The sequence below is a fragment of the Puma concolor genome, chromosome A3 (genome assembly GCF_028749965.1).
Source record: "Puma concolor isolate L17-30 chromosome A3, mPumCon1.1.hap2, whole genome shotgun sequence".
NCBI classification, from domain to species: Eukaryota; Metazoa; Chordata; class Mammalia; order Carnivora; family Felidae; genus Puma; species Puma concolor.
The window spans coordinates 136,574,387-136,717,617 of record NC_141669.1 but is presented as its reverse complement, the minus strand read 5'-3'; the positions used below and the strand labels follow the sequence as shown (position 1 = coordinate 136,717,617).

Sequence of the window (143,231 nt, the reverse complement as noted above, 5' to 3'; positions counted from 1 at the left end):
CTCCTTCTGCGAGCGGTGATACCTTCTGGGGCAGCCAGCCACCCCCACTGTCCTCCTTTCTCCTGCTGGGGCTCCTTTTTTGCTGTTCAAGGGCTCATTTTTCTGGAGGAGCTCAGGACATTACCCGGCTAAATGAAGAATGTGGAATGCTTGAAATTTCCACTCACACACTCCTTGGAAAAAACACATTAACCTTTAAGAAGGGAATAATAGCTTCGTTTTCAAGTGACCTTATGTATTAGCTCTCGCTGAGCACTTTCTGGAGGGAGCTGTGGCCCATGGCAGGGGCCCAGCGGGTGCAAAAGATAAGAAAACATAAAGCCCAGCAGAATCCTTGGCTGGCTCTGAACTGAGGCAGACAATTGTCGACTGATAGCAGCACTGACGTCCCTCCCTCCTGCGAGACACCAAGTCGATGGGCGGCCACCGGCTTTACTGGATTCGCCCTTGACCTGGGGCCGAGTGAGCAGCCGACGCCTGGCCGGCCGGCCCTCTGCCCTCTCTTTCTGGCAGAAGATGCACCTTCCTCCGCAAGACAGCCTCCCCCCACCCCGGGAAAAGCTATCCCACGGGGATACCGTGCCGAACCCCCTCCCCAAAACATGGACTCCACGGCCAACGTGTTGTGTGTAGACAACCGCATCATCTACACTCTTCGGGTCTTGGGGCGGGGGGGGGGGGTTGGGGGGGGCAGAATTTGCAAAGCACATTAGCATGATAAAAGCTCTGAGAAGTCCTGCCAGAAAGAAACCTGTTTCATTTCGTGGAACACCAGTATTTTCCAAACTCTTCTGGCCTGGAAAGCTCCCACCCTCTTTGTGTTTTTTGGATAACACCTGTGAATGTTGGGCAGTGCTGCTTAGCCATGGAGCGTGCTTTAGAAACTGCAGACCGTAGAGCAGCCCTTCTCCAAGATCATCTGAGCCACCGAAAAGACCAGCGTTCATCCTTCATTCTCCAGTTCGTCCGTTGATTTATTACGCATGCATTCGTTCCCCCGTCCACCATTCATTCACCAGTGCAGGCTTCGGAGGCCAGATGCCCCGGAGGAGCAGACACAGACCTGAGGGCCTCAGCGTTCCCCAGCCTCCTGGATGGCAGGGAAGCTATGCAATGCTCACGGGTTAGGGCATAGAGAAGAAAAGCACCCGGTGTTCCCGGACATCAAAGGCCCAACTTCCAGAGACGCGTTTTGAAGATAAATAAGGGGCAGGTGATTTTAAAAGCCCACCACGGAGTATCAACATTGAGACAGTCAAGAAGCAGCCTGGAGGAGAATGCTGGGAGGAGAGAGGAAGGGAGACTGAGCAGAAAGGAGGCGCTCAACGGCAGCCGCAAGGTCCCGGCAAAGCTTTGGCTGAGGGCCGGCTCCGTGCCCGGCACTGTGCTAAGAGCTGTTCATACCCCGTGGCTCATTCAGCCAAGAAACATCTAGAAGGTGCCTCTCATGAGCCAGGTGCTGGGGACACCACAGTGAAGGTGATCTAGCTTTCATCGGAACAAGCCGGGGAGACAGAATCTCCCCCGTAATCACAAGGAGGGTGCACAGCTGCCCCGAGGCGGGGCTCAGAGGCTTGCTCCAGCCCCAAAGCTCGAAAAAGACAAAGCCAGAAGTCCCGAGTGGGGCCCCTGACTCCCACACCCCTTTACCCACGAAACCAGCCGGCAAAGGGACGACAAGCTGACGGCACAGCCAGTCCCAGTAGAAAATCAGTGACACGCCCAAGCAAGAGCCACGCAGGCAGAGGGAACGCTCACGATGGATGCGAAGGTGAAAGGGGGCGTCCGGGAGACACGGCAGCATCTGGGGACACGGGCTGTTCTTCCGACAGCAGCATCTCGCCCCCAAGCCCACCTCTCGCCCTGGGGCCAGCTAATCCCATCACGGTTCGGCCCCTTCCCGGCGAGCTGGCCGCTGCTGAGCACGGGCCCTACCACCAGCCCCCTCTGCTCTCACCCCTTCTCAAAGCGAGTCCCTTGGTCTCCATTTTTCAGAAAGCCACGGTGCCGCTGTCGCCAGGGTGTTGGGAGACTCTGCGGGGGGCGGAGCTGTGCCCCTCTTAGCGGCCCGATGGTGCCACGAAACCAGTGGGTGGCCACTCGCGTGTGGTCCCAGAGGTGACACCTCAGCCCTGGCGGCTGCAGTCTGCGTCCCCGAGCCTCCCGGCTCTTCCGGCATCGCCAAAGTCCCGGTGGGAAACCCACCCCGCGGTGCCATCGTTTGGACATCATCTTTCGCGATACGGACTGTATCAGGTTCCCCTTGCTGCTGTAACAGCCTTCCGCAAACAGTGACTCAGAGCGCCACCGGTCCTGAAGTCCAGAAGAATCCATCCCTGTCTCTTCCAGCTTCCTGGAGTGCCTGTGTGCTTGGCTCCTGGCCCCTTCCTCCTCTTCACACCCAGCGGGACAACCTCCCCCTCCCGGGGGTCCTTGATCCCATCTGAAAGCCTCTTTGCCACGTTAAGGTGACATGTTCACAAGTTCCGGGGTTTAGGAGGCGGGCATCACCCGGGCGGGGAGGGGGGCCGTTTCAGCCGGATTCGGCCGACCACGGAGTCCCCGCCTGAGGCCTCCAGACTCGTCCGGTAGCTCTGTCCTACTGTCGTGGACACGAGCCAGGGCCGGGGGTCTGGGGCGCTGCAGGCGGCCGGCCGGATGCCTCAGAGGACAAGAGAGGCATTTTGTCCCAGCTGTTCTGGCTCCTGCAGGGTACAGGGGAGCACGTTCTGGCCACGCAGTGCCGAGTCAGCCTTCCTGAGCCACGGACTTGGTGTCTCACCGGCAAACGGGGCAGGTTGAGTGCTCACGAGAGCACCGACCGGGGCGGCTGTCGGGAGGACGGCCCGACGCGAGCACGCCGCCCGGGGTCCCACGGGAGCGTGGATGGATGAATGAACGGATTATTCTCTGCTAAGTGGTTGTTAGACCCTGGGGCCAAGCCCTTGTGCGGCGAGCCTCGATGTGCTCATCTGTGAAACGGGGGCGTTCACCCCGGCTCCTCCTTCAGAGGGCTGCTGGAGGCCCACCGACGCGGCGGAGGAGGGCAAGAGACGCGAACACCGGTTACCAGCACAGCCCGAGGAGGACGGCCTTTCTTCACCCCCCAAACCCCCACCGAGCCCCACCGTCCGCCCGCCCGTGGGGACCCGTGACGGCACAGCCCGTGTGGTCAGCACTGGCGCACTTACCCGTGCCAGGCACTCTGCCGAGCACGTTACGCAGGGTGGATCCGTGCTCCACCCTCCTGGGGAGCTTTTCCCACTCACGCGCGGGGGGCCTCGGAAGGGGGGCGGTGACAGCAGCGACGTGGCCCCACTGGGGGTGGGTCCAAGCACTTCGCCTCCAAGCCCTTTGTTTCGAGGGCACACCCAGCGCTCCGGCTAGCGTGGTGACCAGCCGCCGTCTGGCACGGGCAGAGGTTTGCAGGACCCGAGTCTTGTCACTTTTCCTGGGAGCCGGGAAATAGGATGATTCGTTCGCCTGTTCCGGCCACACTTACTTATCGAAAGCCTACTGTGTGCCAGCACCGGGCTGGGGGCTGGGTTTGCGCGTTAGGCAAGAGCTACTGTAGGGGACGGGGAAAGAGAGCGTGACACCCACAATCCCTGAGGGGCCCACCGAAGCCTCGGGCTTGGGAAGCGGGGTCTGTGCTCTGCACAGACGGGGCGGGTCATGGGTCCTCCCCAGCCCCAGCAGGGACGGCCCCGGAGCGCACGCTGCGAGGGTGGGGACAGCGGGGATTTCAACCCCGCGCTGCCCGGCTCCTTCCCCTCACCCCACCGTGGGCTTCGATGGCCCTCAGGCCCCGGGGCAGCTGTGCAGGCCGTTTCTGAAGCTCTCCAGCCTCGAGCTGCACGAACGCTGCGGCCCCCAAAGACCAATCGATTCCGTTCACGGCCCTTTGCCTAGCAACCCAGGCAGAATGGATTCTTGTCACTGCTGTGTTGATTCCCTGGCTGCCCCAGAAGCCCGCGCTCTGTCCCAACCGTCTCAACTGGCATCTTTCTGCAAAAAAAAAAAAAAAAAAAAAAAAGGAAAGCCCCTTTTCTGCCGCAGGCTTGGACCCTCCCAACTTATTTGTCTCCAGTATTACTGAGAGGGAAATCTAAGCCTCCTGGCCTCTCTCTCTCCAGGGAGATACCGTCAGATGACGCGATTGTCCGCAGGGTCTCCGGCCATTTGCCATTTGCCCGCTTATCCCATAGATACTTCCTGCCTCTGGCACCTGCTAGGCCGTGGGGGTTCCACGCAAAGCAGGTGGACTGAATCCCGGCTCCTGCGCCAGCCCCCCAGCAACCCAGTGCCTTCTCTTGGCCTTAGGATCAGCATACGCAGCCCAAAGTGCCCAGGGCCAAGGCCAACACCCCACCCGCTCAGCACCCGCTCTGCCAGGTGCGAGGACCTTTTGTGTGCCCGCACGCCCACTAATCCCGGGGCACGTGGGGATTACACCTGACGTTCAGAGGGGTGAAATAACTTGCCCGAGGCCCCACATCTAGAAGGTAGTAAAGTCAGGACTCCCACCCCTGTTGCCTGACTCCAGAGGCTCGTGGTCTTGACCATTAAGCCCTGTGGCCTCTAAAATCCAGCTGGCCTGAGAGGAGGGACTTGTGTCAGCAAAGAAACTCTGAAAGGGTCAGAGGAAAAGGCGGTGAAGACACTCCAGGCAGGCCAGAGGGGAGCCATCCGGGATTGTGAGGTGAGCCGTGGACACCGAGCCCTCAGTGCTCGCCGTGGGCCCGGCCGTCGTCTGCCGAGAGCGCGGCGCTGGCCAAGGTCTGCGCTGCCCAGGACGGTTACATTGGCTGACCGGGTCCTCACCACCACCCCCACGGCAGCTCCAAAATCACATCCACCTTCTCACGCTGAATTCGCAGTAAAAATAATCCGGTGGGTGGTCACGTTTTGTTGATAAAGGTTACCATCCATCATTAAGATCCGTCAAACTGTACTTAAAATACTAAAGCCATCTTTTAAGGTACACACTGCTTTAGCCAGCCTTTCCACTTCCAAGAATTGGTTCTAAAGAAATCGTCGCGGATGTTCCCAAAGGCCCGCAGCAGGGATATTCAGTGCAGCATCGTTTACAGTAATGAAGAATTGGAAACAACCGGAACGTCCCCAAGAAAACCTGTTCAACCAATGACAATGCATCCACACAATGTGAGACTGTGCAGGCAGCACACGCAGGGGTGAAGGGAAGCCACATTTATGGACACGGAGCGGTGGGTGTAACAAATTTGTTAAGGGAAAGCAGAAAGTTGCAAAACGGTATGTGTAGAAGGCTCTTGTTTTCATTTAAAATATGTGTACAGATTGGGGCGCCTGGGCAGCTCAGTCGGTTGAGCGTCCGACTTCAGCTCGGGTCATGATCTCACGGTGCGTGAGTTTGAGCCCCGCATCCAGCTCACTGCCGTCAGCTTGTTAGAGCAGAGCCCGCTTCCGATCCTCTGTCCCCCTCTCTCTGCCCCTCCCCCCACTTGCATTCTCTCAAAAATAAATGAATATTTTAAAAATTGAAAAATAAAATAAAATATGTGTACAGATAGAAGATGATAAATAGATAGATAGATAGATAGATAGATAGATAGATAGATAGATAATGATTGATAGATGATAGATGATAGAGTAGGTAGATAGGTAGGGAGGTGGATGGATGGATGGATGGATGGATGGATGGATGGATAGATGGATGGATAGACAGACAGATAAATGGATAGATGGATGGATGGATGGATGGATAGATAGATAGATAGGATTGGTAGATGATAGATGATAGAGTAGGAAGATAGGTAGGGAGGTAGATGGATGGATGGATGGATGGATGGATGGATGGATGGATGGATAGATGGATAGACAGACAGATAAATGGATAGATGGATGGATGGATGGATGGATAGATAGATAGATAGATAGATAGATAGATAGATAGATAGGATTGATAGATGATAGATGATAGAGTAGGTAGATAGGGAGGTGGATGGATGGATGGATGGATGGATGGATGGATAGATAGATAGATAGATAGGATTGATAGATGATAGATGATAGAGTAGATAGGTAGGGAGGTGGATGGATGGATGGATGGATGGATGGATGGATGGATGGACAGACAGATAAATGGATAGATGGATGGATGGATGGATGGATAGATAGATAGATATGATTATAGATGATAGATGATAAAGTAGGTAGATAGGTAGGGAGGTGGATGGATGGATGGATGGATGGATGGATGGATAGACAGACAGATAAATGGATAGATGGATGGATGGATAGATAGATAGATAGATATGATTATAGATGATAGATGATAGATGATAGAGTAGGTAGATAGGTAGGGAGGTGGATGGATGGATGGATGGACAGACAGATAAATGGATAGATGGATGGATGGGTAGATAGATAGATAGATAGATATGATTGATAGATGATAGAGTAGGTAGATAGGCGGGGAGGTGGGTGGGTGGATGGACGGATGGATGGTGGATGGATGGATGGATAGACAGATGCATGGATAGATAGATAGATGATAGATAAATAGATAGATAGATGCACACACACTGAGATGGATGGATAGAATGAGAGAGAGAACCAACACATATTTACTGAGCACCTAGCAGGCACCAGGCACGGTGCTATGTGCTGGGATATAGTAATGAACAAAACAAAGGACCCCCCGAGTGGCGCTTACATTCTAGAGGTAAATTGTACATAGACTATTCACCTAGAGCAGGATAGCCAAGTCCTGGGAGCACAGCTTCGACGTGCACATGCAGAAGTGATGTGAGGTTTGGGGTGGGCTCCCGGCAGCCAAGGGCAGAGAAGAACAGAGCGTGGCCGGCACTGGTGGGTGATGGGTGGGGAGAGGCTCCACAGACTATTCCCTCTTCTTTCGTGCACGTTTGAAACTTCCTGAAATAATGATCAGGGGCAAATGGGGGAGACAGCTCCCCAGTGAGACGGCCCAGGTTCAGAGGCCATCTCCTGGCTTTGTGAGTCAGGTGAACACTCACCTCTCCCCACTCGTCACCTGGCAGGGGGGGGGACTCATCGCCCCTCCTTGCAGGGTTTGGGGGACACTCAGAGGGAGGCCTCAGCATCTGGTAGCCGGGGTGATAGGCACATTTGCGTAGGAAAAGCCAGGAGCCCAGGCATGTTCTCTGTGCAGGGAATCAAGGTGACTGGACTTATTTGCATTACCGTCGGGGTTTTTGTCAAGGACCGTGGCTACCTTGGATCATGAAGGTTTAATTGGGAGGGTGGGGTACAGGGGGCCTCAGATGCGTCCAATGTAACCCAGTGGGGGAGTGAGGGGTGGTGGGCCCAGGGAGGGGCAACCGTTGAAAGTGCGGGTTTAGAGCCCAAAGACCTATTTTCGCATTCTGGACACCAGTTTGCTGCTTATTCTCAGTGTGACCTCGGGCCTTGGTCGTTCCTCCCACCGTCACCCCTGTCCTCTGCAGCACATGCCCCTGGGTTGCTCTTCACCAAAGGTGCCTCCAGGTGACAACGGTCTCTGGGCAAGTTAAGTGTGCGCACCGTGCAGCCTCCTGCTGCCCCTCCTGGAGTGTCACCGTGCACACGTGGAGCCAAGGCTCTGACAAGTCCTGCAGTGGTGGACAGCCGTCTAACTTTGCTTCGTGCCATGTTGAGTCCCCGGCCTGACGCATCGCTGTGTTGGGTCAAGTTCCCAGAAACACGCTTTGAGATGGGGATAGACGGAGAGGGATGTGTTAGGAAGCATTTCAAGAGGGACCAGCATGTATTAGGGGAGCGAGCCCAGGAGGGGTTGCCAAGCAAGGGAAGGTCCTACGGAAGGAAACTGACTCGCTTCTGTAGGGGTTTCCGGAAAGCAGCGGGGGCTGGTCACAGGGTCGTTCCCACAAGGGAGCAGGGTATTTCTACCCTCACACCCACACTCTCTAGTCATCAGCGAAAGGCTGCCCGCAGGACGAGGCATGTGAATTCCCAGGTACTTCCTGCTCACCGTGTTGGCAGGCAAAGTAAGTTCTGGAAACATGAGGGTGGCCTTCAATGGAGAGACACAGGCGCTGGACCCTGGGAGTGAAAGCTCCCAGACACCGACAAGAAAGTGGCAGGAGGACCAGAGATAGGAGCAGGTCATGGACAGTGTCAAGGCCCTGACAAGTCCTGCGGGAGAAGCCGCTTTCTAACTTTGCTCAATCCAAGCCTATCTGTCCAGGGGCTTCACTCGGCCTCTGTCAGCAGCTTCTAGAAGGCCTCGTCCATGATCACAAACACACAGGCTCTGCCGGGCACCGTGAACCTGCTCTCAGCCGTTTGTAACTTTTCAGCTTATGCTAATAGAACAGCCCCACTCCTGGTTCCTGTAGGGCAGAGATGATGACCTCTTCTTTCTGTGTCCTCCAGGCCTGGCGTCCCCACAGAGGAGAAACAAAACAAATCTCTCCGCGAAGAAAATGAATCAATTCACCGTTTCTTTAAGCTGCGGTGTTCTATAGCTGGCTTGGGGCGGGTGGGAAAGAACCGTTCTCCCCTTGGAAAATGTGAGGCATATGTATATTTAATAAAGTACAAACTTTCTGTGCAGATGGAACATAAACCAATGACGTCAGTAGAGCCATCAGTCTCTCGCTGGGGCTGCACAGTGGCTGCAGCACCAGAGAACAGAGCGCGCCGGGAGGCCCGGGGCCCCCAGCCCCAGCACGACTGACGTCAGCGACAGGTCGTGCAGGTGAGGCCACCAAGGGCCTGTGGCCATTGCCGCCCGCTCCCAAATCTGACCTCCAGAAGTCCATCGTGATGACTAACGGGCCCGGGAGGCTTGGTACAAGGTGGGAGTGGGGGTGGGTAGCCAGGGAAGAAGAACCTGCCGTTTCTTTTTCTTCTCTAATCCTCTAGAATAAAATCCAAACGCCTCACCAGGGCTCAGGCCCTGCGGGGCTTAGCCTCTGCCTGTGTCTCTACCTCCTCACCCCCTCCTCCCCCCCCCCCCCCCCGGGATCAATCCCTCCCCACCCCTAGCCCCGTCAGTCTTCTTTCCATGCCTCCAAACCACCAAGCTTGCTCCTGCCTCGGGGCCTTTGCACATGCTGCCCCCACTACCTGGAAAGCTCTGCCCCACACCTTCACTTGCAGGCTCTTTCTTGTCTTTCCGGCCTCAGCTCCAACTCCCCTCCTCAAAGGTCCCGAACGGGCAACCCTCACCCCTTGCAACCTTGCCTCCAAGCTCTTCCATTTTCTGAAACTCCTTCTGTTTGTTTTCTTAAGTACTGCCTGGAGTGGGCCTCCAGGAAGGCAGGGACCGCATCTGTATTTGCTCGCCACTGCGTCCCTCTGTACCAAGAACAAGGACGTGCTCAACCAACACTTGAGATGATGGAAGGAAGGACGGAAGGAAGGAAAGCAGGAGGGAGGGAGGGAGGGAGGGATCATATGACTCTGCCTCCATTAAATGATGTGGGCTTCTTGGGTGAGGCCAGGAATGGGGAGTAAAAACTCTAAAGATGATCTCCGTCGGCATGGGTGTGGCTGTGGGTGTGCTCCCCAAAAGCAAAAGTACAGAACTTTCGCGAAGGATGGGTGACGTTCTTTGAATGTGCTAGGTCCCATTCTGAGTGCTTCAGATATACTTTAATAATGCAGATCGCCATCCCCACGACCCTCTGAAATAGGCTCTGTTAATACGCCCACGTGACAGAAGAGGAAGCTGAGGCTCAGAGAGGTTGGGCATCTCGCCCGAGGTCACACAGCCCTGGGCACGCTAACGCCTTAGCCTGCCTCCCGCCAGGACGGCCCGACCGAAGTTCCTCCACAAGGAGGCCTCGCCCGACTTCTTGGTGTCACCCCAGGCCGCCCGACGCAAGGCCTACAGGGATCTCACCAAGTGACCGAAAGTGACATATTTCACGAACCGGTGAAAGGCAAGCGGCCCCCTAGGGCCCACCGCATGCGGGCCGCTGTTCTGCCGTCTTCTCTCCAGGATTTTATGACCTGGCCCGTCCACTGGGGTAATGAGGGAAATGTCAACAGAGCCAATTGTGACCAGCTCTACAGAGAAACGGCCCTACTGAGTTTTTTTTAAGTGAAATCTATCCATAATTTATGCCCTGCCTGCTTCCCAAAAGCAGGTGGTTTACGACGAACGACCCATAACACGGAAAGGCTGTTCGCTAGAAAGAGCAAACTCAAGACCACCGCACAGCGTGAGGGGACAGAAGATCCCCCAAATGCCCAGGCTGAGGGCGAAGGGGGCAGATCCCACACTCCGCTCCCACGCCCCGCATCCGGGTGGCCGGCGCATCCCCGCGTGACTGCTGCCTCCGTGACTCAGAACTTGGCGCTCGGCGGTTCACTTGTCGCCAGCAGCCTGACTCGACCCCCCGGGACCGGCCTCCCCTCCTCCCTGTCGGTACCCCCCGACATCACATCGCTGCTGCGAGTCAGAATCTCCTCTTCCTTGTTTTACAGGTGAGGGGACGGAGGCCCAGGGAGGGGAAAGCAAGCTGCCCGAGGCCATGGCCCAGCGAGTGGCAGAGCTGGGACCTGCATGCAGACAGTCCGGCACCCCCCCCCCCCAGCCCCGGGCCACCACTCATGCCCCCGGGGCCCTCCTGCGACCCTCCCTTCTCTAAACCGGGTGGCCCTGCCCATCGGGGAAACTGGGTGATCGCACAGACCGGCCCTGTTTCCGAGTCGCAGACTGACTCCTGAGTTGTCCACACCAGCCTCCGCAGAGCGAGCCGCCCGTGCCATCCCGAACTCTGCATTCTTCCTTTCCTGCCCTGCTGCTCTGCGGCTGCCTCTTTCTGGAAGGTTCTTTGCTTCCTTCTTACCCTGGCTAGCACCTATTCCTGTAGCTATCTATAAATACGTACGAAAACAAGGGGGAAGCACCTTCTGTGCTGCTGGGACCACACATCCCATCAGATGGGGACGCTATGGGGGCACCTAGTAAAACTTTCCCTGTGCACGGGGGCCCCCCAGCAGTCCTGCGTCTACGCAGCTGTCCCAGAGAGGCATCCGCACCCCGTGCCATTAAGCGGGTGCCCCACCCCCGGCAACCGCGAATGCTCTCTCTGTCTCTGAATTTGCCTGTTCCTGGCATCCCATGGGAGCGCAGTCGGGCAAGACGTAGCCTTTTGTGTGTGGCTCCTCTCACCGCGTGTAACACCTCTGAGGTCTCGCCGTGTTGCCTCAGATGTCAGTGCTTCGCCGCTTATCGTGGCCGCGTGGCCGCAGCGCGGATGTGCCATGTTTCGCTTATCCCTTCCTCTGCTCGTGGCCGTTGGCGGTGTTTCCACCTCCGGATCCCGTGAATGGTGTGCTGTGAACGTTCACGTCCAACACCTCGTGTGGTCACCTGTTTTCTTTTCTTCGAGGCCAGCCCAGGAGCGGCGCTGCTGGGCACGTGGTCACTCACCGGGGAATCCCGCGTCCTTCTCACCGGCCGCGTGGTGTTCCAGGGCGCGGACCGCGGGGGCTGCTTCCCTCGCTCCTCTGTGGGTGGAGGCTGAGGGGGTTTGCTGTCTCGCCGTCTTCAACCTTGTTCTTTCGGTTCGTTCATTCGTTAGCGTCTCCAGCCTTACTGAGATGTGACTGACGCAGAACATGCTGTAGGCACGGAGCGCAGGCCGCAGGCTAACGTGGACAACGTGGTCCAGTTAACGGAAGAAAATGATTAAGATGCGTTTGAACGCAAACAGTTCGTGGGTGACGAACGGGGTGGCTTTTGGGGGGGAGGACGGAGGGGAAACCCCCACTTTGAGTCCTCCGGGGAGGTGTTTTATTTTAAATTTTTTTTTTCAACGTTTATTTATTTTTGGGACAGAGAGAGACAGAGCATGAACGGGGGAGGGGCAGAGAGAGAGGGAGACACAGAATCGGGAACAGGCTCCAGGCTCCGAGCCATCAGCCCAGAGCCCGACGCGGGGCTCGAACTCCCGGACCGCGAGATCGTGACCTGAGCCGAAGTCAGACGCTTAACTGACTGAGCCACCCAGGCGCCCCTGGGGAGGTGTTTTATGGCAAGAGCACGTGCTCAAGCTCCTTGCCCATGGATAGTTCTGTGCTCGCCCCCTTTCCTCCCTGTCGCCAATCCCTCCCCCCCGGGCGTCCTGGCCTTTCTAGGGACCCTGTCACCCCCCACCCCCGCGGAGTTCTCTTCCTTCTTGCACGCAGCCAACCTCGCTGAGGCTCGCTCCACCCCCCCTCTACCCCGAGAACTCAAAGTCCAGCCACCACCACAGGACCATCCATCATTTCAGTCTCTGGAGCATCAAATTCAGTGATGCTCTCCAGAGAGAAGATTCTGGAAGAGCCCCCAGGAGACCTGAAGTGTGAACACCCACAATTACCTGGGAGGCTTGTTAGAGCACCCAAATTCTGAGCCAGAATCTCCAGCCTGGGGGTCCCTCCCCAGGGCCAGTTTGGGGAGCACGGCCGTCAGCCCCACTGCAGCTGCCAGTGCTCCTGCTGCCACAGCCCACATCCCCTCTGCCCCTGGCAAGACACTGGGCCTGCATCCACAGCCCTCCCGATGTCCTACTGGGGCCCGGGGGTTACGGGAACTCATGCCTCACACCAGCCTTCCTCCCTCTGATCCCACAGGGGCCCTTGAAAAATGTTAATGCCCAAGTTGGAAAACTCTTAAGCCAGACGAGGGGCCCCTGTGTCAAAGGTGGACCACGCTCCTCAGTCAGATCGATAACCTGTAGCTGGAAATGGTTTGGGTTTGGGAAGTGAACGTGACATTGGATCAGAGCTGCCAATTAGCCTGCAGACCCGGCCCCGGCCGGAGGGTCTGTTTGCTCAAGGTGCTGGTCTGCTTATGGAGGTTATGAGCCTTTCATGTGCCAACCTGTGCCCTCCTGGCCTCTTCGCTGGGCCATTTAGCTGTGTCTAAATCAAGACATCTCCGTCTGCAGCGACCGTTAGGCATTCACGCACGGGGCCGCCTTTCTTCCCCCTTGTAATCGAAATCTAATTTATTGGCCTGGGGATGTAGGGAGCAGCCTACGCACATAGCTGGTGTGCACTGAAGAATATAATATACAACGTTCCCGTGTAATAAGGCTCTTTATAGGAGGCATTAAGTAGGGGCTGGCTTGGAGCGCCGACACCACAGTGATTAATTCCCGCCTGGAAAACATCTACGTTACAGACCTCAGAAGGCTCTGTGGGGGCAGGACGGGGCCCGGCGCCTCCGAATTCTCTGGCTGGTTTTACATCTGGGTGGTTTATAAGATTAGATGTGATTAAGCTCCCTGAGGGCAGGAGTCATGTTTTATAGGTCCCTCTCCCCCGTCCGGCCGTGATGAAAGGTGTACAATAAAATCTTGCTGAATTAATCTGCATGGAATTGAAGTGAAAAGTTATTCTTTGTGCACTTGCTATGACTTTGGGTTTGGCTTCCTCGGCTGATAGAGAACCGTACCCCCCCCCCACCTCCGCCACGAAGGGCCCGTGAACCGAGGGGGCACGCGAGCCGGGAGGCCTGGCTCCTGTCGGAACCGCCGCAGCCGCTCGGCCTGAACAAATCCTTGGTCTCCTGGGGCCTCAGTTTCCACTTAGGCCCTGCAGGGCGGTGGGGGTCCCCTGAGGGAGACTAGAGGCTGCTCGGAAGACGTTCACAGAACATCCACGGAACCTTCTTCGAGGTATCGTTTTCCCCGCCGAACGCGCGGGGACACAACCGAAGCAATCAGTCACTCATTCATTCATTCACCCAACGGAGACCACATCCCCTTGACTCTAAGAAACACAGTGATTCACGTTATAATCTCTTGGACACTAGGATGCCTTGCAACATTGATATTTTTGATTCAGCAGGAGTCCATAAAGGAAAAGGCAGTGCAGAGACAGAAATCCTGGGTGGAGAGTCCCCGGGGGCTGGGAAGCCCAGAGGCAGCACCTGACCCAGCTGGTGGGTAGGTCATGGAGGGCTTCTTGGAGGAGGCGGAATCTACGTTCAAGTATAAGGGATGCCTGGGGATGCATCAGTGTTCGAGCTGAGAGCAAGGGCCTCGAGAATCTGTCAGTCCTCGGTACTTCACGGGCTGTGGCATCTTAACTGAGTGTCGTCATCACTCTGTGCTTCTGTTTCCTCATTTCCGGGGGATAACTGCGGTGACAGTAACTACGACCAGTAAGAGTGACAACGACAATGCCACCCTCCCGAGGCGGTGCAACAGCAGTTACTTAACAGATTTTCTATTTGCCTGGCCCCGGGGATACGTAGGACACAGACGCGTGCCTGGTCCTCGGGAGGGGAGGGAGAGAGCAAGTCAGCGAGGAAAGCAGTGCGTGATCCTAAACTGGGATAAATGCTCTAAAATGCACAGAGTGGAGGGATGGAAAGCGGGCATGGAGGGTGGGGTGGGGCCAGGGACAAGAGACATAGGTGAAGGCTCGCGGTGGCCGGTTCATAGCCCACACTGGCAGGTTGAGTTCAGCCCCCAACCCGGCAGCGTCCCCTGGCCCCCTCATCTCCGAGCCCTTTCCGGCCAGGAGGGTGGCCAGAGTTCACCTCATGCCCCTCCCCGCCCCCCCGACCCGAGGTCCCCAGTCACTCAGGAGTGACATCCAGCCCACAGACAAATTTCACTGGTCCCGCCTGCAAAATGTTTTTTCTCTTCCAAAATTTGACTTCACTGCCAAACTTAGAGATCAAGGGCTGATTTCGCTTCCGCCCTAGTCTCCACCTCTCCCTTTCCTCGCATGTCTGTCTGGCTCCCCTTACTCATACACCTGCCAGCCTACGAGGCCCCCGTGTCTGAACCCCCAAACCAGGTGCTGACAGTTCCCCCAACCTTGCTCTGGACCCCAAGAGGCGGCTTCTTAGGGACCGGCCAGCAGGCCCTATGCCCTCCAGCTTCCAGGTCGTTCAGCCGGTGAAGGCACCCGCACAAGTCCTGGGGAGATTTATCCTCTCAGCTCTCTTCCGGCCACACCTCCTGCCAAGCAGCCCCCCAGGGTCACCCTCTCTGGGCTCGAGGCGAGAAGAGGCCCGCTGTCACCAGCCCTCCAGGACCACACCATGCGTCCTCGCTTCCCCTGAGCCCTGCCCATGCCCCACGCCTTTCAAAGAGTCGCTTCGCCAAACCTTCCCAAAGGTTCACCCCTGCCTGACTCTGATCCGTGGGTTGGGCACACGGCGGGGGCTCGGTGCACGGACGCGGAATAAACGAACGCACTGTTGCCTCTGTGATCTCTGGGCTTCTCCCTAAGACTGTGAGCCAAGGCGCTGGTCGCCTGTGGCCCGTACCCCCAGCCCCCAACGACCGGCACCCCCACCTCCGCAGCCTCGGAGCTGGGCCCCAGAAACGTCTCCGTCCCAGAACCGCACCACCTTCCTGCCCGGAATTCGCGGGCCCGCTTCAAATGCAAGTCTCGTCCGCTCCGCGAGAGCGTAAACAAAGCGTGTTTTAAATCACATGGGGACGCGGGACCAGCGGTCATCACAGGGTCTCTGAGAGGGAGTTACAGCTGCCATCAGGTATTTTAATATGGCCATGGAAAGCCACGGGCAGGCTCGGTCAAAGGCACAGCCTTTGTTGGGTCACAGGCAGAGGCTGTCGCAGGGGCAGTGAGGCTGGGCCTCTCGGCCCAGGTGAGGGATTTCCTATACCTTTGAGGACAGAAACAGAGAACAGAGCACCCCTCACCTGCTCCTGCTCTCCAAGCCCAGAAAGCGCCTTGCCCCAAGCACTAGGAGCCCCAGCTCTGCCTTCAGCCAAAGCCCAGCAGCGGTAAGTCTCGCTATGGTGCGTGTGCTGAGCGCCTACTGCACGGACACTGTGTTATCTCAGTTTACAGAAGCATTAACTGGGGCTCGAACACGCCACAGCCCTCTCGGCAGAATCGCAGTGAGAGCGGAGGCCACACCGCCCGTGGTCAAGATCTGCCATGACAGCCCTGCCGTGGGAGGGTGGGTGCCAGCCCGGGGGCGGGCAGGCAGGGCGCCCGTGAGGTCAGCGCTCTGCTTGGAGCCACTGCCCGGCCCGCTGATGCTGACGGAAGACACCGGCCAGCAAGAGGGCGACGCGCGAATTTCCACACCCATTGGAGGTCACGTGAGCCATCAGTAGAAACCTGCTTTCATGAGGCTCCTTGGATGGCCTTGGAGAATTGACGGAGGTAGAGGCGAGGCCAGCCCGGCGTGGGGGAAGATGAAAGTCCGACATTAAATAACCCGAGTGGAGGGGCGCCCGGGTGGCTCATTTGGTTGAGCGTCCGACTTCGGCTCAGGTCATGAGCTCACAGTTCGTGGGTTCGAGCCCCACGTCGGGCTCTGTGCTGACTGCTCGGAACCTGGAGCCTGCTTTGGATTCTGTGTCTCGCTCTCTCTCTGCCCCATCCCCAGTTATGCTGTGTCTGTCTCTGTCTTAAAAATAAATAAAACATTAAAAAAAAGTTTTTAAATAACCCGAGTGGCGCAGATGCTCTATTTCTGCAGGAGTGGGGCATGATATCAAGCATGAGCTTGGAGAACGGCTCCTGCAAGGCATCCTATCGAGGCCATTAAACATTCTGGGATTCAAATGCGCTGCCTGCATGAAACATTTATTGAGCACATACTAAGTGCCAGCCCTGTACTAGGCACTAGGGCTGGAGACGAGCAGAGTCCCTGCCCTCAGAAAGCTTGTGGGCCAGAGAGGGACAGGCCGAGGCACCACTCCTGCCAGGGTGACCCAAAGAGGGCAGTGCCTGCAAACCGCAGTGTCCCCAGCTCCTCGTGGCCCAGGCTCGTAATGAGACCTAGTCAGGGATGTGCATCCCAAACAGCCAAAGCTTATCCAAGAAATTAAAAAAGAATGCCATTCTAATTTGCTTCTTTTGAGAGAATGAAAACGGCACTAAAGCAAACCCTTCCTTCCTTCCTTTCTTCCTTCCTTCCTTCCTTCCTTCCTCTCTCTCACACACACACACACACACACACACTCTCTCTCACTCTCTTCCTTCTCCTCCCCCCCTCCCCCTTTTCTTGGTCTAAGACCTGTTTTTAGACATCTTAGACCTTAGCATCATGGCGATGGAGTAGAATTTGGGGTTGAGGTGGCTCTAGAAACTGAAAAGTTAACGTGTCCACACGAAATTGTAGATGGCAACACAGATAAGAGAGCCGGTGCGTGAGCAAAACTTCAGACCTTTTTTCCAGCGAGAGACCCTCAGAGGGTCTGCAAACGGCAGTGCATTTTGGTCTCGCTGCTGACTTTCACAGAGTACCTCTGTCCGACTTGTACCTACGTTGTCTGTGTTTCACCCTGAAATAAAAATTACGGTCTCCAGTGAGCTCTTGCTGGCCCTTGAGGATCTGAGGAACATGTCTTTACCCCGTTCCTCTCCCGTGCACGCCTCCTTCCGAGGGACTCACTTCACCTCCGTAAATCTCACTCTTGCCCCAACACCGCGTGGTCTTTTCTGTTTCCCCTTTCCTTCCTCTCCTCGTTCTCCTTTATGTCCCCGTGGAGCCCCCTCATCAGAGAAAAAGAGTTCCCTCCCTCCCTCCCTCCCTCCTCCTTCTCAGCTCTTCCCCTGCACCCTGGCGTCCAGGTAACCATGCCTCTCGGTTGAACTGAGCCGGTGCTGGTCTGTGCCTGTCGCCCTGGAATAATTTCGAGTAGCTTTCCTTCTCACCCTCGAAAGTGTCTCCGTTGGGACAACCTGTTCTTTCTGCGAATACAGCACCTTTAGGTGAGGCCCGCGACTGCCACAAACCTTCTTTAGGTAGGCCCCCTGATGTCCTTCTCCTTCTAGATGGCCTACTCTTTTTCCTCGTGGGTGTCTGACTTTGAAACTCACTATTTTGTTCGAGAGCAGGGCATGCGTTTTGTTTTCCACCTACACTAGGACCTACACAGTGCTTGGGTCCTATTAAAGCACTAAACATGTGTGGTAGAGGGATGTATGGACAGATGGATGGATGAACGGATGGATGGATGGATGGATGGATGGATGGACAGACAGACAGATGGATGGTGGGATGGATGGATGGACAGACAGACAGATGGATGGTGGGATGGATGGATGGACAGACAGACAGATGGATGGTGGGATGGATGGATGGACAGACAGACAGATGGATGGTGGGATGGATGGGTGGACAGACAGACAGATGGATGGTGGGATGGATGGATGGACAGACAGACAGATGGATGGTGGGATGGATAGGTGGACAGACAGACAGATGGATGGTGGGATGGATGGATGGACAGACAGACGGATGGTGGGATGGATGGATGGACAGACAGACGGATGGTGGGATGGATGGATGGACAGACAGACAGATGGATGGTGGGATGGACGGATGGACAGACAGACAGATGGATGGTGGGATGGATGGATGGACAGACAGACGGATGGTGGGATGGATGGATGGACAGACAGACGGATGGTGGGATGGATGGGTGGACAGACAGACAGATGGATGGTGGGATGGATAGGTGGACAGACAGACAGATGGATGGTGGGATGGATGGATGGACAGACAGACGGATGGTGGGATGGATGGATGGACAGACAGACAGATGGATGGTGGGATGGATGGGTGGACAGACAGACAGATGGATGGTGGGATGGATGGGTGGACAGACAGACAGATGGATGGTGGGATGGATGGATGGACAGACAGACAGATGGATGGATGGATGGGTGGACAGACAGACAGATGGATGGTGGGATGGATAGGTGGACAGACAGACAGATGGATGGTGGGATGGATGGATGGACAGACAGACGGATGGTGGGATGGATGGATGGACAGACAGACAGATGGATGGTGGGATGGATGGATGGACAGACAGACAGATGGATGGTGGGATGGATGGGTGGACAGACAGACAGATGGATGGATGGATGGGTGGACAGACAGACAGATGGATGGTGGGATGGATAGGTGGACAGACAGACAGATGGATGGTGGGATGGATGGATGGACAGACAGACGGATGGTGGGATGGATGGATGGACAGACAGACAGATGGATGGTGGGATGGATGGGTGGACAGACAGACAGATGGATGGTGGGATGGATGGATGGACAGACAGACAGATGGATGGTGGGATGGATGGGTGGACAGACAGACAGATGGATGGTGGGATGGATGGATGGACAGACAGACGGATGGTGGGATGGATGGATGGACAGACAGACAGATGGATGGTGGGATGGATGGATGGACAGACAGACAGATGGATGGTGGGATGGATGGGTGGACAGACAGACAGATGGATGGTGGGATGGATGGATGGACAGACAGACGGATGGTGGGATGGATGGATGGACAGACAGACAGATGGATGGTGGGATGGATGGATGGACAGACAGACAGATGGATGGTGGGATGGATGGGTGGACAGACAGACAGATGGATGGATGGATGGGTGGACAGACAGACAGATGGATGGTGGGATGGATAGGTGGACAGACAGACAGATGGATGGTGGGATGGATGGATGGACAGACAGACGGATGGTGGGATGGATGGATGGACAGACAGACAGATGGATGGTGGGATGGATGGGTGGACAGACAGACAGATGGATGGTGGGATGGATGGATGGACAGACAGACAGATGGATGGTGGGATGGATGGGTGGACAGACAGACAGATGGATGGTGGGATGGATGGATGGACAGACAGACGGATGGTGGGATGGATGGATGGACAGACAGACAGATGGATGGTGGGATGGATGGGTGGACAGACAGACAGATGGATGGTGGGATGGATGGATGGACAGACAGATGGATGGTGGGATGGATGGATGGACAGACAAACGGATGGTGGGATGGATGGGGTTTAGGAAAACCATTAGGAACTTATTATAATCGTCCAAGTGAGAGAAGGGGATGACCTAGAAGGAGATGATGATAGAGAGAATGGGTGATTTGGAGTTATTTTGGGTGGTAGTTTGGTGACCCTACTTTAGGATAGAGAATGGAAATTCTTCAGGTGCCCATGTTACCACAAATATCCGTTGTCAGATGTGTATACAACAAAGACTTATAAAATGGGCAATTACAGCGTCCGTGTGGTGGTCCCAGGATTTTCTGTGAAAAGACGTGTAAGGAATCTCTTCTTGACATATCTCTGTGGGAGATACTAAGGTGGGTTTTCTGATTGAATGCTAAACCTCCAAATTGTTGTGTCCTTGGAGAGGTGTTTTTCCTTCCCTCTTTCAACACCGTTCAGGAAAAACAAACCAGTCTTTCTGCATGGGTGAGGAAGAAAGGAAGCAGTGGACTGAGAGAGATACATCATCTCAATTACTCGACCACCTTGAACCCACGCTTCTCCTGGGAATACGTCGGGTACGTGCGTAAACGTGATTCTTTGTGGAAAGAAAATTCAACTGGGTCCTTCAGACGAACAAATTGCTTCTGGACATCAGTACTAAGCCTTCTTAGAAATATTTTCCAGAGGGTCGGGGTGGGGGTGGTGAGGCCACTCTATGACTAGACCTCAGCTCTTCTGCCCTCTTTCCGTTGAGCTGGTGGCTTCCAAAGTCACCACTGCATAGGTGGCAGGAAAGAATGGGGTGGAGGAGGAAGGCACAGAAAATGGATTTTTTGGAACTGTCGGCACATGTATAACAGAATGGTAACCGTATAATGTTATTGTATCAGTCAACTGACATGTCTACTTTGGAATGTTTAAGAGGCTGTCAAGCCAGGGCAGCGGCTGCACACAGACATTCCAAGGAAAACGTATAAAATAAATAAAACAATCACACAGTATCAACATTCCATTCCCAGCTAGAAAACGGAAAATTAACAGCTCCCGCACAAATGCAAGCGCCCAAAACGGAGTTTGTGGGAGCTGAGGTGGCCGGGGCCTCCTTGCTAGCTCTCCATAAAGATGTCAGGTGAGAAAAAAGTTAGGAAGGCAGTAAGAACAAAATGCTTGACCCCCGACAGCAGCCTTAGTCCCGCCACCTGGCTTCTTGGGCATTCCCCCACGGCGGGAGGGTGGCGGCGGGACGGTGTGCGGGTGGGTGGGTGGGGGGGAGCTCACGGATTTCTACATCTACAGTGCGCGACTTCCTGCACCGGGGAGCAAAGTGGGAAATCACAATAGTCCTGCCCCTTCCCTGTTTTATGACTTCTGTCTGATTTACATCATCTCAAGAAAAACAAAGATTTGTTATCCCCAAGGCAAAAAAAAAAAAAAAAAAAAAAATCTGGGGATTTACAAACTGCTTGAGATTTCTGACCTCACTGATCGTCTTAGGGCTTCGACCACTTTTATGTTTTGACCAGCGGCTTGTAAAATACACGTCGAAATGAATTCCGGCTACACAGACATCTGGTCACCAAAACTAGGTGGGCCCTTGGTTTGAAGTCCGTAGCTCTGTCATCCTTCTGGCTCATCGGCACTTTCGGGACACCTGGTGCCTGTCTTTCTTTGCCTCACACGCTGGGACGTGTGACAGTACAGTCAGAGCGATGGGTCCCCAGACTGTAGTTGGCTGGTTTTGTGTGTGTGTGTGTGTGTGTGTGTGTGTGTGTGCGTGTGTGTGTGTTTAAGTGTTTGCACGTCTCTTCTGTGCCTTCTTCCGTGTCTTGAGGCCTCTGAGGTAGAAGGTACAAGCTTGGGTGATAAAAACTACCAAAAGTTAAAAACTAATGACCACCGGGGATTAATCACCTCTTGGCGGACTGTCTGGGAGTGGAAATAGTCTCTGCTCTCCAGCAGCCGTGGAGGAAACGCCAGACTCATTTCCCCTAACATGCTCGAGGACACAACTACAAGGTACTTTCAGACGTTCCATTTTCGTCTCGAGTTTTTCTTTTTTCTTTTTCTTTGCACATCAAGTCAGGAAAATGGACAGACTCTGGATTTTTCTGGAGGTTATGTTTGGGAGTAGGAGGGGGGTGCGGATACATCTTCTTCCCCACCCCTTTGACGGCCTGAGACATGTTCAGAAAGTTCAGCGTAAAAAAGTACGGAGACGCACAGAAAAGAGAATTTCCAGGGGCGGGGGGCAGTGCCAATAACAGACACCCTGGCACACCACGGCCACTCCAGCCCCTTGGTGGGCAAAGCGTCTCCTTCCTTGGACTTTAATTTCAGAAGGAAAAAAAAAAACATCTTCAAATTCAGGTCTAGAGTTCATATTTTGAGCCCGGGACCAAAATGCGGGGACAAGTGCAAATATTTGATCAAGTCTGGCTTCTTTCTTGGTGCTTTTCAGAGGAAGTCGGTTCGGAGAGCAGTTGCTTTTTTTTTTTTTTTTTTCTTTTCTTGCAAGCCTCTGTTGGTCTCGGGTTTGAATGCTTGTTTCTCTGGATTGTCAGTCGGTGAGGACGGGGTCTAGCGGGGGGCCCTGTGCCCTTGCAGCCTCTCCTGTGACACTTTGAACAGAACTGAGCCCTCCCTGTACCTGTCCTTCCCCAAATGCCTTGCTATCTGTCCATGGATGGGAAAGAAACCGAGCCTGATTAGCCCCCAAACAGACGACGGGGGCTTTGTCCGCAGAATCCCAGATGTTGATATTTGTTATTATTGGATCATAATCACATTTCAAAAACACAACTGCTCCCTGGAAGTTACAGCAATTGTCCCTTCTTTGTCCTTCATCTGCCTCCTCGAGCGGCCCTCGGGTGATTTATTATTTCAGGGACCCAGAGGGGACGCAGCATTGCCTCTCTGCAAAGGTCATGCGGTTAGAACAGACTTTATCCGGGTCAGGAGTTGCCCTCGGACACCAAGGGGAAGCTCCTGGTGAAGTTCATCAACACCCAGTCCCGAGCGGGTCAGTGAGCCCAAGCTGGAATCCGGGAGGGAAACCCGGCCTCCCCGTGATCCGATTTCTCTGTGAGCACATTTTCTGCCACCCCCTCGTCCCCCCACCCCCGATGAAGAAATCTGTGTTTTCAAAACATTTAGAGTTCTGGTCCTAGCTCCACTCCCGAATGAAACCCTCGAAATCCATTCTCCATGGAGTGATGCCTCTAAAAAAAAAATCAGTTATCTTGGGCCTTTTTCTCTCCTACCATAGCGCAGCCGGTGAGTGTGGGAAAGACTTCAAACATCTCCACAGCCCCTGGTAAGCAAGCTGAGGTCCTAGGGGTGCCCCCGCTGGAGTCTGGGGCCTGTTTAGTATAACAAGATGCAAGAAAGAGGTAAGAGGGAAAACAACAGGTAAACTCCAAGTTGCCCCTGACGTTTCCGGGTAAGGCAACAGGTCCTAACGCCACTAAGGCACCCACGGGGCCATCCGGGGTGACATTTGTAAGTTTCAACCCACGGCCACAGCGGTTCCCTCTGGGGCGCTGCTACGTGGCCCTGGTGTGGGGAGTCCCGTCCACACCGACCCGGACCAAGACTCACAATTTAGATGATGGTAACTAGCCAACGGTCCACAAAGAGCCCCTGAGGACTACTCAGCGCCCCCCCCCCAGTACCCCCAAACTTCCCTTCCGTGTAACTTTCCTCTGGTTGAAGGGACACACCCAGGTGGGTGGAGGTGCCCATGAAAAGTGTACCAGGGTCACCGTTCTCAAGAAGATGGCAAGAGGGAAGTGGTGTGAAAAGTAGACGCTGCTTGGAAATCATCCCGAATCCCATTTTAAAAGGCCCGGAAACCCCAGACGCAGCAGCAGCTGGCCCTTCCTCCCCATTCGGGGAAGGACCCGCCGTTCAGATCTGCCAGCCCCCCGGGGTCCGCGAGGAGGGCTCCCTGAAGCACGGGGCTGGCAGCTTCTCACGTAACGAAGCTGGTCTTAGCAGCCGCAGGCACACCCCGGGCCAAGCTTTCCTGTGGGTTCCAGCACTGAGATAATGTGGGCAGAGGAACGAGCCAGGATCAAGCACAATTACAATGACTGACTGTCTCCAGCTCTATATTAATCTTTCAAAACGGCTTCGCTCTGGAGGTAAGGGATTAGGTGGCTCAGCCAACTTCTTAAAAACGTTCCTCTTTCTTTACAGAATGTCAAGTGAGATTTCAAGGGGGCATACTTCATAACCGAAGTATGTTTTCCTTAGGGCAATAAACCACGACTACGTTTACTCTCCCTTACCCCACCCCCCCACCCCGCCCCAACCCTCCCAGACTTCCAGCCAAAACCTTCATCAGAGAAACAACACAACGCCACACAACACAAAGAACCCGTGGGTGTTTTTTTCAAGTGCGGTGGGGGTCCCTCCCGGGTGGCAGTACAAAACTTAGACAAACTTTATAAATCTCCAGGGAGAGCGGATTTTGGCAGTAGGAAGAGGTCGAATGGGTTTTTCTGTCGGCGTCATCTAACATGGTGCCAAGAGGGGCCCTGCCTCCCCCAGAGGGCTGGCCGGGCCCCCCGCATGAGTAACGGGACAGCACAGAGGCAAAACGTCAGGCTCGTTTGACTCCGGGGTACCCACCAGGAAGAAAGAGCAAAGGGCGGGAGAGGGGCAGCTGCGGGGGAGGTTTACAGGGGCTGGACGGAAACCGCGAAATCGATCGGTCAACATGGTCGTACTCAATTCTGGGAACCCAAACCGCGCAGACCCAGGTGTATCTGTCACCGACTGAACAGGAGCCAGGGCCAAAGGAAGAAATTCGGCGCGATGTACGTGCGCCCTAAGCTGCACGCCTCTTCGGGAGAAGTCACAACGTGAAGACCACGCTCAACGGAGTGAAGACCTTCTCCGGAGGCCGCGTGATGCCAAGGGGACATCTCCGTGGCAGGGGAGGGTGGCGGGTGGGGGCCTTCTGGGGCAGGAGCAGAGCCTCGGGAGACCCTAACTGTGTGGCCGGGAGGAGCAGTGGGGGGTCCGTCACCGGCTTCCCGTGGAGCGGCCGGGACTCGCCCAAGGTCACCAAGGGAGTCAGGAAGAAACACATTCAGCTCCTACTCTGTCCCTAACAAGCAGAATCCTATAAAGAAGAAGAAAATGACTCTGGGGATTTGAACAAAGAAGCCAGGCTGTAAATCCACTCTGCACACAGCTGTGGTTCATCTTCCTGAAATGCAAATCGGATGTCGCCCCGCAGCTATGGGATGCCCTTCCGGGGCGGCCCGGCGCCCTCGGGAAGGATCTGAATCCTGAGCCCCAGCCGCGGGGCCGGGTGGTCTGTGGCTGGACGATATCTGGATGCCACTACAAGCCCCCTTGGCCTCCGCACTCTGGCCGTCTACACGCGGGCATACCGCCTTTCGTGGAGTTCTCCGTGTCTCTGTCTCTCTCTCTCATCCACTCATTCAGTCCTGCAGCAAAGACTTCTCCAGCGCTGCCTTTACCCCTGGCCCTGGGCTGAGCACCAGGGACACAGGAATGAACAGACGGACAAAATCCTGTTTTCCTGGAGCTTCCAGAGAGAAGTTAACCGAACGATCACACAAGCATTTGAAATGTAAAACGACACAGAGGGGCGAATCTGTAAAACCAGCAGCTTGGGCAAGTTCGAGGGGACTGGAGGGCATTGACGAGGCCCTGCCTCAGAGAGGGGTGGGGGGACACGTGCCTGAGAAATGACCTCTGGGGACTGGAGGCAGGAAGGGCAGGTGTGTCCCGAGGGGCCAAGAAGATCAAGGCTGGACGGAGCCTGAGGGGCGTCGGGGGCCCTGGTCTGGAGGCAGCATCACGTGCACGGGAACGTCTTGCTCTGACCCCCCCCCCCCCCATATAGAGCAGCAGCAGATCTGGGCTCGATCGTGATCATTCGACTCCCACACGGTCCCCTTTCATCCCCTCCCCCGCCCCCGGAGTAGATGCTGAGGAAGCCAAGCACAGGACATGCTCAGAAACGTGCCCGGTTGCAAACCTAGCAAAGTGGCAAGGCTGCGATTTGAACTGGAGACCTTAGGACTCCAGAGACTGCTTTTCCCACTCACTTCTGCTGCCCTGTGCCCATGCCTCCCAGGCCTTGGTGCCATCAGAGAATGAGCGGCCGTGGGGATGAGTCTCCTGGGCTGCGGTGTCCCTGGGCTGAGAGGAACAGCCTCCTTCTGGGAAGGGACGCTTGCCTGCACCAGAACCTTCAGAGGCCGCAGAAGAAGAGGTCCGTCTCATCTGATCGCCTGCCCTACTGAGAAGTCGTGTGGGCCCCGAGGTACAGCGCGCACTTTGAAGGGGTGCTGAGCAGCCTTGGGGGTGCGAAAGACGTACTGACGCCCATCGACAGGGCGTGTGGGCCAGCATTGATCCGAAGGAAATCTATCGTTTTGGAGAAGGCCTCACTCAGAGGGAAGACAATATGTTAAGACTATAAAATCGGGGGTGGGGAGAAGTTAATCCAGAACGGCACTTTCCGAAGCTAGAAAAATGAGGCACACATTTAAGCCAAAGTAAATGGAAGGAAAGGACACTCTGGGGAGCAGGTCGGGGGAGAATCCAGAACACACACCCTCACCCCCTCGCGTCGAGGTGAGCTGGAACCTGGCTGGGCTTGACCGCAGGCGCGGGGGGACTGGGGGCGCCCGGGGGCTCCTGCGTCCCCACGGTTCCAGAATGCAAACAGCCTCCGCGTGCACACGGAGGGCAGAGCTCGGACAGCCCCCGAGGACGGACCCGGCTTCTCTCGCAGGAGGGAGTGGGGGGTTCGGGGCCAGGAGCGCGGCCTGGGCAGACACACAGGGCCCCGCGCTCAGGAGGGTTCCCACTTGGTTCAATGTTCTGCTGCCTCAACATTCTTCGTCTTTTCTGGACAGACAACGCCCACCTTCATTTTGTGCGAGGCCCTGCGAGCTCCACATGGGAGGCCGTGGACAAAGGCCACCTCCAGGGGCCTGCCATCTGCTTGGCGCTTTCCTGGGGCAGCTGTGGGGAGCGTGGGCTCGCCCGGTGGACGCGATTTCACACTGCCGAAGAAACGTGCTTGCGAAGTAGTGAAGCTCATTTACCCGTGGCTCTGGTCGCCAGTCTAAAGTTAATACTAATTGGGGTCGCTCGCTCCCACTGCCGACGGCTGTGCCTCGCAAAGGGAGCAGCGGACAGGGCAGGAAGAGAGCTTCAGAGAAGCCCTTGCATCAGGAGAAAGGCAAAAAAAAAAAAAAAAAGCCCCCAAACAGCGACAGGAAAGGTTGAGGGGCCTCCTCTCCCCCACGTCTGACCCCTGAGCCCCCCTCGCTTCCCCTGTAAAGAAAGGGACCTGGGCCACCAGTTGGTATGGCCTCCATTCGCATGAATGTTTGCAATCTGATAGGTTTGTTAAACTTCCAATTTTTAAACAATTTCTTAAAGTTTGTTTATTTACTTTGAGAGAGAGAAAGAGAGCCAGCCGGGGAGGGGCAGAGAGAGGGAGAGAATCCCCAAGCAGGCTCCACACCGTGATCACGGAGCCGATGCGGGGCCTGAACTCACGAAGCGAAACCTACAGCCGGACGCTTAACCGACTGAGCCACCCAGGCGCCCGCATTCCGATATGGCTTTGCTGTGAGTAGAGGACTCACGGCAGGGCAGCTGCGCGTGGGGCCCTTGGCTGCGCATTCATGTGGTCAAATGCAACACCTCCACCAGGCATCCGAGGCCCGGCACAATCTGGCACTAAATTTGTCGCGGGCTCTCCCACCGGCCCGCCAGCTTGCCACTAGGCTGGTCCTCTTGAGCACCTCTAACTGGGCTTGTGACTTCCCTCTGCTGCTCAGAGCCTCTGGGGTCAAGATCCCATTCTGCCTGCCCAGGGAAGCTCGCCTGACCACCCAGCCCCTTCCTGTCTTCCCCCGTTCACGTCCGTCTGGGCACGACGTGGTGCCGACAGCTGAGCTCTTGGTTTACACCGTCAGCTTCGTGCTTGAGGACACGCCAGAGCCAGACCCAGTCGGAGGCCACAGACCCAACACTGTGCTGGGGCTGGAGACCTGGGAATAAAGGAGTGCGGCCCTCTCTGCCCTAGCGGATGAAATGAGATGATGTGAGAAGTCAGAAAGACAGCAATGCTGACGCTATCCTTGCTTTGATGAAAAACACAGCAGATTGAAGACACAGTAGGAGAAGGGCTGCTACAGATGGGAACACTGACCAAAAAAAAAAAAAAAAATCACTCTGGCAGCAGGCCAGCCAGAACAACTATCAAAATTGGACACGAGCACGTCATAAGACCTAGCAGTGTAGGCCGAGCAGGGCAAACACGGCCACAGACCTGAAAAGATCACAGTGAGGTCACAGCAGCCCCGGCCGGGTGATGGAGTTTATGACGAGCAATTCTCCGGGGGCACACGCCCAGAAGTGTGATGCCGGGTCAGATGCTAACGGATCTCCGTTCTTAAGAAACTGCTAGACCTTGTGTCCAACCAATAGTGTAGGAGAACTCATTCTTCCACATCCTCACCACCGCTTGGTGTTCTTGGTCTTTTTAATCCTGGCCGTTCTGGTGAGTGTAGTTAGTGGTACCACATCCCGGTTTTAACTTCCATTTCCCTGAGGTTTAGTGAGGCCGAACATCCTCACGCATCACTAATTGGCCATTCGCGTGTTTTCTTCCGCGAAGTGTCTCTTCAAATCCTTCTCCATTTCATAGGCGGCTAGTCTTTTTTTATTACCGAATAGTACGGGTTACTTACATATTGTAGCGACAGGTCTTTCGTCAGATAGGCGTGTTCAATTTTTTCTCCTAGTCTGTGTCTTGTCTTGTTGTTTATCTAATAGTGCCAGAAATTCTTCCTCTTTTTTTTTTTTTCATTCCAGAAAGTTCCTGCATGACTGGTTTTAATCGACCCCTTCCCTCCACCCATGGGTTTGCTTTTCCCAGATTGTGAGCGTCATGTAAACGGAATCATATGTGATCTCGCCTATTGGCCTTGGATGCATTTCCTCATCATGATGCCCTCATAGTTACCCCAGTGGCTGGGCCAGCCCTTTGTCCCTCAATACCGCCAAGGAGCTCCATTGTGAGAATGTCCCACCCACTCATCAGGTGACAGACATTTGGGTTGTTTTGGCTTTTGGCAATTAGGAATAAAGCCACTCTAAACATCCGTGTACACGTTCCTGTGTGCATCTGTTTTCATTTCCTTCGGGCAAATTCCTAGAAGTGAGATCGCTGGGCCTCGCGGCAAATGCGTATTTAACTTTGTAAGAAACCGCCTGGCTCTTTTCCAGAGTGGCCATCCTAGTTGGCGATTTGGCATTCCCATGAGCACAGGATGGGAATTCTGGTTTTCCCTCATCCTCACCAGCATTTGAGAAAGTCGGGATCTCTGGCTTGTGCTTTTCAGCAGATTTATGAGCATTCCGTGGCCGGGTGTTGTTCGGCACTAAAAAGGTCAGTCGGACCGTGCTGGTTGAAAACGTTGGTCGGAGCTTCCACACCAGTGTTCTTCCTACTTCTGTTAATTCAGGGATGTTGAAACTTCCAACGATAACTCTGGATTTGTCTGTTTCTCTTTCCAGTTCAGGTGCTTTTGTGTCAAGTATTTTGTATCTCCGCCATTTCTGTGTGTCTCTTTAGGATGGTCATGAGTTGACTCCTTGAGCATTAAAGAATGTCTCTTTTTAGCTCTGGCAATATTTCTTGTTCTGAATTCTACTTAATACACCACTTCAGCCTACTTTGACACTTTATTTACTTATTTATTTATTTATTTATTGAAAGGGCGAGAGTACACGCACAAGCACAAGCATGCACAGGCAGGGGTGGGAGAGGGAGAGGGAGAGAGAGAATCCCAAGCAGGCTCCGCACTGTCGGATCGCAGGGCTCAAACTCACAAACCTCGAGATCGTGACCTGAGCAGAAGTCAAGTCGGATGCTCAACGGACTGAGTCCCCCAGGCGCCCCCAGCCTGCGTTGGATTAGCGTCTATAGAGTCCGTCTTCTTCCACCGTTTCTGGCTCCTCTGTCTTCACGGCGCAAGCGGCTTTCTGGAAGACGGCATGCGGTAGCGTCTTGCTTTCATATCCAATCTGATCATCTCTCTCTTTTAACGGGGGTATTTCAACCATTGCATTTAATGGAGATTTAATATAATTATTGACGTCGTTGGGTTTATATCCGCCATCTTGCTGCTGTATTTTAATGATCCCATTGTATTTCCACTCTTGGCTCACAAGCTAGACGTCTTTGCTTCACTTTTGCGAACCTTCACCTTTACCTTATCCTAGTCTATGCCACTCACATACGCTGTGATGCTTTATCACGTTTGATTCTGCTTGCCCCCTCATCCTCTGTGCTTTCGTGATCACACATTTCACTTGTCCGTGTTATAAAAAAATTTTTTTTAATGTTTTTATTTATTCTTGAGACAGAGAGAGACAGAGCATAAGCAGGGGAGGGGCACAGAGAGAGGGAGACACAGAATCCGAAGCAGGCTCCAGGCTCCGAGCCGTCCGCACAGAGCCCGACGTGGGGCTCGAACCCACGGACCGCGAGATCGTGACCTGAGCCCAAGTGGGACGTCCAACCGACCGAGCCACCCAGGCGCCCCTCACTTGTCCGTGTTGTAAACCCCAGCTGCACATTGCTACCGCTTGTTTTGAGTATTCAACTGTCTTTTTCAATAATTTTTAAATGGGAAACAAATATCTCTTATATATCTTGCATAGCAGCCTTTCTGTAGCCAAGTTTCTACCTGGCATTTTGCTTCTGCTCCGAGAACTTGCTTTAGTGCTTCTTCAGGGCACATCTGCTGCTGTTGTCGGGTTCTAGCAACTATGTTCTCCTTCCATAAGAGTCTTCATTCTGCCATTGTTCTGAGTAACATTTTTTTTCCAGGTATAGACAGATTGTTTTCTTTCAGAACTTCAAAGATTCCATCATCATTCCATCATGATATTGTTGTGGATTTTTTCTTCCTCTTTACACAATGCGTCCATTTCCCCTGGATATTTAACGTCTCTTCTTCTTTGTCCTTGTTCTTCAGCACTTTGATTATGATGTATGCCGGTGGGGGTTGGGGAGGTTGCTTTTGTTTTTGTTCGTTCTGTTCTGTTTGCTGTTTACCCTGTTTGTGGCAAGCTGTCCTTCTTGGACCTGAGCATTTACTGCGTTCATAAAATGTGGAAAATACTCAGTCATTATTCCTTCAGACTAATTTTTGCCTTCCACTCTCCTCCACGAACACGCTTCTCTTCTTGAGACTCCTAATTCCACATGCGTGGTATTGTCCCACGGGTCACTGAAAGTCTGTTCCATTTTTTTCTAGTCTTTTTTCCTTGTTTCATTTCAGCTTGTTTCTGCCTTCAAGGTGATTACTCTTTTCACTTCATTTTCTAATCTGATGTTAATGCCATTTGGTAACTGTTACATTTCTGATATTGTATTTTTCACCTCTAGAAATTCTGTTTGGTTCCTTTGATCTCTTAAATTTCTTCCTTAAATATTGAATTTCCTTAAGTGTTGAATATACATTTAATAGTTATTTTAGTGTCCTTGTTTGTTAATTCCATAATCCTCGTCATTTCTAGGACTATTTCTGTTGACTCTCTCTAGCTTATGGGTCGCATTGTCCTCCTTATTAATATATCTAGTAATTTTCGATTGGATGTTGGACATTGTGGTACTACACCATTGAGTTCAGATTTGGTTGTCTTCCTGTAAAGCATGTTGGGCTCTGTTTTGGCAGGCAGCTAGCAAAATAAAGACTTTTGTGGACAAAGACTTTTTCAGACAAACTGAACTTATGGTTCAGTTTGACCTTTTGAGGCTTGTTTTTAATCTTTGTTAGGGTGGGTCTAATGCAGATTTTATTCTAGGATTCGTTTAGGCCACTATGAAGGTGAGGCCCTCTGGTTTCTCTAGTGAATGCCCTGAGAGGCCAGTGAGGACTCTTGACTGTGGTTAATCTAAATTTGAATGCTCCCCAACCCCCAACACACACACACACACACACACACACACACACACACACACTCACTCACACTCACACACTCACACACCCTAGGAACTGTTAGCCTTAGGAACTGTTTAGCTCAGAGCTCCTGAGTCGTTATTTGCACGGCTTCATGAAATTTCATCCTATATGCATGTAACTCAATGTTCAGCGAAGACCCAAACCAACACATATTCCTGGAGTTCTTTCACTGCATAGCTCCCTCCTCTGTAATCCTGCTCCACACATTCTAGGCTCTTTGACCTCCCCAAATTCCTACCCCTGCCTCCTCAACAAATGGAGACTGTTGTGTTTGCTTGGAACTGTGCCCCCCCCCCCACCACGGCTCCACAGACAGGAAAGTGGCTCTAAGCAGAGAGCCAGGGTGACTATAGGGCTCCCCCAGTTTATTTCCTTCTCTGTGATCACAGTCCTGGACTGCCCAATGGTCACCCCGTTTAGCCCCTGTTATCCACCTGATACCCCTGCTATCGAGGCAGAAGGTGACCCTGATTTTCCACAAATGTAAATCATTTCATGCTTAACTCTTGCTCAGGATACTCTCCGTCATTCTGAGGATAAAGACCACAGTCCACTTCCCGTAAAGTCTTGCCTGAACTTACCCAGGCCCACGCCTCCACCCCTTTCCCTCTCTGATCAACTGTCCTTCCCTTAGGGAAGACCTATCGGACTATGTCTCCCTATTATATCCGTCCCTAACACCTTGTGCCACTCCTTTAAAGAACCCACATTTCACACAACGTGTGACTGCTTTGTGTTTATCCCCAAAGAAAATAAGTGCCCGGAGGCACGGACTTCTCTCTCCCCAGCTCCTACCAGATGCCAATCCCATGGTAGGTGCTCAGTGAGGATTACTGAAGGAAGAGGCATCTACTAACAGGCCCGTCACCTGTTCCCTTTCTCCCCATCCCCCTTACCTTAGTTTAGACTCTCCCCGTGTGTTGCTTGGACCACACAACATCTCCTTTGTGATGACCACCTGATCACACCCTGGCTACAGTTTCACCTTTCCACACTGCAGCCAGGGTAAGCCTTCAAAACCACTGAGTGCGCCACTCCCATGATTAAAACCCTCATGGTCTTGTCTTTCCCCGACGGGCTTCCCTCATATATGGAATTCAACAAACAAAACAAAGGAACAAAGGAAAAAAGAGACAAACAAAAAACCAGACTCTTAAATATGGAGAATAAACCCGGCAGTTCCCAGGCGCGAGGTGGGTGGGGGGGTGGGGGGAAGAGGTGAAGGAGACGAACAGCACAGTTCTCGTGATGAGCTCCGAGTAATGCATAGAATTATCGAATCATTGTATTGTACACCTGAAACTAATACGACCCTGCATGTCCATTATATTTGGACACAAAAATAATAATAGGTACAATAAAACACCTTATGGAGCTTCCTGTCACCTCTGGGGGGAAGCGGGAGATAAAAAATTTGACCTTCCCAGACTCTCTGTCTTCTCACATCCCATCCCAAACTTGACCCTCTAGCGACATCACTAATTTGCAGCCCCCAGACACCGCACGATCACAGGCCTCCGTGCTGGTGCCCAGGCTGTTCTTGCTGCACGACAAAACACAGATGTGTCTCTGAGGAGGTAGCATGGGTGCTGGCCTTTCTACAACCAGCGCCAGTCTGAGTCAGAGGGGACCAGATAAATCACAGGGGTTAGAAGTTACCACAAGGGGGCTCCTACCTCTGAGCCACGCCCCCGCTCGCATGGCCCCTGAGCTGTTGGACCGTTGCTGGAGATAACCCTCCGTCAGCGAGACGTGCACGGATCCTCACTTGGCCCCCACAGGGGCCACCTAGGGGATTCCGGGGCCCTGGATCTGGCAGCGGGGTGCTGGGAAACTGTGATGTGCACCAAAGTGAAAATACGGCCACGCTCTCTTGTCACGAGCAAATGACTCTGGACCCAGACCTGCTTCGGGTCCCGCTTTCAGGCCCCATCGCCTCTTGTGGCCTCAGTGGGTTGGCCAGTACTCTTGCCTGTAAAAGCCTCCCTTAGAAGGGCGTGACAGGGGGCCGCCTGGGCGGCTCAGTAGGTTGAGCGTTAGGCTCGGGTCACGATCTCACGGTTTGTGGAATCGAGCCCCGCGTCAGGCTCTGAGCTGAGCACAGAGCCTGCTTGGGATTCTCTCTCTCCCTCTCTCTCTGCTCCTCCCCTGCTTGTGTTCTCTCTCTCTCTCTCTCAAAAACAAAATCAGTGAATATTTTTGAAAACTAAAAGGAAAGGTTGTGAGAGGGAGCCCAAACCCAGCAGGCTCCCATCCAAACCCGGACCTCCGTCTCCCTGTTCCAGCCCTTCCTGACACACACACGGCCGCGGGGCACACTGCGACGTCTTCCTCGCGGGGGCCAGCAGCATCCTCCTTGTCAGGCGACTGGGGGCACTTGGTGGCCACCCCTGCTCACACACCGCGAGACTGTTGGGGGGAGGCGGTCAAGGCGTCTTGCTTCGTAGTAACACAGGGACTAGGAAGCCTGTTGCAGCAACTCAAAGAGACTGGGTTGGCTCGGCCGGTCTGACAACGCGGGAGGCCGAATCTAGGGGGGTTTCAGCGAGCTGTTTACACCCCAGCAGCAAAGCAGAGGCTCACAGGCAAAGCTGGAACCCCCTCCCTGCTGGCTCTCCTGCTGTCCGACTGCTCTGGAAAAAGCAATCCAATAAAGTCAATATGACCCACGGCAGGCGTTGACCTTCCTGGCCCTGGGGAAGGTTCCGGATGACCAGACAGGTTCCTGACAAATCGGAATTTCTCCTGCACTTGGTGAGGGCAGGTTTGGAGGTAAGAAAGTCATAAACCACTGTGGTGCCTTCAAAAAATGAGATAATGCACTCAAGCGACACCGGCATTAGGCGGATGGGGGGATGCCCGACACACTATTTCCTCGGAAGGAGGCCGTGCTGCTAGCCCCCCCATCTGGGGAGGGGGGTGGTGCAGAGGGCAAGGAAGTTACGGGTGGGGGAGGGGGCTGAAGTCACAGCCGCTTGGACTCTTGGGAACTTTTCCTTCAAGCAAATGATAACTTAATGGGGCGAAAAACTTGGGTGGTTTTGAAATTCGAGCACAACGCCCCCCCGCCCCCCTCCCCTTCTCCCCTCCCCCCACCGGTGGAGTCAAGGGCACGGGCTTCGGCCTCGGTCACTGATGCTTAATTCAGCCCGCGGTCCACATCCGACAGCTGGGGGACTGGCCACGGGGACACCATGGAGAACAGCGGCAGAGGTAGATTTAACCGGAATGACGGCAGTGGCCAGCCACGTGGCTGTGACTCAGGTCCAATTTCTCCCTCTCCGCCTCTTGCCTTGGATAAACTCCATGTAGGTGACACCAGAGTGATTGCCTGGCTGCCATTTGAAGGCACCGTGACATATAATAAGCCACTCAAACCATAAGTCAACATTTATCTGTAGGGAGCCACATTCTGCACATCTAGAAAAGGCGAATTTTCCAGATGAGAAGGACCTTGAAGATTTTCTACTTCAGTGGTTTCCACCCTCCTGGCTTCCCAGCATCACTTTTGTTCTTTTCCCCGCCAGGCCTCGTGTTTGCAAAGATTGTGTCGCCCAAACTGCCTCCGTTAAGTAGTAATTAATTTGTTTCCCAATTGTTTAATTAATCAAAGACATAAATAACTGCCAACCTGAGCTTTTAATCGGTGTGGGGGTAGAAAGGGCCAAAACGCTGACACTTATTAAGCACCTGCCACGCACCAGTCGCTGGCCAGACACTCTCCCTGTTGTCTTTATCTTGTCCTCACACAACCCCTCTGTGCGAGGACACGGAGGGGCAGAGAAGCCCGTCTCCTCGTCCAAGGTCACAGGGCCAGACAGAGGCAAAGCAGGACTGGTGCCTGGGTCTACTTGATGTCACAAAGGGTCTACTCTTCCAACCACCCTGTTCCTACCTCCACACTCGCCACCCTGGGGTGCTATAAATCCAGCACAAGGCGGAGGAAAGGCAGCCTAAAACACTGAAAATGCCTCCCGTGTTGGGTCAAGACCCTTTCCACTGCAAGTGACAGAAACCGGCCTCAAACTGACCCAGGAGAAACAAAGGGAACGGGGGCTGGCTGGCTCACACAGGTAGAGTCGAGGTGGGCAAGCTTCAGGCATGGCTAGATCCAGGAGCTCAAAGTCGTGCACTCTCCCCTCCGCCCTACCATGTCCCGACTCTAATTGGTTCCGCTTCTCCTTGTCCCTGGCTCCTGTTTTCTCCTGCCCCAATGTCCCCACTACATCCAGACTTAAATATGCAACTACCTCCTTGAAATCTAAAATGCATCTCTCATTCGACATGGCTACATGGGACTTTCTGACTCTCCTGTCCCGAGATCCGTTCCTCCTCACCTTCCCCCAGCCCCAGGGAAAGGGGCCCCATCTAGCCAGCTGCTCAGGCCTGTTGGGAGAGCTCCATGACCTCCATCCTGCCAGTGTCTGATATCCAATATCCAATATCCCACGTCCAACCCTGCACTAGATCCCGGGTGCTGGCCCCACCTCCACAACAGATCCCACATTGTCCTCTTCCCTCCAGCCCCTGACAACCACCCCCCCTTAACGCTGTCTAAGGCACCTGGTCCCTCTGTAACTGCACAGCCCCTCGCTGGCCCCCAGCCTCTCTTCCCACCCGCGGCCAGAGCAAGACATCGAAATGAAGCACAGTTAACGTTTTACTGCGCTTAAAATCAAAACTCCTTCCTGTGGTCGGCAGGCCCTGTGCCATTTGGCCCTGGCCACCTTACCAGGGACTCTCTGGACCCTTCTCACCCTGCTGGCGAGCCTCTCACCCCACTAACATTTCTGTCTCTCAGAACACCTCAGTTCCCACCCACCTCAGGGCCTTTGCACTGGCTGCTCCTACCCCTGCTCTCCCTTGTCTGGCTCCTTGTCCTTCATGTGATGGCTCCAATGTCACCTCTTCAGGAAGCCTTCCCAGAGCACCCCACCTAAAATCGTCCTCCCCTGAAGTTACCCACCAGGGGACCCCTCAAATATTTATTGCCGTGTGTAATTATCTTATTGAGTTATCTGGTGGCTTGTTGTCTTCCCCCAGTTAGACGGTGCTAGGCTGTCTGGTCAACCTCTGTACCCCAAGGTCAGGACCTGGCCCCTGCTATCGTAACTGTCTGTTGAATGTTGAGCCGATGGGTCTATTGGGTGAACGTGTGATTTCTCTGCAGAGCACCAAGGATCTTGTCTCCTTCCGGGGGTGCGTGCGGGTGTCACCCACTCTGTTGCCCCATCGTAAAATGTTCTGGAGAATCAGAACCTGGGACCCAGGCAAAAGGTGTGTAACATTGGGCAATGCCTCCTTTCCCTTCCAGTGTGGCAGAAGGCGTGTGCTGGGGGCCTGTCTGAGGGTGCTGTGATGACAAACACATTTCAGCCTCTGCTTCTAAATGGGACTCCACGTTTCTGAAGCCAGCACCAAAGGAAAGGCATGCCGACTAAAGAATTAGGCCTCGTTAGAGACATTCTTGCCGGTAACGAGGCATCTGGACAGCAGCCTTTTATCAACACTGCAGTCACGACTCAGCCAAGCAGAGACTTGAGGAAGGAGGGGCAGGCCGGCTGGCTCCCCCAACCTGCCCTTGCCTGGGCTCTGGCCCTCCGTTCACTCTGGTCTCACCTGCAGGGATCCGTGGCCCTCGGCTTCTATCTCTCCGTGTCCAAATCTCTCCTCTAAGTAAAAATGCCACCTCCTCCACAGCCTTCAAGGATTCACCTGAGGAGAAGGGCTCTCTCTTTTCCTCAGCTTCTAGTACTTCATTTCCCCAAGGACAGAAATCATTATCTGGTTACGTGTACACAGGAGATAGTTTGTATTAAACTAGAAGCTCCCTGGGGCGCCTGGGTGGCTCGGTCGGTTAAGCGTCTGACTTCGGCCCAGGTCATGATCCCACACTTCGTGGGTTTGAGCCTCGCGTCGGGCTCTGTGCTGACCGGCTCAGAGCCTGGAGCCTGCTTCAGATGCTGTGTCTCCCTCTCTCTCTGCCCCTCCCTCACTCTGTCTCTCAGTCTCCCAAAAATAAATAAACGTTAAAAAATTTTTTTTCAAACTAGAAGCTTCCTGAAGACATCTTAGATCTACCAAAGCCCTAGTGTTGTGCCCAGAGTATGGAATGACCCATCTGGAAAATGTTTGCTGGCTGGATGCTGCTTGCTTGGTTGTACAAATGATGAGTGGATGAACGGGTGGATGGGTGGGTGAATGGGTGGGTGGTTGGATGGATGGATGGATGGATGGATGGATGGATGAACAGATGGTTTGGTGGGTGAGTGGATGAGTTGGTGGGTGGGTGGCTGGATAGGTGGATGGATGAACAGATGAGTTGGTGGGTGGGTGGGTGGGGATGGGTGGAGGTGTGGATGGGTGATGGATGGATGGATGGATGGATGGATGGATGGACAGATGAGTTGGTGGGTAGGTGGGTGGATGGGTGGATGTGTGGGTGGTTGGATAGATAGATGGATGGATGGATGATGGGTGGATGGATGGATGGATGGAGGGATGAGTTGGTGGGTGGGTGGTTGGATGGGTGGGTGGATGGATGAACAGATGAGTTGGTGGGTGGGTGGGTGGGGATGGGTGGAGGTGTGGATGGGTGATGGATGGATGGATGGATGGATGGATGGATGGATGGATGGACAGATGGGTTGGTGGGTAGGTGGGTGGATGGGTGGATGGGTGGGTGGTTGGATGGGTGGGTGGATGTGTGGGTGGTTGGATAGATAGATGGATGGATGGATGATGGGTGGGTGGATGGGTGGGTGGATGGATGAACAGATGAGTTGATGGGTGGGTGGATGGGTGGGTGGATGTATGGGTGGAAGGATGATGGGTGGGTGGATGGGTGGGTGGGTGGGCGGGTAGATGGATGGATGAATGGATGGGTGAGTTGGTAGGTGGGTGGGTGGCTGGATGGGTGGATGGATGAACAGATGAGTTGGTGGGTGGGTGGATGGGTGGAGGTGTGGATGGGGAATGGATGGATGGGTGGATGGATGGACAGATGAGTTGGTGGGTGGGTGGGTGGATGGGTGGATGGGTGGGTGGTTGGATGGGTGGGTGGATGTATGGGTGGATGGATGATGGATGGATGGATGGGTGGGTGGGTGGGTAGATGGATGGATGAATGGATGGATGGATGGATGGATGGATGGATGAGTTGGTAGGTGGGTGGTTGGATGGGTGGATGGATTGAGGGATGGGTGGGTGGAAGCGTGGGTAGATGGGTAGTTGAGTGGATGAGTTGGTTGGGGGGGGAGATGGAAAAAGATGGACGACTGGATGAATGGACAGATGGTTAGTTGAGTAAGTGGTAGAGCGGATGAATGAATGGTTGCTCGCTGCCACCTTTTAAAGTTATAATCGATGACAATGGTAACAGTGTAATGCCAGTTTAAAGCAGTGTATCCCAAAGTGATTTCCACCAAATCCCTAGCCCATGAGAGGTACCTCAAACTAAGCATTCGTACCTAAGTAGGTTTGCAAAACATTGCATATTATAACCCCCTTATGGTGTGCTCATGATGTCCATTAGCATTAACAGCCCTGAGAATTCCTGCAGCAAGGGAACATGTTCAGTTCAGGGTACTTTGTTAAGTATTGGCTGAAAGCCTTTGTGAAGAACTCACTCACAGAGCATCCCTCATCCAAGGTTTTTAAAGCTGGTTAACATTCCAGGCAGGTGAGTGAGATGGTGGAGACCCCAGGCTGGAGGCTGAATGTCTGCTAAGTGGAGGTTGGGGACCAGGGAGCCGCCTGCCCCGGCCCATCTTCCTTACTCCTGCACCCAGGCCGTTGCAGGGTGGGGGTGGGGGGCTATTGTCTCACTTTCCTGAGCTTTCACGACCCAAAACTGAGTCATCCCACTTTATCTTCCCTTTGTTACATTGGCAAGCATTCAGATGGTTTTAGCTGTAGCTACAATACAGCCGCGATGATAAAATACTGTCTATTCTCCTTGGAACAAGAGGTCGTGAGGAATCTGATCATTTTTCCTGAAGAAATCATCTTACATTTCAAACTGAAGACTCTCCAACCTCTCCAGTGGCTACAGCATACAAAAACTTAAGACGCAAAGGCTCAGAGAGTGCACGAGAAACCTATCTGCCCCCCCCCTTCCCCACATCCCGTAAAGGGGGGAAGGCAGTCTATAGCCCCCACCTGCAGGCACCGCTAGGGAGGGTCCTAACCAGCCTGCAGTGAAACAGCAAAGCTGGGCTTCCGCCCCCCACCACCCCCCGCCCTTTCCCTGCCACACGGACCTTGTGCCCCAGTAGCTTTGTGCACCCCACTCTTTCTGTCTGGATCACCTTCCCCCCACCCGGCAGAGCGGTCTTCGAACACCCCTTGGTGAGCTCAGCTGTCCCCTCCCAAGCACACTCACTCTGACCACCGTTGTCTGCTTCCTTACACTCTCACGATGGCCAGGCCTACGCCCGCTGGACGTCACATCGTCACACCATGTATCACTCGTCCCCGGCACAGTGCTCAGTGCATAATAGGTGCTCAATAAAGATTCGCTGAATTGGTCACTACCTAAAAGTGGCATTTCTGGGCATAATGAGAGGATGATATTTTCAGAACGGGGCCACCCATCACCTCTCAAAAAATCCACCTGCACATCTCTCCCATCGGGGTCACTCATGGGGCCAGATAAAGCCATTGGAACAGTAGCCTCGCTTTCCTCTTTCCTTCCTTCTGACCCACCATGGATCTGAACATTCATTCCTGGAAGAATTCTATTTTTATCCTGAGAAAGAAAGTGCCCCTTGCCAAGGCCCACGGTGACAGGCTGGCCCAGAGCACCCAGCAGTGGGGTTCTTTCTGAGACGCCCCTGCACATGCATGCAGACTTGGAGCGAAACCGTCCAGAGGCCACCGCCGTTACCCCAGAAACGGAAAGTGCCCACCAGAAAGTCCCGGCCCGTGAGTCGGTAGCCACGGATATTTTGGTTTAGATGCCGGAGCCACTGCGCGCCCCCATCCCAACCCCTGTGCACTGAGTAACCTCATACTTGGAGAAGGCTGCTCTGTAATTAGACCCCTCCGGCAGGACTCGGCTGGAGCCATTTCAGAATTCTCTCTTGCTACTTCAAAGCTTTGGGGGTCCCCCGCCCTTCCTTAATTAGATAATGACAGAGGGAGGCAGTTACACAATCTCACCAGCAGAACCCTTTTCTGCTTGCGGCTTTGCTCTCACTCCGAGAATCCATTTTTAGCTTCCAGAAGAGGGTTAAGGGCGCGAGGCACAGAGATCTTAAAAGCGGTGATCCGTCCCCTGAACCCTAGCGAGACCCCATCCTGGGAAAAGGCTACCTGTGTCCGCTCTGACAAAGCAGGGCTGAATGAGGAGCTGGCTGGGTACCATGATGCTTCGTCCAGCTCTCTCTTCTTCCTCCGCTAGCCCCACCCCCTACACATCAGCTACTAGGCAAGTTCTATTGCTCCCTGGATAGGTGGACCCCAGTCCCAGCTTTGGGCCTTTGCCTATACAGCTTCCATTCCCAGGAAGAGCTGACCCCTTTCCTGAACTCAAGGACTCCTATGCATCCATCAAAACCCAGCATCCAACCCCGTCCTCCCCTTCTAAGTGCCTTCCCTGACCGCCCCGGCAGATTTGGGTGACTTTCTCCATGCTCCAAAGCCCAGCACGCACAGCCCAAGTTGTCTCTCCCAGCCCAGCAGGGTGGCAAAACTGTCTTTGTACCGTCCCTGCACCAGCCCACGTCTCAGGGCGCCCGATGGTCCCTGGTACAATATGGGCGTCTCGAGTCCCTACTTTGCTCCTGGCTGAGCACTGCGGTGGGAGTTCCAAGGCCTCGGTAGAAGCCCTGAATCCGGCCTGGTTATCCCTGAGACTTCAGGCAAGTCCTCCCCTTCTTAGGCTCCCAGCTTTCTCGCCAGTAAGATGAGGGGTCACCACAGGACCGTGGTGGGGAGAAATGAGGGGCGTGGAAGTGAGGGGAGCACGTTTACTCGCTCAGTTCTCGATCAAATAAAGGGTTTGTTGTTCCTGTTACCTCGGCCTGTCTTCCATTTCTCCCCTCCTCTCCTCTGGTCCACCACTCCTCCCCCGCCCCCCACCTGCTGCATCATACAAACGGGGCCTGTGGGAAAACGTCCCCCCGCCCCGGCCACCAGGACAAACCCCAGCTGGAACCCCCGAAGCCGCGCGGCTCTGCTGTCGCCCCGGGTGCAGCCCCACTGGTGTGGGGAGCGGTGTCTGCACCATCTCACTGCTGTTAAGACCCGATCGATCTCTCCAGCAAAGCCTCCTGCGACAGCAGAACTGCGGCCAACAGACGATGGAAGGATTAATCACGGCCGCCCCTGCACTCTCACGACGTTCCGCACCCACCCCTCTAAGTGCAGTTAATCAGAGAATGTGCAGAAAGCCTCCCCCCACCGGCCTCGGTGACCGCAACGGTGCTCCGTCACACCGCTCAGGCGTCGCCTCTTGGGGAAACCTTCTCCGGGCCCCCTCCCCATCCCACACCTGCCAGGGCCCCCCCCCCTTGCACCCCCACTGTCGTACAGTCTTGCTGGGCTTTCTGCTGACTTCTTTGTGCCCGTGAGGGTCTGGGTGCCTGGGCAGCAGGTGTGGGGCTTAGAGACCAGCCTCCCGGTGTCACCAGATCTCCTTGGAGCCACTCAAGGGGGGTGTATCACAAAATCCAGGTCTAGGCAAACCCCATTTCTTGAGCCCCAGAGCATTTGCGTAGGAATGAAGGTTTCTGCAAAAGGACATCTCATTTACCTTCTCCGAGCCTCAGTTTCCCCACCTCTTAAATGGGGGTCACGATCCTCCAGCCTCTTGGGGTGAATATGAGCGGCTCTCAGTAAGGCTCCAGCCTGAGGCCTGACCCCTCTACAAGCTCAATAGATATGAGCAAATCACGTTACTGTTATCATCAAGACGAATGCAAATTGACACATCTCATGGGGAGAACAGGAGCCCCAGAGGGGGAAAGAAAGGAATCATTTTATTTTCACGGATGCAATGCAGTAGCTTCAACTATTGCCGCGATTTTCAGTGGGGGAGGGGTGGGGATAAAGAGCTAAGGAAGCACGTGTCCCTTGGGGAATTTCCACAGCCCAACCTCCCACTGCAACTGGAGTTTCACTCCCGTCAGGTTCCAGCAGGGAGCCAGCGCGCCCCACCCCCACCCCGGACCCGTCTTCCGGGGCGACATTGCACCCACCGGACCCACGAGGGATCTGAGGCAGAGCGAGGGCCAGCACGGAAGGGATCCAAGCACTGATACACGATACAGCGCCCATGAACCTCGGGGACGTGATGCGGAGCAAAAAGCCCGACCGACACGAAAGGGGCAGCACCGTAGGACCCCGTTTCTATGGGAAATGCCCAGACGAGGCGAGTCTATAGAGACAGAAAGCAGGGCAGAGGCTGCTCACGCCTGAAGGGGGCCGGGGCGCAGGGGTGATAGCGAAAGGGCCCAGGGTTTCTTTCCGAGGTGACAAAAAATGTTCCCAAATCTGCTGCCGTGGTGGTCGTGCCCGTCGATGAATATATTAAAAACCATGGGCTTCTGCACGTTAAGTGGGTGAATTGTACGGCGTGTGAGTTATATCCAAATACAGCTGCTTAAAAAGGAAGGCAGACAAGAAAGGGGGAGGCGTTTGCTCAAGGCCACGCGGCCAGGAAGTCTCGGAGGCACATCTCAATCCGGGTCCACTACCAGGAGACCCTCACCCCTCCACCCCACGTCACGTCTGCAGCCGCCGGCCTCACAGACAACGCTCGGCTCTCGGCACCTGGAGAACGTCCGTCCAAGGGCCGAGCCCACCTGCCCCGTGTCCCCACCCCGCCAGAGCCCTGTTTTCAAAAGTGCAAGGCGACGATCCATTTCGCGATTGCATAAGCAGTCTGAGGATGGTACTTTCTGGAAGCCCCCCACCTCCACAGGCCCCTAGCTTATCTGATCTGGTACAGACAACTATAAATAAACAGTTACAGACTGCCCTGTCTGGATGAGCCATTTCCCGAGATCATATGAACTTGCTTTTAAGTAGCGGCTTTTCACAGATCGGTTGCTATGAGGCACTTTATTAAAAACCACCCATTTGCAGCTAAAATCCGACTCCGACCAAATCCAATTTTCGTATCTACTGCTTTTTTAGACATAATGATGAGGACATCGTTTCTGTTTCTATGGGGAAGAATGGATTCCAAGGGCTGTTTTTCTGTGTGTTTTCTCTATTTGCCATGGCCCTAGAGGCCTTCAATAGAGAACAAATATTTATGCTTTGTTAGCGCACACAGACATTCTCGGCAATGTTGATTAGCGCTTGGGGCTTATCCAGCCAAGGTCAGGGGCCTGTGCCCCCCCTCCCCCCAAACTGGGCCCATTAGCTTCTCTTAGAGGTAAAGTTTCGGCCTCAGCCCCCACGCCAACCTCTCTCTGACTAACATATTACTGATTGTACCGGAGACTGAACGGAAGACATAGGTGGGTGGAAATGGTCTGCACCAGGGCAAAAACAAACAACATACCCTTTCAACAGGACCTGTACATCACGCAACCTATTTAGAGGCCCAGAGACAAGACGCATAACGGTGGGAGGCAGGGATTCAAGTCCACCATCATGGAGGACCCGATGGCCTCGCGTGGCATTCTTTGGCTGGGTGATGGTGGCTAAGGCTTTCTACCTTGCGTCGCTTTACCTCCAGTGAGGGTCAGGGCGGAACTTGCTTCAGGGGATCGCAGGAGATCAAAACAAGCTAATATGTGCAAAGCCCTCGACACAGAGCTCGGTAAGGACGATACGCCTAATCTCAGGAGCCCTGATGACCACGATGTCTGATACATCCTCAAGACGGCCTACATCTACCGACAATCTTTCCGACTTTTTTTCCCCCCTAAATTGTCACTTGTTTTCATCGCTTGCGATGAAATAGATTGGCTCTGACTCAACTTGGAAGCTCTTCCTCAGGCTTCCGTTTCTCAAATGCTCCTTCGGCTCTTTCTCCCCCATGGCCTGGATTTGAACACACGTGCAGTCATTTGATAGCTATCTGCAGAGACCTACGGTGCGTCAGGCCCTCCCAGGGAAACTCAAATGAGCAGCCTATGCTTCAGGGCATGTGCATCTCCTTGAGGAATCAGAAACAAATGTGGGTCACGCATGCAGTCTGCAGATACACAGCAGGTCCACAGGAAGGGGGGGGCTGTCCCTGCACTTGGTGGGCAGGAGGAAGAGAAGGGTCAGTAGAAGTCATCCCTGCAGCAACGTTTTAAAATCTGGAGACGAGATGTCACGGGGACGGTGGGGAAGAAGCATTAAAGGAAGAACGTCCAGTAATAGGAAGCCCAGTGAGTGGGGCTGGGGCTCAGAAGAGAAATGAGCTCGGGCATCAGAGATCTGGAGGCCACCCTGGTTGGCAAATCGTCAGGGCGGGGCGCGGAGGGTGGTGCTGGGAAGGGCCAGGCAGGAGGACTATTAAGAGGGCCAGGTGGGGCCCCGGGGAGGGGGCTTCACGGTAAGTAAAAGGAAGCTTCCTTTCCAGAACGCTAGGGAATTCTCCCTGTAGGCTTTCTTCCATTCACTGATTCATTGCTCACTCACTTTGCATTTTGAAAGGTGACTCATGCTAGCTCTGATTCCTTTAGGGAGCCCTCCTGTTTCTCCCTACCCTCATCAGACCCAACCACGAGATGCTCGCGACGGCTCTCCCCCAGGCTGGGAGAGCCACCTCTGGACTTCAGCATTTGGAAGGATATGGCTCACTACTTAAAAAAAAAAAAAAAAAAAAATTAAAACAGTCATCGGGCGGAAATAAAACTCTCATCTCCGCCAACAACTTCAAGACAGGGATGAAAGGCTGGTCTTAAGACTTAAAGGCACCCGGTTGATGGCTTTGGGTGGGAACCTGTTTCTGCAGAATTCATAGTACCAGCAATTCTAGAAACAGGTTATAATAACAGCACTCACCAGAGACACGCTATGTACTGAGGTCTCTGGATGATGAAGTGGATGCAAATAGCTGATTTCCATCCCCAAATTCACTAACCGAGAGCAGTTAGCCAGGGCAGATCACGGGTGATGACGCTCGGTTGTCTGTGAATTAATTTCTGGACGTACTGCCAGGAGCTAATGCATTTTTCAGTGAAGAAGAGCGTCAAGAAATCTTGATGCTAGTGCGGATTGGTTAATCATTATATTTACATCGTCTCGGTGGGGTGAGGGGCCAGCTGGAATGTCCTCTGGGGTTAATGGACATTTTGGAAACTGTAAGGATGCAGGCTTGGCAGGGCAAAGATACATGAGCCGTCTATCTCCACCCTGGGGCTCTGCCTGTCGTCAGGACTACTGAATCGCCGCTTGGTCGTTTTGGAATTAAAAACGCAGCTACTGTCTGATTAGCAGAGTTCAGCTTCTTTTGTGAAACTTCTCAGGTTACCTCCACATTTACTCTCAAATCTCTCCTCCGAGGAGAGGCTGGTGTCAGGGCAGAATTGACTCGGCAGCTTAGCGTTAAGTGATTTATCGATAGCGGCGTGAGATAGTCTACAAATTTGGCTTCTCGGTTTGATGTATTGGCCGTACCTGATGATAAGGTATGCGTTACTATAAAAATAAACTCATTGTGGCTCCCGAATGCCTTTTTTCTTTTTTCTTTTTGGCTGCACAGCATACCCGGGAAATTATTAATAAGACGTTTCATTTAAGTACCGAGCCATCTAGAAACTGAGCAGAGGCACCGGCGCCCGGATGCAGGAAAGCTTGAAATTAACAGGCAGCCATAGAAAGTATAAGATTAATTTCATTTTCTTTTCTTATCTTACGCTCTTTTTTATGTCTTTCCCCTTGTAAAGGGGGAGATTAATTAATCCAGGAACGATCTTTTTGTTGGCAATTTTATATTATGTTTGACTACTTAATAGAAATCTGAACTATAGCGAGGCGCCATGCGGAAAGCGTATCCCGCAGGACAGAAGGAGTCATTTTCGAGCAGAGACCGCAGATTTCATGGCTACTCTCAGAAGCCGTGGCTGGGAGAGGAGAGCAAGTGCCACAAGGCATTCATTCATTCATTCATTCATTCATTCACGGATTCATTCATTCCACAGACACTCCCGGCCACCTGCCTCCCTCTCACTGCCCCTCTCCCGGAGAAAACCTTTGGGCCGCACCTGACCAAGTTTTTAGGATGATTTGGAACCGATCTGAAATTCAATTCCATTCGGTAAATATTTATTGAGCCGCAGCCATATGTTCAACACCATCCTGGCTGTGTGGGGAATCTCAAAAGGGGCGAGACATGGTGGCTGTCACCGAGGATCTCGCATCTAATTGGGGAGGTGAGATACACACACACAATACAAGGCAATTATGGTAATAGCACGCATTTAAATACCACTCTCCTGTTTACCCACATTTTCATATCACTCTCTCATACGTTGTTGGAGCCTCTCAACAACTCGGGGAGGGGAGGCAGGGCAGATATGATGAGTCTCATTTTGTAAATGAGGGATCGGAGGCTCAGTGGGGTGGGGAGGCTGGCCTCAAATCACCCAGCCATAAATGACAGTGGCGGCCGGGCCACCGGCCAGAGTCCTCGACCATTCTGTGGTGTGTTTCAACTCATCAACTACACTGATTAAACGCCCGAAGAGGGGGCACAGAAGGTGAGCTGGGGGGGGCATTGGCACCCCTCGGCCACCCTGGTGGGCAGAAGCTGACCTCATCAGGGGGTGGGGGATGGGATGGGGGACGTCCATCTTGCTTTTGAACCCTGCCCCGATTTTCCACCAAATGCCCTGATGGCAGCCTTGAAGAAGGGCCCCCTTCTCTGTGGCACCCTACCCCTAGAAGAATCCTGCCCAACCCAGCAGGAGACCAGGCAGCTAGGGAACACAGGTCCAGGAGCAGGTGGCTGGGTCAAGCACTGGATGTCGAGAATTGGTGCCGATCCCTCGCAGAGCCCCCTCTCTACCATCAGGGGCGGGCATCCATTTTAGGGTACCATGCCAGCAAGGGCACAGATGATGCCAGAAGCCAGGTCTCCCGGGGATGTGGGCGTGGGCACAGCGAGGCGACATCCAGTAGAGACTTCTGGGCCAGCGCCTGAATGCAGGCGCCTGGCCGCCCTCGTCTCGGGAGGCTGCCCGTAGACACCCAGCCTGCCTTTGCCTGGTCTCTCCTGCCTCTCATTCTGAGTGAGAAGGACAGATGAAATCAGTCCTACTCAGGCCCATTAGCCACATGGATCGATAGCAAGGAATAAAGTTTGGATTTTTCAAAACTCTTCGCAGCAGACAGCCCCGGGAGACCAATTGCAGGCTAAAATATGACAAGATTCCTAATTAAATATAATTAAATAAGCATTAAGAGAGAGACTGATGCTCTCCTCCACACATTGCGCCACTATGTGCCCAAAGAATATAAAACTGAAGATGTCATTCTCTGGAGAGACACACACACACACACACACACACACACACACACACACACACGGTGCAGCCCAACTCCCCGGTGACCCGGCCGGGGAAACTGAGAACAGAGGGGGTTTATGGATTCAACCAGGGCCGGCCGGGGGTGGAGGGCCCATGACAGAGAGCTGACCAAGAAAAGCAGACCCCCCCACAAATCCCCTTTGGAGGCAATGCTGTTAGCATCTAAAAGGCTCTGCCATTTTCATGCTGTGTGACCTTGGGCAAGCTGCTCGGCCCCTCTGTGCCCCTTTACTTCCAGCAGACCAGCACCGTGCAAGAGAAATGAAATGTGAGTCACATCTGCTGTCTTTTTGTTTTCTAGCAGTCCCATTGTTATATAGGTAAGACAAGAGTACGTTGTAAAAAGAATAGAATTCGATCCCATGGTTCATGTAACACGGTGTGTCCAAAAGAGTATCATTCCACATTCCAGCATGGAATCAATATAGAAAATTATTAATTAAGCAGCTCCCCTTCCCCCCACCCCCCCAAGTCTGAATCTGGTGTGTTTTTCGCTTACAGCTCCTCTCAGGGTGGACCAGCCCACCCTCGCAGCTGCACACGGTGAGTGAGTGGTTGCCATACGGGACGTCACAGGCCCAGAGGATGGGCCCAAGAATCAAATCCAACCCATTGTCTCGAGTTTTAAAACAAACAAGACGTGAAAGGCACCGAGCAGCCCCCTTGCGTGTCATTAGCGCCCAGTAAACATCAGCGACGACTTATCAGAAAATCCCTGTCCCCACGGTTCGTCCAGACAGGCCTAGGATTCATGGCTCCTGTTTATGAAATGTTCTCTTTCAAATCCCTTCCACAAAAACAACCCTGGACACCGCCGCAGAGGGGATTTCTTTAGTCTCTTGGGTAAAGCTCTTGAAAACAAGTTGTGGCTTTTGGAGCTCGCCCTTAAAGCAGTCGTTGGATCCCAAGATTAAAATTCAAATTCTGTTATAAATGGCTCCACTCCACCTGGGGTCTGGAAGCCGGGCAGATGTAATCCCCCCTCCTGGGGATACACGGATGAAAACCGCCTCCCTCCATCACCCAAAGCTCTAAATCAGCCGTTATCCTGGGCCTGACGTGGGAGGCGTGCGGGGTCCCTGTCTACGGCTCTCTCAATTCCGTGGCCAGGGCTTCCTAAAGCCTGTTCTTACCCAGCAATCCAAATAAAAATAGCGCTATTGATCACAAAGGCATCAATAACGTCAGCCCTAAAGCTACTTGTGCACATTTTTAATTGTCCTGTCCCTTCATGTATCTTTAAATATTACCATAAGCTTCCAGGAAACCTGCTCCTTCTGGTTTCGTCCCACACGTCCAAGAGCACCTCAGTACGAGTAAGCATTGTGAGGTCCCTTTTTAAAAAAAAAGGAAAAGAAAGAAAACAAAACACCAGCTAATCCCACGTTGGGCTCGGTGTTCTAACGCGTCAGGAAATGCCGCCCAATTACGCCTAATTTCTCACTGTTTTTCCGACTGGATCGCATCTCAGCAATTACACTTCATTTGCTGTAACAGAGAAAAGTAAAATCCCCAGCTGGTAGGCAATTTCCCCATGATTAAAGCATCGGGCTGATCAGAAAGTTGACGTCCAATAAATTAATCAAGAAGTAAGGAATGAACACCCATGTCTGATGTTTGCAAATTGCCCATGTGGATCGCCAGATGTTGTGACTCAGTTTTTCACCACCACACACACACACACACAAAAAACCCTAAGAAAAAGAAAATCGAGAGTTACCCCAAAAGGCAGGCGAGCCCCTTGCCCCGCCCCTAAACGCACAGCGATGGTCCAGCAGCCTCTGGAACTTTCTCGTCTCCGCTGAGGGCGAGGCTCTCCTCAGAGCCTTAAGCGCGGGCCTTTGCTGGGCCTGTGCAAGTGTGCGCAACGTGGAGAAAAATTATCGGCTCCGAAATTCGACAAGAAAGCAGCAAAATCAAAATTAATAAATGCTTCATTAAATGCCTGCCAAATGCAGCAGTGAGAACTCCTGGCCGCGTGCTGGATGCAGCGTCCATGATGTAGTGGTCATAAAAACTTCATTACATTTGAGAAAACAGTTGCAAGAATTCCTAAGGATGCCATTGGTTGTGGGGGAAATCACAGGTAATTGCCGCTTTGATGAATTACCCACCGCCAGATAATTTAAGAAGCAAAATCATTAAACCCCTTTCAAATATTTTTACTGCAAATAAATTATAGTGAAAGTAAAGCGTGGGTGTGTTCTAATTTGCCTGAGATGGTGGGGATCGAGGTCTCCGAAGGGAAGAAGGCTGCCGGGAGCTCACCGAGGGCTCCCGGGTTAGCACCCCGCGGGGGGTGGGGGGGCTGCCCGGGTGTGGGGGCGTGCTCCCTCGTCTCTGGAAAGCTTAGGTAGCACTAGCCGCCTTCAAGGGCCCCGAGGCCAGCCGCACGCATCCTGTCCCTGTCATTGTTGACACGACCCGTTCCAAAGGCGGCTCTCCCTCTCCCCTCCCCCCAGCCCAGCGCAGAAACGCGCTCCCCACTTCTGCGTGCTGCGACTGAGGGTGCAAGCTGGTAATTACATGCTCGCTTAGGCAGTGACACTTCCAAGTGGCGCTAGGGAGCTGATTAACCACCTGGTTTGCAGGCACAATTCAAATGGGCACCTGGGAGGCAGGTTACGACGACTGGTAGCTGGGCTGCCCGGACGGAATCGTGCACAGGACACAAGAAGATGCCCTCTCCACTATCTGCGGCCCACAGCCTCGCTCACCCAGCCAGAGGTCTCGAGGCTTCTGGCGATCGTCTCTCCCCGGGAGTCACTCGGACACCAGCACGTCTGGAGACATGTGGGGTTGTCACGACCGGGGCCAAGGCGCTGCTAACAGCATCTAGGGGGTGGAGGAGGCCAGGGATACGGCCAAACGCCCTGCGGTGTCCAGGGCGACCCCACAGCCCCCCGCGATGCGGTCCCTGATGTCAGTTAGCACCAGTTCGGAAGCCCCGCCCTGGAGGACCATCTGAACCAAAGCAGCCCGCCTCTGGGGGGGGGGGGGGTGTCTTTCTTTCTTGGGGACCCTGTACAGCTCAGAGGGCGGGAAATCTCAGCCTGAGGGGCCTCACCGATTCCCAGCAGACAAGATACCCGGATCTCCAGGCCGGGGGAGAACTGTGTGGGGTCTCCCCGGCCGCAGAAAGCCCACTTGTTTGGCAGCTCTTGAGACTGGACGTATTTTTGATGGAGTCAGACCCAGATGAGGTCGTGAATCACCAACTTTGGAGAGGACAGAGCTCTCCATTTCTAAGCCGTAAATTCAGGACCGGGCCTCTCCGTGCCATCCGTGGCCGCCACCTCCCCCAGGGTCCCCAGGCCAGTGCTTCTCCGTGAGCCACGCTCTCTTCTTCCGCGTACATTTCCCTTTTCAGGGGAGTGTGTTCTGTCTGGGGCTGGTTTTAGATTATTCTTTCAAACAAAATAACATCAGAAGAGATTAATCATAGCCTGAAATTGAATGGGATGAAGCCACATCCCATGGTGACCTTATAATTTTCACCGTGATTGCCCGCCCGGTCTCAGAGGAAGGCTGGCCCCGGGGTGGGTGGTGATGTTTTCAAAGTGGCCCTCCGCTCCGAACCCCACTCACTGCAGTGACTCTGACAGCTTCTCGGATTTATGAATTAAGCGGCGACCTCGTAAGTATTAGTTTGGAGGCTCACAATGGAAACACTGATAATAAATACTGCTCATCAGCGACTGTGCCATCAGATATAATTTGGGGGCTGTTGGTGGAATTGCCTGGTGCTGGCAAAGGTACGAGATGAGCGCCCTGAAAACAGTGACTAATTCCTGCGTTACTGTGAGCGGGGTAGATATTAACTCTATTTTCCAGGAGATGAAACCAAGACAGAAAGGTTAGGCAAGGCCTGCCCTGTTCCACAGGGAACCGGTCCTGGGTGGAAATTAGAACCCCAACGTTGTGGGCACCAAATAGGAGATAAAACCTTCATCCACACGATAAATTGCAGTTTGAAAACTCCCTGCGGCAGTGTTGAGGCATGGGAGCACACGCAACCCCTGATTCGAAGAAAAATAAGGGTGGAAGGGAGCCGAGGAGAAAGGGCTGGTTGGGGGGGGGGGAGGGAGGGAGTGGGACACATCAGCCCCATGGTGAGCGTCTCGCCATCCCACCCTCGGGCTTCCTCCCTCACCCCAAACCCCTTCTCTAGTAACAGGCGACTCCCAGAAGCATCCTGGAAGCAGAACCCAGTGGGCTGATTCCAGAGCTCCCAGCTCAGGTACAAACTGGGGGAAGGACTCAGCCCGATGATTGTTAATCGTGAGGAGCGGAGTTCGGAAAAAGCACCCCTTGCCTGCTTTCATAACTTTTCGGGAAACGCGGCACAATTATCCTTTCCCTTCCCTCGCTTAAAAGTTGAACTGAAATTATTATTATTTTTTTTAAACGAGCCGGTTATAAAAGAAAACTATAATGCCTAGCCACTGGGTAATTCCTTCTTGATTAAAGACGGGGGCTGTTGCTAAAACTGATGCCCACTAAAGCTCAAAGCGGATGAAGACCTGTGTCTGATGTTCATTTAGGACTGGATGGGTTTTCCAGGCAGGGGATGAACTTTTGCAAGAAAGTGGGGCAAAGCAAACCAAAGTGAACTGAGAGAGGGTGGCGCCATGGACGGAGGTAAGGAGACAGGATGGGACAGCTGGTGGTTTTTTCCTGCCCGGAATTAATTCACCTTTTTCCTAGTAATAGCCCCTCGACTTTACTTGGAAGGCTCTCAGTCCACGAGGCTCATATGAGGTGGCCCTGCAGCAACCCTTGCCGCCCTCCCTCCCTCTGGGGAAGGACACACAACCCAGCCTCGTTATTCACTCTCCAATTTCCTGCTCCAGTTATTGGGAACAAGGTGCCGTCTTTTTACGAGAGTTGCAAAACTCGCAGGGTGTAAGCCTGGTACCCCTGAAAATCAGCATGGACACCAGAAAAGAGAGTCTTCTGAAAACAGAGCCACTATTCCTCACTCTGGGGGACTCCAGGACCTGAGAACAAGATAGGGCCGCCACATACAGCTGGGCAGGGTGTGCACTGCACAAGGTCTTCTAGCTGAAGGGGCAAGTGGGGCCTGAAAGCTAGTCCACGCGCCGTTCACCGAGCCACATACCTGGAGGGGCACCTCTTTCCAACTGGCTCAGAGGCATGAGCTGCTTACCGAGGGGGTACCCGGAGGGCTATGTCTGCTCAGAGGGGATGCCTTCTTCAAATTCACATAAAAAACACCACATGGGCTAGTGTTGGCCTGAATACAACTGGATCTGTATTCTGACCTTCAAATCCTCAGTTAAGTAAGCCAATATATTGTTGATTGATTGCTTAAGCCAGCCAGAGCTGGGTATTTATCGCATGCACCAGAAGAGGTGAGATGAGGATACGAAATGAGCACCAGTACCACCTTCAAATATAAAAGGAAGGAGTGATCAGGAGGTCCTCTCTGGAGGAGGATCCCCCAGTGATGAGACTGACCAGTAAAAAGGGAGTGTCTCTCTCTCAGCGAAGCCCAGAGACGCTATCACAAGGGCATTGGGAGAAGCTAGGCTTTTTCAAATGCGCCTTGTTTTAGACTTTTGGCCTTAGAACAATGAAATTGTTTACGTACTTATAAAACAAGGGAATTTTAAATGAAAAAGCCAACAATTTAAGTGAAAGTAATTGCAAATCAAAAGGAAGTATATGAACCTGTTCGTCAAGTTGGTGATCTATGGTGGGGGGTCAGCAAAATATGACCCACAAGCTGGCCACATCCAGCCTGCTGCCTGTTTTTATAAATAAAGTTTTATTGGATCCCAGCCCAGCCACCTCATTTACATTTTGTCTAGCTAGGTGCCTTTGTGCCACAATGGTGGAGCTGAGCAGTTGCAGTAGAGACTGGAGACCACGTGGCCCACAAAGCTGAAAATGTTTCGTCTCTGGATGAATATCCTGATGGGACAAAAAGAACTACTAGGAAATCTTAAACTGTTTTTAGGAATAATGATATTGTTAGTAATGTCATTGGTACTGTTATTTTGAAACACACACGCACACACACACACACACACACACACACACACAAAACCAGTTAAGTAATTATGGTAACTATTGTCAGCTTAAGAGAAAAATACAAATATCAAATGAAAGCAATCAAGGAAAAACCTTGTCAACTTAAACTTGAAATGAAAGTCTCAGTAGGAACCCATCCTGTCTTTTCCCGTTACCTATTTCCCGGCTCTGTCCACTGAAATGGCCTAGAAATGGCGATCAGTCTGGTTGCACTGAGCACCCACATGACACAGGTTGTGGGAGAACCAGGGTCCTTGGAGAAAGGTCTGGTTCCAAGGCTGGAACAAGACATTTACAACACGGGCCCGAAACATCTTGTCACCCCAGGAAGCAAGAAAGCCATCAGACTCCACCTGGGGGTGGGGAGAGGGGATCAAAAGAGAACAGAAAACAACTTCAAGAGGCTCCCACTGGCCAAGGACGGGACAGTGTCATCATCAAGAAGGATAATCACTGCAATTGATTAAAGCACATCAAATATGTTAAAATCATGAGCTCATAATGATTCTTACATTAAGACAAAACAATACATTGGTCACCTTCAGAAGTTGCGAGGGATGTAGCTCATTATTCTGGAAACAGGTAAATAAAGAGAAAGGTTCAAGCATTTATCCTGCCTTTCCTGTACCAACTATATTTCAGGGTAACCGAATAGTAAATGAGGAAATATTCTTCCTTTTGAAGAGCTCCAGCTAATAAATGCAGAATGAATAATACAATTGGGATATAGCCATTTTACAATCCCTAGTGATCTGATGGGTGGCAGTAGTGATCATCATTGGCTGATAAAACCATGATGTGAGGGGCTAATGGTCGCCTTGTTAAAGGATGGATAGGCTGACAATGCCTGATGCCCCTGGTCAGTCTTAACATCACTGAAAGACAGACAGGCAGATGTCACATGCCTCCTGGTATGATGCAATAGGAAGTTCACAACACCACCTCTGACACATCCTTGTCGAGAAATCTAATGAGTCTCACCAAACCTCTAGCTCTAACTGAAAGCTAACTACCCATTTGCAGGAAGCACAGAGAATAGAAGAACATGTCAAAGGACACCATGCATATGGAATCAGCAAAATCCAAACTATGGTAACTACTACAGGACAAGGGACATGGTTTTCAACAACAACAAGAAATAGCAAGAAAATAAAAAAGAGGAGGGAGACTCACTAAAGATTTTGAAACACGCCAAACAAATGCAATGTGCAGACCTTGTTTAGATCTTAATTTGAACACAGCACCGTAAAAAAAAAAAAAAAAAAAAACACTTGTGAGGCAACCATTTATGGACCATTGACTAGATATTTACATGACATTAAGAAACCATTGCTCATTTTTGAAGAACAGCAGTGACATTACATTTACAGAGTCCTTATCTTTTAGAGACACATAGTAAATTATTTTTGAATGGAATATTACGTGTTGGATTTGATGGGGAGGGAATGGAGGAGTTAGCTAAGATTGGCATGTTGTAACTGTTGAAGTTGGATGATGGGTGCATGAGGATTTATTAATACTATTCTCTCTACTTTTTTATAGATCCCAAAATTTCCATGATCAATTGTTATAGAAAAAAAATAGTTAAAGATAGCAGGATGAAGAATCCAGAACCTATTCCACTGTACTTCAATGTATCTCAATGACTGACTGGCACAGATTCTAAACTCCCCATAGAAGGGACTGAAAACTCAATTTTCTACAGGGAGTAAATAACAGAAACAGAAAGAGAACAAGGAACAATTCAGACAGGTCCTTGACTTTGTGGAATTCACATTCTTGTGCAGGACACACATAATAATCAGCTAGTTACACAAATGCACAACTACACACTGAGGTGTGTTTTGAAAAGGAAAGCACAGGATCAGAGCACACAGTAGAGTAGCCCGACTCCTTCAGGGGTCAGGCAAGGTGTTGTTGGTCTTTGATGCTTCCTTCCAAACATTCCAGTTTTCTCCCCTCCTGAACACATGGCAGGACTGAACGTCCCGGCCCCCTGTGGGCGGAGTGTCCATGTGACTGATTCTGGCCAATGAGGAGAGGGGCGAAGGGACAGGAGGGTCATTTCTAGGCTAAGCACTTACTTTCCTGTTTGAGACTTGCCAGAGCCCTCTTTTCCCTCTGCCACTATGCCCAGTTGTGTTCCAGGTACTGGCTGATCCACAGGACCAGGCCCTGGAAGAGGGATGCAAAAAGTTGAGAGCAGAGCCCCCAACCAACCCACAAAGGACATGCAATCTTAGCAGGAAATAAATCTTTACTGTTTTAGGCCACTGAGTGCTTTAGGCTGTTTGTTACTGCAGCTTCACTGAGCTTGTGCTGACTGATACAGGGGGCTTCTCTGAGGATGGGAGCTTTACCTGAAACTTACAGGATGGGTATGGATTAGTCCAGGGGGACTGGAGTCATGGGGGATGGAAGAAAGGGACATTTCAGAAAGCAGAACATCAATGACTGATCAATGGTGATAACAAATATTCACATTCCCTTACCACAAGCTAAAGCACTGTTCTAAGCTCTACTGCACATCACCTCCTCACAGCAACTCTATGGGGTGAAATTATTATCATCGTCATCCCTGTACACATGAGGAGTAAGACCCAAGGCAGGCTGGCTTCAGAGTGTCTCCCCTTTGTCTCTAAGTTACTCTGCCTTCTGTGGGATTTTGGAGTGGAGGCAGCAGAGTTATATATAAGAGAGTCCAGTGTAGCTGAAGGAGAAAAGCCAGAGAATGGGTGGCCCAAGGGAAGGCTGGAGAAGGAAGCAGGCAAGAACATGTAGGGCCTTTCCACATGCTAATATAAAGAAGGAGAGGCCATGAGGGTGACATGGTCAGATTTCTCTTTTGATCGCTGAATCACATACAAATGACAAAGGAAACATCCAGATGAAGGATTACTACAAGCTAAGGAGAAAATACAAATAATCTGATACAAAAATGGGCAAAAGACTTGAACAGGCACTTCACAAAAAAGATACCCAAATGACTGATAAGCACATGAAAAGAGACTCAATCTAATTAGCCATAAGGGAAATGCAAATTAAAATCACAATAAGGTACTCTGTCCACCCACAGAATGGCAAACTAAAGAAACAAAATAAAACAGACACAAAACCGCTGGACAGTAGTAAGTATTTCAAGGGCACAGAAGAGCTAGAACTCTTGCACCTGCTGGCAGAAGGGTAGCATAGGACCGTTGTTCTGGCAAACTGTTTGGCAATGTATATAAAAACAGACCATACCCTATAACACAGAAAGATCAACCTGTGCCCAATGGAGACAAAATTGTACAAGAATGTTTATATAAGGGTTGGTGATAGTAGGAAAATGGGAACAACAATCTAGTATCAAGTGAATGGATAAATGAATTACAGCATATTCGTCAAGAGAACACTATCCAGCAAAGACAATGACAGAACTAGAACCACACACAACAGCTTGCTTGAGCCTCATCTTAAAAATGTTATGCAAGTGGCGCCTGGTTGGTTCAGTCGGTTAAGCATCTGACTTCAGCACAGGTCATGATCTCACGGTTCATGAGCTCAAGCCCCATGTCGGGCTCTCTGCTCAGCACAGAGCCTGCTTCGGACCTTCTGTGCCCCTTTCTCTCCACCCCTACCCTGCTCTCTCTGTCTCTCTTTTTCAAAAACAAAATAAAAATGTCTAATGTTATGAAAAGGAGCCAGACACAAAAGAACAGAGTCTGAATTACTCCATTTAAAAGCAGCCCAAAAGCAGGCAAAATGAAACGACAGAGCTGGATCTCAAGACACTGGTTCTCTCTGGGGGATAAGGAGGGGACAGTTTCTAAGACAGAGCAAGGTGACCTCATGATCTGGGTGGACATTCCACAGAGGAGCACTCCCTGATTATTCTGTGATTCCCTCTTCTGTATGATGTTACATTTTCAGTTGAGGGAAAGAAAACTTTGGCTTCGGTGGAAGGTGGAATGTGGGCAAGGCCCAGCAGGAGCGGGAGGGAGCAGGGTCACCATTCCGGAGGCTGTGGCTCTTGTCAGGTGAGAAGTGAGGATGGCTGGGGCTGCACTGAGGTGGCAGGAAGAGTTAAGGTGGATAATGAATGTGGACCGAGTGGGACGGACCTGATGTGGGAGTACCAGCAAAGTGGGCCTAGCACAGTGCCTGGGCTTATGCATACGACGCACCTCTGCCCTCCTCATTTCTTTCAAGAGGGAGCCCCATTTTGTACCTGGACCATATGGCCTTTTAAGAAAAGGTCTGATAACTCCTCATTTAACCAATTCGAGAAGAATCATTTCCAGTGTTTTGAAAACACAGAGATATGGGTGTGCTTCCCCGGTGGGATACACAGAACAACTAAGAAGTCTTAAACTGCCTTTAGGAATAATAATATTGTTAGTAATAACATTGGTACTGTCATTCGGAAATAGATACAGAGCCAATAAGCAATTCTTTAAATTATTTTCAGCCGAAGAGAGAAAAGGAATACAAACACGAAACTGAAGTGATCAAGTGCCCGGCTGGGACCCAGTTCGCACGTGCTGGCTGGAACCACCCTGCAGTACCTGGGCCCTGCGCGGGGCCAATGTTTGTGCCTGTCCTTCTCCCCAGGGTATGGTTCCATAGCTCCCCCCATCCACGCCCACCGTCCGTGCCCTGATACTCCACTCGTCCTTCAAACCTCTGCTCCAGACTCACATTTTCAAGGAAGCCTCCCCAGCCTCTGGTGGTCCTCCATTAGAAGCTCCCATGTCACCCTATGAGGTCACTGTTTGTCATTGGCTCTGTGCATGCGTGTGTGTGTGTGTGTGTGTGTGTGTGTGTGTGTGTGTGCACGTGTGTGTGTGCGATTGCTTGTCACCATCAGCCCCAGTCAGTGAACACACTATTATATCCCCGAGTTAACAATGCCTGGCTTGGGGCGCCCGGGGGGCTCAGTCGGTTAAGCGTCCGACTCTTGGTTTCGGCTCAGGTCGTGATCTCACGGGCTCGTGGGTTCAAGCCCCGCGTTGGGCTCTGTGGACTGACCGCACGGAGCCTGCTTGGGATTCTCCCTCTCTCCCTCTTTCCCTGCCCCTCCCCCACTTGTGCATTCTTTGTCTCTCTCAAAATAAATAAATAAACTTAAAAAAAACCCAAAACCATGCCTGGCACATGGCAGAAGTTTAATACATATATATTGAGTGGGATTTTGAGGACATCGTAAAGAGCTAATGCTTTCTGGGCACTTATTAAGCACCAAGCTACGGTGCGTATTTCCTCATTTAATTCTCTCAGCAACAATAATAGCTAACATTTATGCGAGGGCTCACTCCACGCCAGGTCCCACCCTAACCACTAAATACCTCCGCTATTCTCCACGTCGGCCCTATACCACCCGTTACGGTCAGTGTCATGTGTCAACGTGGCCGGGCTATCGGACCTCCTCGTTCCAACAAACACCAACCTGGGTGTTCCCGTGAAGACCTTGCGTAGATGCATTAGCATCACCGGGTGACTTTAAATAAAGGAGATGATCCTGAATGATTTGGAGGGCTTCATCCCATCAGTTGAAAGGCAACATTTAGGTTTCTTTGAAGAAGAAGAAATTCTGCCCACGGACAGTGGCCTCAGCTCCTGCCTGAAGGTCTCCAGCCTGCTGGTCTGCCCGGCACATTTCAACTCACTCAGCCAGACCTCCGTCCGGGAGGCTGATTCCTTAACACGCGTGTCCTAAAATGTATATCCTACTGGCTCTGTTTCTCTGGTATGACCCTGAGCCATACACCGTCTAAAGTTTAAACAGGGAAACTGAGGCAGCGGCGGGTTTCTATAGCTCGTCCCAGGTCACATACACACACACACGCAGGGCTGTATATGCTGGGGCTTGGATTGGAACCCAGGCCGTCAGGCTCCGGGGCCAGCACCCCTACCCACCGCGGTGCTCCAGCCCTAGCAGTGAGAGCCACTATCCCCACCCAGTGTCCCTCATGGCCAAAGAAAGGGACGGTGCCCGGGGACGGGCAGGTGAGAAGGGAGCCACGGCAGAGTAAGTGGAGATCCACTACGCAAAAGTGGAGTTAGAAATTCCCGCTGCATCTGGATACGGGTGGAGTCGGGTCGAGGGTGGCAATCAATAAGATTAATAAAGCACGACTTGAGTTTTTATTCCCCCTGTCGTGATGGATGAGGCCTTTGAAGCAACTAGCCGAGGCCTCAGCCTGAGCATCCGGGAGAGATTTGTGGACACATTTATATGAAGGATCTCCTTCTAGCTCCCACGAGCGTTTAAGTTGACTTGCTTCAAACCAAGATCAAAGAACGGGCTGGAGATATTGTTTCGCCGATTTGTATAAATCGGCCAGACAAACCGCGGCCTCGACAACCACTGATGTTCCTCCGGTTGGAGGTAACTTGTTAAGAAACATGTCGGGCAGCCGCAAAAATCGGAGGGCCTCCTTGGGGTAGGAACTTCTAGAAGAATTGATCACTTGCTGCCTGACTTTACCTTAACTATTTCTGAAGCCATAATTGAAAAGGCCCCAAGGTCCACTTTTCACATATCCTTCAACCTTTCAGAATGGGTTTGAGTGATCATTTTTAACACTGAGGCCTCGTGTTTGTGGGGTTTTCAGACGGCCACAGACATCGTCATGTCTCAACTTTGTAACAATCGTGTGAGGTGAGCGAGGGCAGCGGAGGTTTCTGCCATCTCCCTGATGAGAAATTGAGGCGCGGGGAAGTCAAGGGTCCTTCCCAAGGTCAACCAGACACATGGCCGATAAAAGCGAGACTAAGCTGGGGGTCTGTTCCCAGTTCCAGCCTCTCTCCATCAAAGACGATGCAGAATTCCTTCTTGTCACTTTCCCAGTGTTTACTGAGTGCTTTCGATGTGTCCAGCACTGGGCTGGGCTTAACACTTAACATGCTCTCTCCCGCTCTTTTCAAATATTTCCTGATCTGCACATTTTCTTTTGCCTCAGGATATGCTTCCAAGGTGGACGTCGTGGCAGAGAGAGAGACTTCAGAGAATTCCATCAAAGCCTCAAACTAACACGCTGCACGCACCGCACCCCTCCCCCCCGCCCCCCACATACACCGGTCAGAGTCCAGGAGACGTGGGAATCATACAGAAAAAAAAAGAAACACACAACTCATTTCTCATCTGTGTGCGTCTGGACCTGCCTCTGCCTCCTATACAAAGATGGTCTTCAGGTCTACAAAAAATTAGCGACCACTGCTTACGGAGCACTTCACATGAACCCAGCCACATGCCAAGCACTGTTTAGATATTAGCTCTTTTTTAATGTTTATTTATTTATTTTGGGGGGAGAGAAAGAGAGCGTGAGCGGGGGGCAGGGGCAGAAAGAGAGGGAGACAGAGAATCCCAAGCAGGCTCCGTGTTGACAGCACAGAGCCCGACGTGGGGCTCAATCTCATGAACCTCAAGGTCATGAACTGAGCACAAACCAGGAGTCAGATGCTTAACCGACTGAGCCACCCAGGCACCCCTATATGGTAGCTCTTTTTCTCAATGCAATTAAAAAAATTTTTTTTTTAGTGTTTACTTATTTTTGAAGGAGAGACAGAGTGTGAGCGGGGGAGGGGCAGAAGAGAGGGAGACACAGAATCGGAAGCAGGCTCCAGGCTCCGAGCTGTCGGCACAGAGCCCGACGCGCGGCTCGAACTCGCGCGCTGTGAGATCTTGACCTGAGCCGAAGTCAGCCGCTTAACTCACTGAGCCCCCCAGGCACCCCTATATACCAGCTCTTTCAATCCTCTGGAGTAGATCACATTTGATCTCCATCGTACAGAAGAGGAAAAACTGGACGAGGTCAAGAATCTGACCCAAGGTCACAGGGACGGCGTGAGATGGGCCGCAGGTCCCAAAGCTCTTGTCCCCTAACATAACGTTCCCTCAGATCGCAGCCCCACCCACCACTTGTGCCATCCTTTGCTTTGCATCGTGAACTTATTCTTTGAAAGGCACATTAGTTTTTACTGAAAAACAATTTTTTTTTTTTTTTTTTAAGTCCGGCAACCACGGGTGCAGAAAGCTGGAAAGAACATTGCTCCTCTTCCGACCACTACAGCAAGAAAACAGGCCCGGCCATTTGAAATGTTGCAACTTTTCTGTAATCCAGCAGAGAGCTGAGGTTGCCAAGCAACCAACTAACCTGAACTACAAGGAAAGATCGGCGCCTCCAAGGAGGGACGGGAGCGCTTGCTTACCCCGGGGTAAACGCCATTGGACGCCGGTAGGAAAAAATAAGCTCAAATATTTAACAAATTGCTGAAGATGGAGTGTGAGCTCGTGAGACAATAGAGCATTTCTGGGAGTCACACACACCAGAGGAATTCATTCCATACACAGGTTTGTTTCCATTGGTGAACCGGCGCTCACAGAAAGATCAGGAGGGGAAGGGGGACAATCCGGAGAAGGCTCCCTCCCAGTGCGTGTCCCAGGGAGGGGGACAGCAGCCACCACGGGGAAAGCACAAAGCCCCGCCTGGATCCTTCTCCACCCCTCGCCCTAGAACTTCTAGGGGAAGGGCAAGAAAACCTGGTACCCTTGGGCACCCGTTGTCCAATGGCGGGACTAAAGGAGACAGCAACAAAAGCCGTCTATTCCCGGGGTGGGTGGGATGGGCCGGAAGGCATCCTGAGCCCGGAGCCACAGCTGGGGGTTGGACGGGATCACACCGCGCCTGGATGCGACTGAGGTGTAGTCAGAACAGCAGAGAACGCTCCCCACTAGGCAAACCAGCCTCTACTGCTTTTGGCAAACAGCAAAAGAAGAAAAAGAAAAAAGACCTAAAACTGAGAGTGGAACACACCCTGAGGAATGCCCCCTAGGAAGCCAACCCCCAGCCCAAACCGAAAGCCCGGACGAGAGGGCTTTGAAGCAAGGGGCGCACTGAGGGTACAGCTCCGTCTACAACAAGACATAAACCCAGCCCAGCTCCTACGTAAACGGACTCGCCTCCCCACACTAAAGGCCTAGCAGAAATAAAGGCACGGACTTAAAAATCATTCACCTCGGTCTCTACTGTCCTGTAGAGGGTATCTGGCCTTCCATGAAAAATTGTGAGTCTTTCAAAGAAGTGAGGAAAGGCAACACACCATTGAGGAACAAAAGAATCCACAGAATCGGCCTCCAAAATGGTACAGGTGTTGGAATGATCAGAGTTAAAATAACCATGATTAGCATGTTAAAGTCTCTAGTGAAACTGAGGACACCATGAATTATCCCAGGGGTAATTTCAACAAAGGAGCAGGAATTGTAAGAGAAAATCAAAAGGAAGTGCTGGCAATAAAAACCTGTAACAAAGATAAAGCATGATTTTGATAGACTCATTAGTAAACTTCACACAGGTAATAAAATTGAAGATGGGTCAATAGAAATTATTCAAATTGAAACTCAAAGAAGAAAAGAGGTGGGTTTTTTTTCCCCCTTTAAAGGAGAAGCAGAGAATTCAAGAATTGTGGGACAATAAAAAATGGTCTAACAGAAATGTAATTGAATTCTCAGAAGGAAAAGAGAGAATGAGGCAGAAAAAAAAAGTATTTGAAGAAACAGTCGTCTCACTGACATTTATAGAAAACTCTACCTAACTACACAAGGAACCTTCACCAAGACGGACCATATTCTAGACCATGCAAACAAGGTTAATATTTTTTTTTTAATTTTTTTTTCAACACTTATTTATTTTTGGGACAGAGAGAGACAGAGCATGAACGGGGGAGGGGCAGAGAGAGAGGGAGACACAGAATCGGAAACAGGCTACAGGCTCCGAGCCATCAGCCCAGAGCCTGACGCGGGGCTCGAACTCCCGGACCGCGAGATCGTGACCTGGCTGAAGTCGGACGCTCAACCGACTGCGCCACCCAGGCGCCCCCAAGGTTAATATTTTTAAATACTTAGTATAACTGAAATTACACAATAAACACAGTGAACGTTTTCCAAAACGAAGGATGCATACCAAATCACAGATCCAAGAAGCTTGGAGAACACCAACCAGAGTAACATAAACAAAAACAAAGACCGAAGCATACCACATCAACACTGCCAAAATGGGAGCACCTGGGTGGCTCAGCTGGTTAACCATCCGGCTCCAGCCTTCGGCTCAGGTCACGATCTCATGGTTCATGAGTCTGAGCCCCGTATCGGGCTCTGGGCCGATAGTGTGGGGCCTGCTTGGGATTCTCTCTCTCTCCCTCTCTCTATGCCCCTCCCTCTCTCTCTCTCTCTCTTGCTCTCTCTCTCTCTCTCTCAAATAAATAAATAAACTTTAAAAATCTGCTGAAAATGAAGGACAAGGAGAAAAATCAAAAGTCGGCCGAGGGGGGGGAATTGCATTACGTACAGAGCAACGAAGATAAGAATCACGTCGGGCTTCTCATCAGAAACTCGATACGCCAAAAGACAATAGAAATGATGTCTATAGAATGCGAAAAGAAAAAAACCAACCTCCAAATGTATTCCCGGCGTGGGGGCCATACGCAGCCTGCTGTCCATTTTTGTAAAAGTAAAGACCTACTGAATGCCTAAAATTCATATATGCATTGTCTATGGCTGCCTTCACACCACAATGGCAGAGTCGAGCAGTTGTGGCAAAACCCATAAGGCCTGCAAACCTAAAAGGTTCACCACGTGACTTCTTACAGAGTTTGCCAGCTCCTGCTCGAAAGGATAAGGGACTTTCGAAAGAGTGGTGGCAAAAGTAAAACCAGTAGCAAGCCGCGACTGTGTGCTCATAACATATGCAAAAGTGAAATACATGTAGCACCCGTGGCACAAAGCATTAAGGGAAGAATTATTAGCATATTGTTGTAAGTTTCTTAGCCAAGACATAAAGCAGTATCCTACTATTTGAAGTTAGAATTTTTAATTAAAGATTCATATTGTAAAACCTAGGGCAACCACTAAAAATGTTGAAAGAGATATAAATAATAAGCCAGCAGTGAAGAATCATAAACAGAAGGAGGGAAATAATAATGAGCAGAAATTACTGGAATTGTTAGCAGAAAAATAATAGAGAAAATAAATAAGACCCCAAGCTGCCTCTTGGGAAAAGATACATTAAAAAAACCTGATAAAACTGTAATCGGATGAACCAAGGAAAAAAAGAGAATAACATAAGTGATCAATTTCAAGAATGAGAGATCGGACATCACATTGCAAAGATTAAAAGATAGTAAGAGGATATTACAATCAACTCTATGCCCCCAAATTTGACCACTTAAATGAAATAGAGAAATTCCCTGAAAGACACAAAATACCAAGCTCACTCAAGAAGAAATAAATAACATGAATGAGTCTTTATCTATTAAAGAAATTAAACATACAGTTAAATCCTTCCAAAAAGAGGGGCAGGAGCACCTGGGTGGCTCAGTCGGTTAAGCGTCCGACTTCAGCTCAAGTCACAATCTCACGGTTCGTGGGTTCCAGCCTCTCGTCGGGCTCTGTGCTGACAGCTTGGAGCCTGGAACCTGCTTCCGATTCTGTGTCTCCCTCTCTCTCTGCCCCTTCCCTGCTCACACTCTATCTCTTTCTTTCTCTCTCTCTCAAAAATAAATAAACATTAAAAAAAAAATAGAAACAAAACAAAACTTCCAAAAAAGAAAACTCCAGACTCAGATGGCTTCACTGGTAAATCTACCAAATACTTCAGAAAGAAATAATCCCAATTTTACACATCTTCTCCCAGAATACAAAAGAGGAGGGAATACTTCCAAACTCATTTTATGAGACCAGCATTTATCCCGAGGCCAAAATCACACAGAGACATTACAACAAAACTACAGATCAATAACCTCCATGAATATAGTTAAAATCCTTAACAAAATATGAACAAATCAAACCCAACGATACGTAAGAAGGATAATTCATCATGGCCAAGTCGGGTTCACCCCAGGAATGCAAGGCTGGTTCAACACTCAAATACCAAAGAATGTAATTCACCCTATCAATAGACTGAAGAAGAAAAGTCATGATCATCACAAGAGATGCAAAAAACTATTTTATAAACACACATTCTTGATAAAAACTTTCACAAAGGGAGGAGTAGACGGGCAGCTAACCTGATAAAGGGCGTCTATAAACAGCCTGCAACAAACATCCTACATAATGGTGAGAGAGCATGCTTTTCCCCTAAAACGAAGCAAGGATATTGGCTCTCATCACTCATATTTGGTATTGTACCAGTGCACTAAGTCAAAGGGGGAAAAAGACATCCACATTGAAAAGGAAGAAATAAAACCATCTCTATTCATAGACTACACAATTGCCTACATATAAAATTCCAAACAACCTATTAAAAAGCTACGAGACATTGGGGCACCTGGGTGGCTCAGTCGGTTAAGCGTCCGACTTCAGCTCAGGTCACGATCTTGAAGTCCGTGAGTTCGAGCCCCGTGTCAGGCTCTATGCTGTCAGCTCAGAGCCTGGAGCCTGCTTCGGATTCTGTGTCTCCTTCTCTCTCTGCCCCTCCCCCACTCGTGCTGTGTCTCTCTCTGCCTCTCAAAAATAAATAAATGGAAAAAAAATTAAAAAAAAAATAATAAAAGCTACGAGACATAAAAACTGAGTTCAGCCAGATCACAGAATACAAGGTCCACATACAAAAACTAATTGTGAACAGTTGGAAATTGAAGTTTTTAGGGTACCATTTACAATAGCACAAACCCATGAATACTGATGGGTGTTTTGTGTTACAAAACACATGCATACCGTATATGCCATAACCCAGAAAACAGTGATGAAAGAAATCAAAGACCTAAATAATCAGAGAGATATGCCATGTTGATAGTTTGGAAGACAGTATTGCCAACGTGTCAGTTCTTCTAAAACCAATCCACATACTCAAACACAATGCCAGTCAAAACCTGAGGGGGATGTGTTTTGTAGAAATCATTAAGTCAATTCTAAAACGTATATGAAAAGACAAAGGAAAAATAATGAAAACTCTATTTGGAAAGGAAGAGTAAACTTAGAATAAAATAACAAATGTCAGAGAATACAACCGTTCTACCTGATTTCCGGGCTTACTATAAGGCTAATGTGGTCAAGACAGTAGAGAAATTCATTGGAGAAAAGGTAAATAGATGAGTCAATGAAACAGAATAGAAAGCCCAGAAATAAACCTATGCCTATGGGTCAATTAATTTCTAATAAAGTTGCAAAGAGAATTAAACGGACAAAGGATAGCCTTCTCAACAAACATTGTAGGAACAGTCAGATATCCACCCAAAAAATGTGATCTGTATCTCATACCATATATAAAAACTTGATCCAAATAGATCAGAGATCTAAATGTAAAGCCAGCAGTGACTGGATGGCTCAGTCAGTTAAGTGTCAGACTTTGGCTCACATCATGATCTCACGGTTCATGACTTAGAGCCCTGCTGTCAGTGCAGAGCCTACTTCAGATCCTCTGTCCCCCTTTCTCTCTTACCCTTCCCCCGCTCTCTCTCTCAAAAATAAACATTAAAAAAATGTAAAACTAAAACTATAAAAAAAAAAAAACACTTTAGGAGAACACACAGAAGAAAATCTTTGTGATCTTGGCCTAGATAAACATATCTTGGATCTGGTCCCCAAAGTACAATCTACGAAAGAAAAAACGATGAAGTGTACTTCATCGCAATGAACAATTTAGGCATTTCTAAAGGCACCATTAAGAAAATTAATAGGAATGCTACAGACTAGGAAAAAATATTCGCTAGTCACATGGCTAGTAAAAGACTTGCACCCACAATATGTAAAGAACACTGAGGGCTCAATAAAAAGAAAAGCCAACGCACCCAAATAAAAAATGGGCAAAGAGCTGGACAGATACTTCAGCAAAGAAAACATCTGGAACGTGAAGTGAGCCGTCATGGGAACGGGTTTCCTACTGGAATCCAGAACCAAGAAAGGAGAGGAAGCGCGCTCCAGGAGTCTGGAAGTTGTGCAGGGTCAGTTTCTCGAGATCGGCAACTGTGCTCTACGCGTCTCACCTCCCTCCCATGTGCTTGGGATGTTTTTGTGGATGAACGATCTGCTCCAGAGGGAGACGGGGACTTGCCCAGGGCACACGGGAGCCAGTGGAGCGTCTAGGATAGAGCCAGGACTCCTCCCCCTCAATGTCTTCCCAGCCAACACCGTCCAACGTTCACCTTGTGCCACGCACTGGGTTATGTCTTTACGCACATGTTATTCATTCAGAACACAAATCCCGCTCATGGCGGCGCACTACCCCTCGAGCCCATGGGACCCGTGTCCGTGCTGGGCAGAGCTCACTCCAAGAGGCAGGGCCACCTGGTGCGATTTCCCTTGTTCCCCTCCTGCACTGTGACATTTTTGGTAGAGGACAGACCGTTGAGACCCATCAAGAAACCACACGGCCTTGAAGACACAGCAGAAACCAGTGGATTTAGGGGGGGTTCAGGGGCAGGCCCCCCAGCGCCGCCTTGGGGACCAGCTTCCGAGGAGATGCCTGCTGCTCTCAGGGGTCTGCAGGTGGCTCGCTCATGGCACACAGGTGCCTACCGGCTTCCCCTGAGGTCTGCGGTCTGCTCACGTGGCCCCGGAAACCCCTCCCTTCCCCTTCCTCTGTAGCCAGCAGGCCGCGAATGAATGAGAACCATGGTTGAGAAGGTTCGAGAAGGAGAGTCACTCACGCCTCTGCATCACTGTGGCGACCCTTTGCATCCCCTGGCGCCTCCGCCTTGTCCAGCAGCGCCCGTAAGGAGGGCCAGGATCACTAACAGCAGGGTCCGCGTCGGGATCCTAGGCCTCCGCCGGGATATCTGCCGTTAGTTTGTTGAAAGCGTTTGCTAAAACCGATGGCCTGTTTCTTAATTTCCTGGGGCTCTGGGAAAACAGGCCAGGAAAACAACAACAACAACAAATCAGCCTCCGATTCATTTTCTCACCACCTTCCGTGAACGGAAGGAGAGAGCTGAATGGGTATCTGTGGCTGATAAATGTCGAGCGGCTTAAATCAAAGCCCCTCGTTCCCCACTACACAGCTCCCAGGAGACCTGGAAGCCGGCTCTCTCAACAGGTTTCAATACAAGCACCCTGTGGCTACAAAGGCACACGCAAATCTCAGCTGCATCAAACCCAAGTGTTTACCACCTTGAACCCCAGTGGGAGGACCCCTGGGATGAGGAAGGAGGGGGAGGAAGCCGTCCTTTCTCTTTAGAGCGTTTTTGGCACCAGGAGCGCCATGCCAACACACGTTGACCTTGGCCTTCAAGAATTGGTCTGTAAATTCTTCGTGCAAGCTTCGCATGAGCCAAATATAACAGGTATCTATCTGTCCAGACCTGTTTAAAAAGGAGAAGGCCCAGCTAAGCCCACAAATCGCCCCCCACTGCGTTTTATCGCATACACACGGCCAGAGAGCCAAATGTACCTGAGTCCAAACACAGGTTCTTACTGTGATCTCATTAAGCCCATTAAATATGTAGGAAAGAAAATGCCTTCACATCCTGGGTCTGGTTTAAACTATCAGGGAACAGATTAGAGTTAATTAATGCCGTGAACTCTGAAACCACCAGCGGGAGGGAGGCTCCCGTCGGAATCCACACCGGTCACGGTCGGACGCGGCTTCAGAAAATCTTAGGTGGACGCTTCTGTGTGTGCCCCCACCCCCCCCCCCCGCACCCCCGCAACCACGCCTGCATCCCCAACGCTAGAACCCTGAGTGCCTAATCTTTAACTCCCGAATCTGGATCAAGAGATAACCCCACCCCTGAGACAGAAAGTCGGTGGACTTCAAGCAGAAACTGTGCAAAGGTCTCTCGCTGGTGCTCAGGAAATTGCCATGGGTTCCAGGCCGCAAGGCAAGACTGCTAAGTTGCTTCTGGCAAGTTGGAAAGAGCTTATCAATTATTCATGCAACTGGATAAACAGGGATTTTATCTTGTAGCATGAATCAAGAGATAAAAATTCCATTTCAAGAGGGAGGGTGCAGACTAAACCCTGAATGTTAATTGTAAACTGAAAAAAAAAAAAGGAAGCAAAGAAAAAATAAGTAAGGTCTTCTGCTTTGGTCGTGCCCTGAGCATGTGTGGGATCCTCTAGCCCCAAATTTCTGTCTTTCACCTTGAATGTGGACTCACGGACAATGCACCATCCTCTCCTGTGCACCGGCAGTTGGTGGTGGGGGCACCTTGGGATTTTTTTAAACGCCCAAACAACACCACCTATAAGACATTTCTATTTAAAATCAATTTGCCTCCTCCAGACCGAAATCAGAAGCGGAGGACAGTTTGCAAACAGCTGCCTAATATGGTGAAAGGTTCAAACAAAACAAAACACAGGCAGATTCACCATGCAGGATATTTGGATCAAAAAAGAATGACTGCTTTCTGCCCTTCTTGTCCCCCCCCCCCCCCATCCCCTCCCACAGCCTTGCACCTGCCTGGTCCTTAATAGCTGGTAAATTAACCCGAAAGATGAAATTGGGGAATTAGTGGTTTATTTAGACATTGACATTATTAAATTTGACCACAGATTGGAAAAAAATATATATGTAAACGGGGGAAAAAAAAGTCATAATGTCAGCAGAGGCTTGTCCTCGGGTGATGGAACTGTGTGTGACTTTCACTTTTGTTCTTCCTCCTCTGTATTTTCCAGAGTATATTAGGAACACTGTTAATTTTATAATGGGAGACAAATAATAAACTTTGTGCTTTCTGAATCTATTAGATATATTAGCTAATAAATTAGCTTTATTAGGAACATGTAATGCTTTTTATAATGGGAAGAGAACAGTAAACTTTTGCTTAAAAAGTCAAGTCTGAAGCCACGCATGTCCCCTGCCTTTTTTTTTTTTGTTTTTTAATTTTCCTCTTCCACAAAAAGCCCCTCGGCCCAGAGGAATTGTCCCAACAGGTGGCGGCTGGGGGCTGGCGACTGTGGGAAGGGCAGACCCTGCTCTGAACAGCCCTTGTGCAAATACCAAGGAACGAGAAGAAACCTGCCCCAAGCTTCTGGGTCTAGGCTCGGAGGGGAGAATTCTGACTCTAGTGTGATACCCCACCGCCGCCTTGGCAATCCCTCTGCCCTTCGCTGTGCCTCAGTTTCTCCATATTCGAGAAGGGGGACGTCAGGGGTTTCCCGCCTCCTTTGCTCCCCCGACTTTTTGGAGCTCAGATGCAGAAAGTCGAAATAATATTGCTGGGTTCATGTGTGCTAGTAACCTCAGTGTGTGCAAGGACCCTCGTGTGTTTTTAGGGTAATTTCTCTTTTTCCGCCCCCAACTTCCACACCCACTTCCCTCCTACAGGCATGTACTCACACGTGTGTGATGTCCTGCCTCCGATGCACACGTACGTGAAAAGCATGTTGTCTGCTGTGTGTAGACCTGTGTTTGGGGTTTACATGAATGAGCCTTTCCACTTCTTCCCTGAGACACTATGCCTTCTAGATCTCTCTGTATTGCGTGTGTATCTCCTTCGTTGCTCTAACGGCTCTGAGGAGTCCGTATTTGACAGATGCACTTAGGGGACCACATCTCCCCTCCCTAAACAGAGCTCTGTGATGCTGCTGAGGCCGGGGAGGTGGGGAGAGCTGCCTCCTTTCCTGTCTCCTCCTCCTGAGGAGACCCCCAAGGAACCATTGGGAAAGGAGCGAGGTAGATGATCTCCTGAGGCCCTCCATACATACAACCTGCCCCACACTAAGGACATACAACCTGCCCCACACTAAGAGTTTTATTGCATCACCTCTCGGGATCCTCCCCCAAGCCTCTGAAGATTCTCACTTTTGATGAGCCAAAGGCTCAGAAAGGCTGTCCAAAGTCATGCACCCCGTGAGTGGCGATGCCAGGACATGAACTCCCGCAGGCACCAAAGCCTCCTTTCTCCCCTGGACTGGACCGCCTCTCCTCAACCCTGGTGTCAACACTAAACGTTCTCGCTTCTCAAGTGAAATGGACTAAACCAACCCGTTCTGTCTACACTTGGCCTGTGAGCCCCGGTGTGTCTAAATAGCTCCAAACTGTCCATCAATCCTGAACAGCGACAAGCGACTGGGTGTTCTATAGACAAAGCTACCGGCGTCCAGACTGGGAGGCTCATCCAGTCATTCCACAACCAAGCATGAGCAGTCCTGGCGTCAGAGAGGCTGGGCTGGGCTGGGGGGCCCAGAGATTTAGAAGGAAAGCCAACCCAAACTTCCCAGGCAAGCAGGCCTGGCAACATAAGAACACGAATCTGCTCTTCCCTCGGCAAAGGGTTTAAGCACTTACCCACTACGTTGGGCTCTGCGGCTACAGAGTTCCTATGGGAACACATAGTCCCATCTTGCGGAAGAGTGCCCTTTAAGTGCAAGGACTGTGATGCACCTCCACAGTTTGGGAACTTGTAATCCAAGGGTTAGTTGATGCATTACTAATAAATTTATTACTAATAAATTAATGGATGTGAGGATAAAATCAACACACCGTTCAGCTAGGGCACCACCCAGAACAACTGTGACAACTGCAATGCTCATAGCTCCACCTGTCCATTCACTTGCCCACTGAGTCATCCATCCACCCACCTACCCATCCATCCCTCCATCCATCCATCCATCCATCCATCCATCCATCCATCCACCCATCCATCCACCCATCCACCCATCCGCCCACATGTGCTCACTGAACACCTACATGTTTGGTTAAACCCTCCAATGCCTTCCAGCTCCTACCACAGCCTGGTACGTAGACTGAGACAGGTGTGAGGACTAGTGGGGGAAGTTTCTGGGAATCCCAGGGCATTTGCACAACCTTCCTACCCCAGAGGCAGGTGATCAGGAGCCATTCAGGCCCCAAGCAGCTTAGAGCCAGGCTGAGCAGCCAGACTTTCAAGTCCCAGACCCTGTTGTCAGCCAGGCTCCGTCTCACAGCAGCTGTGTGACCTTCCACCTCTCCCCAGAGTCTCAGGACCTGGCAAGACGAGATCCTCTATCCAAAGCTCATTTCTGCAGACCCTGACTTCTTAATCCCACTGGGCAGCACAAGCATCATCCCCATTTCCAGAAGAAACCCGGACTCAGAGTGAGTCGCAGAACGAGGGCTCGGGTGAGGCAAGCTTGTATAGGTGCAGGGTGGGCACCTGAGAGTGAGCCCCCACTTATGCGTTGAGCCCTGGGTGCCCCACTTCCCTCACCCTAGCCCTGGCCCCAGGAAGCTGCTAAGTGGTGGCATTAAGATGCTAAGATGCGTGACCACTGGGAATGCAAGCTGGTGTGGCCACTCTGGAAAACAGGATGGAGGGTCCTCAAAAAACTAAAAATAGAACTACCCTACGACCCAGCAATTGCACCACTAGGCATTTATCCAAGGGATACAGGTGTGCCGTTTCCAAGGGACAGGTGCACCCCCATGTTTATAGCAGCACGATCAACAGTAGCCAAAGTATGGAAAGAGCCCAAATGTCCATCGATGGATGAATGGAGAAAGAAGATGTGGTCTATACATATACAACGGAGTATTACTCGGCAATCAAAATGAATGGAATCTTGCCATTTGCAACTACGTGGATGGAACTGGAGGGTATTATGCTAAGCGAAATTAGTCAGAGAAAGACAAATATCCTAGCACTTCACTCATATGAGGACTTTAAGAGACAAAACCGATGAACATAAGGGAAGGGAAACAAAAATCATATAAAAACAGGGAGGGGGATGAAACAGAAGAGACTCATAAATATGGAGAACAAACTGAGGGTTACTGGAGGGGGTGTGGGAGGGGGGATGGGCTAAATGGGGAAGGGGCGGGGCGCCTGGGTGGCGCAGTCGGTTAAGCGTCCGACTTCAGCCAGGTCACGATCTCGCGGTCCGTGAGTTCGAGCCCCGCGTCAGGCTCTGGGCTGATGGCTCGGAGCCTGGAGCCTGTTTCCGATTCTGTGTCTCCCTCTCTCTCTGCCCCTCCCCCGTTCATGCTCTGTCTCTCACTGTCCCAAAAATAAATAAATGTTGAAAAAAAAAATTAAAAAAAAAAATAAATAAATGGGGAAGGGGCAGTAAGGAATCTACTCCTGAAACCATCGTTGCACTAGAGGCTAACTAATTTGGATGTAAATTTAAAAAAAAAATTTTTTTTAAAGAAAAAAAGATGCGTGACCACATTTTCTGATGTAAACCCAGTGCTCATGCATTCATTCATTCATTCAGCAAAGCTGTGATGAGCCTCCATTACACGCAAGGCATGGCCTGAGCACGGGTACCCTGGGGAATAAGGCTGATGCCATGGCAATCACCAGAGGGGACAAATGAGTGCCGGTTACCCTCCCCCGGAGGGCAGGAACATGGTTTCCCTGCCTCAGTTTCTCCACCTGGAGCACAGGGTCCACAGCGAGGATCTGGCCAGTGTGACACTGCCTGGGCAGGGATGGTCACCAAGAGGGACCCAGCCACTCTGGCCTGCCTCTCACTTCATCCAGAGCCACCCCTCCCCCACCCCCCGCTGCCAACCAGGGAAGCTGGCCTGGTTGTTTATTTGGTTATTAGATAACCAAGTCTGAGCACTCTGGCTTTGATCAGGTACCCCTGATAACAAGCAGAGGAAACAGACCATTTTATGGCAAGATTTCATGGGGCGATTTTACCTTCCCACGGCGTTGTCAGCAGACAAGGAGCAGGAGGTAGGTGTTTGGTGGGGAGGGAAAGGAAGAAGCTCCGTTCTACCGTTCTATTGTGCTTTCCACGGACCCACCCCCAGACTTTGATCTGCGGGGAGGGGTGGGTGGGACATAAAAGCAAAGCATGGAAGGCTGGCCTCCTGCCCTCCCATCATGGACATCTGGCTCATGGCTGCCTCCCTCACGTTGGCTGTGCACGGCCCCAGAAAAACGTACCCTGGGCCACCCCCCCCCCCCCAGCCCCAATAGCTCTGACCGCCTGGGGAGGGTCCCTGTGGTTAACAGCCCAGAAAGGCTCGGCTCTGGAGGCCAAAATGTGATAGTGCCCATGGATGTGACTCACAGCCAGCAGAGTGGGGACTTGAGTAAGAATTCGCTTGTCCCCCAAACAGCCTTATAATTAAGTGATTGTTCTATATGTAAAAAAGGGGTCCGGAACCGAGCGTATACCCACCCTTCCTCTGGCAAAATGCAAGGTCTGGACAATATCGCTTGTTTGCTTGTTAAAAATAAACATATTTTGAGGCCAGTTAGTAAGTTTTAGCTTTGGTCCCTTCTTTCTGTTTTGTTTTACCTCCTTGTAACTACAGGAGAGTCTTATTCAAACATCGTTTGCTCATTTTCTTCGCTTTTTTCTCTTCGGGGAGTAAAATCTGCCTCAGAACAGGTAGCTCGCTGTCCTGAACTTCTGTTTCCTCACCTGTACAGGAGCCCGTATCTGTCCCGGAATGGCCTCTCCTGAGGGCCACCCTGCCACGACCGTGACGAGGAAGTGGGCACGGGTCCCAGCCCTAACTGTCGGGCTCCGCTGAGGCTTACGGACTGCTCTCCCGTCATCGTCCTTCCAAAGCTTCTTCCCAGAAAGGCTGTTGGTACAGAATGGGCTTTTTCCTTTAGGATCTTTGGACTTGGGGGCGCCTGGGTGGCTCAGTCGGTTGAGCGTCCGACTTCGGCTCAGGTCATGATCTCGTGGTTCATGAGTCTGCGCCCCGCATCTGGCTCTGTGCTGACAGCTCAGAGCCTGGAGCCTGCTTCCCATTCTGTGTCTTCCTCTCTCTCTGCCCCTCCCCTGCTCATGCTCTGTCTCAAAAATAAATAAAACATTAAAAAACAAAAAAAAAACCCAAAAACGTCTAGGATCTTCAGACTTAGAACAGAGCCAGCAGCGTGGTGAGACAGAGCCCCCATGGAGACGCAGAGCATCCTGGTCACAAGAAGGGACTCTGCCACTTTCCAGCTGTGTGGCCTTGGGACCGTGGCCCAGCCTCTCGGAACTCAGTTTCCCTGTTTTTTAAAATGGGGCAAACGAGAATTCCTACCTCCCATCAGGTCGCTTGCAGGGAAGGCATATATGCCTCTGAAGCACCTGGCCCACGCCGGGCTCTCAATGCCATGGGCAATTGCATTTATTTATAAATAAGCCAATCCAACAATTAATAACTGGGCACCATCCTCAGTGGGGGAGCTCCCACGTCGAATAGCAGTACAGTAACTTCTTTTTTTTTTTAATTGTTTTTTTTTTAACGTTTATTTATTTTTGAGACAGAGGGAGGCAGAGCATGAACGGGGGAGGGTCAGAGAGAGAGGGAGACACAGAATCGGAAGCAGGCTCCAGGCTCTGGGCCATCATCAGCCCAGAGCCCGATGCGGGGCTCGAACTCACGGACTGTGAGATTGTGACCTGAGCTGAAGTCGGACGCTTAACCGACTGAGCCACCCAGGCGCCCCATCAGTACAGTAACTTCTAAAAGCACTGACTTATAAACCCACCCGGGTTACAACAGCCCCTCCCCACGGCAAACCCGGTCAGCAGCCTGGGGCTGCAAAAAAATCCCAGACCGTGCAGTCTCAAACGGTAAGGACAGGACAGCATGCAGTTAGCACAACCATCCGTCGCTGTACGTTTTGCGGATTCAAAGACACAAAATTGCCACAAATAATCACAATTACGCAATTATAAACAATCATCCCGAGCAACTCCCTGCCCGCCATAAAAGTCAGCCCCCCACACACTTGAACTTAATGCGTGCTGTGGCCACTGCCTGCAGGGAGAGCTGAGACCGCTCTGGGCTTCTGCACGGCCACTCTGGTCTCATGCTGTTCTCAGTAATCCATAGAGACCAGAAAAAAATGTCATTTTCAGGAAGAGAATTGATCGCTTCTCTCACATTTCCATTTGTGTAAGATCACGCTGTGGCCTCGTTCTGCCCTTCCTGCTCATATCTGCCGCTTCTGGAGAGGACAAAAGCTAGGGCCCGGCCCGGGGCGGGGGGGGGGGGAGGGGGTCCCCAGATCGGGGGTCCTTGAGGTTGAAGTTAGCTGATGGGCTCCTGGGGGCCTCACCCAAGCTTCTGGAGGAATCCACAGGTGGGTGCTGTCTCAGACACCCGCCCCAGGACAGAGGTGGACACATGGGTCTATAAGCCCTTCAGAGGGCGGGCCGGCGGTGTGGACGTGCACCCTGGGAGACCTGCCCCGAGGTCCCCATGCCGTCCGGAGGGGACAGTCTCCATCTCTGCTCTGCCCTCCCATCCTCCTGTCTCCTCTTTGTCTCTCTCCCGCGTCTCCTCCTGGCTTCTCTGTCTCTGCCTCCCCGCTCCTCCTTTGCCTCTCTTGTGCCCCTTTCGCCCTGCCAGCTCTTTCCCTTCCTCTCTCTTCCCCGGGGTCTCTCTTCTCTTTCGCCCTCCTTCCGTCCTCTCGGTCAATGGCAACCCCGTGGAAATGGACCTCGGATCTACCCGTGTCCAGCCCCCATGCGTCCCTCCCCCCCCACAGCTTCACGTCCATCACCCACATGGTCCACGAGGGCAGAAATGACCCAGCTAAAGCCCTGATGCTTTTTCTCTGCTTCCATCACAAACCCAACAGCTGCAGAGGACCTCCTTCCCAGATGCTCATCAAGGATTCAAGGATCCGCTGGCACTCAGGGAGGTTCCCGGGGAGGCCCCCGGGCCTGCGGAGGGGGACAAGAGCTGTCTGGTTTGGGGGCATGGTGTTTGTCTCCTCCTCCTTCCCCTCCTCCTCCCCCCCAGCTGCCCTGTCTCTGCCACCCTAAACTGACTCACTCAGATGAGAAGGGGGGAGGAGGAGGAGGTGGGGTGGGGTGGGGTGGGGTGGGGGGAGGAAACCGCCCTGGTCAGCTCCTCGCTGTTTGCCTGGATGCTCTCTGGAGCAGGACGCGCTCGTTACAGAGAGAGGCTGCTGGGCACCCCAGGTTGGCCACCCGCACCGCGCTCCCGAGCTCTCTGGGCTCCAAGTTGACCGCAACTTTTCCAAGAGTATCTGAAAGGCCTGAATAGAAACATAGGGGGTCCTGGGACCCAGCAGGGCAGAGAGGAGTCTCCCACCAACCCCCATGCCCTTCCAGGGACCGGCCTGGCCAGGGGTGCGCTTTGGCGGGAGGACCGCACCGCTTGGGCTTGGCCGGGACAAGCCTTGCAGGGAGGCCTCCTTGCTCACGCGAGGAGCTCGGGGGAGGCGAGGCCCAGGGGACGGAGGGGGGTCCGCTGGGGGGTCCGAATGGCAGGAGGAGCAGCGCCGGAGGGCTGGGCGCGCTGCACTGCTGTGCGCGCAACGCCTGGGGCTGTCTCCACCTCCTCTGGCAAGTCGGACCTATGAGTGCGCGGCTCGACTTACAGCTATCAACAGCCCGGGCGGGTGAGCGCAGTGAACGCCGCCGAGGGGGGCTCGGGACCCTCACGACTTCAGCGCAGGACCCCAGCTGTAACGCCAGCGCCCGCCTCCGCCCTCAGAGCCCCGCGCCCCGCGCCCCGAGCCTCCTCTCCACGCGCTGCGGAGGCGCTCCGCGGGCCAGCCGGCCAGCCCCGACGGGATGCCCACGGCCATGCTCCCCTACGCTTGCGTCCTGGTGCTTTTGGGAGGTAGGTGCCCCCGTCCCCCCCACCGGCTCGCCGCCTAAGTTCGGGAGGGAGGGAGCTCGCCGTCGGACTTTCCTTGGGAGGTTCGCAGGGACTGCTGTGGGGGCCTGCGCACGGGGCGGGCGGTGCTGCGCCCCGCGAGCTCTTCCTCGGCCTCCCCGGCCAGCACCTGCCGCTCCTCCGGGGTCCTTCCGCGCCCTGCGCCCCCGCGCACCGTGTTACCGTGCCTCGTGCTCTCCCCTCCGCACCGCCGTGCTGTGTGCCGTCGGGGCCCGGACTCCAGGCGCCTGCCGGGCCCCCAGGGGGACCCCGACCTCCAGGAAGATGTGGGAGGACCCCAGGCCCATTGAAACCCCCGTGGGAAGTTATAAACCCCAAATCCCTCCGATCTGAGCTGCAGGATCCGGTCTTGCCCACTGAGTCCTGAACTGTGGGTGTTCAGGGTTTGTCCCCTGCAGCGGAGCTCGGGGGAGAAGTTTGGGAAGGTGCAGTGACCTTGAGCGCACACTGTGTCCGACAAGCCTGACGGGGAGGAGGGAGGACAGCCAAGGGACTCCAGGTAGAGGAGGCAGTGCTTTCTCCAGGACTAACTGCTCTCCCGCTGGGTGGGCACAGACAGAACTCTCTACAAATGCCAACTGACCACACTACGTCACCACTGGCCACAAGGGCAAGAACGGCCATAGTCGTGGAAGTGTGCCCCATCCCAGGTTCACCCCTAAGCACCTTCGCGTCGTGAAGGGTTAAGAATCCTGGCCCCGGAGGGGCGCCTGGGTGGCTCAGTCGGTTGGGCATCCAACTTGGGCTCAGGTCACGTTCTCACAGCTCGTGGGTTCGAGCCCCGCATCCGGCTCTGTGCTGACAGCTCGGAGCCTGGAGCCTGCTTCGGATTCTGGGTCTCCCTCCCTCTCTGCCCCTCCCCCACTCACGCTCTGTCTCACTCTCTCTCTCAAAACTAAACATTAAAAAAAATTTTTTTAAAAAGGAAGAAGAATCATCTTGGCCCTGGAGTCAGAGCACCTGGCTCAGAAGCCAGATCAGGCTTCATATCAAACCTGTGTGGCCTTGGGCAGGCATGTCCATCAGCTGTCTTAGCCTCAACTTTCTCATCTGTCAAATGGGTTTAAAGAATCCTCCCTCTGCCTGGGATTGTTGTGAGGGTGCGAGAAGGTATGCAGGGGAACCCCTCAGCATGCTGCCTGGGAGCACTCTCCAAGCTGGCAGCCGGGTGCCACAGGGCAGCCCGTAAACTGGCAGGGGCCACCGGCCACTCTCCTCCACTTGCGGGCAAGGAGCAGTCTGGGCCACCTACAGGAGCTCATCCACGAGTCTTTTCTTCCCAACCCCAAAGTTCTAAGCAAGATATCTGAAGAAGAGAGGAAAGGGGTCCGAAGGAAGGTCGAGGGAGGGCCGGGTTGGCAAGGTGGGGAGTCTCAGCTACATGCATCAGAAGGGGCTACATTTCCCTGCTGCCAGGGCCAGGGGTGAGCAGTCACTCGCCCGTCCTTTGCCCGGGACTCGTCCACCAATGCAAAACCAGGCCAGGGCTGCCCTGCTGGTCCATGAGAGAGGGCGGGAGACAACGAGTGGAGGGCGAGGGGAGAGCCTGGCCAAGGACGTCCGCACTTTCCTCCGGGGGCTGAGGGGGGAGGAGGGCGGGGAGGAGGCTCCCCCCACCATCGGCACCGCCGGGATGGGGCCATCAAGAGCAAGAGGGCAGATTGCCCCAGAAACCTGCAGTCTTGGTCACAGCACAGGGCTGTTGTCTTTGGCAGGCCCCGCACTTCTCGTCATGCTAATAAAGTTGCTGGAAGTTCAGCATCGCGGCTGGCTCTCGGGGAGCCCGGGCGCTTCACTCCTTGGCGACCTTTTGCCATAGCGAGCGCGACAGATTCCACAGGAGAGAAGCCAGGAGCGCCTGACGGGCCCCGGGGGGGCAGACGGGGACGCCCCGGAACCCCCGCTCGAGGCAGACGCTGTGGCTAGAAAGGGTGACGGTCCCCTGCGGGCAGCCCTTGCATTTCCCTGCTCGTAACTGGGGCAACCGTCTGCCGCTGAACACTTTCTTCAGAAGTTCTTTTCACCCCTGGCTGCACCTCCCGGCAGCAAGACCCTTTGGCCTTTAGTGAAAGGAAACAGAACCCCGTTAATCCTTCAGATACGTCCATCATTTAGGCCTCCGGTTCTGCAAATCTGGTATCGAATGGCAGGCACACCAGGGGCCCCACCAGGCGAACTCCTACTGAGGACACGCGCGTGCACACCGCCAGGGTTGCTCAGCCCCAGTACCACTGACGTCGTGGTCCACACCATCCTCCGCTCGGGGGGGCCGTCCCTTGTACCGGCAGGATATGTGGCGGGACCCCTGGCCTCTCCCCTCCCAGATGCCAGCAGCAGCAGCTTCCCAGTTACGACGACCCAAAGGGCCTCCAGACAGTGCCCAGGGTCCCCCAGCTGCAAAGCCGCCTAGGCTGGGGAACCACTGGAGTGGATCAATCCAACTCAACTGGTGGCTTTTCAAATGAAATCTACCAAAATCACCGGGTCTGATGAATTTTGTTATTCTTGCTTGGAGCAATCAGGAAATCAAAGGCACAGTGGGGGCCCCAAGAAAAACAAGGCAGCTTAGGTAGTTTCTAATTTGGACGCTGATTTTTTTTCTCCTCCCTCCCTCTTGTCTCTGAAAACGTCCTCCTCCTCGGGGATGAGGGGAGCGCGGCTGTGGGTAGCGGTCTAGTCCCCCCGCTGCAGCAGAGACCTTCCCCCCAAGCCCTGCAGTGCCAGACGGGGTCCTGTGCCAGTTCACCAGCTTCCAGCACTGGTTTGCTCCGCAGCAATTTCTGGCTTCTAAAAATCTCCTTACTCAGCAAGTGCTGCTTAAGGGGGAAAACGAAAAACCACAGCCTCTTTTTTTTTTTTTTTTTTCCCCCTCATTTGTATTTCTCTTTTCTAATTTCGGTCCCGCTTTTATCTCGAGCCATATTCTGTGTGATGGCAAGTTATCGTTTCAAGACAGATTAGCTAAAACAGAGTCACAGGCTGTTCCGTAATAAATGAGTTGTCGATGTGGGACTCCCTTTCAAAACCGAGAGTAAAAACCGGGAAGAAAATTAAAGACGCTCATCTGAAGATCAAATGCGGATGAAGATCGGTAATTACATTAGTTATTTAAAAATTTTTTTAATGTTTTTTCATTTTTGAAAGACGGAGAGAGACAGAGTGCAAGCAGGGGTGGGGCGGAGAGAGAGGGAGACACAGAAGCCGAAGCAGGCTCCAGGCTCCCAGCTGTCAGCACAGAGCCCGACACGGGGTTCGAACCCACGAACCGTGAGGTCATGACCTCAGCTGAAGTCGGACGCTTAACCGACTGAGCCACCCAAGTGCCCCTGAGTTAGTTATTTAAAACATAGACAGGGGCACCTGGGTGGCTTAGTCGGCTCAGGTCATGATCTCACGGTTCGTGAGTTCGAGCCCCACATCGGGCTCTGTGCCGACAGCTCGGAGCCTGGAGCCTGCTTCGGGTTCTGCGTCTCCCTCTCTCTCTGCCCCCTCCACCATTCACACTCTGTCTCTCTCTCTCTCTGTCTCTCAAAAATAAATAAACATTAAAAAAATTAAAAAAACAAAACAAAACACAGACAGCTGTCATAGGAAACTTCCTCTGGCCGCACAGGCAATGGCTGGGGACGGATCTCGGTGGCCAGCTGTGTTGCTTATCTCCTGACCGGGGGTCTAATCTCCAAATTCAAAATAAGCAGCTCCAGGCAAATATAGCAGCTTCCTTAATTTCAAAACCATCTGGATGGCAGACCCATTAGAAGCCACACATGAAGAAACATTTGTGCAATGTACTGGAAGTTAACTGTGTTAATGAAAGCTTCAAGCCAGAATGAGCCCCTGATGAAACTTCCAAGGCATATTGCTTTCACCGCCAAAGCCGGTCTAGAAAATGAAGATCGATAGCCCGATGCAGGGAAAGGAGGACCCTGAAATCGGATTGAACTTGAGGACAATGGAGCTGAGACCTAAGTTCTGAAGTTGGCACCAGGGGCTGGCCATGAGGTGTGGCCAGACGTGTGGTGTGGTCGTTGCTTAGGCCCAAGTGGCTTTCGGGAACCCTCCGTGCAAAGCCAGTCCCCCGTCCTCCTGGGCTATTCAGACAGTTTCCAAAAGATCCTGATGCAGGAAACGAACTGTACGACCCAGTAAGTGAGCTGCAGAACACGAGCGGGCGGGGAAGGTGCCACAGGGACTAGCGTATCCCAGCGAATGTCACACCTCCCAGCTGGAGGGGCCGCCTGTGGTCCGGGGGGTACCGAGACAGCACGGGGGAGGGGGTGCGGGACCGGCCCCACCCAGGCCCCTCCCCCCAACCTGTGCGCCCGGAGCCCGGCCGGGCGTGGCCCAACCCAACGCACGTTTTGTGTGCTGCAGAGAGCTTGAGATCGGCATCTTGGGAATTGGGACGGACCTGGTCCCCACCCCTAGCTCTGGCGCCGATGCTGTCCCCAATGTCCCCATCAGTCAGTGGGGAATAGCCCTAGCCTTCAGGCGGTGCTAGAAGGGTTACCTGAGAGGATTTGAGGCCAGCGCTCGCCCCAGAACCTGGTGAACCCTCCGTGCTCTCCCTGCAAAGAGCCAGACCCTGCACGAATTTCTCCAGCCCTGCAGAGGAAAGAGGCAGGCCCCGGCTCTCCGCCAGTCGCCGGTTCAACCCGAGCTTGAGCGAGTCCCTCAACGTCCGTCTGGTTCCCACTCTGATGGCCTGCATGTCCTTGAGGACACCGTGACCACTGCGATGGGACCGGCAACCCTGACAAAACGAGGCACGCCCCCCACCCCCCCCCGGGGGTGAACTGGGCTCAGCCGTCCTTGTGCGCTGCCTCCCAAAGTCCCGCAGCCTCAGCCGCCGTCCCCAGGCCCCTCCTCTGCGAAATGGGAGCGCTGGCCGCACCTGGGGCTGCCGTTGGGTGAGGCTGACGAAAGCAGCTGCCCAGCACAGACGCCCAAGTGAGGCTCGTCTCAGCGACCGGGCACCGGGGGCCTCGCTGGGTTCGTGTCCGTTGCTGGTACGCGGCGTCGAAGACAAGAACAAATCAGGCAGCCCCCCCGCCCCCCGTCCTCATGGAAGCCTGAGTCAAACGGGCGAGGAAATCTTCAGTAGAGCAACTGATGACAAAATGATAAGCATTATAGAGAGGACATCCAGGGGCACGGAGCCTTGGCGGAAGGCAGCGGGGTGGGGCAGTGCCATGTGAGCTGAAATCTGACCAAAGAGGAAGCGTTAACCGGAGGAGGAACATCCACGGAGAGGGACCGGCACGTGCCAAGACCGAGGCGTGAAAGGAAACAGTGATGTGCTGGGGGACCAGAGACGAGGCCCCCGGGGCTGGCGAGGGGGGAGCGGAGGGGCAGAGGGGTGGCTGTGGGTGAGCTCGGAGGTTGGCAGGGGCTCGATCAGAGAGGGCCTCGAGGAGGAGTTGGACTTCGCCTCGAGGGCAGTGGAGGGTCCACTGAAGGGTTTTGGCAGGGAAGGAACCCGCTAGTGAGTTCCCCATCACCGGAGGCATCCAAGAGCGAACGGAATGATGTGGGGGGGGGGGCTGCTTCGGTGAGGAAGCTGCCTGGATTTGCCTCCAGCCCTGAAAGTCTCTGAGCCTAAGGAGCTCCACCAACAAGGACACATGCTTTTGACCGTGGTTTTGGCCCCCCGAAGGCTCCCCGAATCCTGAGCCTCGTAGTCATGCTGGTAAGGGCGGTGGGCTATCTGAACACGTCCAACAGGCCCACGCTCCACGTGGCACCCATGTCAGCACACGCACAGCATTCCCCGGAGGAGAAGCAGGGGTGGGAAACACAGCCTCCCCAGCCTCCAGCCCTCGGTCATTACTCTGGCTCCTCGGTCCTCATTTCTCTCCTCCTCATCTAATCGAGGCTGTCAGCCACTTCCGGGGAGGGGTGCATTTTGAGATTGAAAATGCTCATATCCTGTCACGATATAGGCAGTAGGAAAGCATGCATGGGACTCCGTCGCAGCCAGACCCTCTGTCCAGCTCAGCGCGTTCTCCACTCACCCCTCTTCCTTGCGACTCTGTCCTCTCTCCTCTCCTTCTGGTGCCCGTCAGTCCCCATCGGACCCCCGTCCCCACACATTTCCCAGACAAGCTTTCTTCCGCCTCGGAGAAGACGGCGGCCGCCAGTCACCGCCGTGACGCAGTCACAAGGAAGTCCCTTCTACCACGGTCTCCTCGCACACACGTGCCGTCCCTTCCGTTTGCCGCACTGGTCTTCCCCCAGCCTCCCCTTCACCCGTGCATCTGGGTGTAAGTTCTTCACAGTGGAATTGCCGTGGCAAAATGTGTGTTAAATTCTTTCACTAGCCTTCCTTCCAGATGGGTTGCACCAGTTAGCGCTCCCCACAGATGGCCTCGGACAGCACCAGTTCCCAACCTTGCCAGGCCTCGTCATTATCATTCTTCAAAAATCTTGCCAGTGGCGATGCTTGCTTGTTTGGATTTGCATTCCTTTAATGACGAGCAAAGAGGAACGTCTGTTTGGATTTTCATGGACCCCTTGAATTGATTTTCCTGTGAACTACTGTCTGCTCATATCCTTTGCCCATTTTTATATTGGCCTTTTGGAAAACATCTTTTCTTCTTGTTGATTTGTGAGTGCTCTTTACATAGAGAAAACAAACGGTCTCCTGCGTATGTTGCCGTTTCTCGCAGCCTTCCACTTGCCACTCATGCTTCCTAAAAGGGAACTTGCCAATTCCTCAGCCTTTTCGCTTCTACTCCATTGGAACATGTGCAAGGGCACATTCATAGGCTATAAGCTAAACGTGCATTTTTCCCCAGAGGGACGGATAGATGGCCGGATGTTCTTACCATAAATGACCACATGTTGAGTGTATGTGTGGGAGAGCAAGACCGACTTTCCTTGGGGAGAAGGGCATAGCTCAGGGGGCCGTGCCAAGCACACCGCTCGCTTTGCCTCATTCTTGTGACCTCCCCGTGTGATGGGCACATTTCACGGAAGACAGAAGCAAGATCACGCGCCCAGGGTCATCCGGCGGGAAGCCCAGGGCCCAGACTCGCGGGCCACAGAACTTCATGCCTTAACCAACCACGCCCCGCCAGTGAGGATCCAGCTCCAAGCCCAGGCAGGGGCCTCCCTGCCCTGCTGCCTTCCTCCACGAGCCCGTGTGAGGTCTGGGCACCGGGAGACGTACTCGCCCGAGGCATCGGGGCCCTGGTCTCCGTGCGTGGCCCCACGTGGGGAGCACATACAGAGACTGCAGGCAAGCCGGCCAGACAGCTTCCTAGATCCCCGATTACGTGCTGATCAGAAAGCTGTTGGAGCGGGAAGGACCCCAACTGTCCGTCAGCGAGGACCACGGTGTCGACTGGGTCCTGGAAACAGCTTCCCACATTCAGACCCCAGCGGCTGCCCCTCCATTCGCTAATTACTCATCCTTCTTGCCTCGGTCTCGGTGTTGACAACGTCTACACCACGGGGTTGCTGCCAGGAGACTCTGTGGGTGGAAAAGTCAGCACAGCGCCAGGCACAGAACAGGCGCTTGCTGGGTCACTCACACCATTAGACGGGGACAGGACGCTGCCCCGCGGGTTCCCATCCAGAGACCAAGGGACACTGCGTCTCGGGGGACAGCTGCGAGGTCTCCGGGGACAACAGCAGCACGGCCAGAGAGGAAGGGTCAGAAACGGTTGCCGGGGGCACGGAGGACGGGGAGGGGGTCAGAAGCCCAGCTTCCTGCCTCCACAGGTGGAAGGGGGCTTGGCCTCTGCCCGACCAGGTAGCCAAAGGGCCCACCGTGGTGGGTGGTCTGATGCCGTGTGTTCCAGGCAGAGGATTTGGGAAGTGTTTCTGCGTCGCGTCCCACAGCTGCCGTACAAAGTACCGCCGACTGGGTGACTCAAAACAACGGGAAGTCACTGCCTCGGGCTTCTGGAAATCTGAAATCCCGGTGGGAGCAGGGCCACGCTCCCTCTGAAACCCGTAGGACAGGATCCCGTCTTGCCCCTCATGGCTTCTGGTGTTGGCTGGCAATCCTCGGCCTCCCCTGACTTTAGATGCAGCCCTCCAGTGTCTGCCCACGCCGTCACGTGGCTGCCTCCTGCGTGTCTGTCCCTCTTCACCCCTTCTTGGAAGGAGCCCAGTCGTCTTGGCGTAGGGCACCCCTCCTCCGGTATGACTGCCTCTTAACTATTTACGTGTGTAATGACCCTATTTCTAAATAAGGTCACATGCCAAGATACTGGGGGGTAGGATTCAAACATATTTGGGGGGGGGGCTGCAAATCTGCCCACGACACCTTGTGTTGCATCCGAAGGACCCACCCGTGGGTGGGACAGCAGCGGGTGTTTCTGGGAAGTGGAGAATCTGGAAGTCATGTCACTGGTCTGCAGCTGAGAGGTGGGACGGGCTCAAGCTGGACCCAGGGACCCAAGGAGGGAAGGGAGGCCGGGAGACCAAAACCTAAATATTCCAACTCGAGGCAACGACTTGAATAAATTTGGAGTGAATTACGCACCCACAAAAAAATCATATGTCAGAAAACCACACTGAATGATACGGAAAGATATTTTTGATAAAACGTTAGAACAGAAACCCGGTATCTATACATTTGCTCTCAGGTTTATTTTCACTGGTGGGGGGTGGACGGGGGCATCCTTATTCTTTAAAAATGAACTAGACGAAGATAGGCGAGTGAGTGGTTATCTCTGGGAGGTGTGATTATGGGTGATTTCTCTGTCTTTGTGCGTTTCCTACAGGATCAATTCCATCTGGGCTGGGTTTGCAGCCTCCCAGAGCCACAGTCCCCCGGGTTTGCCAGGACCCCCACCGGAAAGTCTGGTTGGAGAAGTCATGAAGGCTGGGGTTTGCTCAGCCTGCCCCAGCTGCGGGGTGGGGGCCTGGTGTCGGGTCCCCGGCCTAGAGAAGCTCTTAGGTGCCCCTGTGCCCTGTGAAGTACATGGGGCTACAGGACAGGGGACTAGAGTCCGTGTAGGGTGACTGAGGCCAGGCCATGGCTCCGGATGTATCCGTATCAGCCAAGGCTAACGTCCAGCGGGCACCTGCTCTCATTAAGCACTTTAGGGGACATTACGTTATTTCTTCTCGGCCACTTTGTGATTCGGGTATCACTGTCATTGCCATTTTTTCAATGTTTATTTGTGTTTGAGAGAGAGAGGGAGACAGAGAGAGAGAGAGAGAGAGAGCATGCGTGCCCTAGTGGGGGAGGGGCAGAGAGAGGGGGAGACAGGGGATCTGAAGCGGGCTCCTCGCCGACAACAGAGCCCGATGTGGGGCTCGAACTCTTGAACCTCGAGTTCACGACCTGAGCCAAAGTCAGATGCTTAACCACCCAGGTGCCTCTGTCATTGTCATGGGACCCCCAAGTGAATGGAGGCCACGGGGTTAGGAGGCTTCTCAGGGGCAGAGGCCTGGACAGACCGGAGCCTGTGGGTTCGTGGTTGTTCAGGAGCCATCCAGAGCACACGAGATGCCGGACCCCGTGAGCCCAGGGAGCCTCACTGCTCCCTGGCAGACCAGAGGTGCAAACAGTCTCTGCATGGGCAGCCCAGGGCTCTGAGGGACCCACCTTCTCACCACACGGGAGAACCAGGGAAGGTGCGGTCCTCACCAACACCAGGGAGATTCGCTGCGTCGATTCCTTGGCCCTGAGGAATCCCCCGCCCACCCCCCTTCGCAAGTCCTCTTTGCCCGGCGCAGAATGTGACGGACAGACGCCTCCTTCTGCTCACAGCAAAATTCCCCCCTTGACTCTCATCCTGGAGGACTTGGCCGTCAAGGTGCCTCCCCTCCAGCTGGGGGAGGAGTGTCAGGCTGGGCAGATAGGATGCTGGCTCCGGGACCTAGAATCTCCGTGCAGTGACCGGAAGCTTGGGTGCACCCTGCCCACGCGGGGTGTCCTAGGGACACCGTAGGATAGTTCCCACCAGCCGGGTGCAGGGCACCGCTGAGGTCAGTGCTCACCCACGCTCTTCTAAGGAGTTCCCTCGCGGTTTGCGGAGTCAGGCGTGGCTTCTGTTGCTTACAACCAAAGCACCCACCCGGCGCCTCCAGTGTCCATTTTGAGACCGTGCTCCCTGAGCAGTTAGCTGGATGGGGTGCATGCTCTGGTCTCCATCGTTAGCTCTCCCCAGAGCTCCATGTGCATTGCGAAATCTGGGCTGCCGTCCCCCAGCCTTAATACTAAATTATGCAGAGAAGGGGAAGAAAAACAATAGCTCACACCCAGCCCCACTCTTCCCGAGAAAACATGCCTAAAAACGGAGAGTGAGACACGGATGTATTTAGCTTGGAATCACCAGCGACCGCAGCAAGACGAAACTGCTTGTTCTTTGAAATATACAATTAAGAGTTGTTCTAACATGTGTTTTTGGTGGTTGGGCGTGGTTTCTAGATAGTGGGAAACTTAAGTCTACTGTTTAGCCCGTCAACTTTCACCAGATCTGTTGGGCTCCAGCTTCCTTCCCAGCAGCCCCCAGCGACTGCAACGAAAACCAACTTGCCAGTGAGCAGGGGTGCCTGGCATCTTAAAACGGCGGACCTTCGGCCTTGCTTTTTCCTCCCCGGTCTTACCGCGCTTTTGTGTCTTCGTCGGCCTTTGGCGACGGATCCATTTAAAGGAGCCGCTGAGGGGCGCCTGGGTGTCCAGCACTTGGTTTCGGCTCAGGTCCCGCCTCGGACCCCGTGCTGAGCACGGAGCCTGCTTGCGATTCTCTCTCTCCCTCTCTCTCTGTCCCTCCCCAGCTTGCTGTCTGTCTCTCAAAATAGATGAGAGATAGATAGATAGATAGATAGATGGATGGATAGACAGATAGTCTTTAAAGTAACCACTGAAATCTCAGACAGGGTAACTCTGTGCAGCACCATCATTCTTCTGGCAAACCCCACTCCGAGCGTTCAGGGCTGGTACGCGCCTGCTTAGGGACAATTCAGAACCTGTGTTCTGCTGTTAACGGTGCTTAGGGACCGCCCGACTTCCCATCGGAGCCCCCCAGGTACATGTGAGGAGCTAAGTCCGTTCCTATCCAGAGCATTCATTATTGCTGACGGGGGCCCAGGGAGGACAGGCTGGGGCCTGAGCCCCCCCAAACCCTCTAAGGGCTTCACCAAGGACACAGATTCGCCTGGAATTTACATATCCGTCTCCAGAGCGATCCTCCCGGGAGCCTGAGGCCAGGGCTTCTGCAGTTCATTACTGACAGGGCGAAACACAGGGTTCACCCTGTTTACATAGATTAATTTGCTCGGAAAGTTCTTTTCTTTTTTTATCCGCTTCAGTACAAAGACACACTTCTCTCCCTTCATGCAACTTCATGTAACTTCAACTCAATGGTGTATTTCTTTGTCCAAGTTTTCAGTTCTTCGGCAGGCATTCAGGCGGTGCCTACTGTGCGCCAGACACCTGTCCTACACCCTGGGGGAGGGGGTGGCCCTCACGGGGCTCACATTCTAGTTCCGTGCGGGGCTTGGGGCGGGGAGGGGGGAGCAGGCAATAAGGAAAGAAATAAGCGACGAAATGACTGAGGGTGATGTCTCTGTGACAAGAAGAGAAGCCAGGGGGTGGTGTGACCCACCAGGGGCAGAGCTGCCCGTGAACCTGGGAGGAGGCCACTTTGGAGCTCGCTCCAGAAAGATGAAATGAACAGAAGCTGGCCATAGAAAGATCTAGGATGAAGGGAACCAGAGTCGGGGACTCAGCAGGCGCAGAGGCCCGGAGACAGAAGTCACTTTGGTCGGTTTAGGGAACGGGAGGGAAATCTGAACAGCGGGAGGAGGAGAGGGTGATGGAGACAGGTCAGAAGGGAGGGCAGGCCAGCTCATGCGGCGGTAGAAGGTCTTGGACAAGGTTGTGGTCAAGTCCAATGGCAAATTTAGAGGCTCAAAAGGGCTGTCCGGCTGCTGGACGGAGAATGGGTCTCTGGGAGGCAGCGGGGAAGGCTGGGCTGCACTGGTGGAGACGGACAGAGCAGAACTATGTCTAAATACATGCGGAGGCAGAGCACTAGGACTCGTCAGTGGACCGGATGCGGATGCCGTGAGAGTGTCCTGGGGCTGCCAGACCAAGGTACCGCCAACTAGGGCTTAAAACAACAGACATGTATTCTTTCTTAGTTCTGGAGGCTGGAAAGTCAACGTATCGGCAGGGCCGTGCTCCCTCCAAAGGCTCCAAAGGAGATTCCTTCCTTGCCTCTTCCAGTTTCTGGTGGGTCTGGGTGTTCTCCGGCTTGTGGTCACCTCATTCCAGTCTCTATCCCCGTCTTTACACGGCATGGTTCCCTACATCTTCTGGGTCTGTGTCCCAATTTCCGTCTTCTCAGAACACCGGTTATTGGACTAGGGCCCCCCCTCATCCAGTATGTCATCATCTTAACTTGACCACCTCTGCAAAAACCCGATTTCCAAGATCATATTCACGGGTACTGGGAGTTAGGACTTGAACGTATCTTTCCGGGGAGCACAATTCAACCCACGATGGGGGGTGACGAGATGACTCCCAGATGCGTGCTCTGCCAGCAGGAGGATGATAGAATCTGGGGAAGACTGTGGTGGTTGGACCACCATGAACTATTGGGTGGGTTGTCCGCTCTACAGGAGCGAAATGCTATCTGTGTTCCGCAAGCCCAGCCAAGGGCCCTGGTGGGGACTGTGCCTGCCCGGAGGGTCACCTTTTTCTAACTCGTTGTCCAAATTCCTTACTAGCCTTAGGGGCTAGCTGTACCCCAAATGGATCGGGTCGGAGGTGGAGGAGATCAAGAATCCGGATTGGCCATATGGTGCTCAAGTTATCCGAGAGCAAGGATGTTCTCAGCTACGTTAGCACTCACAGAAGGCACCTGTCTGCTGCACGTAGCCACCGCCCCTCCTTCACAGAGACCGTGGAGGTGGCTGCAGAAGGGTGACATGACAGCAGTCATGTGGATGTGTGATTGACAGCAGTCACAAAATTCTAATGCAGGTGGTACACTCCGTAAGAGCATGGGCTGCCCCCCTCGGAGACTCAGAGAAGGGCTCCCTGAGCACAGAAGTTTTGGTGAGGTCCCGGGGGGACAAGTGGGAGTCGGCCAAGAGGACCCGAGGAAGGGCGCTCTGCCGTCATTCCTGGCTCACCGCGGTGGTAGGAGGCAGTCAGATGGAAGGGGACAGGTCGCAGAGGCCCCCAGCCCAGCCCAGGAGCTTGGGCTCCATCCGGGGCCAGTGGGGCACCCGGGGGTGATAGACTCGGCTCAGCGGAGCAAGCTCATAACAGGCTCCCTCTGACAGCCTGCATGGTCACAGAGGCTTGTTTTCTGTTGCTGTTTTTTAACTGGATGTCGTCTTTCTTTAAAAGCCAGAACTATCAGATTCCGGAAGGCCTGGTGCATAGTAGGCACACACAGAATACCTGTTGGGAGATTAAATGGAAGCATTCTGGTGTGGCCAGGCGGTGGGTGAGGCCAGGGCGGGTGACAGAGCTGAGCAGGCCTGAGTATTTCTGAGAAGGGTCAGTACTTCTGAAAGGACGCAGAAGGTTCTGGAGAAGGAGAAGGGGCGGAGCTTGGGGGGAGGAGCTGGGGAGAGGGGTGCAAGGCGGGGGGAGGGGACTCTTCTTGAGGGAGGTGGGATGCGGAGACGGGGATGTCACCCCCAGAGTCGGGCCAGCGGCTCTGGGAGATGAGGAAGGTTTGAAAGGGATGCCGAGGGGAAGGGAAGCAGCTGACTAGGAGCGGCTTGGTCCCCTGCGCGTCGGGGGGCTTCTCTCTAGCAGCTGCTGGGCAAGGAAGGTGGGTCGGTGCACGATGTTCATGAAACCAAACACCGAGCTGGTGTCTCCGGGAGGGCAGGCGGTGGACGAGAGTGAGAAATCGGGGCGGGGGGGGGCATGGGTGTGGTCGGCGGGGAGCCCTCCCCCCCCCAGGACCCCTTTCCCTCCTCTCCCACCGTTCCTGAGTCCCTTCTGCTGGCCCAGCGTCGTCCAGCCTTCCTCGCAGCTGGCGGGCCACCGGCTCCGTGATGTGTGTGACTACCAGGACGGGCACGCCTGTCCCTCCTCCCACCTCCCTGCCCCGGTTGGAGATGCAGACACGCTCGGAGTCCATTGGGCCGGACACACAGGCGACGGTCACACCGAGGCATGGGGCAGGCAGCCGGGCCTGCGGAGTAGAAACCAACTTCCAGCCGGCGTCAGCCACAACCGCGTCCCCATCAGCGCAGTTGGTGCGGGAAGTGAGGGAGGGAGGGCTGCGGGCCCAAGGTGGGGACCGCACGGACACCCAGAGGGACACACGGTGGAGACAAGACTCCAGGGAAGGGGGGCGGGGGGATGTGAGGGCAGAGCCCACGGCCTCAGCGAGGCAACATGACATCCACCAGGAGGTGACCACCAAGGGCGGAGCTCCAAGGACAAGGTGCTTTGGCCTGACGGAGGCGGCAGAATGTTCTGGAAGCAGCTCTGGCTTAGGGTCTGTAGTCAAAGACGCTGTTATTCAGTGGGAGACCAAGTTTATCAGGGATGGGGGTGCCGGTTCGGCCAGTGCCCAGACCAGGACAGAAGTCAGGTGGCCAGTTTGCACGTGCTCTTCTAAAAGTTCTCCTTAAGACTCTTTTCCTGTAAGTGTCTGACTTTGGCTCAGGTAACGATCTCGCGGTTCGTGGATTCGAGTCCCGCGTCGGGCTCTGTGCTAATGGCTCGGAGCCCGGAGTCTGCTTCGGATTCTGTGTCTCCCTCTCTCTCTGCCCCTCCCCTGCTCTCTCTCTCCCTCTCTCTCTCAAAATAAACATTTTTAGATAATTAAAAAAAAAATAAGACCCTCTTCCTGGTCAAGTGTGTCCCTGTCAGCGCCCCCCCCCACCCCCCGGACCAGTAACAGTCGACTGTTCTTTTTTCAGAGGCCAATTCAAGAAGACCAAGGATGTTAACGGCCTCCTTTTTTTTAGTCTTTTTTTTTTAAGTTCATTTATTTATTTTGAGAGCGAGAGAGTGAGTGAGCAGAAGAGGGGCAGAGAGAGGCGGAGAGTTAAATCCCAAGCAGGCTCCACACTGTCAGCACAGAGCCTGATGCGGGGGGGGGGGAGCTCGAACTCACAACCATGAGATCATGACCTGAGCGGAAATCAAGAGTCACGAGCTTAACCGACTGAGCCACCCGGGTGCCTCCCTGTTTTGTTTTTTTTTTTAACTCCAAGAAATTATATCCTTGTTAATCAGGAAATGTGATATTTGGGACTGCACTGAACACCCTCTAATAGGCTAGGTTCCCAGCCACCGAAGGGGCTCATTTTAGAGGCTAACGCTTGAGCAGCACACAGCCAGCCGACACGAGGCTCTGATTATCATGCCGGCCCCTCTGAACAAATTTCATTATTGAGCAAGACACTTCTGAAGCTAGTTTACATTGTCTTTGCTTGGCTGACCTTGTACGCTATTGAATTGGAAAATGTAGTTTGTATTGTAAGGCCTCTTAATAATGTATTTTTTTTTAAACGAGGGACGTTTCCATTGCAAATGAGACAAAGAACACCATACTTAGCACAAAGAATGCCTCCGTCTGTTTTGAAACATAATTTTCATTAGCCAGGTTTTTCACCGTAACAGGATTTAAATTTTATTTTAAACACAGCCTGCCCCCCCCAACCCAAGAACACATATTTATTTATATTCCTCCATTTAAAAAGCTGTGGAAAGATACACAAACTAATAATAACAGTTGCCGCCAGGAAGGGGCAAGGATGTTGAGAGGCTGTTGTTTCCCTACGCTGGATTATTTTTTAATAATGAGAATATATTAATAGAGGCAGGACCCAATCCTGCGAGCGGGGGTATGTGTTATGGGTTGAACCGTGTTCTGCGCCCCCCCCCCCCCTGCCAAATTCATACTTGAAGTCTTAACCCCAACCCACTACCTCTGACTGTGACCTTTCAGAGGTGATGGAGTTAAACTGAGGTCACTGGGCTGGGTCCTTATTCCACCGTGACCCACATTCTCATGCAAAGGGGAGACTCGGAAGGCGTGTGAAAACACAGAGAGAAGCCCAGGAGAGAAGCTGCAAACGAACCAACCCCACCTACACCTTGGTCTGGGACTTCCAGCTTCCAGAACTGGGAGAGCATCTGTTTCCATGGTGGAAGCCGCCAGCATGTGGCATCTAAGGGCAAGTCGCGAGCGGGTCCAAGTTCCTCCTCTGTGGAGTGTTCAGATGGATGCGAGCTGGATGCGGAGCCACGGCCTCTGGATCACACCCACCTCCTCCAGTCTCCACCCAGGCTGCTCTTATGCCTGCCCTTACATCTGCTCTCCCACCAGCACCACCAGACGCAAGCAGTTGGGAGGGATCCGTATCACCGGATCTCACCCACGCTGTCCACTTCCAGTGACCCACATGTTCTCTGCCTTCTCTCGTTCGATTCTCTGGCAAGTCCCTGAAGTCCTCGGCACACCTTGTCAGGCCCCCCCGGCCTCCTCCACCGGTTCCCCAAACTGACTCCACCCCTGCCGCCTCCACGGGACTCCTTCTGAACTCACCCTGCCTTCTTCCTCCTCCCCCCTCCCTTCCGGAGGCCACCAGTGACAGGTTCAGCCCACCCTGCTCCCCTCATCTGTTCTCTGCTCCCTGAATTTGCTCCTCTGTCCCTTGCAGGCTCCTGCCCCTTAACGTTTACTTATTTTTGGAAGACAGAGAGAGACAGAGCGAGAGCAGGGGAGGGGCAGAGAGAGGAGGAGACACAGAATCCGAAGCAGGCTCCAGGCTCTGAGCTGTCAGCACAGAGCCCAATGCGGGGCTCGAACCCACGGACCGTGAGATCACCACCTGAGCCGAAGTCGGAAGCTTAACCGACTGAGCCACCCAGGTGCCCTGGCTCCTGCCTCTTAAGGTAGAGCTGGTCAGTGGGCCTGGATGCTGGCCACTCGTGCAATTTTAAACGGCCTAGTAGCCACCTTGTTAAAAGGTAAAATGAATGAAATGAAGTTATGTAATTACATATTTCAATTAATGTTTAATTATCTTTCTATTTTTCTTTAACCCAATATATCTGAAGTATGATTTTGACATGTAATCCATATTTTAAAATTATTCAGATAGTCCCATTCTTTTTCCACAGTAAGTTTCAAAGTCTGCAGTGTATTTTTACACTTAAAGTACATCCCATTTCAGACAGAAAATTTCCATCAGAAACACTTAATCTTGGGGCACCTGGGTGGCTCAGTCAGTGGGGGGTCCAACTCTTGATTTTGACTCAGGTCATGATCCCAGGATTGTGGGATCGAGCCTGGAGTCAGGCTCTGTGTTGAGTGTGGAGCTTGCTTGAGATTCTCTCTCTCTCTCTCCCTCTGCCCCTCCCCAAGCTCACGCTCTCAAAAGGAAGGAAGGGAAGGAGGGAGGGAGGGAGAGAAGAGGGAAAGAAAGAAAGAAAGAAAGAAAGAAAGAAAGAAAGAAAGAAGTGAGGAAGGAAGGAAGGAAGGAAGGAAGGAAGGAAGGAAGGAAGGAAAGTGAGGGAGGAAGGAAGGGGGGAAGTGAGGGAGGAAGGAGGAAGGAAGGAAGGGAGGAAGGACATGCTGAATCTGTATTTAGGTTTGAATCTATGGTTGAAACAGACATGCACTTACCCATGTGGTTCCAATAACTGAGTTGAATTTCCGCTTTCAAATTTAAATTAAATTAAAGATCTAGTTTCTCAAAAGAGGGACCTTAGGAAAAAACTAAGGAAATCTGAATCAAGCATGAGTGTCAGTAAATGACGATGGTGCGACATCAGTTCGTCAGCAGCGGTGACGAATGTGTTGGGCAGTGTGAGAGGTTGATAGCAGGGAAGTTGGGGATGGGGTTCGGGAGGACTCTGTCCTATCTCCCCAACTTTCCTGTAAATCCGGAACTCTGCTAAATCTCAAGTTTATTCATCGTTCAAAAATCTCAGCTCCTCAGTCACGCTGGCCACACCACGCAGATCGGCCGCATCGCCTCTGAGGGTCTTGGCCGTGGCCCCTCCCGCTCACGTGGATGCCTGCATTTCCCGGCCTTGAGCCTCGTGAGGCCCAGAGGCGTCCTTCCTGATCGATGCCTCGGGCTCTCCTGGGGCAGCTCACCCCCGAGCAGGGGGAGTCCCGGCCAGGGCCCCAGGCCTCCCTGGAGACCCGGTGAGAAGTCAGCCCCCAGGCCAGACTCTGGCCCGGACCTGCCCCTCGGGCCTCCACTCCTCGGGCACAATGGGAGCCCCCAGACACCTCGGCTCGACTCCCTAAACACCCAATCACCGTCCCCCCCAAAACCTGGTCTGCCTCCAGGGCTCTTGGCTCCAAGGGCGCCCTGAGCCCTCTCCCAGCCCACCCCTGCAGCTGCCCCTCTCAGAGCCTCTCCCGCAGGGTCCCTCTGCAGAGGGACCTCCTGACCAGGTCCCTGAGCTCAGACATTGTAATGCACACACGCAAATTTGAAGGGTGACTTTTTTTTTTCAGAGTTTGGGTAACCTATTTTTTTTTTTTTTTCACTTGAGCATAGATCAGAGTCTTACTAACAACGCCCCCTTTCCTCTGTGCAAGGCCCAGGCCTCCCCCATCCTTGCCCGGCTCACGGGAAGCCCCTGAGAGGTTTCCTCCTGCCCCCCTCCGCCCCCTCTACCGCGCTGAGCTTGAGGCTTCCTCCGCTGCCTCTGCTCCCAGCGCCCTGCAGGGGCTTCTGGGGCCTCTGGATACAGTCCAAACTGCCCCGAGCCTCCAGGCCTGATCCCCAGGCCACGGCCGCCCCCTGGCCCCGCCCTCCCCTTTCCCGCCGGGGTCTCTGCACTTGCTGTTCCCTCAGCCCAGCTGGGGAGCCCCCAGCTCATGCCCGCGTGTCACGCCCCAAAGGCACCTCCCCGGGCCCCCGTCTTGGGGAGCCCTCCTTGCTAGTCCTTTCAGGGGAGCCCTCCCGATCTCCTTGGACATGTCAGGATTTGCCATCGCGTCTCATCCGCGAGCACATGTGAACCGCGTCTGTCCCCGCGTGCACCTGCGGGCAGGACCTCACACGAGCCCACAGCTCCGCTGCGTGGAGCGCACAGGGCACGGCCCCCCGCCCCGCGGCGCCCACGCCCCGCCCACCCCACAGCCACCGTTGCCCCGGGGTCTGGCTCCCGGGCAGGGCTGGGAACCCCTCTGGCGCCACTTAGGCGTTTTGTTTCCATTCGGGGCCCTCCCACGCGTGACCCGGGGCTGGGCGCAGGTTACTGCTAAACGAAAGCACTAATTGCACAGACTAAAACTTCTTTTCAGGATTCAGAAAACCAACCTGAACCCATTAACCCCGGGGGAAGCGGGACTGAATAGAAATGCCCCTTGCCCTCATCTGCTCATAAAAATAGTCGTAAAGAGTGAGCGGCTCCCCCCCCCCCCCCCACCAGCACCCTCTGTCATGTGGTCCTCACTCCCGGCTCCAGAAATGAGTGATGTGGCTGCGTTAGCCCCGGGCTGAGGATGCGGAAACGGAGGTGTGGGGAGGGGGCCAGGTGCCCACAGGCAGGTGAGCAGTGACCTTTGAGCTGGGGGTCCTGCCCCCGCGGAGCCGCCTGTGTGCACGGAGGCAGCACCTGCTGTGCCTGGGCGGGGGGGGGGGGGGTCTCACCACGGCCCAGAGCGGTGGACCCACGCGCTCCTCCCTGGGTGCCGCGACGGGACCACAGACGCGGGTGGAGCTCTTCCCTACGTGTGGGACACCACGCGGAGCGCTTCACCTGCGTGTCCCCCTCAGCAAGCTCTGAACCCGTGGGACAGATGAGGAAATCGAGGCTTCCTGGGGTGAGGCACCAGCGTCTCACCCAAAGCCACAGAAGCTGGATTCCAGGCTAGCCTTGTCCGGCCCAGCCTGGGCTCCAGCGGCGGGGCACTGCGGCCACGGTCCTTGCCTTTAAGGGACAGGTGTATGCCGGGGGTCAGGGAGCAGTGAGGCCCCTGCCTGGTCCCCTAGGAGAAGCATGCCTTCGGCGGGGGGGGGGGGGGGGGGGGGGGGTTAATGCGGTTCACAGGTCACTCAGTGAGACCCCGAGGCCCTGTGCTGTTGTATGCAGGTTCCAGCTCTTTCCCACACTTATCTGCAAGAGGGCCAGCCTTGTGGGCGCGTGGCCTGGGCCTTCACCCAGGGCCCCAGGCTGAGAGGGGCCTCGCACTGGGTTTAATGCTCTGCTATCGCTCTCCTGAAATTCTTCAGTTTCTGAACATGGGCCCCGCTTTTTCAACATGCGCTGAGCCCTGCAAATCATGTAGCCGGTTCCGGCGGCCAGCGTTTGCTGTGAGACTCCGGCAGATACGGCAACAGGCTTGGCGGACGACACGGGGACCAAGACAGAGGCATTCCGGCCCTCCCTAGGCTCATAGTCAGCTGCAGGGGCCTGTGGTCAGCGAATGCCCCGACCTGCACTAACAGTGGTCAGTGCTGGGAAGGCGGTGGCCAGGGTTTCCATTGTTCCCCGTAGGTTGGGGGGAGGGGGGAGGAGGGAAGGGCGGCACGATAGGCTCTAGGGGGCACCAGAAGGCCCAACTCAAGATAGGGTCATGGGAAGCTCCCACCAAAGAGGGAGCTGAAGGATGAGAAGGAGCCAGAAGGTCCAAAAAGAGCATCCCTGGGACAGTGCCAAGTTCAAAGGCCCTGGGGTGGTTACAAGCTGGGTGCCTCAGTCATTTCAGGCTGCTACAGCAAATACCACGGACAGAGAGGCTTGAACATGTGGTTCTCAGTTTGGGGACCTCAGAGGCCCAAGATCCAGGTACTAGCAAATTCTCAGTCTGGTGAGGGCCCCCCCCCCCCCCCGGTTTACCTTCTTGCTGTGCCTGGGGGTCTTGCTTATTCTTGTAAGGGAACTGATGCCAGCGTGGGGACCCCACGCCCATGACTACATCTAAACCTGTTATTATCTCCCAAAGGCCCCACATCCAAATGCCATCACACTGGGGGAACAGGGCTTCAACAACTGACATTGCGGAGGGTACAAACATTCAGCCCATCACCGCGGGTGCGATAAAATATTGACCGGAGGTCAGTGTGCCTGGCACCAGGCGCCAGGAGAAAATGACAAGGGGAATCCCAGGCCAAGATCGGATTTCTTAGGACTTACAAATGGGAAGAGTATTAAACAGGAAAGCAACTTGATCGGATGCACGTTTCTATGACCTAATACTTGATAACGGCAAAACTCCGTGTCCTCTGAAATGTAACATACAATGAGCACCTGTGCACCCGTCTCTCGCACGATGACCCGGAACCTCGCCAGCATCTTTCTCCACCTGTCGGCTTCCCTTCCCTTCCTTGTGTTTATCCGTCCTTGCCTCTTCAGGGCACGTGCGCCCCGAATGTACATTTTAAGCCAGGCTTGTTCTTGAGCTCTGTGTTACTGCTCACTGTATACATTCTTCTGCACCCACTTATGTCACTCCGTACTCTGTTTCCACCATGTGGGGGTGCTGTTGGATGTGGCCTCAGTTTATATCCATTTTTCACTGCTGTATAATGTTCCTAATGGATAAGGCTGCTACAGGTTACTCTTCTGTTCTTTGGTCTACAAACATTCCATTTGTTTCCAGTTTCGGGCTATCACAAGCGAGTGTGTCACAAACCTTCCTGCACTCGTCACCGGGTAACACGAGTGCGAGAGTTCCACGATCTGAGTGGTGATTACTGGCGATTTCGTGGGGCCCAACCCAGTGGGTTTTATTCAACAAAAGAGAAGAGAATGCTACAGAGCGGTCATCTCTTAGAGCCAGTATTGTTCCCCCAAACTGCTACTTCCGTCCTGTGCACGTGCGTGTGTGTGCGCGTACGTGGGCAGCATACATAGTGGGTGTGGAAGTTAGACACACTTCCAACTGGGAGTCACAGGAAATGCTTGTAAGCTGCTACTCTCAGAGGGTAAACTTTCATGAAATTGGGTTACAAGAGCTGCTTTGCAAAGTAATTATCCCAATTTACGCTCCCACTGACAGGGTCCCCACCAATCTTCACCTGCACTTGCTGTTTATGGAATTTGTAATTTTTTGCTAATCTAATGAGTATAAAATGTTACCTCGTGGCATCATAATTTGCATGGCCCTGACTATTAATGGGTTTGAGCACGTTTCTACATAGCTTTATTTACTATTGTGTCTCCTCTCCTGTGAAATACTGGCTTGTGTTTTGTGTCTGTGTTTCTACTGTATTGTTTCTTCTCCTTAAGATTTGTAGGACTTCTTTGCATATTCTGTATATTAATCCTTTGCTGGTTATTGTGTTGCAAATTAGCGTCTCCTGGTTTGTGGCTTTTCTTCTCATTCTCTGCGTGGTGTCTTTTGAGCAACACAAGTTCCTAATTTTTATGTAATATTGTCAGCTTGTCTTTCTTTGCGTTTTGTTTAAGAAATCCTTTGCTACCTTGAGGTCCTAAACATATTCTTTTACATTTTCTCCTCGAGGTTTTCGCATTTTGCATTTATATTTAAGTCTTTTATCCACTGGAAATTGGCTTGGGGGTATGGTGTGAGGCAGGACTCCAATCTCGTTATTTGCTGTGTGGAAACCAGTTGTCCTGGTCCTGTTTTTTGAAAAGACGTCTCTTTCCCACTGATCAGCAATCCCGTCACGTATATCAAGCTTATAAATTTCATGAGCCAGTATCTGAGTTCTCGACTCTACCGGTCAATTGATCTCTTCACAGAATATACAATGTTATAATTATTCAAGTTTTCAATAAATCTGGATCTCTGATACAACAGGCCCCCATATCCTATTTCTTCAGTATAAATTTTATAGCCATCTTGTCAAGATCCTAAAAAAAAAAAAAAAAAAAAAAAGCCTGTTGGGATTTTTGACCGGAATCCATTGTGTCTGTGTATCAGAAGAGAACAGACATCTCTCGATCCATTAACATATCCCTTCATTTCTCGTATCTTGTCTTTTAATACATTTTTGTAGCTTTCTCCAAATATGTCTTGCTTACTTTTATGAGATTTATTCCTAGGTACCTTATACTTTTTACTGCTATTGTAAATGGTATTTTTCCCCCAACTATTTGTTGCTGTTATAGAATGTAATTGATTTTTTTACATTGATTTCTTTTATCCAGCCATTTTTCTGTAGATGTTGAGTTCTGTACAAAGATAAGTCTATCTTCTACAAATGGTGATATTTTTATTTCTTTTCTAATCCTTGTGCCTTTTTTCCCTTACGGCTAGGACCTACAGTGAGCATTGAAACTAACTGGCATCCACTGTGATGGTGGTATCTTTTCTTATTCCTGATCTCAAAAGTTCAGTATTTCACTATGAAGAAATATCATTTAGCGGCACCTGGGTGGCTCAGTTGGCTAAGTGTCCGACTTCGGTTCAGGTCATGATCTTACGGTTCGTGAGTTCGAGCCCCGTGTCGGGCTCCGTGCTGACAGCTCAGAGCCTGGAGCCTGCTTCGGATTCTGTGTCTCCCTCTCTCTCTGCCCCTCCTCCGCTTGCACTCTGTATCTCAGAAATAAATAAACTTAAAGGAATATACCCTTTAATGTACAGGTTTTACTAACGCCCTTAATCAGCATCAGGACATTTCAAAATTATTTCTCTTTTGATAAGATTTTTTAAAATTATCAATGGGTGTACAATTTTATCAAATGTCTTTTCTGCATCTATGAGTTCTCCTCTTTTAATCTGTGAATGTGGTGAATGACATTTATAGATTTTTCTAATATGAAACGTGTTTGCATTATGGGGATGGACCCAACATGGACACGATGCATGATCCTTTTATATGCCACTGCATTCCATTTGCTAATATTTTATTTGGGACTTTTGCAACCTTGTCCATAAAGAGATTGCCCTATAACCTTCCTTTCTCACTCTGCCCTTAATTTCCCTTCTTCACACTGTCTTCAAAAGGCTTCATGGTCTTTCTCTTGTGAGGGTCCCTTCCAACACCTAGAGGTGGGGGGCGGAACCCTAGCAACATGTTCAAATGGAGATCAGCTTTCCCAGACGTTGAAAATGGAAGCCATTTAACATTATCCAGTTAGAAGAGAGTCTCTTCCTGCTGCCTGCTCGCTCTTTCCACCCTGACCCCCTTCCATCTCTGCCTCTTGCTGTAAAGTGTTGGAGTGAGCACAGGCATTTGGGGGATCCAGTTTAAGGAGAGGTTGAGTTGGGAACCCTTTTACTTCGTGGGATATATTCACATGCTTTGCAGCCACGTCCCTGCATTGTTAAGTTATTGCTACCTGAGCTGGCGTGGGGCTGGCTTCGGGAATATTCTTGCCCCTGGGTGGGTAATAGGAGCTACTGTCATGACGGAAGGTGCATTTGGATTTGTCCTCGGGCACCAGTCACCTAAATCATGCGGGTGGTGGAGAGACAAGGCGTGAAACATAGGGGGTCAGAGCTAGCGAATGGAAAGTTACTTCGCATCGTTTGGCTCATATGGGAAAGAAATTTGGTAGCGATTTCCCAAACGTTGATAACACCCTACGAAATGTAGGACATAGAACAGTGAGCTTGTGAACCAAAAAAAAAAAAAAAAAAAAAGGTTCTAAATGATCAATAACCAAAGAAAGATATTTTTAGTCAACAAGGGCAGAAGAAAGCCCGAATGGCCTTTCTGCTCTTGCCAAAGAAAACGGAAGTACAAAATCCTTGTCATATGAAGAGGTGATCGAAGAGTCCTCAACCCCAAAAACGTTGGCAAAGCGGCTGCAGAAGGGTTGAGCAGCTGACTGATAAGGAGGGTGTGCTGTTCTCCCGCGTGTTGTGTTTCTGACATCTTTCGACGGCCTCACATTTGTCATTTCTTGTGATATTTTTCTCCTTCTAAATCAAGATTTACTTTTATTTCACTTTTGCATACGTCCGCACGGGTTGCTGTCAGGGAGATCTCCCAAATTGGAGGAACTTCAGGCCCTGCCCTTGGTAAAAAGGCCTCACGTAGGAGGAGAGAGATGCTCCCTCATTTTCTACTTTTTGTAAGAGTTTATGTAAAATTGGAATGAACGGTTTCTTTAAAGTTTAGTGGAACTCCTGTAAAAACACTCTGGCCTGGGGTTTTTGTGTTTGTGTGCTTGTTTTTCGTTTTGTGTTCTGTTTTGTTTTCTGTTTATTGGCGGGGTGGGAGTTTTCAAATTACTGCTCAGTTTCTCAGCTATGAAACTAGTTAGGCAGCAGTTATATATATCGAATCATAAGCTTCTTTACAAAAAAAATCTCTGGTCGGTCCGTAGTTCTGCCCCCTTTCATTCCTGATTTTTTTCTCTTCTCGCCCACCCACCCACAGTTCTTTTCTTTAGTTTTAACAGAGATTTATCTCATTTATTAAGGATTTCAGAGAATCAATTTGGGCCTTGTTTATTCTGTTTTTTTATTAATATCTGTTTTTTTTTCCTTATTACCTCCTTCCTTTGACCTTATTTGGGCTTACTCTTTTTCTTGTTCTAACTTTAAAAAAAATTATTTTTAAGTTTATTTATTTATTTTTGAGAGAGAGAGAGAGAGAGAGAGAGAGAGCAGGGGAGGGGCAGAGAGAGAGAGGGAGAGAGAGAATCTCAAGCAGGCTCCACACTTTTAGCACAGAGCCCAATGTGGGGCTTGAACTCACGAACCTCGAGATCATGACCCGAGCCAAAACCAAGAGTTAGATGCCCAACCAACTGAGTCACCCAGGCATCTTGCTCTAACTTTTAAGTTGGATAAGTATCTTTAATTTTCAGCCTTCTTCTTCTTTTTTTTTTAAATTTTTTTTAAGTTTATTTATTTTTGAGACAGAGAGTGACCGAGCATGAACAGGGGAGGGTCAGAGAGAGAGGGAGACACAGAATCGGAAGCAGGCTCCAGGCTCCGAGCCATCAGCCCAGAGCCCGACGCGGGTCTCGAACTCACGGACCGCGAGATCGTGACCTGAGCCGAAGTCGGACGCCTAACCGACTGAGCCACCCAGTCACCCCATCCTTCTTCTTTTAAATATGTTTATAAGTGTATAAGCTTACCTCAAAGTCTTGTTTTCTGTGCATTCTACAACTTTTGATATGTACTATTTTCAACTTTTACTCAGCTGTAAGTTCTGTTTTTTATTTATTTTGATTTCTTCATTAATGCCTGAGTGTTTTAGAAGTGTTTTTAACTTCCAAACACATAGAATTTCTTAAAATGTTTTTATTTATGACTTTTCATTTAGTTGCATTGTGATCAGTAAGGTGGCCTGTACAATACCAATTCTCTGAATTTGTTGAGACGTAATCTATGACTTAGCACAGGGTCAGTTTTTGTAAGTATTGTGTGTGTGCTTGGAAAGAAAGTATATTCTTTCATGGTTGAGCACAGTTTTGTGCTTATACAACACACATATAAAATGAATTCGACTTGTTCATTGTGTTTTTAAATCTTCTGTGTCATTACTAACTTTGCTTGACCTATAAATAATTGAAAACATTTTGTTATAATCTTTCATCGGGATGATGGGTTTGTCAATAGCTCCCTATGTCAACAGCAATTTTTGCTTTGTATATTTTGATGCTATTTTATGATATCTTTCTGGCAAATTGGACCATTTATGGAGTGACCTCTATCCTTAATAATGCTTTTTATGGTGTATCCTACTTTATCTGACATCAGTTTCCTTTTACTTAGCATTAGTAAATGAGTGGCTTTCGATCACTTTATTTTCAACCTTTTTGTATTCTTAGGCTTTCAGTATGTAAATAACATATAGCGGGAGTCCTGAAAATCCACTTCGATACTGTCTTCTTTTTTAAAAATTTTTTTTTTCAACGTTTATTTATTTTTGGGACAGAGAGAGACAGAGCATGAACGGGGGAGGGGCAGAGAGAGAGGGAGACACAGAATCGGAAACAGGCTCCAGGCTCTGAGCCATCAGCCCAGAGCCTGACGCGGGGCTCGAACTCACGGACGGCGAGATTGTGACCTGGCCGAAGTCGGACGCTTAACCGACTGCGCCACCCAGGCACCCCTCGATACTGTCTTCTAAGTGGCAAGTAAATCACATTTGTTTCTATCACCTGCTTATTTTCTACAAATTATGCTTTTATGCTTTCTTCCTCCTTTCTTGTCATATATATTCATATATATGTATGTGTGTATATATATGTATGTATGATCTATATTTGTGTATCATATATGTGACACCTATATATTTAAAAGATCAGTTGGGTTGTGTTTGTTCCCATTAGTTTTTTTCCTTTCTTCTGGTTTGGAAGCTTATACGATACTTTTATAACTTTCGTGACTACCTCTGAAATTAGAACACGTTAATAGCTTCACCCTTCGCTTACAGCTTCACCCTTTTCCTGAGAACACAAAGAATTTGGAACACGAACCTAAACATTCCTCTCCAAAATCACATACTCCTATTTTCCAATATTTTAGTCATGTCTTTTTTTGTTTTGACCCCACAAAATCAGAGATTATTACTTCAGTTGTTGTTGTTGTTGTTGTTGTTGTTGTTGTTGTTTCGATTTACGACATTCTCAAATTCTTGGCTCATGAAATCGTCTTAAAAGCCAAACATTCCTTCTTCGATTCCCTTGTATAAAAAGTCGTTAGTATAGTCGTCCTCTCAGTGCCCCACTCAGTAGTGATTACCTGAAAATGCCTTTGCTTAATCCTTGTTCTTAAAAGATTATTTGACCAGGTACACAATTCTAAGCCAATGGCTCCTTTCTCTGTCTCTCTCTCTCTCTCTCTCTTTACCTTTAGTGTTCTGCAGGTCCAAGGGTTAATTTATTTTTATTAATCTTCTCTGGTGCTCACTGTTGTTCCTGGCACCAGTGTTTGGGGGTCTTTTATTGCCTCCATAAAATTATCAGTCATTGTTTTTTCATCTGTTGCTTCTCCACCACCCTTCCTTTTCTCTCCTTCTAGGAGATATCGGACTTTCTCAATATAACTGCTATGCCTTCCAACCCCTCTCTCTTAGTTTTCAGCCCCCTCTCTTCCTTTCCCGAATTTTGGGTAATTTCTTTACATCTATTTTCCAGTTCACTAATGCCCTTTTCAACTGTGTCTAACCTGCTCCTTGATCCAGACACTAAGTTTTCATATTAATAATTTTTTTTTATTTCTTATTGTTCTATTGGATTCTTTTTCCAAATCTGCTTGGTCATTTCTTATAGGCTCATGTTTGTTATTCTTTTTTCTTTCTTTTTGCTTAGTAAAGATTATTTATTTTGATAAAGACCCTAAGCGCAGGAACTCTGCCATAACTTGGTATCTCCAGCACTACTTAGCATATTGCCGTGTGAGAAAATAGTACTTGGTATATTTGTGACTGAAATCAATCAGTAATAGATCATATTCATACTGAGTTCTTCTGTTCTTTTGGAAGCAAGCAAATGAACAGATTTCCGGTACAGGTTATATGAGCTTCAGCTTCTCCTACAGTATCACCTTTACTTATTTATTCTTTAATTGCTGACACAGATGCACCTGTAATAAGCACTTGGTTTTTGTGATCAAGTACAGTCTCAATGACAAGGCAAATTAGAAGTTAAAATGTAAACAGCCTAACATCAGAACTGAAGCAAAAGTATGTCTTCTTCCAACAGCAGTTTTGAAACTATTTTTATACAGTGTAATAACAAGGGCATCAACTTCATTATTTTCCAAATTTAAGCTTAGGTGATGTATTTTACTGAAATGATTATTTGCTAAATGTTCATTTTTTTTTAAATTCCAAACTTTATTAAACATTTCATATATGCTTTTCTTTTTTCTGTGATAGTAATTCCAATATCTGATGCTCTTGGGATGTAAGATTTTGTTTCTGCTAACTCTTACTCCCATAGTTTACTTGTGTATTTGGTGATCTTTAGCTGAGAACTCATATTTGTTTGGTCTTAATCCATGGAAAATCTTGGGGGAAAAAAATGATCATGCTTTTCTCAAGAGGACATTCATATTTGTTTCTCCCAGCAACCTGGTTCTTGACCACTAACAATGCTGACAATGACATTTGCCCCCAGGAGGGTCTCCACGGCTCCCACTTCAGCTCATTCTTGGGGCCAGGGAACTCAGAGGCTGCCCTACTTTCTGCAAAATTATACTTTACATCAAATCTAGTTGTACATAGTGAAGGCATCCTCCGAATATTCAGAGAGCCACCCTGCAGAAACAGGATGCTGATTTTCATCTCTTAAAGATCACAGTTGCTGTTTCATGGAGAAAGGATTACGGGGACAGGGGCGGGGGGACAGAGTGGATGCTGGGGAAGCAGTGAGAGGCAACTGTCAGTCTTTTAGGTGAGAAATGGTGGTGGTCCGACCCAGGGTGGGATCAGTGAAAATAAACAGAAGGGTATGAATCCAAGGTAGTGGAGTGTCTGCTTATTAGCTTGTGTCCCTTGCTTACTTATAGGCACAGAAATGTGTGCTTAGCCACAAACTCTCATTAGCTTGTAATTTCTCTTCCCCTCTTCATATGTTAGATAGCAGAAAGTGAAAAATGTGATAATATCCAGTGTGGTCAAAAGGTAAAAGGACACACTGTGAGTTCGAGCCCCGCGTCGGGCTCTGTGCTGACAGCTCAGAGCCTGGAGCCTGCTTCGGATTCTGTGTCTCCCTCTCTCTCTGCCCCTTCCCCGCTCACGCTCTGTCTCTCTCTCTCTCTCTCTCTCTCTCTCTGTCAAAAATCAATAGACATTAAAAAAAAATTAAAAGGTAAAAGAACACAAATACTCTCGCATACCATCTGGGGGAGGCTAAACTGAAACAGCTTTTTTGGAGGACAATTTGGTGAAATCTATCAAAATGTTAAATGTACAACAAAATGTTAAATCTCTTTGTTAGGGATTTCTCCAAAGGATACATACAAAATGTCCACCAAAATACGTTAAAATGTTAACAGGATGTCCAACATATTGCCGTAGGTAGTAATAGCAACAAACGAAACCAGCCAGAGAAACTGACCACGGTCTGAATGACCATCCGCGAGGACTGGTTCGGTAAATGAAGATTCATCTCTTACCATGGAATACTGTTTTTGGTTGCCCCAAAGAGACACATCTAAGGTAGAAGGCTATCCCTGATAATTTAAGTGTAGAAAGCAAAATGCAGAACAAAGTGTATAGAAAGATCGCGTCCACAAAAAAAAAATTTTAACAGCCAAATAAGAACCATATGCATTTATATGCAGAGATCGGCATGAAACCATTTACTGGGAGGACACACGAGTAACTTAAAATGATGCACGTGGGAGAAAGCAAGCAGGGCTTCAGGGTAGAAAGCAACTTTCGCTTTTCATTTTATGCCTTTTTCATACATTTTGAAAATTCACTGCAAGCCCTGTATTGCTTTTGTTTGAAGAGGTTAGCCTGTTTTTATCGGACTCTCCTTGATTAGGGAACCTGCTCCCCACGGTTACTATTTCTCCTGCTGGTGCTACTTTATCATTTCCCCTGGTTCCTCCCTTGAAGACTGTGAATAATCCTTAGTCCCCCCGCCCCCCCCGCCCACCGGTCCTAAAAAGCCAACCTTCCCCCCCCAGGTCTCCAAAATCTATTATCAAGACAAAAACACAGATTTCAAATAATATGCATAAAATGATCCCAGTTTTGTAAACAATAACGGAATAAACGCGTGTATGTGTGTATAAAAGAAAAAAGAGTCGAGAAAGATTTATCCATTCATTCAACAGAAATGTATTGTGTGCCTACTGAGAGCCAAGCATTGTTGCAGATGCAAGTTCAAAGGGCACCAGAGCCCCAGTGCTGTCTCTCTCTGCATCCCAGACTCTAGAATCTGAAGGGTAATGTGCACCAGCAGGTTAATGGCAATTCACTGTGGGTGAGGCAATTGTGGCTAAGCTTTTATATCACCTTCATGTTTTTCTGTATCTTCTGATTCATTTTTTTCTTGCCCTGTGTATGGCATAAAAGATCTTATATAAAAATAATAATTAAGCCATAAAACACAATCTCTCTACCCCTCTGGTTTCGTCTCTCTTCTCCAAACGCCTACACGCGTCCATGCGGTGTTGGAGATACACTGACACTAACGGATTTTTCCGTGTGGATCTGGAGATCAAATTTCAGTGTGCACCTTGTATTTTATCTGCAACCCTACTTTTAAACAACAGGCTCCCAGCACTTCTGATCCTCTCCGAGGGGCCCTCCTCGGCCCTCCCTGGCCCTTCCCTTGGGGCTGCTTTTCTTGGGATTCTGCCTCTGCCCGACTTCCAGCCTCTGCCCTCACCCCCACGTGTGCATCGTCCCCGGATGGGTGGCCCCAGTGAGCCCTTCACGGCTGCCTCCTCCTGGATGCCCCAGAAGCTCCTCAAACAGCAAACCCCAGAGACAAAACTCCCCAGTTCTCCATCTGGGCGACGGAGTGGTACCCAACACCCCCCTACCCGGTCTCCGGGCTGAGAACCCACACAGCCAAGCCACCTCTGCTCCCGCCCTCACCCCACATCTCAACGGCGCCAGGCTGGCTTTGCCCTTCAACACGTCTGCTCCCACCTCACCTCCGTGCCTGGGATTCGAGGGGGTCTCTCACAGGTTCAAGCCCTTCCTTCCCCACCCCCACCCAACACCCATCACTAGATTGATCATCCTTCACAGAAATCAGGAGGCCTTAGAGCGTTGGTCCCCAACGGCCACCATGGCAATTCGGCCATATCTGATCACTACTGTCCTATAATTGGATTGCGTTCTCTCTCTCTCTCTCTCTCTCTCTCTCTCTCTCTCTCATTTTCACTTAGTTTAAAAAAAAACCCAACCTATCCCTGTATGCTTTAGCCTCCTACCAACGAAATCCCAGGCCTGATGTGTCAGTTATTGAACCAAATCAAAACAGACATGGAACCAATCAGACGTGAGCTGTCCATCATGCTCCCCCGGAATCAAGGCCAGTGTCACCCACGTAGGCACAGCCCTGCCTTTCAAAACGCCCACCCGCTCTCAGCCCCTGCATGGCTCCGTCTGTTTGAAGGACACTCCAGACCCCTGAAGGGGCGAACAGGGCCTCCTGCGTAGCTGCTGGTGCCTCCTGCCCCCCTCCCTCTCCCATGACAACCCTCGCCCTGTGCCCGCCCGTCACAGGGACTAATTACGTCTCCCTCACACTGTCTGCTGTTTCACACCTCCCTGCCACCTTCACAGCCTCTGCCCGAGTGCCCGTGATGGCTCTCGTCCACCTGTCAAGCAGCTCCTCTCAAGGAGCACGTAGGCGGCAAGGCCCCTCCTGGCGGCCCCTCCCCTTTCTTCCCTTCGGCAAACTGGGTCAGCATCGCACAGAACATCTCCAAGGTTCTGTTGCCCTGGAGCGGTACCCTGAGCCCTTGTAGAAGCATCTTTCCACCTGGTGCCAGGCACACAGTAGGTGCTCGATAAATGTCGAGCAAACACTAGGGGCTGTGTGTAGGTGGAAGGAGACTGGAATTTACAGGGAACAGACCCGGTTTGGAGATTGGGCCTTTCCACCCACCGACTTACGTGACCGAAGCCTGACACTCTCAGATGCTCCTTTCCTGAGCCTCTGTTTCCCCGTCTGTAAGATGGGGTGATCAAGTTCCCATCCCAAAGGCTTTAGCGCGACCGGGCAGAGACGTGAACGTGGGCTTTGCAGACTCTGGAGCTTTACAGAAATGTGGGCTCATTCCCGGGATGGTCCCAGGGACATTGATGATGAATCCTCTGTGTCCATCCGGTCTGCACTGCTGTGTCCCCTCTGTGAGCCCGGGTGCCTCCCCAGCGTGCGACTGCCCCCCCGCCCAGGGTCGCAGGGGAAGGCAAGAATTACAAGCCTGTTTATTTAACATTTAGGAAGCCAACGCATTTTCCTGGCCCTCGTCTGCAACACTTAAGCCAATATTTGCGTCTTTGGGATTCTATTTGTATGGTAATTTAAAAATAGGGTTCGGACTTACAGCAGGGCCTTACTCCTGAAACTCTGAAAGCACATTAATTTTCTGGACGGTAAAATAATGCCATAATTAAATATTACCATTTCTCTTAAAATAAAATCTGGTAACTCCTAACAAAATGGGTTTTTCGAAGCATGATGGAGGTTTTCCCACAAAACTGCCCTCTGGGGAAATTCGTTATTTTCGATGTATGGAAGAGACCACGGACTTAATCTCAACGCAATGTAAGAAAAATTGATTTGTTAAATTACAATAATTTTCCTGCATTTAAAATCTCCGTGCTTCCTGTCGTAGCTGACCCAAAGCCCCCCCTCCGGCCCCCCCAATATGTGTCTTTAGGGAAAGACTCAAGGAGCCAGGATGTTTTGTTTTGTTGTTTATGAAGCCTCCTAGATGCCCTTTCTTGTGGTTCCAGTTGGAGTGTTTGTTCCGTGCTGCAAACTTCTCTGAAAGAAGGCAAGGCTGGGTGACCCCATTACCCGTGCCCTTTGGTCTCCAAATACGTTCTCTGTGGGAGGAGAAATGATGCCCTGTGGGAGAAAACTTGGGGCCCAGAGCTGGCCTTCCATGGGCTCCCTCTTTACGGAAGTCCCGGTGGACCAGGGAGCCTTGGTGACCCCAGGCTGGAGGCCGGTCGCTGGAGGTGGTGCCGGGTTTCACCCGGGGCGCCCAACCGCCCCAACCAAAGCTCAAGAGGGCCCCCTTGTGGAGACTCCCAAGAACAGCCCAGCAAGTGGTATACTTCCCCCAACATCGGGTTGCTCCCCGTGACCCCCCACGTCTCCCGGCAGTTCTCAAACCCAAAGACACTCAACGGAAACCATTGGCCTCCATCCTTCTCTCTTTAAGACCTAAATGTTTCTGTGGGACGAGAACGTTCTTGGCCCCTCCACGGAAGAGCTGGTGGGGAACCATCTCTCAAGGCCCCGTGAAGAGTTAAGCTCCTCAAGGTGCCGCTCGAAGATGCCTTTTGCTTTGCTTTCTTCCAGAGTCTTCACTGCGATCACACACACGTCTTCTTTCTCATTGAATGTGTCAAAACCTTGTGATCATCTTACCCAACTCCTGTTGTGTGGAACAATGAAAGCTTCAGGCTTCCGCTGAGAGGACATTCGGTCCAATGGGACACACGTTCTGTTGAGCAAATGCTGACTGGTAACTGCACCCCTACGGCAGGCACCAGGACATCCCGCTGGACTTGGTATCATTTAGGAACATCTAAGGACCAACATGCAGATCTGGGAACACGGGCACTGGAGTCGAGCTGACGAGGCCTTGTCTCTAAGACACCAGAACATCTGGGTGAAAGTCAAAAACTTCCATCAATCACCCTAATGCCTTGACTACTTGGAAACAGCTGGGCTTTGGCTGGAATTTTCCAGTTTTCATCTGGGGGGAAGCCCCAGCCAGAATGAGGAGTAATTAGCATGATCATGGGGCCAAGGGAGAGTTTTGATGTGAACCGTTTTTTGTACTGGAACATTCCTAAACAAACAAACAAAAAACACTGGCTGACGAGCTGGGCCTGGTGGGCCAGACTCATTTCCCAAACCCCCCATTCCTTTCCCATCCCTGGAGCTGTACATTTCCTTTTCCCTCAGCAGGAAATGCTGGACACGAGCTGTGGGGTGGGAGGTGGGGGGCGGGGAAATGTCTGTGAGACCAGCCGCTCCCCGTTACAAAATGTTTTCAATTTTGGAAACACAAACGTAAAACAATCGCCCCCTCCAGGTGGCACCAAGTGAGACCCACCTTTTCCACCGACGCCATGGTCCAGGCCACCCCCAGGACTTTTCGTGGGGAACGGAGTGAACAGTAACAGACCCATCTGTGCCCTCCACTACCCTTCAACACACTGACATCTGACTCTGATGCCCTCTTCCTTCCCGCCAGCTCGGAACCTGCTTCTCCCGTCCCCCAGTCCCTCCAGGATTCCTCAGGGTGACTTTCAAATCCCTGAGCTCAGCAAGCAGAGGAGGGCACGCTTCAAAGTCCTGGGCACTGCGGGGAGTGGGCAGCGGCCTGCCCTTTTTCTAGGGCACGCCGTTTCTGAGTTTCCCAAGAGCACAAAGCCCATCTCCACTCCCCCGGCCCCAACTCCCCATCCCCAACACTCGGCCTTGAACACAAAGGCCTCGGATTGGATGGATGATGAGTTTCAATTATGGCCAAATGAGGGACATATGAGGGATCCGAAGACCCCGCCGTCCACACCAGAGGGGAAGTTTTGACTCTTTAGAATTCAGCGTTTGTCTTCATATTTCTGTGATTTGCTGGTACCGTCCTAGCATGACAATCCGTAACCTTCTCGGGGGAGTTTGAATGGAAAGTCTGCGTGCCTTTTGTGCGATGACTTCATTGGAAAGCACGTCTCTTGCTGTCGCAACGCACTGATGGCTGTCATTGCAACAGCCGGTTTCTGAAGCTTGTTGGCGAAGCAGCCGCTGGGTACCGTTGCACACCAGCACATGTCCATTTGGAAAAAGCGGCCACCTCTAATCAGGAGGGCTTATTTTGGGGGGGTGGGGATTTTTATTGAAAATGTGCATAAGCTTCCAAGTCCAAACATTCCAGGTGAATTACCTCAAGCTGAGGATTTTGAAATAAACCAGAGGGTTTCCAATTTTCTTTTTTCTTTTCTTTTCTTTTTTTTTTCAGCAAGAGAACACTTTTATCCAAAGCAGATCTTAATTAGCATCCCAATATATAAACCAGGGGCTACGTGGGCTAAAGCGGGGTGGGGGGGGAGGCTAGAGCTCCACTCACGGGGCCTCCCCTTTTCTCCTAGAAAAAAACGTTAGTGGTCTTCAGAAACCAGCTTGAAAACATCCAGTACAAGCAAAGGTAAAACACACTCCACTCTTGAGCCAGAGCGAGGCCACCCATATGGCAGCCACCAGCCACATGTGGCCCCTGAGCCCCCGAAATGCAGCTAGTTCTAAACTGAGTTGTTTTATGAGTGTCAATACACAGCTGATTTCCAAGACTTCTATGGAAAAAAAGCATCTATCTCATTAATAGTTTTCATATTAATTACATGTGAAGACACAATATTTGGGGCTGAATAAAATATCATTAAAATTAATTTACCTGTTACTTTTTAGCCTTTTCAATGTGGCTACTAGAAAATGTAAAATCATGTGCATGGCTAACATTCGTGGCTCATACTCTCTTTCCATTGAGTAGTGCCATGGAGCCAGGTAGAGCCTTTCCTGGAGGTATACAACTGCATCGCGGTCCTGGTTTGGCTGGGGTAGGTTCCAAGGTTCAACAAAGGCTTTGGGGCACCTGGGTGGCTCAGTGGGTTAAGTGCCCAACTCTTGATCTTGGATCAGGTCCTGATCTCACATTCGTGGGTTCAAGCCCTGTGTCAGGCTGCATGGTGACAAGTGCAGAGCCTGCTTGGGGTTCTCTCTCTCCCTCTCTCTCTGGCCCTCCCTCTCTCTCTCTTTTTCTCACCTACTCTCTCAAAACATAAACATTGAAACACACACACACATAATAACAACAACAACATCAAAGGATTTAAAGCAAAGCACCTGGCCTCAGGTTTTGATGTTGGATCCAGCCTGTCCTCGAAGCTCTCAGCAGGATTTGATGCTCACACTTAAATGTCTCTCCACCTAATTCTCTTTCTTCTCTACTTGTTTGGATCACCCAAGACCCCCAGCCTACTGGGAACTCCCTTATCCACCACCCTTGCACCTTTAGCCACATTGTTAGGGATCCCAACAGCCATAATCCTTCTCTTTCTCTGCTTCCAGTTCAAGCCTGATCCTAACAGCCACACATGTAATGGAAATCACCAGCTGATTTTTAGGAGGGAAAACCCCAAAGTGTGGGAGAAGTGTCAACAGGGAGCTCACGTGCATCAGTGTTATGGTGCACAAGTCATTCATTCATTCAACTAAAGGAGCAATTATAGCTAACATTTATTGAGCATTTACTATGGGCAGGCATTGTTCTAAGCCCTTTCAAGTCTTGACAACAAATATGAATTGAGCATCCATCAGGCATTGCCCTAGGTGTTGAAGAGTCAGCAGTAAGCAAGAGAGATAAAGACCTGTTCTCATGTAGTGGACAAACTAGACAGTAAGAGATAGGAAGGAAGAAAGGAGAGAAGGGAAGGCAGGTGGAAAGACAAAAGAAAGAAAGAAAGAAAGAAAGAAAGAAAGAAAGAAAGAAAGAAAGAAAGAAAGAAAGAAAGAAAGAAAGAAAGAAAGAGAAAGGAAAGGGAAAGAAGGAAAGAAAAATGAGAAGAAAGAACGGGAGGAAGGGGAAGGAAAGAAGGAAGGAAGGATAAAGAAAGAAATAAAGAAAAAGAGAAGGAAGGAAGGAGGGAAGGAAGGAAAGAAGAAAAAGAAAGAAAGAAAGAAAGAAAGAAAGAAAGAAAGAAAGAAAGAGGAAAGGGAAAGAAAAAAAGAAAAATAAAGAAAAATGAGGAAAAGAAAGAAAGAGAGGGAGGAAGGGGAAGGAAGGAAGGAAGGAAGGAAGGAAGGAAGGAAGGAAAAAAAGGAATAAAGAAAAAGAGAAGGAAGGAGAGAAGGAAAGAAAGAAGAAAGAAAGAAACAAAGAAAGAAAGAAAGAGGAAGGAAGGAAGGAAGGAAGGAAGGAGAAAGGAAAAAGAAATAAAAAGAGAAGGAAGGAAGGAAGGAAAAAGAAAAGAAAAAGAAATAAAAAGAGGAGGAAGGAAGGAAGGAGGGAAGGAAGGAAAGAATAGAAAGAAAGAAAGAAAGAAAGAAAGAAAGAAAGAAAGAAAGAGGAAAGGGAAAGAAGGAAAGAAAAATAAAGAAAAATGAGGAAAAGAAAGAAAGAGAGGGAGGAAGGGGAAGGAAGGAAGGAAGGAAGGAAGGAAGGAAGGAAGGAAGGAAGGAAAAAAAGGAATAAAGAAAAAGAGAAGGAAGGAGAAAAGGAAGGAAAGAAGAAAGAAAGAAACAAAGAAAGAAAGAAAGAGGAAGGAAGGAAGGAAGGAAGGAAGGAAGGAAGGAAGGAAAAAAAGGAATAAAGAAAAAGAGAAGGAAGGAGAGAAGGAAGGAAAGAAGAAAGAAAGAAACAAAGAAAGAAAGAAAGAGGAAGGAAGGAAGGAAGGAAGGAAGGAAGGAAGGAAGGAAGGAGAAAGGAAAAAGAAATAAAAAGAGAAGGAAGGAAGGAAGGAAAAAGAAAAGAAAAAGAAATAAAAAGAGGAGGAAGGAAGGAAGGAAAGAATAAGAAAGAAAGAAAGAAAGAAAGAAAGAAAGAAAGAAAGAAAAGAAAAGAAAATTGAGGAAACTTGTGTGACACCCCAGCAACAATGAGCACACCCAGAGTCCAGATCTTGGTTTCTAAACACCATCCACCAAAAAAAAAAAAAAAAAAAAAAAAAAAAAAAAAAAAAAAAGAGCCAGGATCCCTTGAAAAAATGGTTGATTCCAGGGCAAGGGCAAGGAAAGTACAAAATGAGCCTGGAAGATCTTCCAGTGCCAGAAAATGAGGAAGTGCTCACAAAAATGACCAGGGCCTATAGAAAGTTACATAAGAGCTAAGTTGAAGGATCTCCCAATGACCAAATCAGGGACAATTCAGCAACAACATGAATAATGATAGCAATGGATTGTAACCTACAAAATCAATATATCCGGGTTCATATTAATACAAACGACAATTGAATAAAGAGGTAAATGGGAGAACAGACAGTGCTTCCATACAGCACGATTCCAATCAGTAAACTCAGAAGGTTTGATGAACTAGAGAATACCCATTTGGAAAACACTACAGGAATAATTGTTGTAGGCAAGAATCGTCAGTGGTCATCAGTGGATGCTGAAATTAGTGGAGGTTAAAGTATAATGAAAAACAAGATATTTACATTATCTCTAAGTATATGCCCATACAGTAATTATTAACTACAAAGAGAAAAGCAGTAATTTAACAGTGAAGAAACCTGGCGGTCAGCTCCTTAAACAAATAATCAAAGTGAACATCACCGGCATTGGGACAAACTGACGTGACACCAGGTGTCTCCTGGGGTGTTGCGCTGGCAGTCGCACAACATCACCTCTATGGCATTCCGACCAAAACTACATAGGCTGAATGTAATCATGAAGAAACTTCAGACAACCCTCAACTGAGAAACACGTTACGAAATACTGGCCAGCGCTCTTCAGAACCAGCAAGGTCGTGAAAGACAAAAACCAAAGAAGTGTCTCCGATGAAAGGACACAAGAGGCGTGAAAAATAAATGTGATGTGTGATCCTGAACCGGATCCTGGACCAAAAAGGAGACACTGATGGGACAGTCAGTGAAGTGTGCGTAGGGTTTGTAGATTAGTTCCTGACATTGTTATCAATATTAACGTCCTGGTTTTGATCAAGAACTATGTGCGTGATATTAACATTTGGGGAACTAGGGGGAGGGTATGCTAGCACTTTCTACTGCTTTTGCAACATTTTTGTGAGGCTGAAATTATTTCAAATTGAAAAGTCAACAAATAAAAGTAAATAAACAGAAAGCGGGTAAATAGTTGCCAGGAGCAGAGAGTACCACACAAAACAAAGAGGGAATGGAAAAGAGGAGAACAGGGTGTTTGATATCAGCCTGCCGGGGATTGCCATGTACTCTCAGACCTCACTGCAGAGGGAGAACCCAGCACAAAGCACATGGAACAGTGCTCCGGCTAAGGAACAGCATGTACAACAGCCCCGAGGCAGGAAAGTTGCATCCCTCCTCTTTGCTAGGAACGCCCAAAAGAGAAATACGGTGGCATCTGTAGGCTGACACTGGAAAGACAGGAGAGAAGCCCATGTGTAGATGGAGGTGAAAACTGAAGCGATGTATCTACAAGCCAAGGGACAGCTGGAGCCACCTGAGGCCAGAAGATGCCTGAAGGATCCTCCCCTCCAGCCTCCGGACAGAGCATGGCCCTGCCCACACCTTGACTGCAGACTTGTGGTCTGAGGGTCTGACAGAATAAAGTTGTGTTGGGTGGGTCACCCTGTTTGTGGCCCCTTGTCAGAGCAGCTCGAGGACACACAGCCACTGTCCTTTTGCATTTCTGAGGTGCAGTGATGAGTTAACCTCACGTCTGTCCCCCTTCGTTTTGTGCACCTCCCTCGGGCTGTCTGTGAGTCATTTATGCATTTACTTATTAAATGTTATTTACTTTGAGCATTTCTTAATATTGTAAAATCAAGCACAGACCAACCCCCTTTTAAAATTCGGTCTTGTCCTCGGCAATGCGGACCACACAGCACGGGTTTGCTACGGTAACTGTGGCTGCTTTTTTTTTTTTAATTATTATTATTATTTTTTTAACATTTATGTATTTTTGAGACAGTGAGAGAGCATGAACGGGGGAGGGTCAGAGAGAGAGGGAGACACAGAATCTGAAACAGGCTCCAGGCTCTGAGCTGTCAGCACAGAGCCCGACGCGGGGCTCGAACTCACGGACCGTGAGATCACGATCTCAGCCGAAGTTGGACGCTTAACCGACTGAGCCACCCAGGCGCCCCGTGGCTGCTTTTTAACACCCTCTAAAATCAGCACACAACCATGAGGGTAAGAAATGTTCATAGCCGCACCCAGAATCAGCTGACTCACCTCCCAGAACCTCAGAACAAGCCAATTAGGACAGGAAGACAGACTGCTTTTCTGTTGCTTTTTGCCCCCAAAAGAAGGATCTCTGAAGACCTGATACTCATCTGGCTACACACCCCTTTTCATTCAGGCCCACTCTTATCGTGCTCTTTAAAGAAAACACGGACGGGGGAGCTGGGTGTGAAAGTTCTCTAAGCCTTCATTTTCATCCGCACAATGAGGATATAACCACGTCCTCTGAAGACCGGATGAGAAAAGGGCGCAGATTGTTAACAGCATTTCTATGAAATACCCAAAATAGGCAAATCCGTGGAGACAGAAAGCAGATTAATGGTTGCCAGGGTTTGAGAGGAGGGAATGAAGAGTCCTCACTGACGTGTACAGGGCCTCTTTTTGGGGTGAGAAGAACATTCTGGAACTAGAGAGCAGCAATGGTTGCACGGCATGGTGACTGACCTAAATGCCACTGGAGTTTACTTGTACACTTTGAAACGGCTAAAATGAGGAGCTTTTGGGGCGCCTGGGTGGCTCAGTCGGTTGAGCGTCTGACTTCAGCTCGGGTCATGATCTCACGGTCTGTGAGTTCGAGCCCCACGTCGGGCTCTGTGCTGACGGCTCGGGGCCTGGAGCCTGCTTCGGATTCTGTGTCTCCCACTCTCTCTGCCCCTCCCCCGCTCGCTCTCTCTCCTTCAAAGATAAATAAACATTAAAAAAAAATTGAAATGGCTAAAATGGTGAGCTTTAGGGATGCCTGGGTGGCTCAGTCAGTTAAGTGTCTGCCTCTTGGTTTCGGCTCAGGTCACAATCTCATGGTGTGTGAGTCTGAACCCTGTGGTTGGGCATGGCGCTGACAGTGGGGAGACTGCTTGGGATTCTCTCTCTCCCTCTCTGTCTGCTCCTCTCCCCCACTCACTCTCTCTTAAAATAAATAAACTTAAAAAAAATAATAAAGTGATGAGTTTTATGTTAGGTGTATTTCGCCAAAATCTATTTATTTTTTTTAATTGGGAAGGAAGCATCTGCCTGGGGTAAGTGACACCAATCAAGTCCCTCTACCTCTCCGAACCTGTTTCCTCATCTGCAAAACGGGGGCATCGGCAGAACCTACGTCACGGGTCGTCGTGCGGATTATACCACTGGGTCTGTAGATGTGACCGGTGGGTACAGCACACTGACAGGCTGCTTCCCCTGGGACTGCTGGAAGGACTCACCACCCTAATGCAGACAGAGCAGCTGGTCTGCAGACGTGTGTTCAGAAGAGGCTTAGCGAGCCTCCCGCCCCCCCTTAAGGCCCCCGGCAGGCTCCATACGGTGTTGGCCTCTGTAGGCTGTTTCTGGCATTCTGACTCACGACAGCACATCAGCTCGGAGCAGATCATATTTTAAACCCCAGTAGCTTGGTCTGAGCAATAGGGCGCTCTGGATGTAATTCTGCAGGTAATTTGAACGATGCTATCTAATTTCAAATGTCCCTGCTCTTACGAGTGCGAAGGCAGCATAATTTTTAATTAGTGGGTAAACAGTAAATAATGGATGGCGGTAAGTGGACACCACTGTTAATTAAAAACCCATGGTTGATAAAAATCAATTTGGCCCATGCATTGAACTCGGTCTATCAGGTCCCTGCGAAAAGTTGTGCAACCGACCCACGGCACCATCTGCGTTCAGCTGTTTCTTTCCCTAAGACTTTTCGGGGGGGGGGGGGGCAGACGAGGTGGGGGGAGAAAAAAACCAAAAAGCTACCTCAAAAGCTGCAACAGAAAGCCCTCCATATATTCATCGGTGACTGGTTGATTTCATGTTTGCGACCTTTAAATTGAAGCTTTGCAAACGGCCAAGAGGTGATGTTTTATGCGCCACTCTGGTGGGTTCGCCACGAAGGTCTCCGATTGTGTGTCGTGTTTTGCGTGTGTCTGCTCCGAACACAGTTGGGACTTCATTACTTCCCTAGATCCTAATTTCTCCTAGGAAAACAGGACAAACTAAAACACGCTCAGCGGGAATATACCCTCTGAGGACTCGGGACAGAATTTAACATCAAGGGCCATCTCTTCTCGGTACCTTCAGAGAGTACAGGGCGGAAAGGCTTGTTTTCTTTTGAACAGAAAACGTTTCCTCCAGAAACAGAGCTTGGTGGAGACAATGCCAACATAACCTTCAGGGCCCGTCCGCTGTTGTGCTCTGAGACATAAGCTTGATTTTCCGGCCAGGCAGGTAACACCGACCCCTTCGGTTCTTTTCTTCCCTCTGCTTCACGCAGTCTCCAAATCAGCACTCTCAGACAGGGTTTGCTCAAGCTGGTGATGTTTGCATTAACGGCAGGACTGAATCCAGGGGCCCCCGTGTCCCCCGATGAGGCCGCTCTTGGGAGCAGGAGGAGGTTGGAGGTACTGGCTCGGACATGCACCCTGGCTCAGGATTCCTGATAGGGTCACGCTGGCAACGTGGCCCAATTTCAGTGCCCGCCCACCCACGCCCCGCAAGAAACGAGATGTGCCCAAGTTAATACGGAACTCCCCACAAGCTTCTTCTTCAAGACTCCCCTTGGTATGGCCTGAGAGCCCTCCAGCAGCCACATGTGTCCATGTGGGGCCATGTCAGCCCCAGTTGGTACGGTGGTTGTTTTCATTCCTCCTATTTAGTGGGTTAAAACCCATAAACCAGCTATAGGACACACTGGGAATATAGCAAGGACGCAGTGGGGCATCAGCGTTTTTATCCACCCATCCACCCATCCACCCATCCATCCATCCATCCATCCATCCATCCATCCATCCAGCAAATTCATCCCACCGAGTCTTGAAAACAGCCCCTTTCTCCTTTCCTGTGATGCAAGACGGCCAATAGTGAAAGCAGCCAGCCACAGTCTGACCACCTGGGTTTTGTCACATTTGGGCAGCACGTGCCCCTGTGCAAGCCAAGCCCAGCTCACCCAGCCTGTCTCTCTGCCCATAAGAGGAGGCTGATGCTGACGCCCGCCTCCAAGGGCCGTCACAAAAGTCAGGCAGCGAATAAAACCCGTGGGGGGGTGACACTCGGTTCACAGAAACTGTGGCTGCCATGACTGTGGTCACCAGGGCGTCACCTCTGCTTTCTCAGCTGATCTCGGGGGATCCCAAGGGTCTCCAAATGAGACCCCGGGGCCTCCAGGAAGTGAGGAATCTGCTCCGCCTCATTTTCCTGAGACGCTGCGGGGGCGCAGAGAGTTTGGGGGTCACGCGCCCCATCGGACGGCTGCGAAGGGGCTGGTGTGGGACCCTCAGGCCTCCCCAGGCCTGCCCTGGGGGGGGGGGTGCCAGGAAGGTGTGGTGTGCAGAGGAGAAGGGGGCGGGATGTACCTTTCGTCTGCTTTTCCACTCCACCATCGAGCCTTCCTGGGGCCCCTGGGCCGTCAGGGCCCGGGTCCCCCGCTGGCCCCCCATCGCGTGGCCCCCAGGCTCGGTGGGAGGAAGTGCCGTTGGAAAGCCCCGCCGCAGGAGCTGGCCAGCGGGTCGAGGCCGGCCGCCCCCGGACACGGCCCGTTGCCGTAATAGTTGGACGCTGCTCACCGCCCAGCTTCCCACACATCCCGCCATCTGCGTTGTGTCAAGCCCGGCCCTCTGAGTGGAGATGACGGTTTCTGGAGAAACCGCTGCCCTTCGGCAGCTGAAGGCCCCGGGGCGCTCGCCTCAGGACAGCAAGCAGGAGGGATTTTGAACAGCTCCGTGGCCAAGCCTGGCTTGTCTCCATAAGATGAGCACATGTGGGGGTCCCTCGGGAGGATCTGAGGCCCCCGCGGCTCACGGCCGTCCTGCCTGGGCCTCCGATTCTTCACGTCAGCCCGGGCACCCACCACAGGCCTGCGGACGCCCGCTATGTGCCAGGCGCCGGCGGGGGGGCCCGTGACGCCCAGACGGACGACACACGGGCCCCACCGAGGGGGCCCGTTATGCGAGTGGTCTCGACAGGCAGGTGGCCGTTCTGGCCTGCTCCGTGGGGCAGAGGTCAAGGAGAACCTGGGCTCTTCGGTGGACCGGGCAGCGCCCGGCGAGTCTTTAGAAGATCTGGGCTCCTGGGAGTCTGGTGTGGCGCAGCAACTCTCAGAGACTTTCCAGCGCTGGGACCTGGGGTAATCCCCCTCCGGGAGGCTAGTACTCCATGGCGGTCACGTCTGAGATGCAGGAGACGATGGGTCCAGAGGCCGATTCTAGGCACCTTGATTTGGGTGCGGCTGAGGGGGAGCTGGGCACCCTGGGGAGAGGCCAAAGCCAGACTGTGCCTGGCTCTCTGCTGTGGCCCAGGATGGGTTGGGGAGGCGGGCAGGGCGGGCAGAGTCTCTGCAGGGAGTCAGGACCACTAACCTATGTCCGTCTGCTTTGCAGCCCACACGGCAGAGGCGACCGGGACGGGAGGGGACAGCCATCTACACTGGGAGCCTCGCTGCCAACGGCCCCTGCCCAACAGAGCACCCGTCACGGCACTGCTGCCCCCACGCCTCGATGGGCCCTGGGTCTCCACTGGGTAAGACCCTGAGATTTTTCCCTGATCGCAGGCCCCTGGCAGGGAGACCTCACCCTCCCTGCGCCTCAGCGTCCACGCGGCACGACTCGTCCAGTGGTCCGAGAGGCTCACCAGCTGTCAAACGCATGGCTTTGCCCGCCCCCCTCCACAGAGCAAACCTGGTAGGCAGGGCCGTGCTGGGCATCGCGTCCCAGCGTGAATGAAATCCATGTGAGCGCCTGGTAGGCAGTCCTCACCGAGTGCCACCTACGCGCGAGGTCTGGGGGAGCCACGGTGGGAACCAGCCTGAACATGGCTAACACAGAAATCAGTGACGTAAACTTGAGACGGCGCTAAGCTCTGTAACGAAGGTGACGAGACCAAGGATGTGATAGCCAGTGATCTGGGAGGGCTCTCTTGAGAGTGGTCAGGGAAGGCTTCTCAGAGGTGGTAAGATTCAGCTGAGAGTCCTGAGGCAGGAAGCAGCAGGCGAGAGAGGGCCCAGGCGTCCCTCGGGTCTGTTGAATTCTCTACCTTGACCGTCTCGCCTGACGTTTCAGAGGCCCTGTCTGCTGCTCTGGGGCAACCGGCTTTGTGCTCCGCCCTCATCAGTGGGGCATGAACTCTGCGGTCCTCCCTCCTGGGTGAGGGAGAAGGCAGTGGCCTCCTCCCCACCTAATACATCCCTGCCTCCCCCGCCATCCCTTTTTGGGCCAGTCCTGCTCCGGGCTCAGGGACTGGGCTCTCCACGTCCCCCACGCACCTCGTGGGGTCAGGGAGAAACCCGACGGCCAAACATCTGTTAGCACTCTGGGTGGAGGGAGGGGACATGAGCTCTGTAAAGCCACTTTGGATGCACTCCCAGGCTCTGCCCCGGTCCCGACTCCAAAACCCAGGTGAGGTCCGGGCGCCACTGGCCCGGGTCACCCTGAGATAGAACTGGGGTGTGGGGAACATCAGAACTGGTTGCAGGCTGCTTCTGCCCTGAGACAACGGCATTCCAGGACAGTTCTTCTAGAAACTTCTAGAACTTTCTTCCTAGAAAGTTCCTCTTCGTGCCCTCTAGACGGGCTTTGCTGCTTCCTGGGGGCAGTGCCGGGAACAATCCAGAGTCTGGGAACCACTGAGTTATCCGCTGTGGCCTGCTGCACCCCATTAGGCAAATCTCCCACCTCCGGCCCCGACTGGGATGCAGGTGAGGACAGGGCTGTGGCCCACCCTCAGGTGGATGAGTCACCCCTCTCTGTTTTTAACTACCTCCTGTACTGGCATCTCCTTACCATTTTTCTTTAAACCAGCTTGCTTTTGTTTACCTAAATATATTCATTTCTTTTTACAGCTTTATTGAGGTATAATTGCTATACAGTAAACTGCACACATTTACCACGCACTATAATTATTTTTAACGGAAGCGTAATCTCACTGTGGATAGGGAGAGCACAGCCACCTGCCATAAATAGGAGGCAACTGTAAAAAGAAAGTCAATGAAAACAAGACAACATAATTAAATCCTCACTGGATTCGTCGCCTGCCTCAGAGTCTGTTCTCTCTGGGAGAAAAGGGAGGTTGGCGTTAAAGACACGTTAGCTCCAACAGGGACTTTCTCCTTCACGTAATCAGAAAGACCGAAAAGGAAAAGGGAACTGTTTGCGTGCTGGGTAAGAACATGTTTCCTTTGCGCCATCGGCCTTGGTCTGAAAGCTCTTGCGAAAATAAGAGCATAGATGGCGTGAGCCATGCGAAGGGGGTACCTGCCTACTCTTTTGTTCCCCCTGGAACTCATCCAACATCCGCCCCATCTGAACCCTCCACAGCAAACTCTGAACCGACACGGATTACACTCGGTCAGGGGACTCAACCTAGCGAAGGGGAGACCGAATGTAAGTGCCCATCGGTCACGATTCACTGAGTGAGGCCCCAGGGAGGGGCCATGGGGTGCCAGGCTCTGGGCCAGGTGCCGGGGAGCCAGTGGGGGAAGGACGGACAGGCCACCGCCTCCTGCAGCTCACAGCACAGGGCTCCCCAAACGGTGCAAGGGAACCTCTGTTTCCCAAGCACCCCCCAGGCACTGTCACCGTGCTTCAGGCTTCCCGGAGGCCCTGACGGTGAGTCTGATGCCTCCACGTCACAGAGGAAGGAGCGGGGCATTACCCACAGCCACTGAGGGACGGAAATGAGATTGGAGCCCGGGTCCTCTGGCCGCAAGGCCTGCACACTTCTTGGGCCAGTAGGGATCCACAGGACCCACCGGGACCCGTGCCACAAGGGAGGGTGTCCGCTGAAGGAGGCCCCACAGGGCATGACGTGGCGGGCCGCTGGGCTCAAGGGTGGGGCTGAGACCACGCAGGGAAACTGAGGCTGCAGGAGCCCAGCCCCGAGGGAGGCGCTCAGCTCAACGCGCTGGTTCTCACGGCTCTGTCCGATCCCCGTCTCTGTCCGACAGCTGCGAGGTGCGCCCGGGACCCGAGTTCCTCACCCGTTCCTACACATTCTACCCCAACCGTCTCTTCCGAGGCTACCAATTCTACTACAGGGACCCCTTCTGCCGGGAGCCCGCCCACTCCTTGCTCATCAAGGGCAAGGTCCGCCTGCGCCGGGCCTCCTGGGTCACCCGGGGTGCCACCGAGGCTGACTACCAGCTACACAAGGTGGGCATCGTCTTTCACAGCCGCCGTGCGCTGCTCGACGTCACCAGGAGCCTCAACCAGACCTGGGCGGGCCAGGACTGTGCCCAGCGGCTGCCCCCGGCCCGGGCCTGGCTGCCCGGGGCACTGTACGAGCTGCTGAGCGCCCGGGCCAAGCGGGACTGCACGGAGGCGCTGGGCTTCACCATGCACGAGCTCAGCCTGGTCCGCACGCAGCGCCGCGTGCAGCTGCAGCCCCGGGCCGGGCCCCGGCTGGTGGACGAGCTATACCTGGGGGACGTCCACACCGACCCAGTGGAAAGGAGGCACTACCGGCCCACGGGCTACCAGCGCCCGCTTCAGAGCGCCCTGGTGAGTCTGGGGCCCTGGAAGGGCGGGCACTGAGCCCCAACCCAGCAGGGCCTCTATGGTCCGGTCCCTGCCTAGGCCCCTCTCCGCACCCCCACTCTGGCCTGCGTGCCTCAGGACATCTGCACATGCTGTTCCCTCTGCCTGAGACACCTTTACTCGGGTCTTTACGGGGCTGGCTTCTTCCAAAAGAACCGCTTTTCAGCCTGTCTGTGTCGGACCCTCCTGACATCCTTCTTGCGGGCCCCAGAGGGTCCCCTTCTGCCCTGCTGGCCATGTGGGCTTGGGCAGGCCTCTCTCAGTTCTCAGATCAGATGTGCCCTCCAATCCCCACTCTGCACACTTTCCAGCACTCAGCTTGCCCTGGGCTACATGGTTTACTTGTTACTCGCCTCCTTCTCCTCTAGAAGTAGACGTTCCGCAAGGGTGGGGTCCCACTCCGGTGTCGTCACACGTGGCCCAGGGTCTGGCGTACCGTCGGGGCCACTAAATGCTAGTGAAGGAACCAGGGAGAGGTCAGCCCTTCTCCAGGGCTCTGCTGGACAGCCACACAGCCTGTGGAGGGCAGCGCTCTAAAGCGCCGCGTGGACCTCCCTGTTGGCCTAGAGCCAGAGATGTTCATACTCAAGTCAGGGGCAGCAGCCCTTCTGAGGCTGACTGTTCTCACGACGCCGACTTGAGACGGCATCGTCTGGGCACCTTCTGAGAATGCAGCGTCAGGTTCTGTGGGTCCGGGGTGGGGCCTGGGGTTCTGCTCCCAGATGGCCCGTGGACTCCCCACTCTGGGCAGGAGATGGCAGTACCGAGGGACCTGCCCTGTGACACCCGCCTCCCCCACCCCAACTCCAGCGTGAATTTCACTTGAGGTGCTTAACGTACATTTTTAAATGAAGCGGCCACAAACAAACCGCCCCCATTTGGGGCAGATCCCGGTCGCCCTTTCTTGCCTGCTGAGCACACGGGCAGAAAGAATCTCAGTTTCATTTGCAGAATGGACTCTCGGCACGGAACGCAGAGCCTGGCCAGCAAGGCGCGGGGAGGCTCGTGACTTCTCCAGTGGGGCTGGTGAGGCCTAAGGACCGCCCCCCCTCAGAAAAGTGTTTGTAGAAGCATAAAATAAAATACAAAAGAATTTAAACGGAAACCGCTTCTACTAAAATAGTTACCCGAGTCTTAAAGCACTAATTTGTAACACGGGGAATACTAAGAACGCGAATTCTTTATTCTCCCTAATTGGGTGTAAACGATGTTCCCAGGATCTGCAACACTGTTACCAGGAGGCCGGCAACAAAGTCAGAGGTCCCGGGGTACAGGGGTTTGCTGCCTACACTCACAATTACAGAAAAGTTCACTTTTATTAGGGTTTATTGAAAGCGAAGCCAAGGTAGGATGCCATGGTGAGAATGTCAATACAAGGTCCCCAAGAAATATCTTTCAAAAGTGAGAACGCCTGGGTGGCTCGGTCAATTAAGCGACCGACTCCTGATTTTGGCTCAGGCCATGATCTCACGCTTCATGAGATCGAGCCCCGTGTCAGGTTCTGTGCTGACAGTTCAGAACCTGCTTGAGATTCTGTCTCCCCCTCTCCCTCTGCCTCTCCCCACTCCTACATACCCACTCTCTGTCTCTCAAAATAAATTAATAAGCATTTAAAAAAAAAAAAAACCCAGAACTGGGAACAAATAGATTGGATGGATGAGTTCAGGAGTTCTGCCACCAAGTGTTCTTTGAGCTCTTAGGCAATGCTCGCATCATTCAGCATGTATCGAGTGCCTACTGTGTACTCAACACTCACGGAACTAAACCAGATGGGCAATTTCTCATCTCTGGGAGCAGCTGCTTGCCAGTACCCCAAAGGAGGGCACCAGGGATGAGCCCAGCTGCCCCCCTCTCCTCTCCCACCACCTCCTCCCAAGCCAGGATCCGGACAGCAGAGAAGCGTGAGAAGTTCTCATAATCAGAAAATCAGCCCGAGTTCTTTTCGTGATCTCAAAATTAGTCCCTTTTTGGCAGCCAATGTTCTAGGCTGGTCTGACGTTAATCCTACTTAGAGAGGAGAAGGCTCTGGCAGTGGGGTGATTACTGGTGCCCACTACCTCATTAGGAGGGCAAACGGCTCTGAATACAGAGAGGACGGACCCCCGGGGCACAGAAGATGACAATTTTCAGGTCTCCCCAGGCAGGACTCTAGGGCCGCAGACTCCTGCCGTCCTGCTGCCTGACCAGCCAGCGTGGCCAATACAACCTGAACGGTGACTGAGAAGCAGATCAGGAATGTGGGCACAGGCAAGCAGTGCCAGATGCACAGACATTAAATTAAATATCCGCTCACTAACTGCCCCCTCCCTGGGAAAAAAAAAAAAAAAAAAAAAGATCATTTCAGAGAAGAAAATGCTGCAGATAAACCCCCAAGGAACGAATTAGTCGTTACCTTATGCTCTCTGGGGCCCAAGCTTTGCCCATGACCCAAACCAGATGGTAAACATGAACATTTTTAGAAGTTAATTTAAAACCAATTTGATCCCCAAATTCATTGCCTGGATGTAGAATCCTAATCAATCAGCCAACACTCGACCAAAATCATCTAAGCCTGCTGTCACCTCTGGGGGTTAATTAGAAACTGTTATGTGCTGTTTGAGAGATAACTTTATGTAACAGGTTTGAACCAGTAAGAGTTTGGCTTCCGCACAAGAGTGAATTCTGCTGGCTGGGGCCTTGTGTATTAACACGTGCAACTCCAGACCTCTGCAGGATGACACCACAAAGGTTTTTCATTTTTCTTCCCCTTCAAGCGCAGCAGAGAAGGAAATGCCTGTTCTCTCTCCTCTCTCCTCTCCCACCTGAAAGGCTCACTACCTCTCGATTTGTTATGCAGAACACCAGTTGCCCCAAATTACCAAACAGTATCCCCAGTGTCCTGTCTGCAGAAGATTTGAAGGGAGTGGGGGAAGCGGGGGGGGGGGGGGGGTGGGGAACAGCCCTGGTGTTATTTTGATGTAATGCATCCTGCCCTGTCAATCCCCATCAGTGTGACACCAGTCCGAATGTGGGTTAAAACGCCTAAATTCGACCCTTATCAGCCAGCGTTCCAATTAACCGGCCCGGCAGCTAAATACCCAGCTTGCTCACTTCTGTCCGTCACATTTCTGCAGCCATTCGCTGGCATTTCAAAGTGCCTTCCCGTCCTCTGCCCTCACGTCAACATCCCCCAAGCCAAAAATAATGCAGGTTTCCATATTATGGAAATCGAGGCAAGTGGAGGTCCATCATAGACACAAATAATAAAAGCTGCTAATGAGGCAGATCTGAAAATGAAAAAAGCAAAAAACTAAAAACAAACACAAAAACCCCTGTTCTTAATCATCCAGTATTTTCTTTCTAAATGAGAACTCCCGAAGGCCGCTTGTTTGGCATAAAACTCACCCAGCAGCAATCGGTGGAAATTGTGTGTGTGTGTGTTTGCAAGACAAAAAAAAAAAAAAAAAAAAAATGGAGCTGACTTCCCAGCTGGGCTCTCAAAAATGCCCCCTCTTTTCCCTGGCCTGTCCTGCCCGTGCCCCTGGCCTGAGGTTCCCTCCTGGGATGTCTGCCAGTCCCCAGTGTCAAGCCTTGCTTTGACAAGCGGTCGCTCCCAGGACATTTACCTTAGAGAATGATGCTCTGGATCAAATTCTGGGCAACAGCTCCCTTCCAAAGCAAAACAAAACAAAACGAAAACAAATGCACAAAAAACCCCACACCAAGATGTCTATATCTGGTTCCTTTTTGGCCTCAACTGAGCCTCTTTCCTCCAAAATGCAGCCTGAGTCCTTCCCCACACGTGGATTTGGCATCTGTTTCCTGTTGACGGGTTTTACTGCAAGCCCAGCTCGGGGACTCTGTAAAGCAGGGACAACTTTAAGGCCAAAGAGGGAGGAAAGCAGCTCCCGGCCCGGGGCAACCAGGGGCCGTGGCGGTGGCTGACGCCCTGTGGGCCACAGGTCCTCCCTATGATAAATAACACGAGAACGAACATCTTTGGGCGGCGTCTCTGTTCCACGGTCTCCTCGGTGAGACTCCGAGCAACGGGCAGGAGTATTTTCGTGGCCCTGCCTCCCTGTCGCCACATGTGCTTTATTCTAAGGGAGGGAGAGAACGATGCCCACCTTCCCGGGGGACGTTTTTGAAGCTAAAAGAGTGCCTCTTCTCCACCGCGAGGTGGAGAGGGTGCGGCTCCGAGGAGGGTGAAGTTTTCAGTCTGGAAGGGACGGGGAAGAGGCTCCAGACGGCACGGTCCAGCCCGTCTCCACCACGTCCAGGCTGGGCCGTGGGCTCCCGGAGCTCCAGCAGCTTCGGCCAGAACACGTGGCGGTTGCCCGAGCTGGGCCCTGCACAACCCTGGCACTTAGGAAGCTCCCAAAAGTGAGGGGGGGGGCTGGGAGGGGGGTTAACAGTGAGCCAGGAGAAAGGCCACAAACTCGAATGGCCGACTCTCAGGACCAAGCAGGCGGGGTGTGGGACCGAAAACCTCCAAATCCCAGGGCGTAAGGCACCTCCACTCTGTTTTGGCTCATTCACCCACGCTGTATGTGGCTGCTGTGAGCCCGGCCCTGTGCAGGGAGCTGGGAACAGAGTAGCCGCGGGGCCTCCGGGGCTCTCGGGACCTACCATCCAGCGAGGGGAGGAGGAGGGGTGGAGAGAAGAGGTCTGCCATCTGCAAAAGTGTCGCTAAGGCCTCCCGGAGCCGAGACTCGGGGGGGGGGGGGGGGGGTGGGGACAAGGAGCAGGCAGCCAGGCCAACACGGGGGGGGGGGGGGGGGGGGGAGGGGGAGGGGGGGAGGGGCAGCAGGTGCGGAGGCCCAGGAGGGGGCGGAGCTTACGGAGGTCCGAGGAGGGCAAAGTGGCCATTGGCACGGGAGGCAGGGAGTGACGGGGGGGGGGGGGGGGGGGGGGGGGGGGCCGCGATGCCCCGGTGCAGGGTGCGCCCCGACGCCCCGTCCACGTCGGACACTCACCGTTCTCCTTGCCTTCTGCCAGCACCACGCTCGCCCCTGCCCCGCGTGCAGCCTCATCGCCGGCTCCAACGAGCACCACCCGCCCGTGCTGCCCCCCCAGGTGGCCCTGCCCCTGCGCCTGGGCGGCCGCTGGGTCAGCCCCGGGTGCGAGGTGCGCCCCGCTGTGCTGTTCCTCACCAGGCTCTTCACCTTCCACGGGCACAACCGCTCCTGGGAAGGGTATTACCACCATTTCTCGGACCCCGCCTGCCGTCAGCCCACCTTCACCGTCTACGCAGCCGGCCGTTACACCAGGGGCACGCCGTCCAACAAGGTCCTCGGGGGCACCGAGCTGGCGTTTCAGGTCACGCGGGCCCGGGTGACTCCCATGGACCAGGTCACCACGGCCATGCTCAACTTCTCCGAGCCGAGCAGCTGCGGGGGCCCAGGGGCCTGGTCCTTGGGGACCGAGCGGGACGTCACAGCCACCAACGGGTGCCTGCCGCTGGGCATCAGGCTCCCCCACGTGGAGTACGAGCTTTTCAAGATGGAGCTAGACCCCCTCGGGCAAAGCCTGCTCTTCATTGGACAAAGGCCCACGGACGGGTCGAGTCCCGACTCCCCGGAGAAGCGCCCCACGTCCTACCAGGCGCCCCTGGTGCTCTGTGACGGGGTGTCCGGGCCCCTGCTGCAGAAGCCCGACCTCAGGGGCGGGGGGCCACGTCCCCGAGCGGCCCTTCTCCCCGCCCTGCCCCTTGCTCTAGGGCTGGCCCTCCTCGAGTGGCTATGAAATTAACGTGTGACCTGCAGGCCGCTCCTCTGGCCCCTCGCCGCCCCGGGGGACTCCCTCGGGGCACCGACCCCTCCATCCATCCGTCCCCCGCTCGGCTCTGTCTCCGCCGTGGAGAGCGACGCGGCCCCGCTGCCCCCTGGGGCGGGGGGGGGGGGGAGCTGAACACCCGAATCCAGGCGCACCTGCAAAGCCCAGGACAGCACGGCGGGCAATTCGACCCGAGCGCTGACCACGAACCTGGGCGCGGCCGCGTCAACCGCCCCGCGTTTCTGAGCGCTCGCTCCGGGGTTTCCCGGGAGGGTGGAGGAGAGCACCCCTTCTCCCTCTCCGCCCTCGGCCTTTTGGGGGACCGGGAGCGACAGTCCGCACGGGGCCGGGGCTGCTCGGCGGGGCCCGCGGCTTGTCGTCTAAAGACGATTAATCCGAATTTAGCGAGACAAACTCAAACCGCAGCCGTGAATTAAAGATGCTGCCTCGGGCTTTCGGGTACGTCGCCGCAGCTTTCTGGAGGAGGGCTGGTCTCCTTGGGGGCGCCTCGGCTGTCTTGCGCCCTGACTGCTGGCACTTGCCTGCACTTGCCCCTGCGTCTGCCAGCCGGGGCCTCGAGCCGGCCACACTGCGCAGCCCTCCGGGGCCAGCGCTCCCCGGGGCCCAGAAGAGCGCCTCCCGCGCCCACACCAGGCTGGCTGCTGCGGGCAGGTCTTTGGAGGAACCCGGCGTTTCCAGCCCTTGGAGAGTAATTAATACTAATGATCGCGGTGACACCGGCCTGCTCTGTAATTAGCCCCGCACAGGCGTCCTCTGTTCTCAAGGCTCCCTGTGCTTAAGTGACAAGGAGGGAGAGGAACCTCCGAGTGTGTTTTGGGGACCATCCCAGGGAGAGGTCAGGGTCACCGGGCTCCGTGGCAACTTCTGGAGAAGGAGGCAGCCTGCTCGCCGTGTGATGCCCTCCTCTGCCTGGGGGGGGAGGGGGGGGTGCTGTCATCAAGGTGGGGAGGACACAAGGCCCCTGCCTGTGTTCCCAGGGCCTCCTCTGTCTACTGCGAAATTAACTAGCATCCTGGTGGGCTCAAGGGTTTCCAGGGACTCTGTGCCCCCTCCTTCCTCCCCCCCCCCATTCCTATCTCTGGCTCTTATCACAGATCTTGAACAACAATTGTCTGTGAGGCTAATGATGCTTTCAGAGCAAGCCCCTGTCTTCCGTGAGATTGTGTGGGGTTCCATCAGCCCGCTGAAATTGCTCTGACTTATCTACCCATTCTTCTTCAACAACAACAACGGCAACAACAAAAATACAAAAGAGAAGAACCCCACCAAGTTAATATTCTCTGTAGGTCTCGCCAAGCTAGGAGAGTTCCTGGTGTATTTACCGAAGTACAAAAAGTAATTAAGATTATTTACGGTCTCAGACTGCCTCGGGGTGGGGGGGTGCGGTTCCCCGTGGGGAGGGGGGTGGGTGGCGATAATGTGTCCATGGCTGAGCAAGTCTTGTTTCCGAGGCTTGAGGCAACCATGACACCATTTGTCATCGAATTTGAATCTTTTAATAAAATTAAACAGCCTGAAAAATGTTCCTGCTGGTTATTAAAGTCAACCAAGGGGATTATGGTTCTAAAGAAAGGAAGCGAAGTGAGTGTCTCCCAGAGAATGTGTGAAAGAGAATAAACGCAGTGGAGGTGAACTCTGGCTCTCTGTCATGCTACTTTGGTTCAGGCTACCGCCCTGCCCTGTTAAAAACTCTCCAGGAGCTTCCAGTGCACTCAGAATAAAGTCCCAGTTCCTCGGTCACTGATGTCCGCAAGGTCTGGCTGTGCATCCCCACATCCTGGCTGCACGGGCCTTCCTTCTGTCTCTCGATCACAATCAACCATGCCCTACCCCAGGGCCTTTGCATGTGCCATTGCCGTTTCTCTTTCCCTCCCCCCCCACCCCCCCCCACCCCCCCATCCTCAGAAGCTTGGCTTTTTCTAGTCTCCTGCTTAGGGAGGCCAACCATCAGTAACCCCGAACAGCCGCCTCTGTTCCATCATGCCGTCTCTTCCTTATAATGCATACGGATCACCGTCAGAAATGACCTCTTGCATTCATGTTTATTCTCTGCCTCCTCTACCACAGCTGTGAGCTCCGTGGGAATGGGGAGGGACTGAGTTGGTCCCTGCCGTCTTTTCCAGCAGCTTCGGCAGTGCCTGCCACGTGCTAGCGACCTCAGTAAATACAGCCTAGTAAACAAACGTTGACGTTCCCGCTTAATCCCCACATCAAGACCTGCGAAGAGGCCACAGACACACGCCAGGCATAGCGTCCATCATGGTGGGGGGGGGGGGGCGGGCAACAGGGTAGGTGAGGGGTGGGTAACTGCATCTTGCTCGGAGGGGATGCTGAAGGCACAGACCGGAGAAGGGGCCTTGCCCAGCTGCTCCCCAGAACCCGAGGGCTAAGTCTCTGTCTTGGGGTGTCCCTCCGGGGTTCCAGTCCTGATGCTGGGAGAAAATATCATGGCCGGAGAGAAAGACCACAGGCCTTTTCTCCTGGGCAAGAGGCCGTGCTTCCCAGACTCTGGGCTGAAATAAGGAGGGGTCATCCGGGCGGCCCGAGGGGGCTGGGGACAAGCCCACAGACGCCAGCCTTCTGGCTCCTTCCTTGGCTCCTTATAATACCCTCCACATAGAACCCAGGATAGCTTTAATCAACGGAGGGGAAAGTAAAACCTATAGTTCTAGCTCAAAACAAAACAACACAAAATTAATGTTCTCCATTCTATGTTCAGTCACGTTTAAAAGGAAAAAAAAAAAAACCCATGCAGTTTATAATTTCATAGCGCAAGCTCCCAGGAGAGTAAATGAGCTTTTTTTTTTTTTTTTTAATAAAAAGTTTAAATTGTATACAGCTCTCAGAGGCCCATTAACTACCAGATGCTGGTTATCAGAAGAAGCTATTTCTTTGCCTTCTCTAAGCGAATGTGTTTAATCTCCCAGCGGTGCTACCGGCCTGGGAAAGAGCAGCTCACAGTGACGCGGGCTCTGCCGCCCGCACTCAGCAGGTCCCGGGGGGCCTGGGTGACTCAGGCGAGAGGGAGGCTGCAGGGGGCAGGGCGGGGGTGGCGGCTCCTGACGCAGAGGGGGCAGAGAAGCGCATCAGGGCCGCGGCCCAGGCCACCTCCCGGCCATCCCATCCGGCGGCCGGGGAGCAGGTTCTGCTTCACTGCGGGGGGAGCCTGGCAGCAGCTGGAGACCTCTAATCCGCGCCGGATGGTCCTAAATGACTGGTTTCCTCCTCCCACACACTCCACTGGGTGGACGTGAGGGCCCAGGGCCGACCTGGGCCCCCACCTGTCAGGGTCTTCTCACCCCTCCCGCTGCCTGGAATGTCCTACCGCCTTACCCTTCACTGTAAGGAGCCTTTGCTTTGTTTCCTTAGTTCTCGTCGGCCTCTCTCGTTTAGAATAGCAGGCCCTTGTCTGTCTGGTCCCCCCACCACGTGCCCAGGGTGGGGAAGGTGCGTGGGCACATAGTAGGAGCTCAGTAAACACTGGTTGAATGAATCAACGCTCTGGGTGCTGATTGGAGCCTCCAAACCGAAGAACCACATCCCCTAAATCTGGTTCTGAATTTTCATGTTGCTACATATATATATATATATATATATATATATATATATATATATATATGTTGTTTTTTTTTTTTTAATAAGATGGGCAGAGAAGGCACACGGGAGGCTCATTCGGTTGAGCATCTGACTCTTGATTTCGGCTCAGGTCATGATCCCAGGGTCGTGGGACTGAGCCCCATGTCGGCCTTCAAGCTGAGCACAGAGCCTGCGTGAGATTCTCTCCCTCTTTCCCTCTGCCCCTCTCCCCTGCTCTCTCTCTCTCTAAAATAAAAACATTAAAAAAATTTTTTAAAATAAATAATATAAATAAGTAAATAAGAGCCCAGAACTGCAAATTTGAGGAAATCTGTTTTTTCCTACCCAGGTGGGGCCAACTGCTATCCCAGAATAGGGGGGCCACACAGCCTGACATGGGATGGGGTCCCCTGGGAGCCCCCCTCAGGTCTCACACGTAGTCACAGAGATGTCACAGATGCTCAGCATCATGCAGGCACCTAAGACTCTCCACCCTTAGCTGTGGAGCCCCTGGTTCAGTTCCCTCACCAGGAGAATGAGCTGAGACGTGTGGAAAGACCGTTCCTGGTAAGAGCTTCAAGAGGAAGCAGGGACACATTCTAAGAAGAATGGCTTTCGGGGCGCCTGGGTGGCGCAGTCGGTTAAGCGTCCGACTTCAGCCAGGTCACGATCTCGCGGTCCGTGAGTTCGAGCCCCGCGTCGGGCTCTGGGCTGATGGCTCAGAGCCTGGAGCCTGTTTCCGATTCTGTGTCTCCCTCTCTCTCTGCCCCTCCCCCGTTCATGCTCTGTCTCTCTCTGTCCCAAAAATAAATAAACGTTGAAAAAAAAAAAAAATTAAAAAAAAAAAAAAAAAAAAAGAAGAATGGCTTTCAACAAAAACCTCAGTGAGGATGGGTCTTCTTCCAGTGAGGTTGTATTTACTTCCTAAGGGTTATTAATAACCCCCTACTCTCACTCCTACACTTGGTATTTTTTTAATCCCCCAGGAGAAAAATAATTAATAAAAAACCTTAGGTGGTCATTACTTCTGTTAAAATCAATTGTCAGGGAGCACCTGGGTGGCTCAGTCCGTTAAGTGCCCAACTTTGGCTCAGGTCATGATCTCACAGATTCGTGAGTTCGAACCCCACATCAGGCTCTGCACTGTCAGAGGATTCTCTCTCTCCCTCTCTCTCTGCCCCTCCCCTGCTCTCTCTCTCTCTCTGTCTCAAAAATAAACATTAAAAAAAAATCAACCGTCAGTTTATTAAGAACTGCATGTACGTACTGAGCACCCAACATGGGCCAGGCAGAACACATACCTTCACATCTACCTCCTTCTGAAATCCCAATAAATTACAGAAAGAAAACAAAAAGGCACAAGATCACATGGACACATGGAAAAGGAGAAGAGAACACAGTCAATGAGAGATGGCAGCAACCTTCTGGAGTCTGGAGGTCTGATGGGCAACATATTGACAGCAGGTGACAGACAGCAGAGAAAAGGTGGGCTGCCAGGCCAGTTGTGGGGGAGGGGTCAGAAGCAAGTCCACTCGTGCCCCCAAAGTCTTAGCAAGTGGTGGCCCAAGGAACCTCAGAAGCAAAAGAGCCCTGGGGCTGAAAACAGGACTATTTCAAAGTCTACAAAGGAGGTCTAGCCCCAGATTCTCTTCCTAACCCCTGTATGAAACCTGAAGTGTTATCAAGGGATGTCTGGACTTAGAGACTCTCCAGGGCAAGATGTCATGCTAAAAGCAGAGGTAGCAAATCAAACTCTACACATTAAACTGTTGGGTTTTGGGGTGCCTGGGTGGCGCAGTCGGTTAAGCGTCCGACTTCAGCCGGGTCACGATCTCGCGGTCCGTGAGTTCGAGCCCCGCGTCGGGCTCTGGGCTGATGGCTCAGAGCCTGGAGCCTGTTTCCGATTCTGTGTCTCCCTCTCTCTCTGCCCCTCCCCCGTTCATGCTCTGTCTCTCTCTGTCCCAAAAATAAATAAACGTTGAAAAAAAAAATTTTAAAAATAAAATTAAAAAAATAAATAAATAAATAAACTGTTGGGTTTCACAGTTTGTTTTTTTTTCCTTGAGAGGTCAGTCTTCTGCTGCCAGGCAGGAGACAGGAAGATTCCAGAGCCAGAAGTTCCCCGGGGAGGTATCTGTGAGGTCCCTGCCCAGTAAGCCTGCATGGATACCTACCATTCAGCAAAGCCCGCCTACACAAATGCAGCTTCCCATCAGCCTTTTGGTGTTTAACTCGTAAATATATTAAAGGACAGTCAAGGATCACCAGACATTTAAGGAAAGCCTCCAAAATGACAGAGAATAAAACTTAGTCTAAAGTGACTAGTATGAAGCAGATAATGCAGGGGACAGAACAACAACAAAAAGAACTATACCACCCTCAGTGAAAACAATGCTAACCTTTTAAAGACCATCGCCATTATCTAGTCCCTCTTATTCACAGAACAAGAAAAAAGTAACTATAATATCCTCAGTGAAAAGAACACATATATCTAGCAAGAGCAGGCTGTTATAAGCAAACAATAGTAATTAGAAAGGAAAGACTCTTGAAAATTATAAATACAATAGCAAATAAAACTCAAGAGAAAGTTGGAAATTAAAGTTGAATAATTTCCCCAGAAATTAAAAAAAAAAAAAATGGATCAGGAGTTAAAATGGTATTAGACTTCTTAAGGGCAACACTGGAAGCCGGCAATCAGCAAACAACGTTCTCAAAACCCTCCAAATGATTTCTGACCTTGATTTTTATACCCAGTACAACTATCACTCAAGTGTGAGGGCAGAATGGACCATTTTCAGATATGTAAAGTTCTCAGAAAAGTTATCTCCCATACTCCTTTCTCAGAAACCAGCTTAAGGATGTGCTCCACCACAATGAGGATGTAAAACAAGAAAGAGGAAGCTAGAGATCTGGAAAACGGGATCGACCCAAAAGAGAACAAAAGAAGATAACGGTGAAGGAAGGGCCTTCCTGGGATGAGAGCTGTGCAGCAGGTCTAGAGACCAATCAGTTCAGAGAGCAGCAAGAGAATGGAGGGCTCCAGGAGGGACTTTTCTGAGAAAATACATAAAAATCACAGAGTACCAGGGCACCTGGGTGGCTCAGTTGGTTAAGCATCTGACTTAGGCTCAAGTCATGATGTCACAGTTCATGTGTTCAAGCCCCACATCGGGCTCTGTGCTGACAGCTTAGATCCTGAGGCCTACTTCAGATTCTGTCTCTCTTTCTCTCTCTCTGCCTCTCCCCTGCTTGTGCTCTCTCTCAAAAATAAACATTAAAAAAAAAATTACACAGTACCTGACATGTGAATGCTCTTACACTTCTGTTAGAGTCTGGGGCTGAATTAATTATAAAGATATATAAGAAACTAAGAGGTGCCTGGGTGGCTCAGTCGGTTAAGTGTTTAACTCTTGATCTCAGCTCAGGTCTTTACCTCAGGGTTGTGAGTTTAAGCCCCATATTGGTCTCCACACTGGGCATAGAGAAAGGAAGGAAGGAAGGAAGAGAGAGAGAGAGAAAGAAAGAAAGAAAGAGAGAGACAGAGAGAGAGACAAAGAGAGAGAGAGAAAGAGAGAGAGAGAAAAAGAGAGAGGGAGAGGAAGGAAGGAAGGAAGGAAGGAAGGAAGGAAGGAAGGAAGAGAGAGAGAGAAAGAAAGAAAGAGACAGAGAGAAAGAGACAGAGGGAGAGGAAGGAAGGAAGGAAGGAAGGAAGGAAGGAAGGAAGGAAGGTAGGAAGGAAGGAAGGAAGGAAGGGAGGAAGGAAACTAAGCAAACAAAACACTGGGATTTAGTAACTTGGGAAGGGGGATAAAGGTTATATATAAAAGGGAAATATGGGGGCACCTGGGTGGCTCAGTTGGTTAAGCTTCCGACTCTTGGTTTCGGCTCAGGTCATGATCTCACAGTTCATGAGATCGAGCCCCACACCGGGCTCTGTGCTGACAGCTCAGCCTGCTTGGCGTTTCCTCTCTCCTTCTCTCTCTACCCCTCCCTGCTCTCTCTCTCCCTCTCAAAATAAATAAATAAATAAATAAATAAATAAATAAATAAATAAATAAACATAAAAAATACTATCGACAATAGCGAGATTATGGAAAAAGCCCAAATGGCCATCGACTGATGAGTGGATAAAGAAGATGTGGTTTATACATACAATGGAATGCTACTTGGTAATCAAAAAGAATGAAATCTTGCCATTTGCAGCGATGTGGATGCTACTAGAGTGTATTATGCTAAGTGGAATAAGTCAGCCAGCCACAGACAAGTATCGTAGGATTTCACTCATATGTGGCATTTAAGAAACACAACAGATGAACACAGGGGAAGGGAAGGGAAAATAAGACAAAAACAGAGAGGGAGGCAAACCGTAAGAGACTTTTATTTTTTTAACGTTTATTTATTTTTGAGACAGAGAGAGACAGAGCATGAATGGGGGAGGGTCAGAGAGAGAGGGAGACACAGAATCGGAAACAGGCTCCAGGCTCTGAGCTGTCAGCACAGAGCCCGACGTGGGGCTCGAACTCACGGACAGACAGGTCATGACCTGAGCCGAAGCCGGGCGCCGAACCGACTAAGCCACCCAGGCGCCCCCATAAGAGACTTTTAAACACAGAGAACAAACTGAGGGGTGCCGGAGGGAAGGTGGGTGGGGGGATGGGCTAGACGGGGGATGGGCATTCAGGAGGGCGCTTGTTGGGATGAGCACTGTCATATGGAAGGGATGAACCACTAAATTCTACTCCTGAATCCATTACTACACTATATGTTAGCTAATGTGGATTTAAATTAAATAAATAAATAAAGTATAAGTAAATAAATAAATAAGTAAATGGGAAATATAATCGTAGAACAGACAATACCTTCCTGTGAACAACATTTAAATCTTTATCAAGCAAAAGGATACCGACAGAGCCAAAAACTGTGACATAACACTATGAGAGGGAGGGAAAGAGACTGTGTTTCACACGGGGGTGGAGAGAAAGGTTATATTGGAACTAAATCCTTACCTTCCTTAGAAGGAAAACTCAAGAAAAAGTAATATAGCCACATGATTAAGAAATACAAATGCTAGGGGCGCCTGGGTGGCTCAGCCGGCTGAGCGTCCGACTTCAGCTCAGGTCGTGATCTCGTGGTCGGTGAGTTCGAGCCCCGCGTCGGGCTCGGTGCTGACAGCTCAGAGCCTGGAGCCCGCTTCGGATTCTGTGTCTCCCTCTCTCTCTGCCCCTCCCCCACTCCTGCTCTGTCTCTCTCTGTCTCAAAAATAAACATACATTAAAAAAAAGTTAAAAAAAAAAAAAAAAGAAAAGAAATACAAATGCTAATAAGATTGCTGCCTGGACAAGCGGGAAGCAGGGCCATGAGGGTTACCGGCTTTCATTGTGAGCCTATGAGAACTGCTTTGCATGCGACACTATACACATGACGGGCTTTGGTACAAGGTAAAAGCATCGCGAAACGCACGACGCGGGAAAAGATGCTCAGCATCACTCATCACCGGGGAGATGCAAGCCAAACCCACGACGAGCTGTCGCCTCACACCTGGCAGAATGGCTAGACTCGAGAGCACAAGAAACGACAGGTGTCGGTGAGGGTGTGGAGAAGTGGGACCCACACCGGGTGCAGCCGCTCTGGCAAGTAGGCAGGTTGCTCAGAAAGTTAAAACCAGAACGGCCCTGTGCTCCAGCAATCCCACTACTGGGTATTTACCAAAACCCTGATTCAAAGAGGTACGTGCTCCCCTGTGTTCACAGCAGCGGCGTCTACAAGCGCCAAGTCACGAAAACAGCCCAAGCGTGTGCTGACTGATGAAGGGGTAAGGGAGATGGGGTGTATAACGAGGGAACATTACGCAGCCATAAAAAAGAAGGGAATCGCGCCATGTTCAATGACAGGGATGGAGCTAGAGAGCATAATGCTAAGCAAAACGGCAGAGAAAGACATTCCACAGGATTTCACTCCCACGTAGAACTGAAGAAACAAAACCCATGAGCAGAGGGCGGGGAGGGAGGGAGAGACAAACCAAGAAACAGACTTAAAAAAAATTTCTTTTAACGTTTATTTATGTTTGAGAGACGGAGACAGAGTGCAAGCGGGGGAGGGGCAGAGGAGGAGGGAGACACAGCATCCGAAGCAGGTTTCGGGCTCTGAGCTGGGGGGGGGGGGGGGGGAGGTTGGTGGGGGGGGAACAGCAGTTGCGTTTGTACAAATCAGACTCATCCTCAGTGTCGGAGACTGAGGGAAACACCGGAGAAAATGCCCAAAGCACCAGCCCTGAGCTGCCAGCCCCTCCTCTTTAATGGTTTCATCATTATGAACGGAAAATACTTTCTGTGCTTGGGAGTCACATTTAGGACCTTGGGCAATGTGACTGCGGGGGGGGGGGCGGGGGGGGAGGTTGAAAAATAACAATGGGTCTTGCCTTGACTTTAAAAAGCCTCCTGCCTTCTATACACATTTTCCTAACATTTTTGCAGTAGCATTAAAGGCACATTTTTCAAAAAGTCCATAACACGAATACTGTGTTTCTCCAAGTTTTTGTTTTTCTTCTTCGAAGTGATTTTGCTTGTCAAACGCTGCTAAGAACACAGAAACAGAAGTTCTACTCGGACTCGGACAAGCCTCGGCTCTAAGCGCAGCTCCTGAGGGGGGGAGGGGTTCCATTTCTGGGGGGTTGGCTGGGTCTCCCCCATCCCAGGACCCTGGCAACTTCCCCCGTGGCAGATGTGTCTCCTGATGCACTAGTGATGGGATGGGATACTAGTGAGAGAGAGAATGCCAGAACGGCTCCTCCGACCGTTGGCTGGAACACAGACACCTCTCTGCCACAGCCTGGATCTAACCGTCTAAGGGTGACCACCGTTTTGAGCCCCTTACAGGACCACCCACGGTCTGGGCTGCTGAAATGTGCCTCATTTGTGCCATGTGTGAAAAGGACCCCTGGGAAGCAGGGAGAGATGCTCATTTAGACTAACACAACTGTGACGCCGCTAGGAGAGGTCACAAATGGGAGCTCCATTAGTTGGCAATAAAGGATTATCTCCCGCTGCCCAATCCGTTCCTATGCGCTCTGCTGCAAGTGATTTTCCCATTAGTAAAGTACTGTACGTTTCTGCTTCCACACTCACACATGTATGCCTTGAGAGTCTTCATTTTTGCTCTTCTACGA

At 52.0% G+C, this 143,231-nt stretch overlaps 1 protein-coding gene across 1 annotated transcript; it reads left to right on the top strand.

The window, feature by feature from the left end:
* Positions 1-77,981: 77,981 nt before the first annotated feature.
* APCDD1L (APC down-regulated 1 like) lies at positions 77,982-134,123 on the top strand. The gene is made up of 4 exons (XM_086702577.1): positions 77,982-78,761; positions 123,566-123,704; positions 126,127-126,679; positions 131,693-134,123. The coding sequence occupies exons 1-4, from the start codon at positions 78,713-78,715 to the stop codon at positions 132,437-132,439; spliced, it is 1,488 nt and encodes a 495-aa protein (XP_086558703.1). The 5' UTR covers positions 77,982-78,712; the 3' UTR covers positions 132,440-134,123.
* Positions 134,124-143,231: the final 9,108 nt, after the last annotated feature.

Bases quoted from the DNA above. Each gene is read 5' to 3' on its own strand.
- APCDD1L (XM_086702577.1), top strand. From the start codon at position 78,713: ATGCCCACGGCCATGCTCCCCTACGCTTGCGTCCTGGTGCTTTTGGGA. The intron at 78,762-123,565 runs GTAGGTGCCCCC...TCTGCTTTGCAG, and splicing joins CGTCCTGGTGCTTTTGGGAG to CCCACACGGCAGAGGCGACC. The intron at 123,705-126,126 runs GTAAGACCCTGA...TCTGTCCGACAG, and splicing joins GGGCCCTGGGTCTCCACTGG to CTGCGAGGTGCGCCCGGGAC.